General features: G+C 47.2%; 6 protein-coding genes, 1 long non-coding RNA gene and 2 pseudogenes across 12 annotated transcripts; 6 read left to right on the top strand and 3 right to left on the bottom strand.

The window, feature by feature from the left end:
* The first annotated feature begins 6324 nt into the window (after positions 1-6324).
* Positions 6325-7095, top strand: LOC103654299 (uncharacterized). Its single transcript, XR_002268849.1, has 3 exons — positions 6325-6394; positions 6890-6950; positions 7044-7095. It is a non-coding gene; the product is annotated as an uncharacterized lncRNA (long non-coding RNA).
* A 6331-nt stretch (positions 7096-13426) lies between these two features.
* On the top strand, positions 13427-14900 carry LOC100502360 (uncharacterized). 2 transcript variants are annotated; one of them, NM_001365544.1, is made up of 4 exons: positions 13427-13638; positions 13717-13920; positions 14020-14262; positions 14361-14900. In NM_001365544.1, the coding sequence occupies exons 1-4, from the start codon at positions 13474-13476 to the stop codon at positions 14676-14678; spliced, it is 930 nt and encodes a 309-aa protein (NP_001352473.1). In that variant the 5' UTR covers positions 13427-13473; the 3' UTR covers positions 14679-14900. The 2 variants fall into 2 exon arrangements, with proteins under 2 accessions (NP_001352473.1, NP_001183767.1); NM_001196838.1 differs by having other exon boundaries at positions 13427-13920; positions 14361-14864.
* Positions 14901-15256: 356 nt separating this feature from the next.
* LOC103655778 (rop guanine nucleotide exchange factor 1-like) lies at positions 15257-23443 on the top strand. The gene is made up of 4 exons (XM_008682475.1): positions 15257-15289; positions 15642-15965; positions 16086-16093; positions 23047-23443. The coding sequence occupies exons 1-4, from the start codon at positions 15257-15259 to the stop codon at positions 23441-23443; spliced, it is 762 nt and encodes a 253-aa protein (XP_008680697.1).
* A 74-nt stretch (positions 23444-23517) lies between these two features.
* On the bottom strand, positions 23518-50659 carry LOC103654300 (coatomer subunit beta'-1-like; annotated as a pseudogene).
* Positions 50660-58523: 7864 nt separating this feature from the next.
* Positions 58524-63081, top strand: LOC103655779 (glutathione transferase GST 23-like; annotated as a pseudogene).
* On the top strand, positions 58911-63114 carry LOC103654302 (uncharacterized). The gene has a single exon (XM_008681133.2). It carries the CDS (start codon positions 59185-59187, stop codon positions 62323-62325), a length of 3141 nt encoding a protein of 1046 aa, XP_008679355.1. The 5' UTR covers positions 58911-59184; the 3' UTR covers positions 62326-63114.
* A 2289-nt stretch (positions 63115-65403) lies between these two features.
* On the bottom strand, positions 65404-70213 carry LOC103654303 (zinc finger CCCH domain-containing protein 53). Of its 2 annotated transcripts, none has more exons than XM_008681135.4 (9): positions 68830-70213; positions 68551-68718; positions 68257-68442; positions 67958-68064; positions 67563-67835; positions 67269-67479; positions 66317-66532; positions 65944-66034; positions 65404-65786 (listed from the first exon to the last, which is right to left on the bottom strand). In XM_008681135.4, exons 1-8 carry the CDS (start codon positions 69531-69533, stop codon positions 66001-66003), a joined length of 1899 nt encoding a protein of 632 aa, XP_008679357.1. In that variant the 5' UTR covers positions 69534-70213; the 3' UTR covers positions 65404-65786; positions 65944-66000. The 2 variants fall into 2 exon arrangements, with proteins under 2 accessions (XP_008679357.1, XP_008679356.1); XM_008681134.4 differs by having other exon boundaries at positions 66317-66535.
* A 49444-nt stretch (positions 70214-119657) lies between these two features.
* LOC103654304 (uncharacterized) lies at positions 119658-125360 on the top strand. 3 transcript variants are annotated; one of them, XM_020552767.1, is made up of 3 exons: positions 119658-120973; positions 122711-123018; positions 124946-125360. In XM_020552767.1, the coding sequence occupies exons 1-3, from the start codon at positions 119842-119844 to the stop codon at positions 125060-125062; spliced, it is 1557 nt and encodes a 518-aa protein (XP_020408356.1). In that variant the 5' UTR covers positions 119658-119841; the 3' UTR covers positions 125063-125360. The 3 variants fall into 3 exon arrangements, with proteins under 3 accessions (XP_020408356.1, XP_020408355.1, XP_008679358.2); XM_020552766.1 differs by having other exon boundaries at positions 122711-125360; XM_008681136.2 differs by lacking the exon at positions 124946-125360 and having other exon boundaries at positions 122626-122800.
* A 2248-nt stretch (positions 125361-127608) lies between these two features.
* On the bottom strand, positions 127609-130512 carry LOC103654305 (probable apyrase 3). Of its 2 annotated transcripts, XM_008681138.4 has the most exons (9): positions 129960-130512; positions 129740-129868; positions 129412-129468; positions 129212-129304; positions 128876-129081; positions 128648-128739; positions 128308-128522; positions 127978-128167; positions 127609-127888 (listed from the first exon to the last, which is right to left on the bottom strand). In XM_008681138.4, exons 1-9 carry the CDS (start codon positions 130257-130259, stop codon positions 127755-127757), a joined length of 1416 nt encoding a protein of 471 aa, XP_008679360.1. In that variant the 5' UTR covers positions 130260-130512; the 3' UTR covers positions 127609-127754. The 2 variants fall into 2 exon arrangements, with proteins under 2 accessions (XP_008679360.1, XP_008679361.1); XM_008681139.4 differs by lacking the exon at positions 129412-129468.
* Positions 130513-142868: the final 12356 nt, after the last annotated feature.

The raw sequence follows: 142868 nt of genomic DNA on the forward strand, positions 1-142868 counted from the left end.
AGTCCCTTTGCTATGTGATAATGAGAGTGCAATCAAAATGGCCGACAATCCCGTCGAGCATAGCCGCACTAAGCACATAGCCATTCGGTATCATTTTCTTAGGGATCACCAACAAAAGGGAGATATCGAGATTTCTTACATTAATACTAAAGATCAATTAGCCGATATCTTTACCAAGCCTCTTGATGAACAATCTTTTAACAAACTTAGGCATGAGCTCAATATTCTTGATTCTAGGAACTTCTTTTGTTAAAATTGCACACATTGCTCTTCTATATACCTTTGATCATATCTCTTTCATATGCTATGACTAATGTGTTTTCAAGTCTATTTCAAACCAAGTCATAGGTATATTGAAAGGGAATTGGAGTCTTCGGCGAAGACTAAGGGCCTGTTTGTTTACCCCCTAGATTATATAATCTGGATTAAATAATCCTAAGAGGCAAACAAACAGTCCAGCTTATTTGCCCAGATTATATAATCTAACCCCTTGGATTATGATAATCCATAAGCAAGTGAGGAGGTGCTTATTTCAGATTATTTTTTTCCCACTTCCCCACTACCCTTTCAAGTTTCCTAGAAATTACCCACCATTGCCATTATAATCCACCGAATCGTTTTTGCGCCTAGTACTAGTCAATTTGGAGATGAAGAAGGTGACATGAATGTCTTCCGTGATAATATTGCTAATGCAATATTTGCCAATATCAATTGAATTATTTTTTTTCATATATGAGTTTCAATCTAGTACAAATATAGAGGGCATTCTTGTCTTCCTCATACAAAAGAATCCTATTAACAACTCAAATAATCTGGGTAAACAAACAGGACTACTCAGATTATATAATCCAGATTATATAATCCAGATTATATAATCCTCCAAAAATAATCCAGATTATATAATCCATGGGGGTAAACAAACAGGCCCTAAGGCTTCCACTACGTAACTCATCCTTCGCCGTCGCTCCAAGCAACTCTCCATTCATGGGGGAGAAAAGCATGAGCATCAAAGAAAAGGACTTTGTCTTTGGGAGAGAAAGTAAGAGCCCAAAGCAAAAGGACCGGACTTCGTCTTTGGTATAATCTTAACTCATTTATTTATGACCAAAGGAGAAGATAGCACTTCGAGGGCTCTAATGATTCCGTTTTTGGCGATTCATGCCAAAAAGGGGGAGAAATGAGCCCAAAGCAAAAGGACCGCACCACCACCAATTTCAAAAACTTAAGTGTTGAATATTTTCAATTGGTATCCTATTGTGTTCAAAAGGGAGAGAAAGTAGTATTTCAAAATGATATATCAAAACCCTCTTGAACACTAAGAGGAGAATCTCTTTTAGGGGGAGTTTTGTTTAGTCAAAGGAAAAGCATTTGAAACAAGGGGAGAAAATTTCAAATCTTGAAAATGCTTCTCAAAATCTTATTCGTTTGCCTTTGACTATTTGCAAAAGAACTTTGAAATGGATTTACAAAAGATTTTGCAAAAACAAAACATGTGGTGCAAGCGTGGTCCAAAATGTTATATAAGAAAGAAACAATCCATGCATATCTTGTAAGTATTTATATTGGCTCAAATTCTAAGCAACCTTTACACTTACATTATGCAAACTGATTCAATTATGCACTTCTATATTTGCTTTGATTTGTGTTGGCATCAATCACCAAAAAGGGGGAGATTGAAAGGGAATTAGGCTTACACCTAGTCCCTAATTAATTTTGGTGGTTGAATTGCCCAACACAAACAATTGGACTAACTAGTTTGCCCAAGTGTATAGATTACACAGGTGTAAAAGGTTCACACTCAACCAATAAAAAGACCAAGTTTTGGATTCAACAAAGGAGCAAAGTGGGAACCGAAGGCCCTCTGGTCTGGGAGCACCGGACTGTCCGGTGTACACCGGACAGTGTCCGGTGCACCACCGGACAGTGTCCGGTGCACCAGAGGACTCCAACTCAAACTCGCCACCTTCGGGAATCTCCAGAGGCACTCGCGCTATAATTCACCGGACTGTCCGGTGTACACCGGACAGTGTCCGGTGCGCCAAGGAGGAGCGGCCTCAGGAACTCGCCAGCTTCGGAAAGTCCAACGGCTAGTCCGCTATAATTCACCGGACATGTCCGGTGTGCACCGGACTGTCCAGTGCAACTCCGGAGCAACGGCTATCTCGCGCCAACGGCTACCTGCAGAGCATTTATTGCGCGCTCTGCGCGCGCAGAAGTCAGGCGCGCCCATACTGGCACACCGGACAGCAAACAGTACATGTCCGGTGTGCACCGGACACCTTGGCGGGCCCACAAGTCAGAAGCTCCAACGGTCAGAATCCAACGACAGTGATGACGTGGCAGGGGGCACCGGACTGTCCGGTGTGCACCGGACTGTCCGGTGCGCCATCGAGCAGACAGCCTCCCAACGGCCACATTTGGTGGTTGGGGCTATAAATACCCCAACCACCCCACCATTCATTGTATCCAAGTTTTCCACTTCCCAACTACTACAAGAGCTCTAGCATTCAATTCTAGACACACCAAAGAGATCAAATCCTCTCCAAATTCCACACAACGCCATAGTGACTAGAGAGAGTGATTTGCTTGTGTTCTTTCGAGCTCTTGCGCTTGGATTGCTTTCTTTCTTCTTGACTCTTTCATTGCGATCAAACTCACTTGTAATTGAGGCAAGAGACACCAATCTTGTGGTGGTCCTTGTGGGAACTTTGTGTTCCAAGTGATTGAGAAGAGAAAGCTCACTCGATCCGTGGATCGTTTGAGAGAGGGAAGGGTTGAAAGAGACCCGGCCTTTGTGGCCTCCTCAACGGGGAGTAGGTTTGCAAGAACCGAACCTCGGTAAAACAAATCTCCGTGTCTCACTTCCTTATTCGCTTGGGATTTGTTTTTGCGCCCTCTCTCGCAGACTCGTTTCTTTATTACTAACGCTAACCCGGCTTGTAGTTGTGTTTATATTTGTAAATTTCAGTTTCGCCCTATTCACCCCCCTCTAGGCGACTTTCACTACGCATGCTCATCGAGGACGACGTGGAATAGGTGCTCCACCGCGGGCACAACGGGCACGGTGGAGGTGGAACGAGCGCCATCGAGTTCTGGCATCACTAACCGCGATTCCCAGCCCACGGTTGCGCCCCCGACATCACCAATCGCGACCCCCTTCTCCCCTACCTCTCTCCGCTCCCCGCAGGGTTCATCTTCGACTTACCATCCTCCTTCTCCCTCGCTCACGACTCCCCTCTTCCTGGAATTCTGATCAATAACTCCGCGGATGCTGTTGATTTCTTGATTTCCCCTGATTCAGAAATCGCGGATGGAAGGTCCACAACGATCCACTCCTCGGCATGATCCACTCCCTTAGTAGAGGCAGTTCTCCTCCTCGGCGCGCAGAGCGGCGTGATCCACTCCCTCACCATCTGCTCTCCATGGAATTCTCGTGTCGCGTTCTCCTCCTCGCCGCGATTCACGGTCGTGCTAGACGCGCTTGTTCCATAGACGTCCGTGGCGCTCTGCTCCCCTCCCAGGATGGCGCTCACATTCCATCGACGGGCCTCACCTTCCATCAACGGGCCTCACCTTCCATCGACGCCGAGGAAGTTCCCGTTCCCGCATCGCGTGGCGCGTGGCGCTGTTTCTGCACGGACGCCATGTCGGGTGTCGGCCCACCTCTGTGAAGTGGTTTTTGTCGCCGGCTATGGAAGGAGATCTGGGTTCGTTCCCATTCCTCCATTCCCCTCCCAGATCACGTGCTGATTCCAGTCGGTCCCGCAATCAATGCCATTGCCCCTGCAACCCCCTTCCACCGACGGCGCGGACCTTCCAACGACGAAGCGGATCTTCCTCGGCGTCCTCTCCCTACCTACAGCTATTAAAGAAATCCAAAGGGATGAGACATGCAAGGCCGCCACCCTACCCTCATCCTGCTTGCATCTTCCCCATTTCAAAATCGCCCAGTTGAGTTTTCCAATCCTCTGTTCTCTTCTGTTCATGTTCATATAATATATTCAGTTTGCAGTAACATGATTTTTGGATGTGTACATATGGGTGGCGGCAAAACCGCTTATTGATTAATGTGAATTCAAAATTAGTTCTTCATCTTTGTCAATCGGCTGCTCACCTGTTGCTGTGTCCTGGTGGCTAGCTGCAACATAGCTGGCCAATAGCTTAGGTCGTAAGCAACATAGAACTCTTTGTTTGAGTGTAAGCAGTACAACGGATTTTTTTTCTCGAATTTGTATTGCAGGATTGAGATGATACAGAGAGCTTTGGGTAGTTTTTCTAAGCAACAAGGCTTAGAAAAACTACAGATCCCCTTTAACGCAAAGCATGCCAATAAAGCATAGAGGTTACTGATGTAAATTGGATGCTTCTGCAGTAACCCTACTCTCCTAATTAATTAACCAGTATAGCCAAGTCCATTCACACAGTGTGATGATGCTGACGAAAACTCTAAGCGAATTAGCAATTCAGCATTGCCAACCAGCATATGCTTTGCAATGCCAGTTCTCGTCAGTAAAAAAGTACTATCAAACTTCCTGCATCTTGAGCCTTAGAAGAACTACATAAGTGTTTTAACGCTTCTGTAATTGAACAAGTAGTATTGAGGCTTAGAATAACTACATAAGTGTTTTAACGCAAAGCATGCCAATAAAATGGAAGTCACCTTAGCAACAAATTGAAGGTCCCTTCTTGTCATGTCCAACGCAAAGCATGCCAATAAAATGACCCTTACACGATCCAAGAATCAACCAAAATTTATGGAACAATCTTAGAAGTGTTTTACTGTACCATTTTTTCAGCCTGCCGTCATGTTGATCAGAATTGTTCTTTTTCAGATTCAGATTGTAGAGCAGCTCTATGTGTTTGTCACCTTGGAACACAGAATCCCTACTACTCTCTCCCCATTTTTTCAGCCTGCCATCATGTTGATCAGGAGTGTGATTTTTTTTCTCCGTTCTTGCCAATTCCTGTACTAATTACTACATAGCTTCTGGTCCTCGACGCTTTTTTTTCTTCTGCACTTCACTGTCGCAGGAACTACTAATTTCTATTATGTTTGAGAGCAAGCAAGTCCATTTCATTTCGATCGATCGGTTCCAATTTTCTTTGATGCTTGGTTCCCTGCTAATCTAATCTAATCCATCCATCTATCCTTGGTTCGATTAGGTTCTCGTTCTTCAGTGCGCGATATCAATCCACTGAGGCGCTGGGTGCAGTTAATTTCCCAAACTATATTTGGGGGTGTTCAGCAAAAACCGCGTCAACTGCGCCCGTGCGGGTGAGGGATCACTAGAGCCTGGACTCGCGCTAGAGATGGTCAAGGCAAAAGCAAGGGTCCGGTATGATATTGACATTCCCTTAGTTCTTTTGCGTTACTGTGGTGGTGTGAATGGGGACGTTTCGAGTGCTCAGTATTCTGAATAATTTGCAACAGTTATGAGTATCATTTTGATAAACTGCTCAGTACTCTGAATTGGAATTCATTGTTTTCACCGCATTTTCCTACATTTTGCTGCCCATTTAATTCAATGTGAGTAGGAGTATCACATTTGCATATCTTCTTCCTACCATAAAGCTTAACAAGTTCGGCTTGCCTTCTTGCCACAAATTGAGTTACAGTATACTTTCGATAGCGCACCTTGTCTACTTGTATGATGTGTTCTTTGTCATCTGAAATTTGTGTGAACTGCTGTAGCTATGAGCTTGGACCGACATTTGAGGAGGTCAAAGAAGAAGTCATGCTTGATATATCACCAACAGACTCGACAAAGTTTTGTTTAATTCAGTGGCCTAAAGACCAGGTACCATTGATCTTTTGCATAAAATTCAGATGACAAAGAACATATAAAGAGAAGCAAGATGACAAAATTGAGGTAGGGAATGGAGGATCTCTCAAAATTGAGGGACTAAAGAAGTAAAGAGTAAAGAAATACTTGTTCCCTTTATTTTTTTTTGTTATAATAGGTTTTATTGTACTGCTAATTTTTCTGTGTAAAAGAACTTTTGTTTCGTGTACTTCTCTTTTCATGTAGGCATATATCAGTATATCAATCTATGTTTCGTTTACTCTCAGTTCTTTCTTCCTTTTGACCAGCAGCTCTTGTCTTTGTAGTCTGAGCTGGAATATCTATCCTTCATGTACGTTAACCCCACTGGTTTTGCTGAACTAAGAAAAAGAGTTGAAGACTTGTACAAGGCCCATGAACAAGAATTGGAAGAGGCGCTGTGTTTGTTTGAGTAATGATTGATACTGCATGATTCAGTACTATTTTCTCATGTTTGAGATTCTTCGATTCCAGGCAAATAAAATTTTAAGGCAAAAGATTGTTGAGGATCAGTTTCTCGATCTTGTTAGTGTTGAAACAGAAGTGCGCTCAGTTTACAAAGAGCTCTACAGGTGAGCGCATGACGTCTCATTAAACTAAAAGTTCTACTGGCTTCAGACTCCAAATAGAATTTTATCTATTTTCATTAGGAATCAGATTACAGTACTATAACACCACATCTGCTTGATGTAGTGTTGTGCTAGCATGCTCTGGTGTTCCCTAGATATTTCTTACACAGTTTTCTAACTCATTTCATATGAGATCGTACAATTAACCAGTCTGCTACACATTTTCATTAGTTTCTTTTCTTTTAAAAAACTTTGGTCAGTGAACCATGTTTGTTGCTGACTAAATAACACTCTGTAATATGATAATACTTTGTGGTACTGTTTCCTGCTTATTTGCTTAGTTGTGCATCTCAATTGCATTTTAAATCAAAAGTTATTATTATAATGGCGTGAGTGTCCCGGTAAAAAAATGGCGTGAGTGTTATGTTGTTCTTACTTTGAAATGTGGTGTAAGGCTGTTTATTTGTTGGATTATTTATTATCTGACCCATCTTTCAGCATTTACAAAACTACACTCAAATCCAAGAGTTCAATAAATGAGGTGAATCAGGTTGCTCAGGTATGTATTTTTATATTCATACTATTTATATTACTCTGAATATCATGTTATTTGTAAAATAATTAACCTTAATACCTTACACTATTTTCTTAGCTGAGGATCATCATAAAACCAAAATCCTGCAGTGGTGTTGGGCCATTGTGCACTGCACAACAGGTACCACTAACAACAAATTACTATATTGCTTATACAGTGGATTTGTGATTGGCTCACAAGTCTATTCAATTTAGATCTGCTTTCATGTTCTTGGCCTTGTTCATGGCATATGGACACCCGTTCCTCAAGCTGTGAGTTATCTTCTTTTTGTCGTATTTAATGTTCTTTATTATAGAGAACGACTTCAATCAGTTTATTATAGAGAACGACTTCAATCAGCACATAATCATTTTCCTCTAAAACATTGTTTGATAGAACTGTTAGATTCAATAGGGAATGTTTCTCTTTGATTCTTTAGCATAAACTATTAAAAACACAGTAGAGGATCATTTCACCGAATCAGAAGAAGCTACTTTTTTCAGCTTCCAGTCTTTTATTAGTTCATCAGTTTATTATAGAGAACCAATTGAATCAGCACACAATCAGTTTTCTCTAAAAAAATTGTTTGATAGAAGTCCTGTTAGATTCAATAGAGAATATTTCTCTTTGATTATTTAGCGTAAACTATTAAAATCACGGTAGAGGATCATTTCACCGAATCAGAAGAAGATGCTGTTTTTCAGCTTCCAGTCTTTTAGTTCATCAGTTTATTATAGAGAACCACTTGAATCAGCACATAATCATTTTTTTCTCTGAAAAACTGTTTGATAGAACTCCTGTTAGATTCAATAGAGAATCATCTCCAGGAGTTGTGCCAAAGGAGACCTTATTTTGTCTCATTGGATGGTATTTTTTTAACATTTTTCCGTTTTTTACGATCCATTTTCTTCTCTCATTTTTGGATGGTCTTTTTGTCAACACTTCATTTTTGATGGTCCATTTGTCCATTTTCGGTATAATGTCTTAGAGCAACTCCAACAGCCTTTATAAAATGCCTTGATTCGATAAAAAAGGAAAACCTGGTTTGAACCGCATGCAACAGAATCAATATCTGCTTCCTTATCCATCTTGCTCGGCATATTATCTCCCTCACTAGGTATATAAGTATATTTGCCCAGGCCGAACGGCTCTGCATTTCCTTCCATTGCGCCCTCCACTGTCACCTGCGAGGTTGTATGTGCACAGCACCAGCCACCAGGTGTCACATCGTTTTCCTTCCATTGCGCCCTCCACTGTCACCTGTGAGGTTGTATGTGCACAGCACCAGCCACCAGGTCGTATTTAATGTTCTTTTGTGAATTCCACTTTTCTAACAATCAGTTATGTCAACATGTGGAAGATTACATTGTAACTCCAAAACCTAATGGCTACCAAAGTCTACACACAACAGTGATACCATTTCTTAACGAGAGTATGTTTCATTTGGAAGTTCAGGTAATGCTGCCTACTCATTTGTTAACTTGAAATTGGCAAATATCAAGCAATGAATGTATTTTCATCTTGTTGTTGATTGTGAGTTGTGTTTAAAATTACAATTGTATTGCAGATAAGAACAGAAGATATGGATTTAATAGCTGAAATAGGCATTGCTGCACATTACAGTGGAAGAGGAGTGGTTTCTGGACCTGTTCGACCTGGAATATCAAGTGGAAGAAATGCCAAGGGGAAAGTAATCTGCTTGAAAAACACAAGATTTGATGGCCGCCGACGCGATGGTAGGGATGGCAGTCGTGGACGCGGTGGTTGTGGCTTTGGTAACAAGCAGAGCGCTGGCACTCCCAGTGCAGGTACAACTCATCCTGTAATTGTAAAGTTAACTGCATTTTGGTTTGAGAATTTTTTTTGCCGCACTGTGGTTTCTTGCTGCAAAAAACTTGAACTCGCTGTTGTACTACCTTTTATTTGCACAGGAAAGAAGACCACTTTTGGTGATGATTGATGATGAACGTGGAGGATGCGGCAAAAGGAGGAATGATCTGCTGATCTAATGAAACTGAGTTTTTTTGGGTCTTGTATTGTGGTACCATAACTGGAATTTGGTATTTTTCTCTACTATTTATTGTAGTGGTATCTGGATTTCCCTTGTGTTGACTATGCTGCAATACGCCATTTTGATTCTTTTTTACTTTGTTGTCCCTGGAGCCTTGAGGGTATATATAGTATTAGTGATATGATGATATTTTGACACACAGATTTTATATATCATAGTGACTTTTATCGTTCTGTATCTATGTTTTATATAATTTTTTAATTTCCGTGGCAACGCACGGGTACATACCTAGTGAACCAAATAATATTGTCCGTTTGATTTGAGTAAGGAGAGTAGATTAGCTAGCGATTTGAACCGTTTGTTTTGATGGTGTGTTAAATCAGGGTGCAATTTGTTTGTTGGGTTTAGGGGTGTTTGGGAGCAAATTATTTTTTTAAAGTTTTGGGGTAAAACCATGGTATTGAATTATACCATAGTATTTTTTTCCAAGAGGTGTTTGGCTACATTGTAAAAAACTATGTTCTGAATACCATGGTTTTGTAAATACTATTGTATTTTTTGGAGTATTTGAAACTCCGCTCCAACCCAAAGTTTTTATCTATGTCTAGCCTTGCACATGTATACTAAATACTATGGTTTGAGATACTTCGTCTTCAAACGCGTATTGTTAAGAGTGACTAAAAACTACTACAGTTGTGTGATGAAATCTTTAAACCATAGTATTTCAAAACCATGGTTTTGAAATACTTGGTTCCAAACACGCCCTTTGGGAGGTGATTTGGTTGGATGACTGTTGCAAGTTTAAACTGATGGATTATATAGGGGTATAGATATAAATATTACCAATATAGACACTTCGAACACATCTAAAATATTTATATCAAAAAAGAAGTAAAAACATACATATTACAATATTACAGTAAAATTTTCTTATAAAATGTTTAGATACAATTAGACGATGGATATATCGTGGCCTCCAACTCTTCAATATTTTGTTGTTGAAATATTATGTCGTAAACTGATAACCTAACTACTAAATATATACCCAGGATCGAGACCCTATATACTTGGAGGTCTGGGGCGAACCAACCCCACCCTTAGGATGGGTCCAACATATCTCTGGCCCATTCCCCACAATAGGTGTACGAATGGGGTAGCCACTCCAATGGTGCCCCCTCGCGAGCGGGTGGGCGCCTTCTCACCCTATGTACGAGGAAATCTGATATTTCCACATTTCGCTAAACAATGCTTTATTTGTGAAATTATTTTTTTCTCTTTAATTACCTTAAAACAATGTGTATTATGGTACTATAAATATGATAGTATTTTTAAAACTCTAAAATTGATGTAAAAAGTTAAATAGCGCAATTAAAAAATAAAGGGAAGCTAAACAGAGGGAGCTATTGAAGAAGAAATAAAATAGGAGGGAAAATAGTTGAGGTATTTAAATATAACTATAAAGTACGAATGTGTGGATTTGAGAAGGAGAATGGTAGAGAAGGTCTTAGAGCCGCCACTGGGTTTACTCCCACCTCCTCCCTCTTAAAAAAAACAAAAAAGGTGTTTCCTACTTACCCAAAAACTTTGGCTTTTATCGGGCTATACATATACACACAGGAACTCTATAATTTACTTAAATTTTAGAGAATATAAAAATAGTTCATTAATATGATGGCTTTAAATTCTTCTAAGTTTATGTATATATCTATATTTCTATATATATATATTTGCAGTACCTCTAATACATATTTGTTAATTAGTAATTACCAAGGGGTGTACTGAGTACTGACGTGGGCGCTGTATCAATCTGAGCCGGCCCATGTTGTCCACAGTGAGTCATCCACACGGCCCACGAAGCAATTCCAACTCAACGGCTGCGGGCTGCCACTGCCAGACACAAGGGCTGGTTGACCCAGGCTGGGCTCTCGGCCCAACACGTGCTAATGTTAGGATTAAGCAATGGACTGTGATCAATTTTGTACTAGTTATTATGTTGCGTAGCCACGGCCTGTTAAGTACCCTAAACTGAATTTGAAGTTCAACGAATAATACACCTGCAAAATTTAGCAAATAATTTGTCAGATGCTTTTACTAATATAAGAGGAGTGCCACAATCGCATATTACTGCGGCGAATGCACCGGAGAGAGTGGAGATACCCCTGCAGGGTATGGACTTTGCTCATACTCCCCATACTAGGAAAAGGAGGAAACAGAATGATTCGATATCGACCAAGCTGGGACGCCTGCACTGGCAAATTACCGAAGAGAATGCATCGCGCCCCCTGCTTTTGGATGTTCCTCAAGAGACACACCTTGAAGGTGAACGTACTAGTGCAAATGTGCGCACAAATAAAAGCACAAGGATTTTGGAACAACCAGTTTCAAATAACTTGGGAAATCATGAAGAACCAGATGATTCAGTTGAATAAATTTCCATAAACTATGTTGAGACGGGAGAGTTATATAACCAAAAGACTATAAATATCGACACTGATTTCGTTTCGTCTCTATGATCGTTGTTGTGTGATTACTGAGGATCCTAAACCAAAGTCCATGGTAGACTGTCAGAAGCGCTCAGATTGGGTCAGATGGAAAGGAGCAATAGAGACGTAATTAGTAATAGATCGTGCAAACAAACATTAGTAACAACGTCCACTAACCACTCGGAGATTATATATCGCTATTTGATGTCACATGTGAATGTGCTTGGCTACGATGAATGACTAACCACGTCTAGAAGTTATGTGGTTTTGACACCACAAATATCTCCATCGTTGTCTATGAAGGAACGAGCTTATATGACTCCTCATATCTCTGTTGCTATTGGGAGGGGTCAGAGTCCGGATCAGAGATATGTGACGACTACGTTGTTCAACAATAATTTAGACTTGGAGGAAGTAGTAAATATTTGTCGCCGTTTGGGAGATTACCAAGTAGCTAGCGTGCGTTGAAGACTACTAGACTAGGTGAGAGCACCTAGAGGGGGGGTGAATAGGTGATCCTGGGAAACTTGAAACTTAATCCACAAAAACTTGATTAGGCGTTAGCACAATAATGCCAAGTGGCTAGAGAGGAGTCTCAACAAAACACAAATAACCACAAGAGATCAATCACAGAGATGGCACAGTGGTTTATCCCGTGGTTCGGCCAAGACCAACGCTTGCCTACTCCACGTTGTGGCGTCCCAACGGACGAGGGTTGCAATCAACCCCTCTCAAGCGGTCTAAAGACCCACTTGAATACCACAGTGTTTTGCTTGCTTTACTATATCCCGTTTGCGAGGAATCTCCACACTTTGGAGTCTCTTGACCTTACACTTTGATGATCACAAAAAAGCACAGAGTAAGGGAGGGATGAGCAACACACTCAAGACAAGAAATCACAGCAACACCACGCACACAAGTCGCAACAAGAGCTCACAACACAATTCAATGAGTTCACAACTCAACTAGAGCTCTAATTGCTATTACAAGGAATCAAAAGCGCAGAATCGATGTCTTAGTGCTTAGGAATGCTTAGAGAATGCTTGGTGTCCTCCTCCATGCGCCTAGGGGTCCCTTTTATAGCCCTAAGGCAGCTAGGAGCCGTTGAGTGCATTCGAGGAAGGCAATTCTTGCCTTCTGTCGCCTGGCGCACCGGACAGTCTGGTGCACCACCGGACACTGTCCGGTGCGGATCTCTTTCCTTATTTGGCGAAGCCGACCGTTGGTGCCTTGGAGCCGTTGGCGCATCGGACACTGTCCGGTGCACACCGGACAGTCCGGTGCCCCCTTCTAGCCGTTGGCTCGGCCACGCGTCGCGCCCGGATTAAGCGGCCGACCGTTGGCCCGGCGACCGTTGGCTCACCGGACACTGTCCGGTGCATACCGTACAGTCCGGTGAATTTTAGCCGTACGCCGTTAATTTTTCCCGAGAGCAGCAAGTTCGCCTGAGCCAGTCTGGCGCACCGGACACTGTCCGGTGCACCCAGACAGAGCTGGCTTTGGCTGAACAAGGCCATCTCTTCTCCAATTCGATTTCTCCTGTTTCCAGCACTTAGACACAATACATTAGTCTCTAAAACAATGTACTACGTCTGAGAAACATACCTTTATACTTGATTTGTACTTTGTCCATCATTTGACACTTAGTCACTTGTATTGAACACTAAATCACCAAAACACTTAGAAATGGCCCAAGGGCACAATTCCCTTTCACTAGGGCGCGCGGGATTGCTGAATCCAAAGTGAAATATTCTTAATTATTAGATGTGGATGCACGTCGCTGTACCGGCGGCAGCAGAGAGACGCTACGGCAATGACAATAATCAAATTAAGTTGTACTAGGTAATTAATCGATGCTACCAATGGTTGTTGGATCGATCGATGCATAAGATAACAAGAGGACGCCCTAGCTAGCCAACTATATACATACAATATATACCCTACCACGCGTCGTCGTCCAGCTCGACCGTACCGATCCCCGGCCGGCCGGTTGTTGCAGGGAGGGCAAGGAGAAATGGCGAAGAAGCTCTCCAGGGCGGCCGTGCTGCTCCTCGTCGCCGCCCCTCTGTTCAAGTACTTGTGCGCCGTGCTCGTGGGCATCCAGGTCGGGCGGGCGCTAGAGAGGTGTCCGGAGAGCGCCAGATTCAGCCTGGGAGAGACTCTCCACTACGTCACCAAGGTATGGTGCGTGATCGATCGTACCATAAAAAAGAGGTGACGACGACTAGCTTGTTTGTAAATTGTGTACTTGTTTCAGGAGCTTTGGGATGGCAATGTTCTGGGAGGGCGACGAGGAGGAGGAACGCACAGTTGTTTCACTGTCAGTGGTGCTGAAAGCTCGTCGTCGGAGGAACGACCCTACGCCGCCCTCGCTTCGGCCGATGGCGTTCGTGCTCCCAGGACAAACAGCGACGCAAATGTCACCCAGACGACGACATACACATACTACAACCACACTTCGGTAATTGCATTGCATGTTTTAATTTCTAAGTAATAATCTTTATCTTTTTCATTATTATTATCATGAATAAGATGGCGGCGGATTATTGCACTGTTGCAGCCGAGGGGCGTGATCAGCGTGGGGCCGTGGGGCGGATCCGGCGGGCAGCCGTTCTACATGCGCGGCGCCAGCGCTCCTCGCCTTCGCAGCGTCGTCCTCTACCATTCCGGCGCCATCCACTCGCTGGCCTACGAGTACACCCTCGCCGGCGACTACGACTACGAGGGGCCGCCGCGCCGACGCCGAGTGGCCGGTCCCTGGGGCCTCCCGCATTCCTACGGCTCCAGAGGAGTTCGTGCCGAGGTACTTCGATTCCCCTGCATGCATCTCGCGCTTGGTCTAGCTTGCTAATAATAAGCTTCGCGCTCTGAATATATACGCGCCGTGCATGCACACCACAGATCGACCTGCGTTCAGGGGAGCACGTCACCGCAGTGGAGGGCACGACGGGGCACTTCGCCGACGTCCCCGGCGTGGTCGTCACCTCGCTGACGTTCCGCACCAGCGCCGGCAGAACGTACGGGCCGTACGGCAGCGTCGGCGCAGGGTCGCACCGCTTCTCCGTGCCGGCGGCGGACGGCGCCCGCATCGTCGGATTCTGGGGACGCTCCGGCTGGCTTCTCGACGCCGTCGGGGTCTACATGAAGCCTCCTCCTTGCTCGTCGTCAGACACGGCGGCGTACGAGAAACATGCATCCAGACGTCAGCGACGAAACTAATCAGTGCGCCACAGTATACTTATTGGGCAGAGAGAGAGAGAGAGTTAGAGATCATCATCTCTACCATAAATAGAATCCTGCTGTAACCTGTATGCATAGGTACAGTACTAGGTAGACAGATTTTCTGAATCTTGCTGTCAGTATGATGGCCGCATAAATAAATAACTAGGTACGTGCCCGTGCGTTGCTACGGTTTCCATTTATTGCATAGATAGACCTTGTGAAATAAATTTTAGAGAGGTCAATTCAACTTTAGTTGAAGATCTTGATCTTTTCAATGATCCAAAGCTGAACACTCATAGAGTACACAACATTTATAGCTTTACATGTTCTCTCTCTCTAAAACCAACACTACATGATGTTGAACTGATGATGCGCCTCACAACGATGGCTATTGCGTTGAAGAATTCTCATCTTTGTTGCCATCTCAAGTTCTCAATAGCATTTTTTCTCTGACGAGGAAATCAACATGTCATCAATTCTTAGCCTTCCTACCTCTCTTAGCAAGTTGGGCTTTCATCGTGCCCTTTTTAGGGCCCTTTTCTACAACCTTCACCTTCTTCGGTGCCTTCCCCTACATGTCACGTGAAACATGTTGGATTCCCCATCAGGTGCACTATGATGTTGCAACAAGCATTGATCTGAGCAAAGAAAAAATTATTTCGATCAAAAATTAAATTGTTCTAAATACTAAGGAAAATGCTCCAAGCAAAGAGAAATGTTCTGAGAAAGAAAAAAGTTATAACCAAAAAACTAAAATTGTTCTAATCACCAGAACTGATCAAGGATTATGAAGAAGTCAGTAGATCTGTGTTTCAGGATGGAGAATTGATAATGGCCAAATTGAACAGACTTCTGCTTACATAAACAAGCAAACATAGAGATAAATAAAAACATGTTACCTGTAAGTTGTCGAATGCCATATACGAACTGTACCATCTTCAGATCCAGTAATGATTATAGGGAGCTCAGGATGAAAACAAACAACAGTTCTCACCAGAATGTCTACTGGATTGCTTGGATCTATCATCGGAACACCACACACTTGAAGTGGCAAACAGAATAGAAGCTGCCATCCATGTTTGGAAACTGAAAGGCCAAAAAAATTCGACACCTCAAGCCAGATCAAAGAAATCTTGGGGTGGAAAAGTGAAGGGTCTTGTCGGAGATAAGGAAAAGAGCCACACTTTGTCTGAAAGAGCTAATGGTCTATTGCAGAGCCTAAGATTGAGACATCCTGGTCTGCCACAAACCTCCCTTGACATGAACAAGATCCAGTATAACAAGGTAAAGCCCGTGCAAAGACAAGTAACCACCTACTTATTCTGGTCAAAACACAATTGATGAAGTCTTTTTTTCAATTACACAAATCATAATATTCACTTTGTTTCTTTGAAATTTTCCCAGGATGTTGGGCAGTGTAGGAAACGAGTGACGCCTAAGAGGGGGGGTGAATTAGGACTTCTAAAATTTTTGCTAAACTATGCCACAAATAAATCCTTAGAGCAAAACCTATGCAAATAATCAAACTAGAATGTGCAAACTAGGTTTTGTCTAAGTGTTGCTATCTCTACCGCAATGGCTAAGTTTCAATCTACACTATATAAGCATGAATACAAGATTGAAACTTAAATGCTTAATATAAATGCAAAAACTTAAAGAGGAAAGTAGAGAAGCAAACTCTCGTGGATGACGCCGGTATTTTTACCGAGGTATCCGGAACCGCGCAAGGTCCCGACTAATCCTCGTTGGTGCCCCTACGCAAAGGGAAGCCCATGCGAGGGCCAAGCACCTCGGTCGAGTAACTCCGTAGAGAGCCGCGGGCCTTCTCCACGCGCAAGTGGTGCTCCGCTTCCGGCTCCTCTCGGACGCTCCCCGCCGTCTCCACTATCGAGCTTCCGGCCGAAACACCGCGGGCCTCGTTCCCTCCGGTACACGGTGGCGGCCGTGACACAAACACGGTTGTCACGGTCTCGCAAGACTCTCGCCCCACTCGGTACAATTACAACGGCCCGCGCAAGAGCCGAGGGGTTGTGTGGTTTGTCTAAACTCACTCAACTAACTAGGATTCACCTAGAGCAAGCGCTAATGCGGTCTAACTAACCTAAGCACTTCGCAAAGCACCTACGCTAATCACCGAGTGATTCTATTAAGCACTTGGGTGTTTGAGCACTTGGAAATGTCTACAATATGCCTTGGTATGTTGCTTGGGCTCCCACACCTCCAAATGGCCGGTTGGGTGAAGTATATATAGGCCCCAACTCAAATATAGCCGTTGGAAAGCAGTTCTGCAGCTTTCTGCGGCGCACCGGACAGGTGCACCGGACTGTCCGGTGGTGCACCGGACATCCCACGTGTACTAGCCGTTAAAAGTAGCCGTTTGAGCTTCCGAAGATGGCGCACCGGACATGGCGCACCGGACGGTCCGGTGTGCACCGGACAGCCCATGTCCGCTTGTCGTATTTTGGCCGTAACTTTTAGCTCCGAACTCCGATTTCGATGATCTTGTACTTTTTGGAAAGCTTATGAAATTCTCTACATCCCAGAGTTGAAGCCATATCAGTTTGAGCAAATTTGGCACACCGGACAGGCCAGTGTGCACCGGACATCCCATATGCTACTGCAGTTTTTCAGCAATTCCGACTTCGTATTATGGGCATAACTTTTAGCTCCAAACTCCGATTTTGATGATCTTGGACTTTTTGGAAAGCTTATAAAATTGTCTACATCTCAGAGTTGAAGCCATGTCAGTTTGAACAGATTTGATGTTGTGAAACACTTCCAATTCAGTCAGCCCTTCCTCTCAACTTTATCAACTTCACTTTTGTTTTGTAGCTTTGTATCTCACTTCTACTTCTTGATGTGTTGGACTCTTAGCATATATAAAGTGTCTTCAATATTACTTTGTAATGTCTTCTATGAGTCTTATAATGTCTTCTTTGAGGTGTTGCATCCTCAGAGCCTCAGTGCAATCCACTTTGCATCCTGTGAACTACAACACACAAACACTTGGGAAATACATTAGTTCACGGATTGTGTTGTTCATCAAACACCAAAACTCAATTAGCCAAATGACCCGGGGTCCATTTTCCTTACAATCTCCCCCTTTTTGGTGATTGATGACAACACAACCAAAGCAAGCAAATATTACAAGTATTTGAATGAAAATATGCAATCTACTTGCTAGGATGCAAGTTTGTCCCCACAATGTGATATTATGGACTTAAGCCTCCCCCTAACTCCATAATTCACTTACTTCCTATTTTGGACCAAATAACCAAAACCACTGGAAAAACCATTTGTAGATATAAAATTTAAAATTGGTGGTGTTTGGTGTTTGATATAGTTTTCATTGCTTTGGTCCTTAAACTTCTCCCCCTTTGGCATCAACCACCGAAAAGGAAGACATTAAAAGCATGTAGGAAGTAAAAAAAAGCTTGCCCTCATCAAGAATCTTATCAAATGATATCACTTAGAAGGATATTAAATTAAACCACATGAATGATACCAGTTGAAAGGAACTCCCCCTAAATGAGTGTTCTCTTTAGAAAGAAGTTTCTCCCCCTTTTTAGAGATGAAGAAATACTCCCCCTGACAGAGATCCTCTACTTAGGAAAAAGCATGTGAAAATTAGAGGTGCAAGACATGATTTGAAAAGACTAACTTCCCTTATGCATAGGTAACAGAATATGAGTTAACTACTTATGCATTTTTAGCAACATGGAAGCATATGATATGAAATATAGTCTAATCAAATATTGGAGAAGACATGTAAACGATACTGAATGTAGTCTCAAAAGATACCGATTGAAGATCAATGACGAGCTTGAGAGACATGAGAGTTCTTGGAGATTTTGCAGTGGAAGATTGTTGTCTTTCTCCGGGGACCTTATTTTCCTTACAATGAGACTATCACAAGAAATAGACTTGAAAAGGTGTTAGTCTCGAAGTGTTAGATTATAGAGTAACCTCCCCCTAAAGGTGTGCATACAAGTTTTGAATACTTGTAGGAGACATGCACTTTGATTTGATATCAAGAGGGGTAAATTATCCATAATCCTAACTTTGGCACATATAAGTTAAATGATACAACTTGTAGGAATCAAAATTTTCAATTTATGCATCATTTACTATGGAGAGATATAGAAGCTATGTGCCGTGCTTAAATAAACATTTTAAGCCATGTAGGTTTGCTCAAGTATATGAATTTAAAAACAAGCAATCCTACAATATGATTTACCTAGTATGCATGATTTTGAACAAAAGTACATAACAAATGTAATACTAGGCAAGAAAGGTAAACTCGATAAAAGGTAAATAGATACGCATATCTAAAAACGAGAAATATAATACAACTAGTTACCTTAGTCATGGGTGGGAAATTTGGGTCAAAAATTTTCACTAACCCACTTGGCAATAAACTTGATCTAATATGATGTATCCCATGATATACATCCAAATTTGCCAAGTCTCCAAATTTCCCAAGGACCTTCGGTCCACTCACTTCCCTTTCGGGATCCAAACCTTTTTGGTGCTTTTCATGGTTGAAATTATCTTCTTTGGCACCCAGATGCGTTTGGCCCCCTTTCCTTTGTTGGCTTGCTTGTTGGCCTTGATTGCTATCACCTTTCCGTTCTTTTTCTTCTTGATCAAATATGGTGTAGCATCCTTTTTGTTCACCTTTTTGATGTAGGTGTTGGAGATTTTGCTTGATGGCTTTTGCTTGAGCTTTCGCCTTTGTTTATCCCCGATCATCGCCTTGCATTGGAAAGACTTGTGGCCTTCCATGTGGCATAGTCTACAAATCACAGTTTCTCCCTCCATAGGCTTGTTCACTCCCGCAGTGGTGTTATTCTGTGAAGGTCGGATTTGTTTGGCTTTGCCTTTCTTGTCATACAAAGCCTTGCCAAGGCGAGCCACTTCTTGCTTTAATTGTTCATTTTCCTTTGCAACCTCATCCGAACATGTCTTTACAACAATATTCTCAACAACGACTTGGTTGCAGGGGTTAGAATCATCAATTAAATCAAAGCAGGAAGTAGAAGCATCTTTCTTAATTATTTCAGGTATTTCAACTAAAGATGCTGCTGGGGTGCTACCAATGTTTTCTAGCTTAGTAGTTAGCTCATTATTGTGTATGCTAAGAATTTCCATTTTCTCTAGCAAATTTTCAATAGCTTCTTGGGAGCTAGCTAACTTAGCCTTAAGTTTTTCATTCTTTTTAATAAGGCTATCATCGGTAGCAGTGGATGGAGCACTAGATTCTAATAGCTCAATTTTAGTTGATAGCTCACTATTTAAGTTTGCAAAAGTTTCAAATTTTTCTAGCAAACCTTTGTAATCATTTTGAGAGCTAACCAACTTATTTTTCAAAGTTTTAAGTTGAGCTTTTTGCTTAGTGCAAACATCCTGGAAAAATTCTACGGCTTCCGCAAGCTCATGTAGAGAGGGCTTTCCCTCACCTTCATCATTACTACTACTTTCATCACTAGAGGATGGAATGCTTTTGTTACCTCTTGCCATAAGGCATTTGTGTGATGACCGTGATGATCGTGACGAGGACCGGTGGCTGTGTGTCCTTGGAGGTTCATCTTCACTTGAAGAATCATCCCAAGTTCTAACACTTGTTAGCGCCTTGCCTTTGCTCCTCTCCTTTTTGGGTTTGGCCATATTTGGACAGTTGTCCCTGAAGTGACCCTTCTCCCCACATGCGAAGCATCCTCTCTTCCTTTGCTTTTTCCTGTCAATGTTAAAGAGAAGATCCTCGACCTGCAGGGGCACACCCATTAGATTAATCTTGCGGATCATCCCCATTACCTTTCCGACGTGTCGGATCGTTTCTTCGTCCTCGGAGGATGATGTGCATGGTTGATTATCTTCATCATCATCACTTTCTTCTTCTTCCTCTTCTTCACTTGAGGAACTTGGAGTGGGAGCCTTCTTTTTGCCCTTCCTTTCATCACATGCAAAAGCATATGGTCTTGAGGAAGTTGGCTCCTCTCCCCGACTCATTTTTCGCGACATCTCAAAGGCCGCGATTTTCCCAATCACAATGGTCGGGGTCATGTTGCTTAAGTCCTCCATGTTGTGAAGGATGGTGATGATGCTCCCATATCTTTGTTGTGGTAGCAGGGAGATAATCTTCCTCACAATGTCCGCATCACCTAGCTTATTAATGCCAATAGAATTGAGCTCATTGATAATTAGATTCAAGCGAGAATACATGTCTCTAACAAGCTCATCATCTTTCATAGCAAAAGAATTATACTCATTTAAGACTAGGCAATGTTTTTGCTCACGGACATTGGATGTGCCGTCATGGAGCTCATGCAATTTTAGCCAAATCTCATTAGCAGTTTTCAGGGTAAATACTTGATTGAAAATATCCATGCTAAGAGATTCATACAAGCAATTTTTGGCTCTAGCATTTAAATGAATTTCTTTTTCTTCACTCGTGGTGGGTTTCTCAGGATTCTTGAGGGGTTTCATCCCGTCACGAGTGACTCTCCAAACACCTAGATCAACGGCCTCTAGGTAACAAGCCATTCTAGCACTATAATATGAGAAGTTAGTGCTGTCGAAGTGTGGTGGCCTATGGGTATCCATCCCTTCCTCTAAAAAGCGTCGGCTCTTTTAGCGGTGAAGCTAAAGCGTTTCAAATGAGCCAAACCGGGTTCTGATACCACTTGTAGGAAACGAGTGACGCCTAAGAGGGGGGGGGTGAATTAGGACTTCTAAAATTTTCGCTAAACTATGCCACAAATAAATCCTTAGAGCAAAACCTATGCAAATAATCAAACTAGAATGTGCAAACTAGGTTTTGTCTAAGTGTTGCTATCTCTACCGCAATGGCTAAGTTTCAATCTACACTATATAAGCATGAATACAAGATTGAAACTTAAATGCTTAATATAAATGCGAAAACTTAAAGAGGAAAGTAGAGAAGCAAACTCTCGTGGATGACGCCGGTATTTTTACCGAGGTATCCGGAACCGCGCAAGGTCCCGACTAATCCTCGTTGGTGCCCCTACGCAAAGGGAAGCCCATGCGAGGGCCAAGCACCTCGGTCGAGTAACTCCGTAGAGAGCCGCGGGCCTTCTCCACGCGCAAGTGGTGCTCCGCTTCCGGCTCCTCTCGGACGCTCCCCGCCGTCTCCACTATCGAGCTTCCGGCCGAAACACCGCGGGCCTCGTTCCCTCCGGTACACGGTGGCGGCCGTGACACAAACACGGTTGTCACGGTCTCGCAAGACTCTCGCCCCACTCGGTACAATTACAACGGCCCGCGCAAGAGCCGAGGGGTTGTGTGGTTTGTCTAAACTCACTCAACTAACTAGGATTCACCTAGAGCAAGCGCTAATGCGGTCTAACTAACCTAAGCACTTCGCAAAGCACCTACGCTAATCACCGAGTGATTCTATTAAGCACTTGGGTGTTTGAGCACTTGGAAATGTCTACAATATGCCTTGGTATGTTGCTTGGGCTCCCACACCTCCAAATGGCCGGTTGGGTGAAGTATATATAGGCCCCAACTCAAATATAGCCGTTGGAAAGCAGTTCTGCAGCTTTCTGCGGCGCACCGGACAGGTGCACCGGACTGTCCGGTGGTGCACCGGACATCCCACGTGTACTAGCCGTTAAAAGTAGCCGTTTGAGCTTCCGAAGATGGCGCACCGGACATGGCGCACCGGACGGTCCGGTGTGCACCGGACAACCCATGTCCGCTTGTCGTATTTTGGCCGTAACTTTTAGCTCCGAACTCCGATTTCGATGATCTTGTACTTTTTGGAAAGCTTATGAAATTCTCTACATCCCAGAGTTGAAGCCATATCAGTTTGAGCAAATTTGGCACACCGGACAGGCCAGTGTGCACCGGACATCCCATATGCTACTGCAGTTTTTCAGCAATTCCGACTTCGTATTATGGGCATAACTTTTAGCTCCAAACTCCGATTTTGATGATCTTGGACTTTTTGGAAAGCTTATAAAATTGTCTACATCTCAGAGTTGAAGCCATGTCAGTTTGAACAGATTTGATGTTGTGAAACACTTCCAATTCAGTCAGCCCTTCCTCTCAACTTTATCAACTTCACTTTTGTTTTGTAGCTTTGTATCTCACTTCTACTTCTTGATGTGTTGGACTCTTAGCATATATAAAGTGTCTTCAATATTACTTTGTAATGTCTTCTATGAGTCTTATAATGTCTTCTTTGAGGTGTTGCATCCTCAGAGCCTCAGTGCAATCCACTTTGCATCCTGTGAACTACAACACACAAACACTTGGGAAATACATTAGTTCACGGATTGTGTTGTTCATCAAACACCAAAACTCAATTAGCCAAATGACCCGGGGTCCATTTTCCTTACAGGCAGTCCATACTTGAAAGTTACTCAAGGGTTCTGGAGAGCTTGGCATTTAACATAATTGCAAGAATTGATGGTGTGATTTATGTTGATGATGCTACAAAGAAATCTGCTGCTGCCGAGTCTGTTTCGATCTTCAATCGTGGCACCGGTGTGCCAGTTCAGAAGAGGATATCTTTAAGCCCATTCTCTATTCAGAATACGCCATATGCCTCTCCATTCGCAACACCCACTTTCTGCTCCTCCACCCCAGTTACATGCAGCCCTGGAAGAGTACAACCCCCGTTAAACAAAACCAATCTAGGAAGGCCAGAAATCAAGGTCGAGAAGCTTTTTTCTGGTGATCTAGAGAAGGTCTGGACATATGCTGGAAACCTGAGCGCTAGGCCTGAGGGGTGCTGAGCCAATACGTCAAGAAAAATTGAACAGACCTCTGCTTACATAAACAAGCAAACATAGAGATAAATAAAAACATGTTACCTGTAAGTTGTCGAATGCCATATACGAACTGTACCATCTTCAGATCCAGTAATGATTATAGGGAGCTCAGGATGGAAACAAATAGCAGAAATATTATGTGTATGCCCTTCAAGTGTCTGAACACAGCTCTTCGTCTGGTAATCCCAGACCTATTTTGCCATAAAGCACACCACCTTAGGACTGGATAGAATAATCAAACACTCAAAACATACAGCTGAGTACAAAATTGTACTTTTGCGGTGGAGTCATCAGAACCAGTAATCAAATAGGGCCTGTCACCACCAGTGAAGTAGTCAACACAGTTGACACCCTTTTGATGCCCATCAAGTGTGAAGTTTGGATCTGGAGAACCCAAACTCCATATCTGCAGTTCAAAGTAAGAAGTATAAATGAACAAGATCACATCATGAGTCGCAGTTAACATCTCGCTGCATAATATTGCAAAAAGGCATACCTTTGTAGTGCGGTCAAGGGATCCACTTGCAAAGGTGTTAATATCCTTTGGATTGAAATTAACCTGCATCACATAGTGTGAATGTCCCTAAAATATTTGAGTGCACACCCACCCTTTATCCCAGTCCCACAGTTTTATTAGCATGTCATCAGATGATGACAGCACATATGGTAGAGTTGGATGGACCGCAACACATCTGATGTAATCAGTATGAGCCTCAAAAACTTTAACTTTGTCCATGGTATTGTAGTTGTAGACACGAATGAACATGTCGTCTGCACCAGCTACAACCCATTGTTTCCTTGAAATAAACTTTGCCGACCTCACTGAAAATAAGTTTAAAATATACATTAGCATCATTCTGATTGCCAGGAGTTCTCTTTCCACGTGAATCTAAGTGCTTTGGACACCTGGCAGTTCTGAAACTTCAAATGATTTCACCATTGCCTGAAAAGGTATACACTAAAACAAACATATGTGTGTCTATCATCTACGGTCCAAGGAAAATAAACATATGCAATTGAAAGTTCAGCAGAAGGAAGGCTACTTGCTGCTTGGTGTAAGTGTTATCCGTGATATCGGTGTATCTTTTCACCTTCATCTTAGAAGACTCAATTTCTTCATACTTACTGCAACATTTGAAATATGCAGATCAAAGAGCAGTTTTTTAAAAAAAAGCAAAAAGAAGGAAACGAATGGTTTAGTCCCCTAGGCAGCAACGAGCAATGCAGTGACATGTTATAAATCCATTAAGAGAGAAATTAATTGTCCTATCTCCTCATGGCATGTTTGGTTCCATGAGACTATACTTTAGTTCATCTTTTTTAGTCCCTAAATTACCAAAAAAAGGACTAAAGAGAGGGGAGGAAATCTGATTTATTCCCTTTTAGTCCTCATATTTAATAATTTAGGGACTAAAAGAGAGGCACTAAAGTTTCATTCCATGTAACCAAACAGCCCCTCAATATAGGCATAAGCAACAAGCAGATATAAAAAAGATGTGGGCTGCTCGGCAAACAGTAAATACAGAGTATCGAATTCAACAAAGAAAAATAGTAATACATTACTTACTAATCAAACCTTTCATTAATGGCATCCTCTTTATTGTTTCATTTGTTAAGTACACCTATAACACCAAAAATACAGAGACATACTTAGAATAACATTAAGCTGAACCTACTCAGCCATTGCTGGAAACAAAACACACTAATATGACCCTACCTGGCTACACATAACACAATATTCGCATGAATAATAAGACCAAACAAGGATACAGATTTCTTAGCCACCCAATCAAACATGGAAGTTTTGTCTCAATAAAACATGGTGAAGAGAATCCCAAAGAAAAGGTAAATGCGCTGAATCATCCCTGCAACATTTAAGTGACAAATGTGTTTTACAATAATAAGAAAAAAGGCCACTGCACAGCAGTGCCTTCAAACTCTATTGCAGCTTGAATATTTTCTTATATAAAATATAGAAATTTTCATTAGACAGATACACATTAGATTAGTTACCGAAGAGCAAATCTGAGCCTAGCAATAGAGTTTGTAAACTGCCACCAGATCGGTTTTCCTAACAACAAAATAGTCACTATCCTGCCATTAATCTACACTAAAAGAGAGGCGCTTGCCTTCATAATCTAATAACGAGATAGTCCCCGTACTCCAATATTATGAACTAAAACCCAAATTTAAAATGAATAAAATATGTTTTCATCTCCTATGAGCAATGTAGGAACAAGCCAACCGCAAAAGTTAAGGGAAAAACGGATAGATTAATGGGCAGAGGCATAGGTAAGAGAAACAATTTGACCGCAAGCTGCAACAGGGATTGTAAATTACAAATAACATGCTAGATTTCCACATACCTCGTAAGAAAAGGAATTGTCAGCAGTTGATCCCTGCTTCAAGTAGCCATTGAAGAGAGAAAACAACAAAGCAATGTATACAATTATTAACACTATCTGGTAAGGAAAATCACGAGTATAGATTGTAATGCACAGTTCAAAGTAATGTAGAATTGAACAACATGAGTAGCAAATGTGAAAGGGAATTAGGCATACACCTAGTCCCTAATTAATTTTGGTGGTTGAATTGCCCAACACAAATAATTGGACTAACTAGTTTGCTCAAGTGTATAGATTATACAGGTGTAAAAAGTTCACACTCAGCCAATAAAAAGATCAAATTTTGGATTCAACAAAGGAGCAAAGAGGCAACCGAAGGCACCGCTGGTCTGGGGGCACCGGACTGTCCGGTGTACACCGGACAGTGTCCGGTGCACCAGAGGACTCCAACTCAAACTGGCCACCTTCGGGAATTTCCAGAGGCACTCGCGCTATAATTCACCGGACTGTCCGGTGTACACCGGACAGTGTCCGGTGCGCCAAGGAGGAGCGGCTTCAGGAACTCGCCTGCTTCGGGAATCTCCAACGGCTAGTCCGCTATAATTCACCGGACATGTCCGGTGTGCACCGGACTGTCCGGTGCAACTCCGGAGCAACGGCTATTCGGCGCCAACGGCTACCTGCGACGCATTTATTGCGCGCTCTACGCGCGCAGAAGACAGGCGCGCCCATACTGGCGCACCGGACAAGGAACAGTGCATGTCCGGTGTGCACCGGACATCCAGGCGGGCCCACAAGTCAGGAGCTTCAACGGTCAGAATCCAACGGCAGTGATGACGTGGCGGGGGCACCGGACATGTCCGGTGTGCACCGGACTGTCCGGTGCGCCATCGAACAGACAGCCTCCACCAACGGTCAAGTTTGGTGGTTGGGGCTATAAATACCCCAACCACCCCCACATTCATTGCATCCAAGTTTTCCACTTCTCAACCACTTACAAGAGCTAGGCATTCAATTCTAGACACACCAAAGAGATCAAATCCTCTCCAATTCCACAAAAGGCTTTAGTGATTAGCGAGAGAGATTTGCCGTGTTCTTTTGAGCTCTTGCACTTGGATTGCTTCTTTTCTTTCTCACTTGCTCTTGTGATCAACACTCAATTGTAATCAAGGCAAGAGGCACCAATTGTGTGGTGGCCCTTGCGGGGAAGTTTTATTCCTGGCTTTGATTTGAGAAGAGAAGCTCACTCGGTCCGAGGGATCGTTTGAGAGAGGGAAGGGTTGAAAGAGACCCGGCCTTTGTGGCCTCCTCAACGGGGAGTAGGTTTGAGAGAACCGAACCTCGGTAAAACAAATCCGCGTGTCTCACTTCACTATTCGCTTGCGATTTGTTTTGTGCCCTCTCTTGCGGACTTGATTATATTTCTAACGCTAACTCGGCTTGTAGTTGTGATTATTTTTGAGAATTTCAGTTTCGCCCTATTCACCCCCCTCTAGGCGACTTTCAATTGGTATCGGAGCCCGGTGCTTCATTAGAGCCTAACCGCTCGAAGTGATGTCGGGAGATCACGCCAAGAAGGAGATGGAGACCGGCGAAAAGCCCACTACAAGCCACGGGAGCACTTCATCGGAAGAGTCCCGCACCAAGAGGAAGGAGAAGAAGAAGAGCTCCTCCAACAAAGGGAAGGAGAAGAAATCTTCTTCTCACCACAAAGAGAAGAAGGAGAGATCTTCCTCTCACAAGCCACATCGGAGTGGGGACAAGCACAAGAGGATGAGGAAAGTGGTCTACTACGAGACCGACACTTCATCAACATCGACCTCCGGCTCCGATGCGCCCTCCGTAACTTCTAAACGCCAAGAGCGTAAGAAGTTTAGTAAGATCCCCTTACACTATCCTCGTACATCTAGACATACTCCATTACTTTCCGTTCCATTAGGCAAACTGCCAACCTTTGACGGTGAAGATTATGCTAGGTGGAGTGATTTAATGAAATTTCATCTAACCTCACTCCACAAAAGTATATGGAATGTTGTTGAGTTTGGAGCACAGGTACCATCCGTAGGGGATGAGGATTATGATGAGGATGAAGTGGCCCAAATCGAGCACTTCAACTCCCAAGCCACAACCATACTCTTGGCCTCTCTAAATAGAGAGGAATACAACAAGGTGCAAGGGTTGAAGAATGCAAAGGAAATTTGGGACCTCCTCAAGACCGCGCACGAGGGTGATGAACTAACAAAGATCACCAAGCGGGAAACGATCGAGGGGGAGCTCGGTCGCTTTCGACTTCGCCAAGGGGAAGAGCCACAAGACATGTACAACCGGCTCAAGACTTTGGTGAACCAAGTGCGCAACCTCGGGAGCAAGAAATGGGATGACCACGAGGTGGTTAAGGTTATTCTTAGATCACTCATTTTTCTTAACCCCACTCAAGTTCAATTAATTCGTGGTAATCCTAGATATACTCAAATGACCCCCGAGGAAGTTATCGGGAATTTTGTGAGCTTTGAATGTATGATCAAGGGCTCCAAGAAGATTAACGAGCTTGACGAACCCTCCACGTCCGAGGCGCAACCGGTGGCCTTCAAGGCGACGGAGGAAAAGAAGGAGGAGTCTACACCAAGTAGACAACCAATTGACGCCTCCAAGCTCGACAATGAGGAGATGGCTTTAATCATTAAAAGCTTTCGCCAAATCCTCAAGCAACGGAGGGGGAAGTGAGAGCACCTAGAGGGGGGGGTGAATAGGTGATCCTGTAAAAACTTAAACTTATAGCCACAAAACTTGATTAGGCGTTAGCACAGTTTATGCCAAGTGGCTAGAGAGGAGTCAAAACACAATAACCACAAGAATCCAATCACAGAAATGACACAGTGGTTATCCCGTGGTTCGGCCAAGTACAAAACTTGCCTACTCCACGTTGTGGCGTCCCAACGGACGAGAGTTGCACTCAACTCCTCTCAAGTGATCCAATGATCAACTTGAATACCACGGTGTTCTTGCTTTTCTTTTCTCAATCCCGTTTGCGAGGAATCTCCACAACTTGGAGCCTCTCGCCCTTACAAAAGATGTTCACAGAGAATCACAGAGCAAGGGAGGGATTAGCAACTCACACACGTCACAAAGATCACAGCGAATACGCACACACAAGACCCAGACTTGAGCTCAAAAGACTAGCACACTAGAACGGAGCTCAGATCACTAGAATGTCGAACAAGTGCGCGAGATTGATGTGTGAGTGATCAAGAGTGCTCAAGGAATGCTTGGTGTACTCCTCCATGCGCCAAGGGGTCCCTTTTATAGCCCCAAGGCAGCTAGGAGCCGTTGAGAACACATCTGGAAGGCCATCTTCGCCTTCTGTCTCGTGGCGCACCGGACAGTCCGGTGCATACCGGACACTGTCCGGTGCCCGATTTGTTTCCTTAAACAGCGCATCCGACCGTTGCTGTCAGAGTCAGATCTGCGCACCGTTGGCGCACCGGACATGTCCGGTGCACACCGGACAGTCCGGTGCCCCTTCCTGACCGTTGGCTCGGCCACGTGTCGCGCGCCGATCGCGCGGCCGACCGTTGGCCCGGCCGACCGTTGGCTCACCGGACAGTCCGGTGCACACCGGACAGTCCGGTGAATTTTAGCCGAAGTCGCCGGAGAAAAACCCGAGAGCGGCTGGTTTGCTCTGTGCTGGTCTGGCGCACCGGACACTGTCCGGTGCACACCGGACAGTCCGGTGCCCCAGTCCGAAGCAGACTTTGGCTGTACACAGCCACTCTCCACTTCTTTTCTTTTCTTCTTTCTCCTGTTTCTAACACTTAGACAAGATGTTAGTACACAAAACTAATGTACTAAGGCTTAGAAACATACCTTTACTTGTGATTTGCACTTTGTTCAACTATGGGCATATTTTCACATTTAAGCACTTGTGTTTGCACTCAATCACCAAAATACTTAGAAATGGCCCAAGGGCACATTTCCCTTTCAATCTCCCCCTTTTTGGTGATTTATGCCAACACAACATAAAGCAACTAGAACAAGTGCAAAATCACTTCAAATAAAAACTGATTTTGAGTTTTATTCAATTTTGGCATATATGGATCATCTTTTGCCACCACTTGGTTTGTTTTTGCAAATCAAACTCAAATCTCTATCTCTAAGTCAAACACACATGTTGAAGCATAAAGAGAGTCATTCCAAAAGAGATTGATCAAAGATTTCAAAAACTCCCCCTAATTCCCATAATCAACACTTCTCCCCACAAGAAGCCAACTTTTGACAATAGAGACAATAAGAGACAATAAAAGCTTTTGACAAAACAAAGCTCTATTCTACTATTTCCAAAATCTCTCAAGTGGTAGCTGATCCATTTATCACTTTGGCCTTTATTTTCTCCCCCTTTGGCATCAAGCACCAAAACAGAATCAATCTTGGCCTTTTTAACCCCATTGCCTCACAAAAATCTTCAATTAAGATCAAATGGCAATAAGAGTTCATGGGATGAACTTGGAATTAGTTACCCTCTCATCGGAGTGCAGTGGAAGTCTTTCATGGTCCAAGTCCACCTTTTCCCTTTCAATTCTCCTTCGAGTCTAAGTCAAACAAACTCAAGCATATGGTTAGTCTCAAAGGGTCAAGTTGTAACACATCTCCCCCTAAAACTGTGCATCACTTTGCAACGGACTTGTGAGGTCCAGGGAGTGTTTGTACAACTTGAGCACCACAATAAACAACAAAATGCAGAATGAACATGATCAAAGGCATAAACACATGTATGCTAAAATTCAATCCAAGTTCCGCGAATCTAAGACATTTAGCTCACTACGCAGCCTGCAAAAGGTCTTCTCATCTAGAGGTTTAGTGAAGATATCGGCTAGCTGGTTCTCGGTGCTAACATGAAACACTTCGATATCTCCCTTTTGCTGGTGGTCTCTCAAAAAGTGATGCCGGATGTCTATGTGCTTTGTGCGGCTGTGTTCAACAGGATTTTCCGCCATGCGGATAGCACTCTCATTATCACATAGGAGTGGGACTTTGCTCAGATTGTAGCCAAAGTCCCGGAGGGTTTGCCTCATCCAAAGTAGTTGCGCGCAACACTGACCTGCGGCAACGTACTCGGCCTCAGCGGTGGATAGGGCAACGGATGTTTGTTTCTTAGAGTTCCATGACACCAGGGACCTTCCTAAGAATTGGCACGTCCCCGATGTACTCTTCCTATCGACCTTACATCCAGCATAGTCGGAGTCTGAGTATCCAACTAAGTCAAAGGTAGACCCCTTTGGATACCAGAGCCCGAAGCAAGGCGTAGCAACCAAATATCTAAGAATTCGCTTCACCGCCACTAAGTGACACTCCTTAGGATCGGATTGAAATCTAGCACACATGCATACGCTAAGCATAATATCCGGTCTACTAGCACATAAATAAAGCAAAGAGCCTATCATTGACCGGTATGCTTTTTGATCAACGGACTTACCTCCTTTGTTGAGGTCGGTGTGTCCGTCGGTCCCCATCGGAGTCTTTGCGGGCTTGGCGTCCTTCATCCCAAACCGCTTTAGCAGATCTTGCGTGTACTTCGTTTGGGAGATGAAGGTGCCGTCCTTGAGTTGCTTCACTTGGAACCCAAGGAAGTAGTTCAACTCGCCCATCATCGACATCTCGAATTTCTGCGTCATCACCCTGCTAAACTCTTCACAAGACTTTTGGTTAGTAGAACCAAATATTATGTCATCGACATAAATTTGGCACACAAACAAATCACCATCACATGTCTTTGTAAAAAGAGTTGGATCGGCCTTCCCAACTTTGAAAGCATTAGCAATTAAGAAATCTCTAAGGCATTCATACCATGCTCTTGGGGCTTGCTTAAGTCCATAGAGCGCCTTAGAGAGCTTACACACATGGTCGGGGTACCGTTCATCCTCGAAGCCAGGGGGTTGCTCCACGTACACCTCCTCCTTGATTGGCCCGTTGAGGAAAGCGCTCTTCACATCCATTTGGAACAACCTGAAAGAATGGTGAGCGGCATATGCTAGCAAGATACGAATTGATTCTAGCCTAGCCACAGGAGCAAATGTCTCCTCAAAGTCCAAACCTGCGACTTGGGCATAACCTTTTGCCACAAGTCGAGCCTTGTTCCTTGTCACCACCCCGTGCTCGTCTTGTTTGTTGCGGAACACCGACTTGGTTCCCACAACATTTTGCTTGGGACGAGGCACCAGTGTCCAAACTTCATTGCGCTTGAAGTTGTTTAACTCCTCTTGCATGGCCAACACCCAGTCCGGATCTAGCAAGGCCTCTTCTACCCTGAAAGGCTCAATAGAAGAGACAAAGGAGTAATGCTCACAAAAATTAACTAATCGAGATCGAGTAGTTACTCCCTTGCTAATGTCACCCAGAATTTGATCGACGGGATGATCCCTTTGAATCATCGCTCGAACTTGGGTTGGAGGTGCCGGTTGCGCTTCTTCCTCCATCACTTGAACATCTTGTGCTCCCCCTTGATCAAGCGCCTCCACTTGAGGTACCTGTTCGTCATCTTCGGTTGGGGGATACACCATAGTTGAGGAAGAAGGTTGATCTTGCTCTTCTTGTTCCTGTGGTCGCACATCACCAATCGCCATGGTTCGTATAGCGGCCGTCGGAACATCTTCTTCATCTACATCATCAAGATCAACAACTTGCTCTCTTGGAGAGCCATTAGTCTCATCAAATACAACGTCGCTAGAGACTTCAACCAAACCCGATGATTTGTTGAAGACTCTATACGCCTTTGTATTTGAGTCATAACCTAACAAAAACCCTTCTACAGCTTTGGGAGCAAATTTAGAATTTCTACCCTTCTTCACTAGAATGTAGCACTTGCTCCCAAATACACGAAAGTAAGATACATTGGGTTTGTTACCGGTTAGTAGTTCATACGACGTCTTCTTGAGGAGTCGGTGAAGGTAGACCCTGTTGATGGCGTGGCAAGCCGTGTTCACGGCTTCCGACCAGAAACACTCGAGGGTCTTGAATTCTCCTAGCATCGTCCTTGCCATATCGATTAGCGTCCTGTTCTTCCTCTCTACCACGCCATTTTGCTGTGGTGTGTAGGGAGCGGAGAACTCGTGCTTGATCCCTTCCTCCTCAAGGAACTCCTCCACTTGAAGGTTCTTGAACTCGGACCCGTTGTCGCTCCTTATCTTCTTCACCTTGAGCTCAAACTCATTTTGAGCTCTCCTGAGGAAGCGCTTGAGAGTCCCTTGGGTTTCAGCCTTATCCTGCAAAAAGAACACCCAAGTGAAGCGGGAAAAATCATCAACAATAACTAAACCATACTTACTTCCTCCTATGCTCAGATAGGCGACAGGTCCGAAGAGGTCCATATGCAGCATCTCCAAGGGTCTTGATGTCGTCATCACATTTTTGGTGTGATGAGAGCCTCCCACCTGTTTCCCTGCTTGACAAGCTGCACAAGGTCTATCTTTTTCGAATTGAACATTAGTTAGACCTATCACGTGTTCTCCCTTTAGTAGCTTGTGAAGGTTCTTCATCCCCACATGTGCTAAGCGGCGATGCCACAGCCAGCCCATGCTAGTCTTAGCTATTAAGCATGCATCTAGACCGGCCTCTTCTTTTGCAAAATCTACTAAATAAAGTTTGCCGTCTAATACACCCTTAAAAGCTAGTGAACCATCACTTCTTCTAAAGACAGACACATCTACATTTGTAAATAGACAGTTATATCCCATATTGCATAATTGACTCACAGATAGCAGATTATATCCAAGAGACTCAACTAAAAACACATTAGATATGGAGTGCTCATTAGAAATTGCAATTTTACCTAAACCTTTTACCTTGCCTTGATTCCCATCACCGAATATAATTGAATCTTGGGAATCTTTATTCTTGACGTAGGAGGTGAACATCTTCTTCTCCCCCGTCATATGGTTTGTGCATCCGCTGTCGATAATCCAGCTTGAACCCCCGGATGCATAAACCTGCAAGGCAAATTTAGGCTTGGGACTTAGGTACCCAACTCTTGTTGGGTCCTACAAGGTTAGTCACAATTTCCTTAGGGACCCAAATGCAAGTTTTATCACCTTTGCATTTTGCTCCTAACTTCCTAGCAATTACTTTTCTATCCTTTCTACAAATTGCAAATGAAGCATTCAAAGCACAATAAATTGTAGAGGGTTCATTCACTACTTTTCTATGAACATTTGCAACATTTCTTTTAGGAACAACATTTCTCCTAGTAACATTTCTATCATACACATACGAAGAACTAGGAGCAAACATGGCATGAGAATCATAAACATATGAATCAAAAGCATCATGACTTACATTTCTAGTTTGTCTTCTATCATGATACAAAAATGCATGGTTCCTTTTAGCACTAGTAGCCATAGGGGCCTTCCCTTTCTCCTTGGCGGGAATGGGATCCTTATGGCTTGTTAAGTTCTTGGCTTCCCTCTTGTAGCCAAGCCCATCCTTAATTGAGGGATGTCTTCCTATTGTGTAGGCATCCCTTGCAAATTTTAACTTATCAAATTCACTTTTGCTAGTCTTAAGTTGGGCATTAAGACTAGCCACTTCATTATTTAACTTTGCAATAGAGGCTATGTGTTCACTACAAGCATCAATATCAAATTCTTTACATCTATTGCAAATAGCAACATTTTCTACACAAGTTGTTGAGTTACTAGCTATTTCTATCTTAACATTCAACTCATCGTTAATGCTCTTTAATTTAGAAATTGTTTCATGGCATGAAGATAATTCACAAGTAAGCATATCATTTCTTTTAACTTCTAGAGCATGAGATTTTTGAGCTTCTAAAAATTTATCATGCTCTTCATACAATAAATCCTCTTGTTTCTCTAAGAGTTTATCCTTCTCATTCAATGCATTAATTAATTCATTAATTTTGCCAATTGTAATTCTATCTAGACCTTTAAATAAACTAGAATAGTCTATTTCATCATCGTCACTAGAATCATTATCACTAGAAGAAGCATAAGTAGAGTTTCGAGTACTTACTTTCTTCTCCTTAGCCATGAGACACGTGTGACGCTCGTTGGGGAAGAGGGCCGATTTGTTGAAGGCGGTGGCGGCGAGTCCCTCATTGTCGGAGTCGGAGGAGGAGCAATCCGAATCCCACTCCTTGCCTAGATGCGCCTCGCCCTTGGCTTTCTTGTAGTGCTTCTTCTTCTCCCTTTTGTTCCCCTTTTCCTGGTCACTTTCATTATCAGGACAGTTAGCAATAAAATGACCAAGCTTACCGCATTTGAAGCATGATCGCTTCCCCTTGGTCTTAGTCTTGCTCGGCTGTCCATTGCGACCCTTTAGCACCGTCTTGAATCTCTTGATGATGAGGGCCATTTCTTCATCATTAAGACCGGCTGCCTCAATTTGCGCCACCTTGCTGGGTAGCGCCTCCTTGCTCCTTGTGGCTTTGAGAGCAAAAGGTTGCGGCTCGTTGATCGGTCCATTCAAGGCGTCGTCCACATACCTTGCCTCCTTGATCATCATTCGCCCGCTGACGAATTTTCCTAGGACTTCTTCGGGCGACATTTTGGTGTACCTGGGATTCTCACGAATATTATTCACCAAATGAGGATCAAGAACGGTAAAGGACCTGAGCATTAGTCGGACGACGTCGTGGTCCGTCCATCGCGTGCTTCCGTAGCTCCTTATTTTGTTGATAAGGGTCTTGAGCCGGTTGTATGTCTGAGTTGGCTCCTCGCCCCTTATCATCGCGAATCGTCCAAGCTCGCCTTCCACCAACTCCATTTTGGTGAGCAAGGTAACGTCATTCCCCTCATGAGAAATCTTGAGGGTGTCCCAGATCTGCTTGGCGTTATCCAAGCCGCTCACTTTGTTATATTCATCCCTGCACAATGAAGCTAGAAGAACAGTGGTAGCTTGTGCATTCTTATGGATTTGCTCATTAATGAATGAAGGGCTATCCGAGCTATCAAATTTCATTCCACTTTCCACAATCTCCCAAATGCTTGGATGGAGAGAAAATAGGTGAGTACGCATTTTGTGACTCCAAAATCCGTAGTCCTCTCCATCAAAGTGAGGAGGCTTGCCAAGTGGAATGGGGAGCAAATGAGCATTTGAGCTATGTGGAATGCGTGAATAATCAAAAGAAAAGTTTGAGTTGACCGTCTTTTGTTTGTCGTGGTCGTCGTCCTTTTGGGAAGAAGAGGATTCGTCGCTGTCGTAGTAGACGATCTCCTTGATGCGCCTTGTCTTCTTCTTCTTCCCATCTTTGTGCTTGTGGCTTGTGCCCAAGTCGTTGGACTTGTCATTCTTCGGCTCGTTGAAGATAGACTCCTTCTCATTGTCGACCACCATCCCCTTTCCCTTAGGATCCATCTCTTCGGGCGATTAGTCCCTTTTTGAAGAGAACGGTTCTGATACCAATTGAGAGCACCTAGAGGGGGGGGTGAATAGGTGATCCTGTAAAAACTTAAACTTATAGCCACAAAACTTGATTAGGCGTTAGCACAGTTTATGCCAAGTGGCTAGAGAGGAGTCAAAACACAATAACCACAAGAATCCAATCACAGAAATGACACAGTGGTTATCCCGTGGTTCGGCCAAGTACAAAACTTGCCTACTCCACGTTGTGGCGTCCCAACGGACGAGAGTTGCACTCAACTCCTCTCAAGTGATCCAATGATCAACTTGAATACCACGGTGTTCTTGCTTTTCTTTTCTCAATCCCGTTTGCGAGGAATCTCCACAACTTGGAGCCTCTCGCCCTTACAAAAGATGTTCACAGAGAATCACAGAGCAAGGGAGGGATTAGCAACTCACACACGTCACAAAGATCACAGCGAATACGCACACACAAGACCCAGACTTGAGCTCAAAAGACTAGCACACTAGAACGGAGCTCAGATCACTAGAATGTCGAACAAGTGCGCGAGATTGATGTGTGAGTGATCAAGAGTGCTCAAGGAATGCTTGGTGTACTCCTCCATGCGCCAAGGGGTCCCTTTTATAGCCCCAAGGCAGCTAGGAGCCGTTGAGAACACATCTGGAAGGCCATCTTCGCCTTCTGTCTCGTGGCGCACCGGACAGTCCGGTGCATACCGGACACTGTCCGGTGCCCGATTTGTTTCCTTAAACAGCGCATCCGACCGTTGCTGTCAGAGTCAGATCTGCGCACCGTTGGCGCACCGGACATGTCCGGTGCACACCGGACAGTCCGGTGCCCCTTCCTGACCGTTGGCTCGGCCACGTGTCGCGCGCCGATCGCGCGGCCGACCGTTGGCCCGACCGACCGTTGGCTCACCGGACAGTCCGGTGCACACCGGACAGTCCGGTGAATTTTAGCCGAAGTCGCCGGAGAAAAACCCGAGAGCGGCTGGTTTGCTCTGTGCTGGTCTGGCGCACCGGACACTGTCCGGTGCACACCGGACAGTCCGGTGCCCCAGTCCGAAGCAGACTTTGGCTGTACACAGCCACTCTCCACTTCTTTTCTTTTCTTCTTTCTCCTGTTTCTAACACTTAGACAAGATGTTAGTACACAAAACTAATGTACTAAGGCTTAGAAACATACCTTTACTTGTGATTTGCACTTTGTTCAACTATGGGCATATTTTCACATTTAAGCACTTGTGTTTGCACTCAATCACCAAAATACTTAGAAATGGCCCAAGGGCACATTTCCCTTTCAGGAAGGACTACAAACCCCGCTCCAAGAAAGTGTGCTACAAATGTGGTAAGCCCGGTCATTTCATTGCAAAATGTCCTATATCTAGTGACAGTGACAGGGGCGACGACAAGAAGGGAAAGAAGAGAGAAAAGAAGTACTACAAGAAGAAGGGCGGCGATGCCCATGTTTGCCGGGAGTGGGACTCCGACGAGAGCTCCACCGACTCCTCATCCGACGAGGCCGCCGCCAACATCGTCGTCACCAAGGGACTCCTCTTCCCAAACGTCGGCCACAAGTGCCTCATGGCAAAGGACGGCAAAAGGAAGAAGGTAAAATCAAGATCCTCCACTAGATATGAAACCTCTAGTGATGAGATGATGCTAGCAATGAGGAGGATAACTTGCGCGTTCTTTTTGCCAACCTTAACATGGAACAAAAGGAAAAACTAAATGAGCTAATTAGTGCCATCCATGAAAAGGATGACCTCTTGGACTCCCAAGAGGACTTCCTAATCAAGGAAAATAAAAAGCATATTAAGGTTAAAAATGCTTATGCTCTAGAGGTAGAAAAATGTGAAAAATTGTCTAGTGAGCTAAGCACTTGCCATGAGACCATTAACAACCTTAGAAATGAAAATGCTAGATTAAGTGCTAAGGTTGATTCTCATGTTTGTATTGATTCAATTCCCGATCTTAGAAATGATAATGATGATTTGCTTACTAAGATTAAGGAATTGAATGATTCTCTTGCTAGCCTTAGAGTAGAAAATGATAATTTGATTGCTAAGGCTAAAGATTTTGATGTTTGCAAAGCTACTATTTCCGACCTTAGAACTAAAAATGATTTGTTGCATGCTAAGGTTGTTGAACTAAAATCTTGCAAACCCTCTACATCTAATGTTGAGCATGTTTCTATTTGTACTAGATGTAGAGATATTGATGTTAATGCTATTTATGATCACATGTCTTTAATTAAACAACAAAATGATCATATAGCAAAACTAGATGCTAAAATTGCCGAGCATAACTTGGAAAATGAAAAGTTTAAATTTGCTAGAAGTATGCTCTATAATGGGAGACGCCCGGGCATCAAGGATGGCATTGGCTTCCAAAGGGGAGACAATGTCAAACTTAATGCCCCTCCTAAAAATTTGTCTAACTTTGTTAAGGGCAAGGCTCCCATGCCTCAGGATAACGAGGGCTACATTTTGTACCCTGCCGGTTATCCCGAGAGCAAAATTAGGAGAATTCACTCTAGGAAGTCTCACTCTGGCCCTAATCATGCTTTTATGTATAAGGGTGAGACATCTAGTTCTAGGCAACCAACCCGTGCTAAGTTGCCTAAGAAGAAGACTCCTAATGCATCAAATGATCATAACATTTCATTTAAAACTTTTGATGCATCTTATGTTTTGACTAATAAATCCGGCAAGGTAGTTGCCAAATTTGTTGGGGGCAAACACAAGGGCTCCAAGACTTGTGTTTGGGTACCCAAAGTTCTTGTGTCTAATGCCAAAGGACCCAAAACTGTTTGGGTACCTAAAGTCAAGAACTAAAATTGTTTTGTAGGTTTATGCATCCGGGGGCTCAAGTTGGATACTCGACAGCGGGTGCACAAACCACATGACAGGGGAGAAGAAGATGTTCTCCTCATATGAGAGAAACCAAGATCCCCAAAGAGCGATCACATTCGGGGATGGAAATCAAGGTTTGGTCAAAGGTTTGGGTAAAATTGCTATTTCACCTGACCATTCCATTTCCAATGTTTTTCTTGTTGATTCTTTAGATTACAATTTGCTTTCCGTATCCCAATTATGTCAAATGGGCTACAACTGTCTATTTACTGATGTAGGTGTTACTGTCTTTAGAAGAAATGATGATTCAATAGCATTTAAGGGAGTGTTAGAGGGTCAGCTATATTTGGTAGATTTTGATAGAGCTGAACTCGACACTTGCTTGGTTGCTAAGACTAACCTGGGCTGGCTTTGGCACCGCCGACTAGCCCATGTTGGAATGAAGAATCTTCATAAGCTTCTACAGGGGGAACACATTTTAGGACTAACCAATGTTCATTTTGAGAAAGACAGGATTTGTAGCGCATGCCAAGCCGGGAAGCAAGTTGGAACCCAACATCCACACAAGAACATCATGACGACCGACAGGCCGCTTGAGCTACTCCACATAGATCTATTCGGCCCGATTGCTTACATAAGCATCGGCGGGAGTAAGTATTGTCTTGTAATAGTGGATGATTATTCTCGCTTCACTTGGGTATTCTTTTTGCAGGAAAAATCTCAAACCCAAGAGACCTTAAAAGGATTCTTGAGACGGGCTCAAAATGAGTTCGGCTTAAGGATCAAGAAAATTAGAAGCGACAATGGGACAGAGTTCAAGAACTCTCAAATTGAAGGCTTCCTTAAGGAGGAGGGCATCAAGCATGAGTTCTCCTCTCCCTATACGCCACAACAAAATGGTGTAGTGCAGAGGAAGAATCGAACTCTATTGGACATGGCAAGAACCATGCTTGATGAGTACAAGACTTCGGATCGGTTTTGGGCCGAGGCGGTCAACACCGCCTGCTACGCCATCAACCAGTTGTATCTACACCGAATCCTCAAGAAGACATCCTATGAACTCCTAACCAGTAAAAAGCCAAATATTTCATATTTTAGAGTTTTTGGTAGCAAATGCTTTATTCTTGTTAAGAGAGGTAGAAAATCTAAATTTGCTCCTAAAACTGTAGAAGGTTTTTTACTAGGATATGACTCAAACACAAGGGCATATAGAGTCTTTAACAAGTCCTCAGGACTTGTTGAAGTTTCTTGTGACGTTGTGTTTGATGAGACTAACGGCTCTCAAGTAGAGCAAGTTGATCTTGATGAGATAGGTGAAGAACAGGCTCCATGCATAGCGCTAAGGAACATGTCCATTGGGGATGTGTGTCCTAAGGAATCCGAAGAGCCTCCACATGCACAAGATCAACCATCCTCCTCCATGCAAGCATCTCCACCGACTCAAAATGAGGATGAAGCTCAATTTGATGAAGGACAAGATCAAGAAGATGAGTCACCTCAAAATGATGGCAATGATCAAGGGGGACATGCAAATGATCAAGAAAAGGAGGATGAGCAAGAACCAAGGCCGCCACACCCAAGAGTTCACCAAGCAATCCAACGAGATCACCCCGTCGACACCATTCTCGGCGACATTCATAAGGGGGTAACCACTCGATCTCGGGTTGCACATTTTTGTGAGCATTACTCTTTTGTTTCCTCTATTGAGCCACACAGGGTAGAGGAAGCACTACAAGATTCAGATTGGGTGGTGGCAATGCAAGAGGAGCTCAACAACTTCACTAGGAATGAGGTATGGCATTTAGTTCCACGTCCTAATCAAAATGTTGTAGGAACCAAATGGGTCTTCCGCAACAAGCAAGATGAGCATGGTGTGGTGACAAGGAACAAAGCTCGACTTGTGGCCAAGGGATACTCCCAAGTCGAAGGTTTGGATTTCGGTGAAACCTATGCACCCGTAGCTAGGCTTGAGTCAATTCACATATTATTAGCCTATGCTACTTACCATGGCTTTAAGCTTTATCAAATGGACGTGAAAAGTGCCTTCCTCAATGGACCAATCAAGGAAGAGGTCTATGTTGAGCAACCTCCCGGCTTTGAAGACAGTGAGTATCCTAATCATGTTTATAAGCTCTCTAAGGCGCTTTATGGGCTCAAGCAAGCCCCAAGAGCATGGTATGAATGCCTTAGAGATTTTCTTATTGCTAATGGCTTCAAAGTCGGAAAGGCCGATCCTACACTCTTTACTAAAACTCTTGAAAATGACTTGTTTGTATGCCAAATTTATGTTGATGATATTATATTTGGATCTACTAACGAGTCTACATGTGAAGAGTTTAGTAGGATTATGACACAGAAATTCGAGATGTCTATGATGGGGGAGTTGAAGTATTTCATAGGATTCCAAGTGAAGCAACTCCAAGATGGCACCTTCATTAGCCAAACGAAGTACACTCAAGACATTCTAAACAAGTTTGGGATGAAGGATGCCAAGCCCATCAAGACACCCATGGGAACCAATGTGCATCTCGACCTCGACACGGGAGGTAAGTCCGTGGATCAAAAGGTATACCGGTCGATGATAGGTTCTTTACTCTATTTATGTGCATCTCGACCGGATATTATGCTTTCCGTATGCATGTGTGCAAGATTCCAAGCCGACCCTAAGGAAGCTCACCTTACGGCCGTAAAACGAATCTTGAGATATTTGGCTTATACTCCTAAGTTTGGGCTTTGGTATCCTAGGGGATCCACTTTTGATTTAATTGGTTATTCGGATGCCGATTGGGCGGGGTGCAAAATCAATAGGAAGAGCACATCGGGGACTTGCCAGTTCTTAGGAAGATCCTTGGTGTCTTGGGCTTCAAAGAAGCAAAATTCGGTCGCTCTTTCCACCGCCGAAGCCGAGTACATTGCCGCAGGCCATTGTTGCGCGCAATTGCTTTGGATGAGGCAAACCTTGCGGGACTACGGTTACAGATTAACCAAAGTCCCTTTGCTATGTGATAATGAGAGTGCAATCAAGATGGCGGATAATCCCGTCGAGCATAGTCGCACTAAACACATAGCCATTCGGTATCATTTTCTTAGGGATCACCAACAAAAGGGAGATATCGAGATTTCATACATTAATACTAAAGATCAATTAGCCGATATCTTTACCAAGCCTCTTGATGAACAATCTTTTAACAAACTTAGGCATGAGCTCAATATTCTTGATTCTAGGAACTTCTTTTGTTAAATTGCACACATTGCTCTTCTATATACCTTTGATCATGTCTCTTTCATATGCTATGACTAATGTGTTTTTCAAGTCTATTTCAAACCAAGTCATAGGTGTATTGAAAGGGAATTGGAGTCTTCGGCGAAGACAAAGGCTTCCACTCCGTAACTCATCCTTCGCCATCGCTCCAAGAGACTCTCCATCTTTGGGGGAGAGAGCAAAAGGACTTCGTCTTTGGTATAATCTTAACTCATTTATTTATGACCAAAGGGGAAGATAGCACTTCGAGGGCTCTAATGATTCCGTTTTTGGCGATTCATGCCAAAGGGGGAGAAAGTATGAGCCCAAAGCAAAAGGACCGCACCACCACCAATTTCAAAAACTTCGTGTTTCAAAGAATATTATCAATTAGTATCCTATTGTGTTCAAAAGGGGGGAAAAGTAGTATTTTTTAAAAAAAAGGATATATCAAAACCCTCTTGAACACTAAGAGGAGGATCTCATTTAGGGGGAGTTTTGTTTAGTCAAAGGAAAAGCATTTGAAATAGGGGGAGAAAATTTCAAATCTTGAAAATGCTTCTCAAAATCTTATTCATTTGCCTTTGACTATTTGCAAAAGAACTTTGAAAAGGATTTACAAAAGAGTTTGCAAAAACAAAACCTGTGGTGCAAGCGTGGTCCAAAATGTTAAATAAGAAAGAAACGATCCATGCATATCTTGCAAGTATTTAGATTGGCTCAATTCCAAGCAACCTTTACACTTACATTATGCAAACTAGTTCAGTTATGCACTTCTATATTTGCTTTGTTTTGTGTTGGCATCAATCACCAAAAAGGGGGAGATTGAAAGGGAATTAGGCATACACCTAGTCCCTAATTAATTTTGGTGGTTGAATTGCCCAACACAAATAATTGGACTAACTAGTTTGCTCAAGTGTATAGATTATACAGGTGTAAAAAGTTCACACTCAGCCAATAAAAAGATCAAATTTTGGATTCAACAAAGGAGCAAAGAGGCAACCGAAGGCACCGCTGGTCTGGGGGCACCGGACTGTCCGGTGTACACCGGACAGTGTCCGGTGCACCAGAGGACTCCAACTCAAACTGGCCACCTTCGGGAATTTCCAGAGGCACTCGCGCTATAATTCACCGGACTGTCTGGTGTACACCGGACAGTGTCCGGTGCGCCAAGGAGGAGCGGCTTCAGGAACTCGCCTGCTTCGGGAATCTCCAACGGCTAGTCCGCTATAATTCACCGGACATGTCCGGTGTGCACCGGACTGTCCGGTGCAACTCCGGAGCAACGGCTATTCGGCGCCAACGGCTACCTGCGACGCATTTATTGCGCGCTCTACGCGCGCAGAAGACAGGCGCGCCCATACTGGCGCACCGGACAAGGAACAGTGCATGTCCGGTGTGCACCGGACATCCAGGCGGGCCCACAAGTCAGGAGATTCAACGGTCAGAATCCAACGGCAGTGATGACGTGGCGGGGGCACCGGACATGTCCGGTGTGCACCGGACTGTCCGGTGCGCCATCGAACAGACAGCCTCCACCAACGGTCAAGTTTGGTGGTTGGGGCTATAAATACCCCAACCACCCCCACATTCATTGCATCCAAGTTTTCCACTTCTCAACCACTTACAAGAGCTAGACATTCAATTCTAGACACACCAAAGAGATCAAATCCTCTCCAATTCCACAAAAGGCTTTAGTGATTAGCGAGAGAGATTTGTCGTGTTCTTTTGAGCTCTTGCACTTGGATTGCTTCTTTTCTTTCTCACTTGCTCTTGTGATCAACACTCAATTGTAATCAAGGCAAGAGGCACCAATTGTGTGGTGGCCCTTGCGGGGAAGTTTTATTCCCGGCTTTGATTTGAGAAGAGAAGCTCACTCGGTCCGAGGGATCGTTTGAGAGAGGGAAGGGTTGAAAGAGACCCAGCCTTTGTTGTAACGCCCTGAATTTGGGGGTAGAATTTTTTCTTCTTTTCTCTCACCAAATTTGGGCGTTACTCTCTTTTCTCTTTCCCCGTTTGCTCCTTCTTCCAATTTCAAACCAGTATAGCGGCATGTGTCCGTGTCATGTATAAACCAAAACCTAAGTGTCATGGGTGTTGCATCATGCCGAAGCACATTTCTTTGTCTGATGATGAGTGTTCGTCTCGTTCCGTTCCGGATTTCGGTTCGCGATTTAATTCCGTTTAGTGGTCGCGCTCGTCGTGGGTTTTCGATCCGCGAAGTGGCCCGGCCCAGCCCAATCTAGTCCAGCCCAGCCGGCCCGGCCCGCCCCGGCCTGCGCGCCCCTGGCGCCCCCTCCCCTCTCTCTCTCTCATTTGGATCTCCCGCGCAACAACTTCCCTCTCCCTCTCCCACCTCTCTCTCCCCGTGGTGCCCTAGGGTTTGGAGACGGCGATCACCGGATTTTGGACCCCGAGGTGAGCTCCCCTCCCCTCCCCTTCTCCTCTCTCTCTCTCTCCCTCCTCTTCTCCCCCGCGCGCGCACCCTCCCTCTTTCCCCTGCCCGCGCCCGACCCCGTCCCTGCCCGGCGCGGCGGCGCCCCTGCCCGCCCGCTCGCCCTCCCCGCGGCGGCGCTCGGCGCCCGCCCCCGGCTCGCCCGCCCGGCCTCCCTCCCGCGGCGGCGCTCGGCTCCCCGTCCCCGGCCTCCCCCCCCGCTCGACCCCTCCCCAGCGCGGCGGCGCCCGCCCCCTGCCCCTCCCCGCGGCGGCGATCCCGCCCGCCCCCTGCCCGGCCCCGCGTGGTGGTGCCCGCCCTCCCCTGGCCCGCGGCGGCGCTCGCCCGCCCCTGCTCGCCCGCGGCGGCGCCCGCTCGCCCCTGCCCGCCCGGCGGCGCTCCCCGCCCCTCCCCCGCGCGCGGTGGCGATCCCGCCACCCAGCTCGGCCGCCATGGCCGGCTCAGCCGCCCCCGCACCCTGCCCCGTGCCCGCCCGGCTCGGCCGCCCCCGTGCCCGCCCGGCCTCGGCCGCCCCTGGCCGGTTCAACCGCCCTGGCCCCAGCTCGCCCGCCCATTCCCCCGTCCCGGCCTCGCCCGACCGTATCTTCGCTCGCCCGCGCTCGCGGTGATTATTCGTTAATTAGCGTGTTGCGTCGCGCGCTTCGCCGCGTGACGGATTTGTCTAAATTCAGATTCTATCTTGTGTTGCGTCGTGCGCTTCGTCGCGCGACGATCCATTTTTGTTTCAGGTTGTTTAAGGTGTAACGCCGCGTGTGTATTCACGCGACGTTCCACTTTGGACTCAGTTTAGTCGACGTATGTCGTCGTGCGCTTCGTCGCGCGACACTTAACGTCTCCTCGTAACTAAGGCGAAGTGTCTCGTTGCGTGCTCGGTCGCGCGACGAGTCGTTAACTTCTTAATTTGTTTTAGAGAGCTTTGTCGCGCGTCTCGCCACGCGACCATCTTTTTGTTTATCTCCGCCTACTTATAATAATTAGACATGAAACATGACTTTACTTTACGCTAAACATAGTGTCTACATTAAATTTCCTTCCATTAAGCGAGTAGTTAATTTATAATCATGTAACGTGATCGTTTCTCGACTGTCTTTTCCTCTTTCTCTCTTAACCGTACTCGCGATCCCGCGTAGAACGTCTGTTTACTTATTGCATTCTATTGTATGGTGTACTGTTCTTTTGTATTAAATATGTGGATGTATGTATGTTTGCGCTCGCATAGAGAACGATCCGGTTGAAGAGCCCGAGGAACTCGCAGGAGAAGCCCCTGAGCAGCAGTCGGTTGGTGGAGGCAAGTGTCCTTTGACCTATCTCTGTCCTATTCATTTTTTAATTCACCTCCCGCTTTACATATTTATACCTAAGGTTTGACTAGCTTTTGTTATCCCTGTCCTTGATTACCTATTTGGGTTGGATTATTACTGTTTAGCTCTATGCTATTGCTCAAACTCTAATCAATGAACATGATGAGATTATCTATGATACGTTGTTTTCCCTTCTCTTATTATGATGTTGTACTTGTGACCTTCAAGGGGGCTCGAGCGGTTTCTCGAGTGCCTCTCCGTAAGGACCTGTTCTATGGATGACCGCCCGGGAAAACAGTGCAACCATGAGGGTAGAATGGGGTGCCCTTAGCTGAATAATTAGAGGATCCGGGGTGTAGTTCACTTAGCCGTCGTGCCGTCAATGGGGCTCGGTGTATGCGGCTCGCTCTGCCAAGGTTGATTTGTCCCTTGGGGAGGAGTGCGGTACATTTAGGAAACCTAACGGGTGGCTACAGCCCCGGGGAATCTTTGTAAAGGCTACGTAGTGATGCCCTGCTGGGTCACCTTGGTAGTGATCAATGGAGAGTCATGATCTCCGGGCAGAATGGGAATCACGGCTTGTGGGTAAAGTGCACAACCTCTGCAGAGTGTTTGAAAACTGATATATCAGCCGTGCTCGCGGTTATGAGCGGCCAAGGGAGCTCCAGTGATTAGTGGTACTTGATCAGAGATACTTTGGTACAGGTGGTTATGAGATTGATGGTTTTGGTTATGACTATGGTGCTGGTAAGTGGTATTCTTTCCGTTTGGAAAGGGTACATCGGGTTAATAACTTGGGTTAATGCTAAAACTTGGCTTTCTACTAGTAAGTAATAATCTGACCAACTAAAAGCAACTGCTTGACTCATCCCCACATACAGCTAGTCCACTACAGCCAAACAGGATACTTGCTGAGTATGTTGATGTGTACTCACCCTTGCTCTACACACCAAACCCCCCCCCCCATCCCCAGGTTGTCAGCATTGCAACCACTGCTCAGGCGAAGATGAAGCTGTGGAAGGAGACTTCCAGGAGTTCCAAGACTACGACGAGTTCTAGGCGTGGGTTAGCGGCAACCCCCAGTCGGCTGCCTGTGAAGGCCGCGGTTATCTACGTTTCTTTTCCGCACATTGATTTATTGTAAGAACTATATGGACGTCTCAGACGTATGATGTAATCAACTATTATTCCCTTTTAATACTATTTTGAGCACTGTGTGATGATGTCCATGTTATGTAACTGCTGTGTACGTGAATAACTGATCCTGGCACGTACATGGTTCGCATTCGGTTTGCCTTCTAAAACCGGGTGTGACATTTGTGGCCTCCTCAACGGGGAGTAGGTTTGAGAGAACCGAACCTCGGTAAAACAAATCCGCGTGTCTCACTTCACTATTCGCTTGCGATTTGTTTTGTGCCCTCTCTTGCGGACTTGATTATATTTCTAACGCTAACCCGGCTTGTAGTTGTGATTATTTTTGAGAATTTCAGTTTTGCCCTATTCACCCCCCCCCCCTCTAGGCGACTTTCAAAATGTCATACTTAACTGTTTCTGTAAGAGCCTCGGAGAGTCGATGCTTCTCTTGTAGGCAGGAACTATCAACGGAATGTATTTATCAGGAGGGTCAAAAACCGACGAGCAGAGAATCTATATAGCAGTCAGTTCAGACAAGCAAATCGGTATGTGGAAGATAATCAACGAAATTGACCAGGCAATCAAACATAAAATAATCTTCAGAATAAGAGGTGATTACGATAATCATTAGAACAAGATAATCATTAGAATAAATGGGGAGGCAAGGGGATCTGGGCAGCTAGGAGCACTCACGGTTCTTGGCGAGTTTGAAGGAGTTCATAGCCTTATCAAAGAGGTTGTCGGGGCGGGGCGGCTGCGGGTGGCAGAATGCAGCAGTGTGGACGCCTACACTGCTAACATATAGAGTAGTAGAGATTTTTTAATAATCATTTTTTTCATAGTAATACAATTTGAACTTATGTGCGTAATGGAAAAATGATGTTATTTATTTCTAGAAATTTGTATATCAGGGAAGAGGCCCCTCACTGGTTCGGTCAACCATTGATGGCAAAGAACCTGTTAAGGATGAAAAGGTGAGAAGTGATAACTAAACAAACATTATGTAAGTGATCATGAGACATGATCTCATAAGATACAGAATAATTCATGTTTCTTCAAGGATCTCCAAAATCACATTTCGGCTTGTTCAGACCATTAAAATCAAATACTACTATTAAATGACTTCAGATTGGGCCACATCTAGTTATAAATATAGTATAAGGTCACATCTAAAACATGTCTGCTCAAGTTATTTCAATACCTCTTGGCAGTTTCTGACTGGCCAATACTTGAGTAGACCCCAAATCATAGTATCTGCTAATTTGTAGTCCTTTTCAATGAACTGAATAATACAATAAGACATCTCTTGATGGTTGACCGCAACAGATTTGGGTTTATGCAGGGGGGTGAGAGCACGGGCATGGATTAGCTTGTGCTCCTCCATTTGCAGGGCAAAGCTCCCTTATGCCATTGTGGCGCTGCGTCTCAAAGATGAACGGATCACCTGAAGAAATACAACTACTTTATGTCCCGATAGCACATAATCACAGACAGACTTACAATTAGTGCAAGAAGGTGAACTTTTAGATTCTTGTGGCCAATTCATTTCTTCAGTGCCTTGACGATATCTATTGATTGGCGACATCTTTTGAAGGTGAATCAACTTAAATTACCCAGAAATAGTTTAACTGTCAATAGGTTGGGGATCGCCCACAACTGTTTCTATTTCCCCTTTGTCAACTTAAGCTTCAAACTAAAAAAATTTCACCTGCAGCCCGCCCAGTGACTGCCAATAGATTGAGCGTCAAAGCTCCATATGCCAAACAAATTCCAGCCTAAGACCAGCGGAATGATGCCAAAAGGCAAGCATATCACCTGAAGACAACAAAGAGTTCTACCTAGTCTAGCAGTCCCATCCATAAAAGCAGGCCGCAAATGAGGTTGGTTAACTATATATAATTCCCAGTTCACAGTAACCAGGAAGCAGGACTTCAATCCGCTCCCACAACACTAACAGAAGGGGTCTGAAGGGGAGCTCACCGGTGTGCCCTTGCTTGGCAGCGACATGTAAGGCGTCGAGATTGTGGCGTGAGCAGACGGTGGCAGTCTCAAGGTCGTAGAGCAGGAGAAGGAGGCTCACGGCCTCCTCGCAGCTGGCCTCCGCGGCGACGTATAGCGCGGTCTCCCCGACGTCCATTTGTGCAACCGCGAGCGTGCCCAGGGAGGTGCCTGATGCCTCAGCGTCGGTCAGGAGCGCGCGGACGGTGGCGGCGTCAACGGATCGGACGGTCACGAAGAGCAGGAGAGTGACAGGAGATCCATCGGGGGCTCTGGCTCCGGCAGCCACGTGGGCGTGGTGTTGCTGCCGCTGTCACTCTACGACCTGATTGACTGGCGCGGAGGTCGGAGGCCTCGAGGATAGGCGGTGGCTATCTCGGGGGTCAGAGCTCAGAGCTCAGGGGAGGAAGAGAGGGGCAACGCGAGGCAGGGGTTACAGGGCGGTGCGTGGAATCACTTGGATCGGCGGGGGCTGGGCTCACGCGCTGGCGAACACGAGATCAAGGGCAGGGCCACGGCGGTCATCCATGCGCCGTTGGTGGGAGGGAGGAGAGGGAGCTAGGTGGAAGGGGCGAACGGGAGGGAGCTAGGTGGTTGCTCGCGCGGACGGGGAAGGGGCGGACGGGAGGCGACGCACGCAGGACGGCTGACCGACGACGCACGAAAAACAGGATGTGGGATGGACGGTGGAGATTGAGGGATGGCAGAACGACAGAACGGAAGAACGGCAGACTACTCTTACCTTCTTAATAAGTAGTATAGATAACAAATCGATCGAGCGCATATTATAAATACACAAATTATAGTTGCCAACGTCCGCTAAAAGTTGAACCAAGAACTGTACAAAGGGCCGCCGGCCCAACACGGGCCCGGTGAAGCTCGGCCCGGTTTAGGCCTAGAATTTACCGCGACATCCTGGCCCACGCGACCGAGAGGCAGGGTGAGCTAGGCCGGCTTAGGAGAGTGGCCGGCGAGTAGGTCTTCTCTCTCTCTTTTCTCTATTCTATTTCAGTTTTCCGATTTCTTATTTAAATTCAAATTCGGTTTTCAATTTCAAACTTCAAATTCAATGCCGCGACATTCTTTTTTTACTTATTTATATTTACTTATTTAAATAGATGCTTGTAAAATTCCGGTAGTGAGACTCGCCTACTCACTACATTAAACTAACAAACATCCGACGGCCGCCTTATCTCCGACGGCTGACTACGAGGCCGTCGGAGATAAGGTTATGTCCGACGGCCACAACGGGCGCTCGGAAATAGTGCTTATCTCCGACGGCCTCGTACACAGCCGTCGGAGATAAGCTTACGTCCGACGGCCGAGTCCATAACCGTCGGACATAAGGCGTTTTAACGCGGATCCGACCCGCGCGCCGTTTCATTTTCACCCGCGCGCCGTCCGTTTCTCTCTGCCCGTGCGTCGCCGCCGCCGCCGGTCTGAAATCGAGCCGCCCCGTCGCCCACTGCCCTGCCGCCATTGCCCCGTCGCCGCCCCGCCCGCCGTCGACGGCCGCCGCCGGTCGCCCCGTCGCACACACCGGTGAGCCCCGTTCGCCGGCCGCCGCCGCCCCGTGCGCCGGCCGCCGCCCCGTGCTCCGGCCGCCGGCCCCGTGCGCCCGCCGCCCCGTGCGCCCGTCGCCGTCCGGCTCCCCACGCCCGCTAAGTGAGTATCCTTAACAATATTGTTTATTAGAATTGTATGCATGTATTAATGTATTTGATTAGAATTGTATGTATGAATGCATTTGATTGTTTAGTTTGTTATGTCCGACGGCAAAAATTTGATTACGTAATTAAATTAGCTTGTTTTAGTTTATTTAGTGGTGCTTTAGATAATTTAAATTTTTAATTTCCGAGGGTAATTATTATGCCCTCGGAAATAAGGTCATTTTATATGATTTGTCATCCATAACAATGTTATTTCGTATGTAATATTGTATTGTGGTTTATTAGTTTAATTATTTAATAATGCACGATGATTATAGTTAATCATAGTGTATCGTAGTGTGAACAAACGAAACCTAGGCGTCACCCGTTTCGGCCCAACACACCTTACAAGCGACGCATGTGAGGTATGTTGGGCCGGAATTGTCCCTTTATTGGACAGCCTCGGGGTGACCGACAGAGTCCGTGTTTATGACAAAAGCATGTGCTCCTGCTTAGTTTCGGCAGCATAACCCCTCTGTTCTCCAATTGCACCATTTTTAGGCGTGCGATTGGAGAACAACGGGGTTATGCTGCCGAAATTTCGCACGACCACATGTCTTGTCATAAACACGGGCTCGTCGGTCACTCCTGGGTGGGTTTAGGACCTATCCTTTCCTACAGATGTAGTGGCGTGATTTCTTCGTAAAAACGGATGGTCCGTGCATTACTTATCTAATTAAGTTAACGTCTCGTATCTAGTATGGAGGAGAATCGTCGATGGATGTATGAAGGTTGGAAGAAAAGAGGTGCTCTATCAAGTGAGTGGGTTGCCAAGACTGATGCTTTTCTCGACCATGCTTTTGCTCGGTCAGAGACTGGAATCGATGTTAGGTGCCCTTGTAGCAAGTGTCGGAACATTAATTTCCTTAACAGGAGGACTATGTCGATACATATTTGCAAGAACGGTTATATGCCAGGCTATGAGGTGTGGGTGCACCACGGTGAGGACCCACCTCCTCGTATTGTATCGGAAGTTCAATCACATGAAGAGGAGGACTACGATAGGATGGAAGAGATGCTTGACGATGTACGCCATGAGCTTCTAACCGTCGATTCGGAGAACCCCGGTCAACCCACCGAGTTTGAGGATCCAGCTACACCTGAGGTTCAGAAGTTCTTCGAGCTCCTTAAAGCTGCCGAAGAGCCGTTGCATGAGCACACAAAAGTGACCGTCCTTGTATTTGTGACTCGACTTATGGCTATTAAGTCTAAGTTTGCATTCTCAAACAACTGTTACAAGGAACCTTTGAACTTGATCAGTGATGTACTTCCGGAGAATCACAAGATGCCAAAGGACATGTATCAGTCTAAAAAGCTGTTATCTGGCCTCGGTATGGACTACGAAAAAATCGATGTCTGTGAAAATAATTGTATGCTTTTCTGGAAGGAGACCACAGGTGAGAAGAAGTGTACTGTATGTGGTGAGCGTAGATTCGTTGAGGTTGAAAACGACGATGGTTTGACCGTGACTACGAAGATTGCACGTAAGCAGCTTCGTTACATGCCTCTCATACCTCGGTTGAAACGTTTGTTCATCTCCAAGAATACAGCCAGACACATGAGGTGGCACAAAGAAGGGGTACGTGAGAATCCAAATGTCATGGTGCACCCAGCTGATACAGATGCATGGAAGGCACTAGATGCTTTTGATTCCAGCTTTGCTGATGAAGTGCGGAATGTCCGCTTCGGTTTGGCAACAGATGGTTTCTCGCCATTCAATCTAACTGCAATGTCCTACTCATGTTGGCCCGTCTTTGCTGTTCCATACAACCTTCCACCAGCTCTTTGCATGAAATATGAATTTATTTTCTTGTGTCTTATAATACCTGGTCCGGATCATCCTGGAACAAAGATCAATGTGATAATGAGACCCCTGATTGAAGAATTGAAAATTTTGTGGGAAGGAGTCGAGGCGTACGATTGTTACAAGAAACAGAAGTTCAACTTGAGAGCCGCGTTTTTATGGTCTATTCATGATTTTATGGCTTATGGTATCTTTGCTGGATGGAGTTGTCATGGGATTTTGACATGTCCTATATGCGTTGAAGACACTTTATGCTTTCGACTAAAGTTTGGTGGAAAGATATGTTACTTCGATTGCCATAGATGTTTTTTGCCAGAGGATCACCCGTTCAGGTTCGATAGGAACGCTTTTAAAAAGGACACGATTGTGACGAGGGGACCACCCAAGCGTCTAAGTGGTCCAGAGATTCTCGTGAGACTTAATGATTTGAAACTAAACGAACATGGAAATCGTTTTGAAGGTTATGGAACCGAGCATAATTGGACTCACAAATGTGGTCTATGGGAACTCCCTTATATGAAAGCCTTGATTCTAATGCATAACATTGATGTCATGCACCAGGAACGAAATATGGGTGAAAGCATTATCAACACTTGCATGAATATCACTGACAAAACAAAAGACAACCCTAAGGCAAGGAAAGACTTGGCCTTAATCTGTAGAAGACCAACTATGGAGATAGGAGAGAATCAGAAGAAGCCACGTGCTCCTTTCAGTATTAAACCTAAAAGGAAGAAACAATTGATGAAATGGTTGAAAAACTTAAAGTTCCCAGATGGTTACGCCGCGGGCTTTAGAAGGTCTGTGAATTTGAAGACGGGCAAGTTTTCTGGGTTGAAGAGTCATGACTACCACATAATAATGGAAAGACTCCTTCCTGTTATGTTTCGTGGTTTTGTAAAAAATGATGTCTGGAAAGCATTAGCGGAGCTAAGCTACTTTTATAGACATCTTTGTGCCAAAGAAATAAAGAAAGAGATGATGGAGAAGCTTGAGCAAGAAATACCGATTTTGGTATGCAAACTTGAAAAAATATTTCCACCAGGTTTCTTCAATACGATGCAACATCTACTTGTTCACCTACCATACGAAGCTAAGGTAGGAGGTCCTGTGCAATATAGATGGATGTATCACATCGAAAGGACACTAAAGAAGCTACGTGCAATGGTTGGTAATAAGAGACGAGTTGAAGGGTGCATCGCTGAAGAATTCAAATACAAAGAGATAGCATCGTTCACGGGCCTGTACTTTGCAGAGGAACACAATGTCAATGCCCATACGTTGCGGTATCATGTCGACGAGCCCCCTATTAGTGATATTGAAATTTTTCAATGGAGGGGCAAAACTGTAGGACCCAGCACAACATACTGTTTCACCAACGACGAATGGAAGACTGCTTTACTCTACATGTATAACAACATGGAAGAGATGAGTCAGTTTCTCCTGTAAGTGTAAACTTTATTTTAGTCATTGCCGCTAGAATTTTTGTTGTGATACTAAAAGGTTTGTTTCCTTGTACTAACAGGGAATTTGATTCTCAAAATTGCATCTCTGGCTGTGAACGTGACCAGATTCGTCGAGAGGGAAAAGATGGGGGACTTAATTTCTTGTGTTGGTTTCGAGATTATGTAGATAAAAATGACAATATACACCCGGACCTTCGACAATTATCCCTAGGAGCAGTAACTGGCAGACGTTATGGTCGGTATGATGTCAATGGTTTTAGATTCCGTTCCACAAGGTTCGAAGATGATCATCCTCTAGCAGCCATGACAAACTCCGGAGTTGTAACTAGAGTTGTCGATGATGAAGGGAAGGTGACTAATTATTATGGAGTCATTAATGATATAATCGAGTACAAGTTTTTTGGAGATAAACAACTCAAAGTGGTGTTCTTCGATTGTGATTGGTTTTCTCCAAATACAATGCGAGAAAATCAATATGGCATGGTGGAAGTCAAACACAACGATAGATTAAAAGGCCACGACACTATAATCCTTGCCCACCAATGCGAGCAGGTGTATTATATGACATATCCATCTAAGAAAAACGGTTTGGTTGATTGGAGGGTAGTGTACAAAGTAAATCCTCGTGAACGACTATATGCTCCTGGTGATGCTGGTTATGTTGAAAGTCAAATCGAGCAGGAAGTGGGGGCTGCTGAGATTTTCCAAGACGAAGAACTTACAAGCACGTTTAATGTACAAACTGAAATGTTGGAAGAATCTTTATTAGGCGATCAAAATGATGTAGAGGTTCCTCCAAAAAGAAAACGAGTGACGAGAAAGAAGAAAGCTACTTGGCGTCCATTAAATCGACGAAAGCAACTAGATCCTGATTTTGATTACGATTATGATTGACGAGTATGGATCATGATTTTATTGCATATTTTATGCTTTTATTGCATATTTTATTATTTTATTGTCGATTTATGTACTAACTTGTTTTTGTTAAAACAGGATGTCAAAGAAAATGAAGTCTTTAGCTCGTAGTTTGCTTGGGTCGAGGAGTAGCTCGAGGAGCAGCTCGAGGGGTGAGGATTCAGTTTTTCAAGGCACAGGTTCTACCATGAGCAGACGGAGAGCGCTGGCAGAACATTTGCCTCCACAAGATGTAAGTTAGTTGTTAAATTACATTATCTAAGTTACTTAATATTGTATGATGTAAGTTATTTGTTTCATAGGACGCTGAAATTGAGGAACCAGTGGTAGAGGATCATGCAAGAGATGATGTTGAAGATGATGGTGGAGATAATGTGGGAGATGATGCTGGAGACGACGCTGGTGGGGATTCTGGGGCTGGTGGAGATTCTGCAGCTGGGTCTGGAACTTCTCGAGTTAAGAGAACGAGGAAGCTGCATTTTGTTGGACCACCTCCAGAGCTTCCACCCGAATCTCGGGTTTTGATAAAGCCTAGTGGAAAGTGAGTGACATATCTTTGCTTAAATGTTATTGAAAGTTATGTTTTAATTTCTACATTGTTTTCTGTTTGCAGGACTTGGATCGACGACTCGTTCACAGGCACAGGACACTACAGGCAGGTGAACATGGTTCTTGGTAATCTTGTTCGTCTGCACTGGCCTGGTCTTGTGACTTTGCCTACTGGCGAGTCTGTCCCCGCCACTTGGGAGCATTATCGCTATGGTGTCTGTAGAACGTTTGGCAACACACAGGCACTAGTTTGGGATACATTCTGGGTATGACTTGTTTATACTATTTTAGTTATTCCATATATGTTTGCTTTTATGATAACACTATGTTTTTTTTACAGAAACGGTACAAGCTGCCGGACGATGGATCATATGATATGAATGCTCGTTACGTGTTTGAGTATAACGCGAACGATGTCGTTGCAGATGCAATGTACTATGCACGAATTCAGGCTATAAAGGCATGGTACAGAGCAAATGCTGATGATCGACCGATGCCAAATACCAAGGCCGAGTGGTCATCAATTTACTTGACGGAGGAGCAATACCTAGAGGTAAACAGGTTGTTGCCTCTCATATCGCACGAAGCCATGTATTTGCTTGCTTTATTTAAAAAATTTCATGTAGGTGTCGGTGCCGTGGATGGCCACCCGATCAGACGGTTATCGGGCATTGTGCAGATGGTGGGCTTCCCCTGAGTTTCGTGCCATTTCCGAAAGGAACAGGGGAAACCGTGGAACTGAGTCGTTCCACAACTATGGCGGTGATGGTCATGTGTGCTTGGCTAAGCGAATGGTAAGTCACAGTTTGTCGTAACTTTGAATCACATAGAAATGTGTCATTATAACTTTTATGTATAGGAAGTCAAATCCGGCCGTACGCCCACGGATGTGGAGGTGTATATGCAAGGGCATAGGGGTTCTGATCCTCAGAATCCTGATGTGTTATGCACTCAGACGGCCACCGACCGTCTAGTGAGTTTTTGATACTCTATTATGTGTCTGATATTGTTTGCAAGGGCATAGGGGTTATGCACTTATATTTGATATTGTTTGCCTCCAGGCTTCGTATGGGCAGGAGATGGTTCAACGCCATGGGGAGGAGTACGATTGGAGGAGCCAGCCAATCGACCCTCAGGCAGCATATGCTAGCGCAGGAGGACAAGCCCATGGACGGTGAGATTATTTGATTTGGTTTTCAAAATTGTCATCATATGCTTGCGATTCAACTGAGCCATGAGTTACTATACTAAGTGCATGGTTCACTCTTGTAGGTTGGGTATTTTTGATTCTACGATTGATTCCAGAGAGCTGAGACGACGTGGACGACAATCCACATCGTCGTCTTCACAGTCGTCCCGTTCACGATCAACAGCCCATGAGATAGAGCTTGCAGTGTTGCGTCAACAGGCAGAGTACCATCAATCAGTCTTGAGGGAACAATTGGAGTACCAGAGGCAACAATCTGAATACCAGAGACAACAAGCCGAGTACCAGAAGAAGAAGGACGAGTATTATGCAAGCCTCCAGGCCCAAAATCAAGCTCTTCTCTCGGTAAGTTGAAGTAACATTTTGTAGCTTATTTTGCAAAACACTTGATGTGTATCTTGTTTGCTCAACAATGACTTGTATATAATTTGTAGCAACTAGCCCAACAAGCGGGCGTCCCGATGCCGACATATGGGATGCCGCCTCCGGACTTTGCACTGCCAATGCCAATGTTGGCGCCTCCACCTCCGCCTCCGCCTCCGTCACAATTCCCTATGGTATGTACACATATGCGTGTGTGACATGTTCATAGATGTCTTATGTGTTTAAATGAACAACTGAGTGGTTACTATTTCATGTACTTGTGTTATAGGGATTTCAGACACCACCCGCTTCAGTTGCCGCACCTGGAGATGGGTCTGGTCAAGACGACACAACACATTCGTGGGTGAACAATCTTTTCAACACGCATAGTCCAGCCGGAGGAGGTGGCGATGGATATGAGTGATAATGATGTAAAACACTTGTTGCAACCTTTCATGTGAAAGCCTATCCGTCGAATAATGTTCATTTTGGATTTTGGACAACTATGTTGATGTAAACACTTGTTGCAACCATTTGGAACTATGTCGTTATGTTAAATTTGTGAATGTGAATGCTTATGTGATTATATTTGTGAATGTGTATACTTATGTGAGTATATTTGTGATTGTGAATGTGTATGTGTATGAAATCTGTTTTGTATTTGCAAATGTCAGATTTTTTAAATTTCAGAATTTTGTGCAATTTCTGAAAAATGTTATGTCCGACGGCTTAGTGTAAGCCGTCGGACATAAGGTGTATGTTATGTCCGACGGCTTAAAACCGTCGGCCATAAGTTATATGTTATGTCCGACGGCTTTAAACCGTCGGATATAACAGCAGTGGGCCCAGGCGGCGGGTAAAACGGTTACGACATCTTACCTCCGACGGTCCGATGGGGCCGTCGGATATAGCTTATGTTCGACGGCGGCCGTCGGACATAATGCTATTTCCGACGCGTTATCCTCGACGACTTAAAACCGTCGGAGATAGGTTAATGCCGTCGGACATAACCTATCTCCGACGGTCTGAATCTTATGTCCGACGGCTTTAGCCGTCGGAAATTCCTTCGTTTACTGTAGTGACTGGCCACTGGCATTTATGTCATTGTGTGGGTGAAAGAAGAGGTACGCGTGGTCAGATAACGACATATATACTCTGTGTCTCTGTTACGTGCTGTGTATATGCAGACTATTCAAGCCGCCAAAGCTGACTAACCATTGAAACCAAATCAGTCCCCAGTCCGCAAAAGAATAGAAAACGACGAACTGATCATATATATATATAGCTCATCAGATCATATAGGTAGAGTTGAGTAAACGACGACAGCATCCATGAATCATCCCGAGCAAGAACAACAAGCAGCAGAGAGCGAGAAGGCGGTGACGACGCTGCTCGGCGTCTGGGCAAGCCCCTACGTCCTCCAGGTGAAATGGGCGCTGGCGATGAAGGGCGTGGAGTACGAGTACGTGGAGGAGGATCTCCGGAGCAAGAGCGCCCAGCTGCTGGCGTACAACCCCGTGCACAAGAAAGTCCCCGTGCTGGTCTACAAGGGCAGGCCCGTCGCGGAGTCGCAGGTCATCCTCGAGTTCATCGACGACGCCTGGAGCCACCGCGGCGACCCCATCCTCCCTCGGGACCCCTACCAGCGCGCCATGGCCCGTTTCTGGGCCAGGTTCCAGCAGGACAAGGTCCGGTCCGGACTCAGGAACAAGATATCAGCATATCATCTTCTCCTCAAGTCAAAGATGGTACCAGAAGAATACGAACAATGCTGCTACGACGACGATGACCATACATGGAGTATATGAAGATGGAGGCATCGCAGGAAAAGGCACAGGCGCGCCAGGAGAGCGGGCTCGGTGTCTAATGAAAGCTAGCGTCCGTCTGGCTTGGGCTGGAGTGAGCCTTGTAAATGTTGGCAGGCCGATTGGTCGTGTGGACCGAGTGGTCGTGTGGTTATAAGTAACACCCAAACCCTGGCTGTAAGGGGTCATGAACAATTTAGCTATCAGATATCAAATCAAATCGTCTTCCTCGCTGCTATCTCCTTCTTCAACCCTTCTTCTAGCTGAACATCTCTCTTCTTTCCGATATTCCCTTCTAGTTGCTAACATCTGGTATCAGACTCGGTTCCATTCTAGACACTCCTTCCCTATTTCCTGGTTAGTCTCGACAACTGCGATGGAAGTCGAGGTGGCACGGGTTCTCGAGGCGATGGTACACATGGAGCTCCGCTTGACCGCGGCACTGGCTGGCAGTGGTGGCGAGCAGGACCCCGAATCCTTCTCCTACGCCACCGCTTCCTCCGCCATCGCGCCACGGTACGACGACAGCGTGTTCGGCTCTTCGGCAGTCCCTGCATACGACGACGTTCCCGTCGACGACGAGCTGTACCGTGATGAGATCGCCAAGGTGCTCGCGCTACTGGAGTACAACGGGATGACTTCGTCGGCCACAATCCTCGCCGATTATACCACCGCTACCACCTCAGCTGTGCTGGTTGGCTGTGATGGCGAGCAGGCCGCTCGCGGATGCACTACCTTCTTCGACGACGACTACATCGATGAGCTCGATGTGTGGGACAAGGACGCCATGTGCACCGACGCAGATGGCTCCAGCGAACAACCCGCACCCCAGTGTGCCAGGAAGGAGATCCGGCTTCCCCAAGAGGTGTGCTTCGCACCCGACAACTCCTTCTCTGGGACCGGCAGCTGCCTGTGCTGGGTGGATCTGGTTCAAGGCATCATCGTCTGCATCAACCCTTGGGGGGCGGATGATCCTATGCTCTGCTCCATTCCCCTGCCCGTCGGGTGCCCCGTGGTCAGTGTGTCTGACTACCGCCACCGCCCGCGCGCGTGGGAGATCAGCTCTGCTGCCTGTGTCAGAGTGGCCATGGCTTCCCTAAGAACGGACAAGCCCAGCTGGCAACTGCCCTCCACCAAGTACGACTTCTCTACGATGCTCACTGACGTGGCCCGCATCGGCGTCATGGTGACAGTTGCGAGCAAGCCTGCATCTACCTCATTGGATGCTCACGTGGTGTTCGATGAAAAGGAGCAAAGCTGGAACTTCATTTTCGCGGAGTACGCTGCAGCAGCTGGACATCATCATCTCTCAATTGTATGGCAAATAGCGGAGGATTACTCCCATTGCGAATTTCTGCTCCAACTCCCCATATACTGCCCCATGCCTGCTTTCCGTGCTGTCACACAAGTTCAGCAGGATGCTGTTGGACAAGGACAGTCGGTGCCTGGGGACAAAGTTCTCAACACCCTGTCCATCAGGTGTTTGACGAATTGCTTTAGCATCATACAGTGTCGTTTCTTGCACTCGTGCAATTGCAGAACGGATGCAGTGCAGCATAGGCAATCATGGCCACCGCCTGTACAGTATGGGATACTGGGTGATGGTGTTCAAGTCTGGCTTCCGCCTTGGCCACCACCTGTTTGGGAATTCTGGCTGTCACTGAAGATTACTGGTCCACAGATGATGCATTCGGTAGGATACTTTGGATTGCCAGTTATGCCGGCGACATGTATTACAATTTCAGAGATTGTGTCTGGTTCAAGCGAGCAAATATTTCCTGAAATATTTCTGCAAAGCTTACATGAGTGCAGAGTTTGTCTTAGTGAAAATACTGGCAGAAGTTTACTCCAGCTCCCATGCCACCATTTGTTTTGCTTGATGTGTATGAAGTCTAATTGCAGAATTCATGTAATAGAAGGGAATTTAACCCAGGTCTGGTTAAGAGAAGATGCAGTTGCTTACTTCAAAAATATGTTTGATGGTGGCCTGAGGCCAACCTCAAATGCATTTAACAAAGTTATAGATCGCTGGGTGAAGGTTGATATGCTCAACGAGGCCCATGGGTTCTTTGATATGATGCTTGAAAAGGACATAGATGATGTTACGGTGGTCATTTTCTACTTTGGAGGACAACATGTGGGCTGGGAAATGAAGACAAAATGGTTGTCTAATGGTTGGCTATGTTTGGTATGTGGTGCATCTGATACTCAAGAGCTTCCTCTACATTTCATTAAACTTGCAAAGGATACGTACACATTTGACTGCATGTTCGAAAAAATCGGATATGGCACTGTGAGGCTTTGGTTTACATGCTGTCCTTACTATTTGTTCGAAGAGATTATTGCAACGAGGAACCATTTTTTTAGGAATGTGCTTGAGCATTATCAATGTGGCATTGAGATGATACGGAGGGATTTATTTACTGGCCATTGGAAACATTATCTTCAAGGTGCTATACCACTTCAACCCTGCTTTGATGGTCTCATAAATGTTGGCAAGGTAGCCGCACGTACCCTCCAAGATACTGTTGTAGGGAATTCTTGCATTGTGTCTAGACAGCCTCCATGGCCACCCCCAACGTGTCACCATTTCAGAACTATGCATGCTGAAACTGTGGCAAATTGGAACCACTTATTCAGTTGGTGTTTTGCAAATTCAGATTTGGGTGAATTACTGACTCTCAACTGCCCTGCTGACAGAGCAATGGTGCTGCTGATGTACCAAATTGAGTTGAGACTGCTCAATTGGGCCTGGGCAGACGAGTGTGTCTTCAACCTGTGTCTACTTCGATTACACAGTGTTGTTCATAGCAGCCTAGCCAATGCTTATAAATCCTGGTTGATAACAGTGATTCACCGAACACACTCAATTGGCCAAGATCATTTTTGGCATAACGTGGATAGGGGTGTGGTGTGTGGAATTAAGGATAGATGCTGTGCAAGATTGGCAAAGCTAGTTTTATCTGCTACACTGACACAAGATTCTGGCAAGCTTTCTCAACTTGAATTGCACCATCCATTGTTGTTGAATACTCAGTCAAGCGGCTTGAGGACAAGCCGCATTTCAAGCGGTGGGGAATATCAGCATATCATCTTCTCCTCAAGTCAAAGATGGTACCAGAAGAATACGAACAATGCTGCTACGACGACGATGACCATACATGGAGTATATGAAGATGGAGGCATCGCAGGAAAAGGCACAGGCGCGCCAGGAGAGCGGGCTCGGTGTCTAATGAAAGCTAGCGTCCGTCTGGCTTGGGCTGGAGTGAGCCTTGTAAATGTTGGCAGGCCGATTGGTCGTGTGGACCGAGTGGTCGTGTGGTTATAAGTAACACCCAAACCCTGGCTGTAAGGGGTCATGAACAATTTAGCTATCAGATATCAAATCAAATCGTCTTCCTCGCTGCTATCTCCTTCTTCAACCCTTCTTCTACCTGAACATCTCTCTTCTTTCCGATATTCCCTTCTAGTTGCTAACACAAGACGACTTGCTTATTTCTTATTTGCTCATCGATCAATTTCAGTTCAGTTGTGCGTATGTATGTACTTCATGCTGTCATGTCACGCTTGCAGCTCTCGCCGCCGATCTGGAGGTGGTTCACCACGGAGGGCGAGGAGCAGGAGGCAGCGTACGAAGCGGCCGTAGAGCAGCTGCTGGTCCTGGAGAAGGAGCTCGCCGTCTCCTGGAAGCCATTCTTCGGCGGGGACAAGGTCGGGTTCGTGGACCTATCGCTCGGCCCGCTGGCGTACGTGCTTCCGATCGATGTACGAGGAGGTGATCGGCGGCGGCGTGAGCGTGACGACGAATAATAAGATGGTCGCGGAGGAGAAGATGCCGTGCCTCGCTGCGTGGATGGGGAGGTTCCTCAGCTCGCCGGCCGTCAGGGCCCATCTGCCGCCGCTCGAGAAGCTGCGGCCCAGGTACCAGGCCATGCGCGAGTCGCTTCTCGTCTCAGCGAGAGCACAAGTGGTCGAGAAGGAGCGCGGCAGCAGTAGCTAGCTACTTGCTACTATCTCATTATCTGTCAGGCTGTCAGCTCCATTCGATAATTTAATAAGAAAAAAAACTGCCCATGTTGATGTATCAAGTCGATACAAATGCACTGGCTTTTCCCCAGTCTGAGCTTGCTTCTATTGGGTGAGCAAGGCAATAAAGATCCTGCTAATTAAGTGTCTAATGCTTCAGACTGAACTTTGCAGTGGCACTATGCCAGATGATGCTTCAGATTATCGTTAGTCCTTATTCTGATGAATCGTGGCAGCATGCATGCATGCATGTTTGATTGTCTATTGCTGTTGCCTTATACAACAGTATAACCATTTCAAACTAATGTAAACATATAACATATACTAGCAAAATAACTAAACTACTAAATTTGAACTCAAACAATATTATTAACAAACTAAAACAAAAAGGTAGTACCTGAATGTAATCTAATCATAAGCATGCCAACTGAAATTTCTAACTATATAAATAACCTAACATAGAACACATGCAACTACATTCGACCAAAGTCTCATGAAGTATTCGAACTATAATATCCTTTTTTACTTCTCTACCTAAATATATTTTTTCTTTTAAAACCTTGCAATTAAGGTTACTCTTTAAATTTACTGTAGAAACAATAAATAAGAGAGAGACATTAACATTGCCCTGGCTTACTCGGAGGAAGCTCGCAGGGATCAACTTTTGAACCATGTGTGAGTGTGACCAAGACCGACGCTGGTTGAGAAGAAGCAAGAAAGGTGGGAGTATAGGTGTACATTCGGGCCGCCCGGCCCGGCCCGGCCCAAGCCCGAAAAGGCCCGTATTGTTTGAATTTCGGGCCGGCCCGGCCCGTTTGAATTTCGGGCCATGCCGGGCCAGCCCATGGGCCTCGCCCTCGGCCCACGGCCCGGCCCGTAATTGCTTAAACGTGCCGGGCTTATTTCGGGCGGCCCGAAATTATAAAAGCCCGAAATTCAATTTTTGGCCCGAAATTCACATTAGAGCCCGAAATTCAGTTTTTGGCCCGAAATTCACATTAGAGCCCTAAATTCAAAAAAATAATAAAACAAATAAAAGATAAGACAAATAAATTTGAACAAAATTAAACTTAATATTTGTATTAAAGTTACCACAGCTATGCAATGACTACCTCGTTTATAAATCATTTTGTTAGAAGAAAAAAGAGTATAATCAGCTCTATACAAAGTTCGTAAGTTTAGTTTATTGTCTAATGTTCATAACAAAAGTAAAATTACATCACACACTCTAATTCAAAGATACAAAAAAACATCTAACTAGCATTATCTCTAGCTTTGTGTTTTTTTATCAAGTATATGAAAGTGTGGAATGAAGTGTGTTTTGATAAATATATGGGCCTTTTCGTGTCTCTATATGGGCCTTTTCGTGCCTGCCTTAAACGGGCCGTGCCCGTGCCCGCCCATGGGCCGTGACCTCGGCCCAAACCCGGCCCGATATAACGGGCCGTGCCGGCCCGGCACTAAATTATTTCGGGTCGTGCCGTGCCTGGGCCGTGCTTTTTTTTCGTGCTTCGGGCCGGCCCATCAGGCCCGGCCCAAATGTACACCTATAGGTGGGAGGAAGAGAACAGAAAGAAGAGCGGGATCGAGAAAGAGGTTGTTGCGTTCTGACTGCAATGCAATGTTATTGCAATGTTGGGTTTGTTCTCTGTTGACCACAGTTTCACAGACATCACATGTGTAGTGCCTAGCTATAACAAAGGCAAGGACACAGTTTTGACCGTCCAAGACGATCGATGACAAGTGCCCATGGCATCTCCTGTGCCTGTTCTGTTCCAGTGTGACTGCAGGCCTGCTCCTTTCCCTGTGGTGCTCGTGGCCCGTAGTCAGGTGTCAAGAACAGAGGGAAATATTGGATTCCACTTCAAATTTTGAACTCCGGCCGAACGAACGCTGCTGGTACCATCGCCCACAAGAACAAGTAGTGCGGATGACGAGGCAGAGGGAGAGGGAAACCCAAGAGACGTGCATGCACGATGCTTCAACCCGCCCCGCCCCGTCCCATCGGGCATCCCATACAAGACAGGACGTACTAGCGGAAAGGTGCGCGTGCTGTTCCCCCTTTTCCCGTCAGGTCTCCCTCCCTCCGTTCCCAGCAGCCACATCAACCTCACTCCACTCCACTCCCAGCACCTGCAGATTCGGCTTTGGCTGGCCCAAAATTCAGCGAACTGGGAGCACAAAACCTTCACCAATTTGCTCGACGCCAGGCGACTTGCATTGCAGCTACTATTGCTCTCCCTTCTCTCTTGTCTGCGCTGGGCTGCAGTCGCACCCGTGAGTGCTCAGTGCTCATCACTTTTCCCTCCTGCTACGTCCGTCTGTCTGCCTTTTGTCCACTCATCTAGGAGTGAGTATTTTCTTTCTTTTGGATGCCATGTCTGATGTATGCAGCCTCGCAACTACAACTGGCAGAGCTTACACCATTCTACTACGGTTTAGTTTAATCACCTGTATCATCACAACAGTGAGATCCATCCATGCCACAAACGAGCATAGGAGCTGCTAATAAACGACTAATTAACTACTACTACTATTATTTATGCCTACTACTCACTCACTCACACTTACTATCATATACTTATCATAGGCCTAAGAGCTAAAAAAACAACCTAGACTTGTTTCTTCTTCTGTTGCTGTCTTCACTGTCCCCTCCCTCCTCCCACTCTCTGAAGAAGATTACACCTCTCCAAAGGTATTTCTTTTTTCTTTGTCAAAGCTTCTCTACGCCTGGTTGATGGGGCCAATCATAGCCATTAGTCCCTGCGCACAACAGCCCGTCAACATGCAAATTATGGCCATCATGATTCAGGAGGTGTGGCTCATTCTATGCTGGCATATATACATGCATCATGGTCATGGGAGCAGCAGCTAGCTTATTATTAATGGTTACAGCACTATCAGAAAGACAGACACTTACTCCCAGATTAGAGGAATGGAGGGCCCCCTCCCCCTTTTTTGCTCTGTGCACCTCACATCACAGCCCAATGGCTTCATGCCCACGAGAAAACCTGGAGAAATTCCGAACAGATGTAACAACAACAAAAAACAATAATCTTTAATTTCTTTTGCTCACCCCACATGAATAATTGCAATAAGAGGAACACCACGCTGTAACTTCCTGTAGACTATAGCAAGTAGTAAACACCAATCATTTTGTAGCCAGAAACCTCTACTTCAATCATGGGGCACTACCAATGTATCACTAATTGGACCACGTCGAAATACTTAAGCCACCTGAAAGAAATAACTAGTAGCAGCATGAAAGATTTAAGCTGCTGAGAAAGTTTTACCTGGGCACCTGAAAGAAGGAGGAGGAGCTGTAGGGGGGCAGCTCGAGGGTGGTGGAAGACGCGGGTGCGAAAAGGGCCACATGGCGAGGGCTGCTGCTGATGCTACCGTTCCGAGCGGCTGCAGTAGTGACAGCGTCAGCGTATGAGGCCTCCTCCTTGGTGGGGGACGCGAAGGGGCTGTCAGGCAAGACGAGCTCCACCTCCACCACGCCATAGCTGCTGCGGTTCAAACGAGCAAAGAAAGAAACACATCAGCCAATCCTGGACCGAAAAAAAGATCAAGGAGATCGAAAGGCGGGACAAGAGGGCCACTTGCACCAAGATACTGCTTAACAATGGCCATTATTAATTTGCGCGGTCGTATTAAGCCTGACCCCTTTGCCAGTGCACTCCCTTTCCCCCTTTTGTTGCTTTCAATCAGCACCGCCTATGATATGATCGGAGCAGCCTATACACCTCCCTTTTTACAAATTGCTTTTTAGAGGCATATTAGCGCCGTGTGTCAGAGAATAAACAGAGCATGTAGACAAAAGGCGTGCTTTCATTCCAATCACAGATTGGCACCCCCCCCAATTGTCAAACAAACTATATATATATATATATATATATATATATATATATATATATATATATATATATATATATATATATATATATATATAGGACTGTTTGGTTTGATTCCTAACTTGTCATATTTTGACTAACTTTTTAGTTATTCAATTCGAGAGACTAAACTTAGCTAAAGTGTGAGTGTGGCACAGTTAGCATTCATCTCTAAGCAAGAAACCGTGGCATGAAACCATGCATGCCAAAGAAAACGAAAGCCAAGGCAGCACTATGCTTTGTTCCTCCATGCTGCCTCTTTTTTTTCCATTCCTTTCCCCCAAAAGAAAGAAATAGCCTAGTGCCCCCATTCTGTAAATATTTTAGTACTCCGCAACAACGATCCTACCTTTCTTGGAATCCACAAGCAGCGTTGGGCGTCGCTGTCACAGGACCAGATTCCACCACCTCCTCTTCCCCAGGGTTGACTGCCTGCTTGGGGCTGCTGCTGCTGCTGCCATCACAGCCACCACCGCCCTCTTCCTGCTGCTCCTCGTGCTCGCCTTCCGCATCAGCAGCAGCAGGAGCACTCATTGCAAGGCTGCTCATCATCCTCTTATCTGCAATCAGAGAGCATGGATGACGGATGGATCCAAAAGTCACGGCCATGGGGAGTTTGTCAGGGTCGTCGAGGAGTGCGGACCTTGGATGCAGATGGCATCCTCCAAATGGGACGCGTTGCCGTTCCCGTTGATGCCGCTGCCTTTGCCATCGGTGGCTTGCCGCAGAGGCATGGGCGCGCCTGAACCGAGATGGTGGTGGCCCCTGCTCTTGAGATCGAGGAGCTGCAGCCCCATGAAGCGGCGCCCCTCCAGCTCTATGGCTTGCTGCAGCTCGGCTGCCTGCTCCTCCTCCAGCTTCCTCCTCAGGAACGCCTCGTGCTGGTTAGCTATGTTCCCGTACATCATCCTTGATCCTAATTTAAACAACCCCAAAACCCAGCATGTCAATTGTTAAATTAAATAAAAATACCTGCAACAGAAAAGAAAAGAACACAACGCATGCAGGCTGTGCAGGCATCAGTTACTACCCACTCACCGATCTGAGGCTGCTGGAGATCGTACGGGTCCCTGGAATCCAGCAATCCGGTGGGCGACGCACAACCGACGAACTCGGCTCCGCCATGGTGCGTGTGCTGCAGCTTCCTGCAACCAGACAAAACGATAAAACCGAAAAAAGAAGCTTTTTTTAGGTGGCAACGGAAGCTATCGAAACAAACAAGCAACGCAACGTGCAGTGCATTGCAATGTGACTGAAGAGAGAACGATGAGAATGCGATGCATGCGCAGGCAGGCAATGGCAATGCAATATGCAACGGAGAAGAAGGGAGAACGGACCTGAACCTGTCGGGGACCTTGCCCTTCTCCTTGTAGGGCTTGACGAGCACGCGGGCGTCGCACACGAAGTGCGGGTTGCCCTTGCTCAGGATGGCCTTCACCGTCTCGGCGTACACGAAGGTGACGAACCCGAACATGCGCTTCTGCTGGTACGGGATGCGCACATCCTGCACCGGCCCAAACATGCTGCTCGGTCCATCGATGGCAGGGCAACATTATTGGACGGCTAGTGGAAACGAAACGGAACGAGCGGAGCAGAGGGGGGCCAATAATGGCGGCGTGTGCTCTGGGTACCTGAAGTAGTTGGACACGTCCTCCTCGCTGAAGGTGGAGTCGGCCGGGAACGTCAGGTAGATCTGCCGCGCGGCGGGGCTGCCGATGAGGTCGCCGCGGTCCATCCGCGGGGAGCGCACCGGGAACCTGTGCATGTCCTCGCCGCCGAGCAGCATGCCCGCCGCCGCCCTGGAGCAGGCAGCAACACGCGGAGAATAAAATGGGAATGGTGAGACCGGAGACAAAAATGCAACCTTTGGTCATTTGGTGGCGCGGCAGCCGCTGGGTAAAAAATGGCACCTTTGGGTCTCGCTCTGCTGCTGCTGCTGGAGCAGGAAGCTGAGGCTCACGCCTCCCTTGGGCGACGGCGAGAAGGGGTACGCGGACGCCATGAGCTGCTGCTGCTGCGTCGGCGGCGCGGCGGCCAGGGCCTTGGCGCGCATGACGGCCATCTCCCGCTCCGCGGCGTCGTCTTCGGGCACGCCGTGGAGGAAGCGGCAGGAGGAGCCGTTCTTGCAGTACCCGCGCGCGTAGTACATGCAGGGCCTCCACGAAGCGGCCGCCTCGGCGTCGCTGAGCGAGAAGCTCCGGCGGTGGGCGCCGGCGGCGCCCGCGGGGGACCAGCAGTCGTACTCGTCGGCGTAGAACGCGTCGGCGCCGCCGTCGTACCCGAGCTGGTCAGCGGCGGCGAAGGGCGAGTGGTGGTGGTGGTCGCCGCCGCCGCCGCCGCCGGCTCCAGAGCCGGGGCTCGGGAGGCCCCAGGGCGCGCCGGACTGCAGCGGGCCGAGCACGGGCGACGGCGGGGACGCGGGCTTGGCGGCGAGCTCGGCGCGCGCGGTGGCGACGAAGGAGTGGAGCAGGTGCTCCGGGCCGAAGGCGAGGCGGATCAGCTCCTTGTCGCTGTTGTCCTGAATGAGCAGCAGGCCCATCATCTTGGAGGCGTTCTCCGGGTCCAGCGCCCGCACCCGGTCGAACACCACCTTGGTGGCCTCCCAGGCGTCCATGGCGTGCGTGGGTGGCAGGACAAGAGCGGAGCAGTCCGCTCTTATCAGGTGGGGGTCCTGCTGCACTCAAGGGGAAGCGAAGGGAGGAAGGGAAGGTGAAAATGAAAAGCGGCGGAGTTGGAGGAGCGGGGCGGTGTGGGGGCACGCTTGTAAAAAAAAAAAAAAAAAAAAAAAAACTCTGCACGGCAGCACAGTGAATTAAATAGACTGCTGGCTGGGGTTTGGGTTGTAGCCAGGCGAGCTGTGCTGTTGGCCTGTTGTAGTTGTAGACGATGCAGACGAAAAGCGGGTTCTCTCTCCTTCAGTTTCCCTCCGTCGATGTTTGGGGAAAAATTTTGGTGAGAAAATTGAATCGCTTATTTTTGCTTTTGCTTTGCTTGCATGACAAGGAGTCAAGATCCAAGAGCCAAAGACACTCGCTGAGTAGGTTTCAAACTTCATGGTCATGGTGTGTGCAAATTTTGGTTTTGATCCGTCTTTGTAATGTAGATTGGAAAATATTTGTAGTATTGGTAGACCTAAACCCGAAACACTCCATATGTGCCTAGATTTTGAAATTTAAATCGACAGTAGAAAAAACAAAGGTATGATTGTATCTGGCAGTCATAATTGTCCGACGTTACCTGACTACCTGTCGTATTGGCATATTCGGCTTCAATCTAAGTAGTCAATAGCTTTTTCTGAACTAGTGTCTGCTAGCTGGCATTACCATTTGGCTCTGGGTAATCTACAACTATTTTTCCGTAAGAGTAGAAATGACATCTCGAGCAATAGTGCAATAAATGAGAGAGTTGTCTACGATTCAATAACAAAATAGGATCCAATGTAGGTAAAGTATAAGCGGCTACGCCTCGTGATGTTAGGTGGTATTAGTACTCGCCTCACAATGTAAATAAAAGGCATTGTGATTGTCAATTCTCATATAAATGATAAGTGTATATGATTTTCATCACCTCAGCCTTACATTAAGTGATAAACTACCATGGATCAAGACAATCTAAAGCCTAAGGAGTTAGAGCCTTTTACACAATTGTACAAGTTCTTTTATCTAAAGTCATCTATAATAAGCTATTGTCAAGCCTCACATCTTTTTCCCTTAAAAAATACATGCTAATATGCATGTGGCCTATAACCACGCAAAGCCTTTTTAGTATGAAATGCATGCTAATAACTACACTAAGAACTTATGTCAAATTTACACCTATTCCATGGTGGAGTGAGTTTAAGTTAAGTAAACATCCTATGTACATGTGAATCATTATTAAAAAGTTAGAATTCTTTTTTCATGATTCAACAATCGAATGTGAAAATAGTTATGACACTACCACCTCATGGCTTACAACCATTTTTCTTCTTCGTAGGATATTGAAAGTCGCCTAGAGGGGGGGTGAATAGGGCGAAACTGAAATTTACAAATATAAACACAACTACAAGCCGGGTTAGAGTTAGAAATATAAACGAGTCCGCGAGAGAGGGTCGAAAACAAATCGCAAGTAAATAAGAAGTGTGACACGCGGATTTGTTTTACCGAGGTTCGGTTCACGCAAACCTACTCCCCGTTGAGGAGGCCACAAAGGTCGGGTCTCTTTCAACCCTTCCCTCTCTCAAACGGTCCCTCGGACCGAGTGAGCTTTCTTTTCTCAATCACTTGGAACACAAAGTTCCTACAAGGATCACCACAAGTTTGGTGTCTCTTGCCTCAATTACAAGTGAGTTTGATCGCAATGAAAGAATCAAGAAAGCACGATTAAAAAGCCAAGCAACAAGAGCGACGAATAACACACGGATCACTTTCTCTCTCAAGACACTAATCACTAATGATCTCTTTTCTCAATTGTGAAACTTGGAGAGATGGAGGCTTTGAATGTGTCTTGGAATGGATTGCTAGCTCTTGTATTGAATGTTGAAGGTTGGAATGCTTGGGTGAAGTGAATGGAGGTGGTTGGGGTGGTATTTATAGCCACCAACCACTTCCTAGCCGTTGCTCCATTCTGCTGAGTGCGGATGGTCCGCGAGCCAGGTCCGGACGGTCCGCCCCTGTAGATCAACGGCTGAAAATGCAACGGTCAGCAGTAACGGCTATATCAACGGCTATATTGCATTTAATGCGTTGTCAGATGTCAGATAGAGTCAGTCGCGGACGGTCCGGTCGTGCACCCCGGACGGTCCGCGAGGCCGCTATAATTCATTTCTCCGAACCCGTTACCTTCGGGTTTTTCGGTTACTCACCTACCGGACGGTCCGCGCCTGAGGCCGGACGGTCCGCGCGAGGGCTCGGACGGTCTTTGCTTTTCCTCCGGACGGTCCATAGTGGAGACTTGTCTTTTTGCATTGGTTCTGTCCGAAGGGTATACTGTTGTCGCGGACGGTCCGCCGTAGTGGCCCGGACGGTCCGCGCTTGGCCTGTTTTTCCAAAAAGCTTCTCCTGTCCGGAATAATCTACGGTATTCCGGACAGTTGATTTTGTATAGTTATAGATGAACCTTTGGCACTGTAGAACATATAATCTAGAGCAAACTAGTTAGTCCAATTATTTGTGTTGGGCAATTCAACCACCAAAATTAATTAGGGACTAGGTGTAAGCCTAATTCCCTTTCAGATATATTTATCGTTGAACATGGGATGTGTCGGGGAGCGGATCCCTGGGCCCTCAAGGGGCCACGAGTCAGAGGGCGCAGGGAAGAACCCGTCTAGGTGAGTCTGTCCCCGGATGTCCCACGCACCGCAGCTAGGGTCGGGCGAGGCGCACCGCAGCCTAGTTCGGGGGTCGGACGAGGTGTCAGGAAGCCACTCGAGTGGATTCATCGTCTAACAGAAAGATTGGTCTCATACTGCACATGCCACATTAATTGTGCCTAGCGCTGACCCATGTCGTGGAAGAGAGTCACTTCGCCTCCCACTTATAGGCTACGAGTTCTAAGCCTGAGCTCCACTCATGTCCTATGCCCGAGCCCCACTTATAATCTTTGGGTCTTATGTCTGAGTCCTCCGACACCCTACGGAGCATGCAAGACGACGGAGGCGAGACGAGCTACAAAGACCAAGGGTCGGCGTGGCCAGAGGCGAACTTACGGAGTAATGATGATGCTTGGGCTCGCGTCGTCGGTATGCTTCACCGACGAGAGACACGGCAGGAGAGTTATACGGAGCAGATAATGATGCACGGGGAGGCATTTACTGAGGGAGAACAATTTTATGACACAATGCACCCTTCTGTTAGAAGTCATCTCTAATTGGGCCCCTCCTTGGTCTATAAAAGGACGAGGGTCGGGCCGACGAGAACAAGGAGACCGAACCCGCGAACCACACTCAATACGTATAACCTTTAGCATCCTTAGAGACTTGGGAGCTTTTTCCTCTCTCGCCCGCTTGTACCCCTACAACGAACAATCAGGTGCTGATAGTGCATGCCACAGAAGTCTGAAAGTAGCGACGTTCAGCGCAAACCCGCATAAACCTCGCGCCCACACCATCCAGATCTATAACATGCATACACAAATTTACTAGTTGGTGCTAGTTCGAAACGACAGTTAGCACGCTAGGCGAGCCTTTGCACGTTCTCGACGTTCTTTGGACAAGTTCCGGATGGAAGCGAGCGATGATACTCCGGAGTATGCCAAGAAGGACAAGCAGCTCCATTTTCTCTCACGCGTCGTTAGGACGGCACCAAACATGTACGTAATCCCGAACCCCATGCTCACTAGTTCGATTCTCACTCTAGAAGCCTCCAGATCCGACATAATCCAGAATACAGTAATACTAAAAACACATGAACGGGATAGGAATGCATATACAAATCAGAGAAATGAAAAACACGTGACTCCAGAACTGAAGAGACTAGTTATGATTATTTTTTGGTTTTTTTAGCTATATATATGATTACCTAACGTTGCTATTAGTTGGCGTGTATATAGATTTGTTTTAAGTAGTCTACAGCCTAGCTTTTTCAAGCGTTACTGATAGTTGGCGTGTGCGCGTGACATCGCTCTCTTCAATGGTTCGAGCAACCAACCAACGGCCTTTTTTTCATGCAACTATGCAAATAACAGGTTAGCATATGGTCACGAATAATCAAGTATCAGAAATGGCCGGATTAGAAGCTACAGGTTAAGAAACAATCTAAAAACTCGGTCGGGAGGGAGGGAAACAGCGTCCTCTCGGTATTCCATATAAGAAGAGACCGAAATAATGGTCTCGGCCGAGAAAATCCCCGAACCCTAGCCCTCCATCACTAACGGGCGGCCGTCAACTGTTTACTCTGCAATAGCCCAACCGGAGGGTGACGCACAGGACATTGGAACCCGAGCGGATGGGTTACAACGAGGAAATTTTTTTAACCAAGCCTGAAAATTCGCTCCCGATAGGAATCGAACCTAGGACTTGGAGGTGATACTCGGAAGTCCTTAGCCGCTAGGCTAGAGGCACTTTCGCATTAAGAAACAATCTGACTTATGCAATATCTAGCAACTCTTATCTATCCCCATCCGGCCATCCCCGTATACTAAATCCATTACATGAACGGTGCAGTTTACAATATAAAACATTATTTTAGATGACTATATGTTGAGCACCAAAATGAGGTGCGGACGGTCCGCGCCTGTGGGCCGGACGGTCCGCGCACGCGCAGAGTAGATTAGGGTTCCGAGTTTTGTGCTATGTTTGTTAGCTATATCCGCGGAATTAGCTCGGAATCCGATCGTGTAAAGGGTCCAGCCCCCCTCCTCTATAAAAAGAGAGGCCTACAGCCGATTTGTAACAATCAACAATCGAATCAATACAACTTCTATTCGCATTTTATCCTAGGAGTAGTTCTAGTCTAGTTTAGATTTAGCCTCTCAATCCCCAAATTCTTCGCCTCTCTTCGACTCTACGCCGATTGGAGGAGTCTAGGTCGGCCGGCCCAAGCCTAGACAACCCCTAGGATCTCTCCTCCCCGACGCGGTCCCTCCCGGGAGCGAGATCCAGGCCGCCGCCGACGACTTCCGCCGCCCCTGCGCACGCGCGGACCATCCGGCCTCAGGGCGCGGACCGTCCGGCCGTCAGGCAGAGGACCCAAGCTCCTGCACCAGGTCGCGGACCGTCCAGCCCCAGGCCGCGGACGGTCCGCGCCTGACCAGAGAGCACCGCCGCCTCGTGCCAGGTCGCGGACCGTCCGGCTCCGTGCCGCGGACCGTCCGCGCCTGACCAGAGAGCACCGCCGCTGGTTCTTCTTGAGTATTTAGCGCTCCGGAAAGGCGTAAACATACTTTTTGGCGACTCCGCTGGGGACAACACATCTAGGCTCATCAAATCGGCCCTCAAATGGCCGGTTCAAGGGAGAGCTCTGATATTTCTCCAAGCAACATCATAGAGCCGACTTGGGAAACCTTGTCGGCTGACGAGCAGCTCCAGTTTGAGGAGCACAAGGAGCGGATGATCCAGGAGGCGAAAGCAAAATTCTTGGCCAACTTCAAAGTGGACAGGAACAACAAGGTCGTCCGACATCGGGCGACGGATCCGGCTTCGCTTCAACCCACGCCAGATATCCCCAATGTAAGTAATACCAACGAGCTACAATCTCTTAGAAATTATGTAGAAGAACAGCGTGAACAAATGCAGAACATCATAGGGGGTATGCAAAGCGATGTTAAGAGACTAGTACGTGCATTCGATAAATCTAACATCGCAAATTTTCCTTCACACGAGGTTGAGTTAGGAGGTAACACGCGTAACACATCGGCTACAGGTTGTCACGACCAGTCACAACCCCTTTATGGGATGCCAATGGACACATACCCTGAACAACCGCAAATCGGCAGCAAATCAGCCGATCTGCACATGCCCGGACCGTCCGCACGTGAGCGCGGACCGTCCGGGCCAGCAACAGTCGGGCCTATTTTTAATGAGTTACCTAGATATGCGCCCGAGCCACCACACACGGCACAGAACCCAAACTACCCAGTCGGACGGTCCGCATACGACGACGGACGGTCCGCATATAACCACGGACGGTCCGGGTACGTATCCGGACAGTCCACGCATGAGTCTTTTGAGGAGGATTACATGAATCCTCGCCCGTCCCAGCAACACTTCCCATCACACTATGCAATGCACCAGCCCATTAATTCAGGATCCAGAGCCCAGGAAAGCTTTCCGGCCCCACCTAGAAGGCCGGAAAGAAACGATCAAACCTATGAGCCATATAGGGCAAATGGAAATGCACCACGTAACTCAAACCAATGGGAGGAAAGACAACATGCTAATATCCAGCCAACCCCACCTATGTTTGGCCAGAGAGTCGGTGGTCTCGCACCGGCTGCCATTGATATAGTAAGGGAAGAAATAGCCGGGGCGTTCCGAGATAAGCTCGGAGTAAGCATGGTCCCTGGAGGGCAATCATATCGGAAACCTTATGACAGCCGATTTGATCACCACCCGTACCCACAGGGAACTAGAATACCCGAATTCGCAAAATTTTCGGGTGATCAAGGGAAAAACACGCGTGAACATATAGGCCAGTTCTTAGCACAATTGGGAGAATTGGCCGACACAGAGGCATTTCGTGTGCGCTTATTTTCATTATCTCTAACAGGAACCGCGTTTGCATGGTATGCCACTTTACCTCCTAATTCCATTTCATCATGGGGGGATCTAGAACAAAAATTTCATGATCATTTTTTCTCCGGTGACTATGAGTTGGATTTGGTAGATTTAGTGTCATTACGACAAACAAAGGACGAATCGGTTAATGATTACATCCGGAGATTCCGCGATACAAGAAACCGATGCTTTCAAATTCATTTAGCAGAAAAACAGCTAGTAGGATTAGCCTTTAATGGTCTACGATATTATTTAAAAGAAAGATTAGAAGGCATCCAATTCTTTACACTAGCACGATTACACCAGAGAGCTTTGGCTTGTGAAAACCGAAGCAAAGAAACTGCTAAAACAATTCGTCACAACGTACATGTAGTAGAATGCGACCAAAGTAGCTCAGAAGACGAATCAGCAGAGGTGTATGCTGCTGAAATGGTTTGGCCAAAACAGGCCAAATCTTCGGCTTGTGCCTCCTTACAGCCGGTTCAAAAGAAACGACAAGAGGAGGTTAAGTTTACATTTAATGTTGGTAAGTGTGATAGAATATTTGATGAATTACTCAAAAATGGCAACATTAAAATAAATCACACTGTTCCATCCGCCGACGAGCTAAAACGTCGTGCATATTGCAAGTGGCATAACTCATTTTCTCATGCCACTAATGATTGTAATGTATTCCGTCGATAGATTCAATCGGCCATTAACGAAGGACGATTGAAATTTCAGGAAATGCAGGTGGACACGGAGCCCTTTCCAATGAACATGATCGACTTTGAGGGCAAGAAAGTCCTGACTCGGCCAAACACAGCCGATGAAGGCAAAGGCAAAAAAATAGTCATCGGCGATGCAAGAGAGGCCGGTGGGAATCATAAAACTTCTTGCAGAAAAGTGGTGGCCGAGAAGACTCCTGATGGAGGGGAGACCTTGAAGGTGACCATCACAACCTCTGGCACTGGGGGGCAAACACAGACAGGGAGACAGGCGCAAGAACCCATGTTGCGCATCGTGGACGGTCCGCCATCCAGACGCGGACGGTCCGACGCTTATCCGGACGGTCCGGCGAACTCCAGCGGACGGTCCGGCCGTGCTCAGGACCCGCAGCAACCACGTACCTTCAAACCACGACGACCCGAGATAGGTACGTGGAAAACAAATACATTTAAAGCAGCTGGTCGGCTGATCAAGCCTGGCCCGACTTTCGATCAATTGTTGTCTAAATACGTGAAAAAGAAGGCCGGCCCCAGTGACCGGCCACCAAAGCGACCCCGCTCACCCATTCATGAGCAACGTCAGGTCAGGCCGATTGGATCACCTCACCAATCGGAAGAAATGAAAGGTCCTATTGTACAATTGAGACCTAACATACCGACATGGACCCCTCCACCCCCTTATCCATCTATGCCATATCCATACACATACTTACCTCCACCATATGTCCCAAATCAAATGTGGGGCATGCCACCATATCCATTTGGGATGCCACAGTACCCCGCCTGGGGGGCACCCCAAACATCCGTTTTAATAGGTTGGCGCCGCCAGTGCAAGACCGATTGAGCGTTGCTGAATCTGGTCACCAGGCACAGGCCCAACAAGATTACCGGACTACTCGGCCTCCTAGGCCGACCAATCCGGCAGGGGGGCATATGCCTGTAGCAACTCAAAGAACAACGAAAAAGGACATCATCAAAATAGGCACTGCAGATGTTGTCATACAGGGAGACAATAAAGGGCCGATGATTTTCGGCAAATCGGTCAACACAACCGAAAAGGATACGGCTACCATCAAAATAGCCGATCCAAAATACTCCATGCCTCGATGGTGCCCAGCGGGATTGACACGATCTCAAAAGAGAAAATTACAGCGCCTAAGAGCAAAGGAGAGCCAGGAGAAAGAGGCGGAAAAGATATTCAATGACACACATCCACTATACCTGCCACCGCAAAAGAAATGGAGACCAAAGGCCGTTGAGGAAAAACAAACGGTCACAGAAATAGAAAATCAAACAACACCTTCGCAGCACCTTGCAGGTATGGCAGATAGCACGGCCAGCAAGGCTGGACAATCTGCACCAGGCGCGGACCGTCCGGCCTCTTCGCGCGGACCGTCCGTCCTTCACCAGGAAGCGTCTGGACAATCTGCACCAGACGCGAACCGTCCGGCCTCTGCGCGCGGACCGTCCGGCCTTCACCAGGAAGTGTAACGCTCTGAATTTGGGGGTAGAATTTTTTCTTCTTTTCTCTCACCAAATTCGGGCGTTACTCTCTTTTCTCTTTCTTGTTTCGCTTCTTTTTCCCAATTTCAAACCAGTATAGCGGCATGTGTCCGTGTCATGTATAAACCAAAACCTAAGTGTCATGGGTGTTGCATCATGCCGAAGCACTTTTCTTTGTCTGATGTTGAGTGTTCGTCTCGTTCTGTTCCGGACTTCGATTCGCGATTTAATTCCGTTTAGTGGTCCGCGCTCGTCGTGGGTTTTCGATCCGCGAAGTGGCCCAGCCCAGCCTAGCCCAGCCCAGCCCAGCCCTACCCGGCCCTGCGCGCCCCTGGCGCCCAACCCCCCCATGCGCCCCCCCCTCTCCTCCCTCTCTCATTTGGATCTCCCGCGCAACAACCTCTCCTCTCCCTCTTCCACCTCTCTCTCCCCGTGGTGCCCTAGGATTTGGAGACGGCGATCACCGGATTTTGGACCCCGAGGTGAGCTCCCCTCCCCTTCTCCTCTCTCTCTCCCTCTCCCTCCTCTTCTCTCCCCCCCGCGCGCCCTCTCTCTCCCCCTGCTCGCGCGCGCCCCTGCCCTCCCCGCTCGCGGCGCGCGGCCCCGCCCGTCGCCTGCCCGCGCGGCGGCGCGCGGCCCCGCCCGTCGCCTGCCCGCGCGGCGGCGCGCGGCCCCCGCCCCCCCGCCTGCGCGGCGGCGCCCCGGCCCCGCTCCCTGCTTCCCCGGCGCGGCGCGGCCCCCCGACCCGGCCCTGCGCGCGGCGGCGCGGCCCCGCCCGGCCTCCCCTCGCGGCGGCGCCCGTGGCCCCGCCCTGCTCCCCCCCCCCCCCCCCCGCGGCGCGCGACCCCGCCCCGGCCTCCCCGCGGCGGCGCTCGCCCCCGTCCCAGCCCCGTGCGCGGCGGCGCGGCCCCGGCGGCCCCTGCTCGCCCGGCGCGGCCCCCGGAGCGGCGGCGCGGCCCCGGCGCGGTCCGGCCCCCGGCGCGGCCCCTGGCCGGTTCAACCGCCCCCCCCCCCCCCCCGGTTCAACAGCCCCGGCCCGGTCGCCCTGCCCCCGTCCCGGCCTCGCACGACCGTATCCTCGCTCGCCCGCGCTCGCGATGATTATTTGTTAGTCGATAGTTAATGTCAAACTCCGTTAGTTAGCGTGCTGCGTCGCGCGCTTCGCCGCGCGACGGATTGTCCAAATTCATATTCTATCTATGTGCTGCGTCGTGCGCTTCGTCACGCGAAGATCCATTTTAATTTCAGGTTGTTTAAGGTGTAACGTCGCGTGTGTATTCACGCGACGTTCCACTTTGGACTCAGTTTAGTCGACGTATGCTGTCGCGCGTCTCGCCGCGCGACCATCCTCTTTATTTATCTCCACCTGCTTATAATGATTAGACATGAAACATGACTTTACTTTACGCTAAACATAGTGTCTACATTAAATTTTCTTCCATTAAGTGAGTGGTTAATTTATAATCATGTAACGTGATCGTTTCTCGACTGTCTTTTCCTCTTTCTCTCTTAACCGTACTCGCGAGCCCGCGTGGAACGTCTGTTTACTTATTGCATTCTATTATATGGTGTACTGTTCTTTTGTATTGAATATGTGGATGTATGTATGTTTGCGCTCGCATAGAGAACGATCCGGTCGAAGAGCCCGAGGAACTCGCAGGAGAAGCCCCTGAGCAGCAGTCGGTTGGTGGAGGCAAGTGTCCCTTGACCTATCTCTGTTCTATTCATTATTTAATTCACCTCCCGCTTTACATATTTATGCCTAAGGATTGACTAGCTTTGGTTATCCATGTCCTTGTTTACCTATTTGGGTTGGATTATTATTGTTTAGCTTTATGCTATTGCTTAACTCTAATCAATGAACATGATGAGATTATCTATGATACGCTGTTTTCCCTTCTCTTATTATGATGTGGTACTTGTGGTCATCAAGGGGGCTCGAGCGGTTTCTCGAGTGCCTCTCCGTAAGGACCTGTTCTATGGATGACCGCCCGGGAAAACAGTGCAACCATGAGGGTGGAATGGGATGCCCTTAGCTGAATAATTAGAGGAACCGGGGTGTAGTTCGCTTAGCCGTTGTGCCGTTAATGGGGCTCGGTGTATGCGGCTCGCTCTGCCAAGTTTGGTTCGCCCCTTGGGGAGGAGCGCGGTGCATTTAGGAAACCTAACGGGCGGCTACAGCCCCGGGGAATCTTTGTAAAGGCTACATAGTGATGCCCTGCTGGGTCACCTTGGTAGTGATCAATGGAGAGTCATGATCTCCGGGCAGAAAGGGAATCACGACTTGTGGGTAAAGTGCACAACCTCTGCAGAGTGTTTGAAAACTGATATATCAGCCGTGCTCACAGTTATGAGCGGCCAAGGGAGCTCCAGTGATTAGTGGTACTTGATCAGAGATACTTTGGTACAGGTGGCTATGAGATCGATGGTTTCGGTTATGTCTATGGTGCTGGTAAGTGGTATTCTTTCCGTTTGGAAAGGGTACATCGGGCTAATAACTTGGGTTAATGCTAAAACTCGGCTTTCTATTAGTAAATAATAATCTGACCAACTAAAAGCAACTGCTTGACTTATCCCCACATAAAGCTAGTCCACTACAGCCAAACAGGATACTTGCTGAGTATGTTGATGTGTACTCACCCTTGCTCTACACACCAAACCCCCCCATCCCCAGGTTGTCAGCATTGCAACCACTGCTCAGGCGAAGATGAAGCTGTGGAAGGAGACTTCCAGGAGTTCCAAGACTACGACGAGTTCTAGGTGTGGGTTAGCGGCAACCCCCAGTCGGCTGCCTGTGAAGGCCGCGGTTATCTACGTTTCTTTTCCGCACTTTGATTTATTGTAAGGACTATATGGACGTCTCAGACGTATGATGTAATCGACTATTATTTCCCTTTTAATACTATTTTGAGCACTGTGTGATGATGTCCATGTTATGTAACTGCTGTGTATGTGAATAACTGATCCTGGCACGTACATGGTTCGCATTCGGTTTGCCTTCTAAAAATCGGGTGTGACATAAGTGGTATCAAAGCCGTGCTGACTGTAGGACCGCTAACCTAGAGTAGAATGGTCGTTCTAAGGACTATAGACCTCTGTCCCTGCCTTGACTTTGATATCTCTTCAAAAGTTGGTCATACCGACCAAACCTATGTTCTACTATATATTATACCTTGCTGAAAATCATGTTTTATTCTAATCCTTCATTTACTTATGATTCATTATTTGCTGGTCATATTAATTCTGTTCTTACCCTTTTGCTTACGATGTCTCTTGTAGATGGCTCGACTTAGACACACTGCACGAAAGTCCGTCATCCCCTTCTTACCCTCCCGCCTTGTTGAGCGTCCGCTTCGCCGTCCCGTGGCCGGACAGTCCAGCCACTTGGAGAGACTACACCACCGCCTGCGTGAGGAGCAGGAACGTCGACGACAGGAGCAGCAGGGCTCTTCTTTCTCGCTCCAACAGGAGATAGAGTCTGTGAGGAGCTGCTCCCCCGTGCTTCCCCTGGAGGCGCCCCCTGCACCACCACTGGGCGCCCCAGCTTCTGGAGTAGCTGCTGGAGGAGACCCAGACGACGGAGGTGGCGACGACAGCTCGAGCCATGACACCGACCTTTCTGCTAACCATGAGCCGGAAGGATGGGTTGCTCGACCCATCACTCGCGACACTGCTCGCGGGTGTCACTTCCACGATGCGCTCGACACCCTGCTACGTCGGGCACTTAACCGGCATACTTGGTCCATCGAGTATCGCTGTGTGGTCTACCAGCACAGTCGCGGGGTCTACCCGGACCGCTGGGAGGCAACCTGCTTGGTGCGCCGCCCGGAGAACAGTCTCCAGGGTGCGGAGGCCTGCTCAGAGCACTATTCTATCTCTGAGCGGGACTCAGCTGAGGCAGCCATGCAAGATGCTGCACGGCGTGCGCTTTCGCACTACTGCTCAGTTTTCGGTGGGGTAGCTGACGGTCTTGACCTGAAGTATTACCCCCGCCGTCCATCTGGCAGCACAGGAGGCGTGATTGTCTCACCTGTCGGTGAGGGCAGTCCTAGGTTGAGCAGCACAGTCAACCTAGCCGCCGTGCTAAACACGGAGCTGGACCATGCATTAGACGAGCTGAGTAGGGCTCGTGCTAAGATCGCCCTGCTGCGGGCTGAGCGCGCGGAACGTCGTCACCTGGATGGTGGTTCCCCCGCTCCCGTTGGGACTCAGCACCCGTACCGCTCACCTCGGCGTGGACACCAGTCTTATGGCAATCCCGACTGCAAGACCAAGATAAATCTAGAACCATAGCTCATTAGAGTTGGATCTTGTAATTAATACGAAATATATACGTAGAAGTTACAGTCTTAGCGTTAGTCTCGGTCTTAGTTAGTCTTAGTTAGACAGGGTAGTTTGCTATATCCTGTGCATTTATGTTTGTCATGATGAACTATGTTTGGTTTGGATCTTTGTAATGACTGTCACCAGAGTGTGGGTATCCCCTGCATTTTGGTTTACCTATTATGTTAATGGAGTTAGTTATATAGTTGGGAAACCTTTTCATTCCACTTTCCTCTTTATCTGAGAAGCTGTGTGGTCTGTGTTGGAGATCAGTGAAGATGCTCATCTGTTCAGTGCTGTTGAAGAATTCTATACTCTTTTCTTATGCTGCAAGATTTGCCAGATCAGTTCTGATGTGTGGTTGCATTCTGCAGATGTCAGAGAACAGGCGCAGAGGAGGAAGGCGTGCTCAGCAGGAGCGAGCCGCTCAACAGGAGGAGGTGCCCCAGCAGCAGCATCTGCCGCCCCCGCCCCCGATGTCGATCGAGCAGATGTTTCTGATGCAGACTCAGGCAGTTCAAGCCATCGGTCAGACTTTGGCCGCCATTCAGCAACAGCAGGCCCCACCTCAGCCCCAGATGCCTCAGATGCCCAGAGACAAGCGTGCTGAATTCATGAGAGGTCATCCACCAACGTTCGCTCATTCTTCTGACCCCATGGATGCTGAAGACTGGCTGCGCACTGTGGAGCGGGAGTTGCATACCGCTCAGTGCGACGATAGGGAGAAAGTCCTGTATGGTCCCCGTCTGTTGAGAGGAGCAGCACAGTCATGGTGGGAGTCTTACCTCGCCACCCATGCCCACCCTGACGCCATCACCTGGGAAGAGTTCAGAGGTAGCTTCCGTCAGTACCATGTGCCTGCAGGTCTGATGATAGTGAAGAAGGAGGAGTTCCTGGCCCTCAAGCAAGGGCCATTGTCTGTCAGTGAGTACCGGGACAGGTTTCTGCAGTTGTCTCGCTATGCTCCTAAAGATGTCAACACCGACACCAAGCGACAGTACCGTTTCCTGAGAGGCTTGGTTGACCCTCTTCAGTATCAGCTGATGAATCACACCTTCCCGACATTCCAGCACCTGATTGATAGAGCAATCATGACAGAGAGGAAGCGTAAGGAGATGGAGGATCGTAAGAGCAAGATCAGTGGACCCCAACCTGGAAGCAGCAATCGTCCTCGTTTCTCAGGCAATCAACCTCAGCATTTCAGGCAGAACCAGCCTCCACCTCAGCAGCATCAGCAGTTCCAAAGGCAGTATCCTCAGCATCAGTACCAGAACCGTCAGAGCAATCAGTCAGGAGGTCAATTTCAGAGGCAGAATCAGCAGGCACCTCGCCTTCCTGCCCCAGCAAACTAGCAGAACAATCAGGCAGCACCAGCTCAGGTTGGAAATAGAGCATGTTTCCACTATGGAGAGCAAGGCCACTGGGTGATGCAATGTCCGAAGAAGGCAGCCCAGCAGCAGTCAGGCCCCAGCGCCCCAGCAAAGCAGAACGTGCCTCAGCCTGGATCAGGCAACCGCTCTCAGCCGCGTTATAATCATGGAAGGCTGAACCACTTGGAGGCTGAAGCAGTTCAGGAGACCCCCGGCATGATAGTAGGTATGTTCCTAGTCGACTCCCATATTGCAGAAGTGTTATTTGATACTGGAGCAACACATTCTTTCATTACTGCATCATGGGTAGAAACACATAATCTTCCAATTACTACCATGTCAACCCCCATTCAAATTGACTCAGCCGGTGGTAGAATTCGAGCCGATAGCATTTGTTTGAATATAAGTGTGGAAATAAGGGGGATAGCGTTTCCCGCCAACCTTATAGTAATGGGTACTCAGGGAATAGATGTCATCCTAGGGATGAATTGGCTAGATAAGTATCAGGCAGTTATCAGTTGTGATAAAAGGACAATCAAGTTGGTGTCCCCACTAGGAGAAGAAGAGGTGACCGAGTTAGTCCCGCCTGAGCCAAAGAAAGATGGCACCAAAAGGATGTGTATTGATTATCGAGCTTTGAATGAGGTCACGATCAAGAACAAGTATCCCTTGCCCAGAATAGAAGATCTGTTCGACCAGTTGAGAGGAGCCAGTGTGTTCTCCAAGATTGATCTGAGGTCAGGTTATCATCAGCTCAGGATCCGACCTTCGGACATTCCAAAGACGGCATTCATTTCCAAGTATGGTTTGTATGAGTTCACTGTGATGTCTTTTGGTTTGACCAATGCGCCAGCGTTCTTCATGAACTTGATGAACAGCGTATTCATGGATTACCTTGATAAGTTTGTGGTGGTATTCATTGATGACATTCTGGTTTATTCTCAAAGCGAAGAAGAGCACGCAGATCATTTGAAGATGGTATTGCAGAGATTGTGAGAGCACCAGCTGTATGCAAAGTTGAGCAAATGTGAGTTCTGGATCAGTGAAGTCCTGTTCTTGGGTCACATAATCAACAAAGAAGGATTGGCTGTGGATCCGAAGAAAGTGGCAGACATTTTGAACTGGAAGGCGCCAACAGATGCTAGAGGAATCAAGAGTTTCATTGGAATGGCCGGATATTATCGGCGATTCATTGAAGGATTTTCGAAGATTGCGAAACCAATGACAGCGTTGCTAGGCAACAAAGTTGAGTTCAAGTGGACCCGGAAATGCCAAGAGGCCTTTGAAGCGCTGAAAGAGAAGTTGACAACAGCGCCTGTCCTAGTCTTGCCTGATGTGCACAAGCCCTTCTCGGTGTATTGCGATGCTTGCTACACAGGCTTGGGATGCGTGTTGATGCAAGAGGGAAGAGTTGTGGCTTACTCGTCCCGACAGCTGAAGGTTCATGAGAAGAATTACCCAATCCATGATCTAGAGTTGGCAGCAGTGGTTCACGCACTGAAGACATGGAGGCACTACCTGTATGGACAGAAATGCGATGTTTACACAGACCACAAGAGTCTGAAGTACATATTCACTCAGTCCGAGTTGAACATGAGGCAACGAAGATGGTTAGAGTTGATCAAAGACTATGAGTTGGAGATCCATTACCATCCAGGCAAAGCAAACGTAGTGGCAGATGCTTTGAGCAGAAAGAGTCAAGTCAATCTGATGGTCGCTCGTCCGATGCCTTATGAGTTGGCCAAGGAGTTTGACAGGTTGAGTCTCGGATTTCTGAACAATTCGCGAGGAGTCACAGTCGAGTTGGAACCTACCTTAGAGCGTGAAATCAAAGAAGCGCAGAAGAATGATGAGAAAATCAGTGAGATCCGGCGACTGATTCTAGATGGCAGAGGCAAAGATTTTCGAGAAGATGCAGAAGGCGTGATATGGTTCAAAGACCGCTTGTGTGTTCCCAATGTCCAGTCCATTCGGGAGTTGATTCTTAAGGAAGCTCATGAGACAGCCTATTCGATTCACCCTGGCAGTGAGAAGATGTATCAGGATCTGAAGAAGAAATTCTGGTGGTACGGAATGAAGAGGGAAATCGCAGAGCATGTGGCTATGTGCGATAGTTGCCGAAGAATTAAGGCAGAGCACCAGAGACCTGCTGGATTGTTGCAACCGTTGCAGATCCCTCAGTGGAAATGGGATGAAATTGGTATGGATTTCATAGTCGGATTGCCTCGCACTCGAGCCGGCTACGATTCCATCTGGGTAGTCGTGGACCGTTTGACCAAATCAGCCCACTTCATACCTGTCAAGACCAACTATAGCAGTGCAGTATTGGCAGAGTTGTATATGTCACGGATCGTTTGCCTTCATGGTGTGCCAAAGAAGATAGTGTCAGACAGAGGAACACAGTTCACCTCTCATTTCTGGCAGCAGTTGCATGAAGCCTTGGGCACACATCTGAATTTCAGTTCAGCTTATCACCCGCAGACAGATGGCCAGACCGAAAGGACCAATCAAATTCTTGAAGACATGTTGAGAGCCTGTGCGTTGCAAGATCAGTCCGGATGGGATAAGCGATTGCCTTATGCAGAGTTTTCCTATAACAACAGTTACCAGGCCAGTTTGAAGATGTCACCATTTCAGGCGCTCTATGGAAGGAGTTGTAGGACTCCGTTGCAATGGGATCAGCCTGGAGAAAAGCAAGTGTTTGGGCCAGACATTTTGCTTGAAGCCGAAGAGAACATCAAGATGGTCCGAGAGAATCTGAAGATAGCGCAATCGAGGCAGCGAAGCTATGCAGACACAAGAAGAAGAGAGCTGAGTTTCGAAGTCGGAGACTTTGTCTATCTGAAAGTGTCACCAATCAGAGGAGTCAAGAGGTTTGGAGTCAAAGGCAAGCTAGCACCCCGCTACATTGGTCCGTATCAGATTCTTGCAAGACGTGGAGAAGTGGCCTATCAGCTCAGTTTGCCAGAGAATTTGTCTGCTGTGCATGATGTCTTTCATGTGTCTCAGTTGAAGAAGTGCTTGCGTGTGCCAGAAGAGCAGTTGCCAGTGGAAGGTCTTGAAGTCCAGGAGGACTTGACCTACGTTGAGAAGCCAGTGCAGATCCTTGAGGTTGCAGACAGAGTCACCCGAAGGAAGACCATCAGAATGTGCAAAGTCAGATGGAATCATCACTCTGAAGAAGAAGCAACCTGGGAGCGTGAAGATGATCTGATGGCTAAATACCCTGAGCTCTTTGCTAGCCAACCCTGAATCTCGAGGGCGAGATTCTTTTAAGGGGGATATGTTTGTAACGCCCTGAATTTGGGGGTAGAATTTTTTTCTTCTTTTCTCTCACCAAATTCGGGTGTTACTCTCTTTTCTCTTTCTTGTTTCGCTTCTTTTTCCCAATTTCAAACCAGTATAGCGGCATGTGTCCGTGTCATGTATAAACCAAAACCTAAGTGTCATGGGTGTTGCATCATGCCGAAGCACTTTTCTTTGTCTGATGTTGAGTGTTCGTCTCGTTCCGTTCCGGACTTCGATTCGCGATTTAATTCCGTTTAGTGGTCCGCGCTCGTCGTGGGTTTTCGATCCGCGAAGTGGCCCGGCCCAGCCTAGCCCAGCCCAGCCCTGCTCGGCCCTGCGCGCCCCTGGCGCCCAACCCCCCCATGCGCCCCCCTCTCCTCCCTCTCTCATTTGGATCTCCCGCGCAACAACCTCTCCTCTCCCTCTTCCACCTCTCTCTCCCCGTGGTGCCCTAGGATTTGGAGACGGCGATCACCAGATTTTGGACCCCGAGGTGAGCTCCCCTCCCCTCCCCTTCTCCTCTCTCTCTCCCTCTCCCTCCTCTTCTCTCCCCCCCCCCCCCCCCCGCGCGCCCTCTCTCTCCCCCTGCTCGAGCGTGCCCCTGCCCTCCTCGCTCGCGGCGCGTGGCCCCGCGCGGCCCCCGCCCCCCCCCCCCCCCCCCGCCTGCGCGGCGGCGCCCCGGCCCCGCTCCCTGCTTCCCCGGCGCGGCGCGGCCCCGCCCGGCCTCCCCTCGCGGCGGCACCCGCGGCCCCGCCCTGCTCCCCCCCGCGGCGCACGACCCCGCCCCGGCCTCCCCGCGGCGGCGCTCGCCCCCGTCCCAGCCCCGTGCGCGGCGGCACGGCCCCGGCGGCCCCTGCTCGCCCGGTGCGGCCCCGGCGGCTCCCTGCTCGCCCGGTGCGGCCCCGGCGGCTCCCTGCTCGCCCGGCGCGGCCCCTGGAGCGGCGGTGCGGCCCCGGCGTGGCCCCGGCGCGGCCCCTGGCCGGTTCAACCGCCCCCCCGGTTCAACAGCCCCGGCCCGGTCGCCCCGCCCCCGTCCCGGCCTCGCCCGACCGTATCCTCGCTCGCCCGCGCTCGCGATGATTATTTGTTAGTCGATTAGTTAATGTCAAACTCCGTTAGTTAGCGTGCTGCGTCGCGCGCTTCGCCGCGCGACGGATTGTCTAAATTCAGATTCTATCTATGTGCTGCGTCGTGCGCTTCGTCGCGCGACGATCCATTTTAATTTCAGGTTGTTTAAGGTGTAACGCCGCGTGTGTATTCACGTGACGTTCCACTTTGGACTCAGTTTAGTCGACGTATGCTGTCACGCGTCTCGCCGCGCGACCATCCTCTTTATTTATCTCCACCTGCTTATAATGATTAGACATGAAACATGACTTTACTTTACGCTAAACATAGTGTCTACATTAAATTTCCTTCCATTAAGCGAGTGGTTAATTTATAATCATGTAACGTGATCGTTTCTCGACTGTCTTTTCCTCTTTCTCTCTTAACTGTACTCGCAAGCCCGCGTGGAACGTCTGTTTACTTATTGCATTCTATTATATGGTGTACTGTTCTTTTGTATTGAATATGTGGATGTATGTATGTTTGCGCTCGCATAGAGAACGATCCGGTCGAAGAGCCCGAGGAACTCGCAGGAGAAGCCCCTGAGCAGCAGTCGGTTGGTGGAGGCAAGTGTCCCTTGACCTATCTCTGTCCTATTCATTATTTAATTCACCTCCCGCTTTACATATTTATGCCTAAGGATTGACTAGCTTTGGTTATCCATGTCCTTGTTTACCTATTTGGGTTGGATTATTATTGTTTAGCTTTATGCTATTGCTTAACTCTAATCAATGAACATGATGAGATTATCTATGATACGCTGTTTTCCCTTCTCTTATTATGATGTGGTACTTGTGGTCATCAAGGGGGCTCGAGCGGTTTCTCGAGTGCCTCTCCGTAAGGACCTGTTCTATGGATGACCGCTCGGGAAAACAGTGCAACCATGAGGGTGGAATGGGATGCCCTTAGCTGAATAATTAGAGGAACCGGGGTGTAGTTCGCTTAGCCGTTGTGCCGTTAATGGGGCTCGGTGTATGCGGCTCGCTCTGCCAAGTTTGGTTCGCCCCTTGGGGAGGAGCGCGGTGCATTTAGGAAACCTAACGGGCGGCTACAGCCCCGGGGAATCTTTGTAAAGGCTACATAGTGATGCCCTGCTGGGTCACCTTGGTAGTGATCAATGGAGAGTCATGATCTCCGGGCAGAAAGGGAATCACGGCTTGTGGGTAAAGTGCACAACCTCTGCAGAGTGTTTGAAAACTGATATATCAGCCGTGCTCACGGTTATGAGCGGCCAAGGGAGCTCCAGTGATTAGTGGTACTTGATCAGAGATACTTTGGTACAGGTGGCTATGAGATCGATGGTTTCGGTTATGTCTATGGTGTTGGTAAGTGAAAGTCGCCTAGAGGGGGGGTGAATAGGGCGAAACTGAAATTTACAAATGTAAACACAACTACAAGCCGGGTTAGCGTTAGTAATAAAGAAACGAGTCCACAGGAGAGGGCGCAAAACAAATCCCAAGTGAATAAGCAAGTGAGACACGGAGATTTGTTTTACCGAGGTTCGGTTCTTGCAAACCTACTCCCCGTTGAGGAGGCCACAAAGGCCGGGTCTCTTTCAACCCTTCCCTCTCTCACACGATCCACGGATCGAGTGAGCTTTCTCTTCTCAATCACTTGGAACACAAAGTTCCCACAAGGACCACCACAAGATTGGTGTCTCTTGCCTCAAATTACAAGTGAGTTTGATTGCAAAGAAAGGATCAAGAAAGAAGAAAGCAATCCAAGCGCAAGAGCTCGAAAGAACACAAGCAAATCACTCTCTCTAGTCACTATGGCGTTGTGTGGAATTTGGAGAGGATTTGATCTCTTTGGTGTGTCTAGAATTGAATGCTAGAGCTCTTGTAGTAGTTGGGAAGTGGAAAACTTGGATGCAATGAATGGTGGGGTGGTTGGGGTATTTATAGCCCCAACCACCAAACTTGACCGTTGGCTGGGTTGTCTGTTCGATGACGCACCGGACAGTCCGGTGCACACCGGACAGTCCGGTGCCCCCTGCCACGTCATCACTGCCGTTGGATTCTAGCCGTTGGGGCTTCTGACTTGTGGGCCCGCCTAGGTGTCCGGTGCACACCGGACATGTACTGTTTGCTGTCCGGTGTGCCAGTATGGGCGCGCCTGACTTCTGCGCGCGCTGCGCGCGCATTTATTGCTCTGCAGGTAGCCGTTGGCGCGGAGATAGTGAAAGGGAAATGTGCCCTTGGGCCATTTCTAAGTATTTTGGTGATTTGGTGTCCAACACAAGTGCCTAAGTGTAAAATGGTGAACAAAGTACAAATCAAGGATAAAGGTATGTTTCTCAGACTTAGTACATTGTTTTATCGACTAATGTATTGTGTCTAAGTGCTGGAAACAGGAAAAATCCAATTGGAAATGTCTTGGCTCGAGCAGCCAAGACTCTGCTGAGTCTGGGTGCACCGGACAGTGTCCGGTGGTGCACCGGACAGTGTCCGGTGCGCCAGACTAAATCGAGCGAAGTGGCCGCTCTCGGGAATTTCACCGGCGACGTACGGCTATAATTCACCGGACTGTCCGGTGTGCACCGGACTGTCCGGTGAGCCAACGGTCGGCCGGGCCAACGGTCGGTCGCGCGATCTGCGCGGGACACGTGGCCGAGCCAACGGCTAGAAGGGGGCACCGGACTGTCCGGTGTGCACCGGACATGTCCGGTGCGCCAACGGCTCTCTGGCGGCCAACGGTCGGCTGCGCCGTTTAAGGAAAGAAATCGGGCACCGGACAGTGTCCGGTGTGCACCGGACTGTCCGGTGCACCAGTCGACAGAAGGCAAGATCAGCCTTCCAGATTTGCTCTCAACGGCTCCTAGCTGCCTTGGGGCTATAAAAGGGACCCCTAGGCGCATGGAGGAGCACACCAAGCATTCCTACAACATCTCTAAACACCAAGACATCAATCTCACGCATTCGTTTCATTGTGATAGCATATAGAGCTCTTGTGGAGTTGTGAACTCTTTGAGTTGTGTTGCGAGCTCTTGTTGCTGCTTGTGTGCGTGTTGCTCTGATCTTTTGAAGTCTTGTGTGCGTTGCTCATTCCCTCCCTTACTCCGTATTTCTTTGTGAATCTTAAGTGTAAGGGCGAGAGACTCCAAGCTGTGGAGATTCCTCGCAAACGGGATATTGAAAGGCAAAGCAAAACACCGTGGTATTCAAGTTGGTCTTTGGACCGCTTGAGAGGGGTTGATTGCAACCCTCGTCCGTTGGGACGCCACAACGTGGAGTAGGCAAGCGTTGGTCTTGGCCGAACCACGGGATAAACCACTGTGTTCTCTCTGTGTTTGATCTCTTGTGGTACTGTGTTTTGTTGAGACTCCTCTCTAGCCACTTGGCAATAATTGTGCTAACACTTAACAAATTTTTGTGGCTATAAGTTTAAGCATTACAGGATCACCTATTCACCCCCCCCTCTAGGTGCTCTCAATTGGTATCAGAGCCGCTCTCTTCACAAAAGGGACTAACCGCCCGAAGAGATGGATCCTAAAGGGAAGGGAATTGTGATCAACGACAAGGAGAAGGAGTCCTTCGTCAACGAGCCAAGGGATGACAAGTCCAACGACTCGGGCTCGGGCCATAGGCGCAAAGATGGGAAGAAGAAGAAGACAAGGCGCATCAATGAGATCGTCTACTACGACAGCGACGAATCCTCTTCTTCCCAAAAGGACGACGACCACGACAAACAAAAGACGGTTAACTCAAACTTTTCTTTCGATTATTCGCGCATTCCACATAACTCAAATGCTCATTTGCTCCCCATTCCACTTGGCAAGCCCCCTCACTTTGATGGAGAGGACTACGGATTTTGGAGTCACAAAATGCGCACTCACCTATTTTCTCTCCATCCAAGCATTTGGGAGATTGTAGAAAGTGGAATGAAATTTGATAGCTCGGATAGCCCTTCATTTATTAATGAACAGATCCATAAAAATGCACAAGCTACTACTGTGTTGCTAGCCTCTCTGTGCAGGGACGAGTATCACAAGGTGAGCGGCTTGGACAATGCCAAGCAGATTTGGGACACCCTCAAGATCTCTCACGAGGGGAATGATGTCACCTTACTCACCAAGATGGAGTTGGTGGAGGGCGAGCTCGGACGATTTGCGATGATAAGGGGCGAGGAGCCGACACAAACATACAACAGGCTCAAGATCCTTATCAACAAAATAAGGAGCTACGGAAGCACGCGATGGACGGATCACGACGTCGTCCGCCTAATGCTAAGGTCATTTACCGTTCTTGATCCTCACTTGGTGAACAATATTCGTGAAAATCCTAGGTACATCAAGATGTCGCCCGAAGAAATTCTTGGAAAATTTGTGAGTGGGCGAATGATGATCAAGGAGGCAAGGTACGTGGACGACGCGTTGAATGGTCCAATCCATGAGCCTCAACCCATTGCTCTCAAGGCAACAAGGAGCAAGGAAGCGCTACCCAGCAAAGTGGCGCAAATTGAGGCGGCCGATCTTAATGATGAAGAGATGGCCCTCATCATCAAAAGATTCAAGACGGTGCTAAAGAGTCGCAATGGACAGCCGAGCAAGACTAAGACCAAGGGAAAGCGATCATGCTTCAAATGCGGTAAGCTTGGTCATTTTATTGCTAACTGTCCGGATAATGAAAGTGACCAGGAAAAGGGGAACAAAAGAGAGAAGAAGAAGCACTACAAGAAGGCCAAGGGCGAAGCACATATCGGAAAGGAGTGGGATTCGAACTGCTCCTCCTCCGACTCCGACAATGAAGGACTCGCCGCAACCGCCTTCAACAAGTCATCTCTCTTCCCCAACGAGCGTCATACTTGCCTTATGGCAACGGAGAAGAAGGTGAGTACTCGAGATACCACTTATGTTTCTTCTAGTGATGATGAATCTAGTGATGAAGATGAAATTGATTATTCATGCTTGTTTAAAGGTCTAGATAGAACCAAGGTAGACAAAATTAATGAATTGATTGATGCCTTGAATGATAAGAACATACTTGTAGAAAAGCAAGAGGATTTGTTGTATGAAGAACATGATAAATTTGTTAGTGCACAAAATTCTCTCGCTCTAGAAATTAAAAGAAATAAAATGCTTTCTTGTGAATTATCTTCTTGCCATGAGACAATTTCTAAATTAAGAAGCATTAATGATGAATTGAATGCTAAATTAGAAGTAGCAAATAAATCTAACTCTTGTGTAGAACATGTTGAAATTTGTACTAGGTGTAAGGATTTTGACATTAATGCTTGTAATGAACACCTAGTTTCAATTTCAAAACTTAATGATGAAGTAGCTAGTCTTAATGCTCAACTTAAGACTAGCAAAAGTGATTTTGAAAAGCTAAAATTTGCTAGGGATGCCTACACGGTTGGTAGACACCCCTCAATTAAGGATGGACTTGGCTTCAAGAAGGAAGCCAAGAACTTAACAAGCCATAAGGCTCCCATTCCCGCCAAGGAGAAAGGGAAGGCCCCTATGGCTACTAGTGCTAAAAGGAACCATGCCTTTTTGTATCATGATAGAAGACATACTAGAAATGCAAATAGAAGTTATGATGCTTTTGATTCATATGTTTATGATTCTCATGCCATGTTTGCTCCTAGTTCTTCTTATGTGAATGATAGAAATGTTACTAGGAAAAATGTTGTTCCTAAAAAGAATGTTATTCATGCTCCTAGGAAAGTAGCAAATGAACCTTCTACCATTTATTATACTTGCAATGCTCCCTTTGCTATTTGTAGAAAGGGCAAGAAGGTAATTGCTAGGAAGTTAGGGGCAAGATGCAAGGGAGATAAAACTTGCATTTGGGTCCCTAAGAATATATGTGCTAACCTTGTAGGACCCAACATGAGTTGGGTACCTAAGACCCAAGCCTAAATTTGCCTTGCAGGTTTATGCATCCGGGGGTTCAAGCTGGATTATCGACAGCGGATGCACAAACCATATGACGGGGGAGAAGAAAATGTTCACCTCCTACGTCAAGAATAAGGATTCCCAAGATTCAATTATATTCGGTGATGGGAATCAAGGCAAGGTAAAAGGGTTAGGTAAAATTGCAATTTCAAATGAGCACTCTATTTCTAATGTGTTTCTAGTAGAGTCGCTTGGATATAATTTGCTATCGGTTAGTCAATTATGCAATATGGGTTATAACTGTCTTTTTACAAATGTAGATGTGTCTGTCTTTAGAAGAAGTGATGGTTCACTAGCTTTTAAGGGTGTATTAGACGGCAAACTTTATTTAGTTGATTTTGCAAAAGAAGAGGCCGGTCTAGATGCATGCTTAATAGCTAAGACTAGCATGGGCTGGCTGTGGCATCGCCGCTTAGCACATGTAGGGATGAAGAACCTTCACAAGCTTCTAAAGGGAGAACACGTGATAGGTTTGACTAACGTGCAATTCGAAAAGGATAGACCTTGTGCAGCTTGTCAAGCAGGTAAACAAGTGGGAGGAGCGCATCACAGCAAGAATGTGATGACCACCTCAAGACCCCTGGAGCTGCTGCATATGGACCTCTTCGGACCCGTCGCCTATCTGAGCATAGGAGGGAGTAAGTATGGTCTAGTTATTGTAGATGATTTTTCCCGCTTCACTTGGGTGTTCTTTTTGCAGGATAAGTCTGAAACCCAAGGGACCCTCAAGCGCTTCCTCAGGAGGGCTCAAAATGAGTTTGAGCTCAAAGTGAAGAAGATAAGGAGCGACAACGGGTCCGAGTTCAAGAACCTTCAAGTGGAGGAATTCCTTGAGGAGGAAGGGATCAAGCACGAGTTCTCCGCTCCCTACACACCACAGCAAAATGGTGTGGTAGAGAGGAAGAACAGGACGCTCATCGATATGGCGAGGACGATGCTAGGAGAGTTCAAGACCCCCGAGTGCTTTTGGACGGAAGCCGTGAACACGGCTTGCCATGCCATCAACAGGGTCTACCTTCATCGCCTCCTCAAGAAGACATCGTATGAGCTACTAACCGGTAACAAACCCAATGTATCTTATTTTCGTGTATTTGGGAGCAAGTGCTACATTCTAGTGAAGAAGGGTAGAAATTCTAAGTTTGCTCCCAAAGCAGTAGAAGGGTTTTTATTAGGTTATGACTCAAATACAAAGGCGTATAGAGTCTTCAACAAATCATCGGGTTTGGTTGAAGTCTCTAGCGACGTTGTATTTGATGAGACTAATGGCTCTCCAAGAGAGCAAGTTGTTGATCTTGATGATGTAGATGAAGAAGATGTTCCAACGGCCGCTATGCGCACCATGGCGATTGGTGATGTGCGACCACAGGAACACTTGGAGCAAGATCAACCTTCTTCCTCAACAAAGGTGCATCCCCCAACTCAAGACGATGAACAGGTTCATCAACAGGAGGCGTGTGATCAAGGGGGAGCACAAGATGATCATGTGATGGAGGAAGAAGCGGAACCAGCACCTCCAACCCAAGTTCGAGCGATGATTCAAAGGGATCATCCCGTCGACCAAATTCTGGGTGACATTAGCAAGGGAGTAACTACTCGATCTCGACTAGTTAATTTTTGTGAGCATTACTCCTTTGTCTCTTCTATTGAGCCCTTCAGGGTAGAGGAGGCCTTGCTAGATCCGGACTGGGTGTTGGCCATGCAGGAGGAGCTCAACAACTTCAAAAGGAATGAAGTTTGGACACTGGTACCTCGTCCCAAGCAAAATGTTGTGGGAACCAAGTGGGTGTTCCGCAACAAACAGGACGAGCACGGGGTGGTGACAAGGAACAAGGCTCGACTTGTGGCAAAAGGTTATGCCCAAGTCGCAGGTTTGGACTTTGAGGAGACGTTTGCTCCTGTGGCTAGGCTAGAATCAATTCGTATCTTGCTAGCATATGCTGCTCACCATTCTTTCAGGTTGTTCCAAATGGATGTGAAGAGCGCTTTCCTCAACGGGCCAATAAAGGAGGAGGTGTACGTAGAGCAACCCCCTGGCTTCGAGGACGAACGGTACCCCAACCACGTGTGTAAGCTCTCTAAGGCGCTCTATGGACTTAAGCAAGCCCCAAGAGCATGGTATGAATGCCTTAGAGATTTCTTAATTACTAATGCTTTCAAGGTTGGGAAAGCCGATCCAACTCTTTTCACTAAGACATGTGATGGTGATTTATTTGTGTGCCAAATTTATGTCGATGACATAATATTTGGTTGTACTAATAAAAAGTCTTGTGAAGAGTTTAGCAGGGTGATGACGCAGAAATTCGAGATGTCGATGATGGGCGAGTTGAACTACTTCCTTGGGTTCCAAGTGAAGCAACTCAAGGACGGCACCTTCATCTCCCAAACGAAGTACACGCAGGACCTGCTAAAGCGGTTTGGGATGAAGGACGCCAAGCCCGCAAAGACGCCGATGGGAACCGACGGGCACACCGACCTCAACAAAGGTGGTAAGTCCGTTGATCAAAAAGCATACCGATCAATGATAGGGTCATTACTTTACTTATGTGCTAGTAGACCGGATATTATGCTTAGCGTATGCATGTGTGCTAGATTTCAATCCGATCCTAAGGAATGTCACTTAGTGGCGGTGAAACGAATCCTTAGATATTTAGTTGCTACGCCTTGCCTCGGGCTCTGGTATCCAAAGGGGTCTACCTTTGACTTGATTGGATATTCAGACTCCGATTATGCTGGATGTAAGGTCGATAGGAAGAGTACATCGGGGACGTGCCAATTCTTAGGAAGGTCCCTGGTGTCATGGCATTCTAAGAAACAAACCTCCGTTGCCCTATCCACCGCTGAGGCCGAGTATGTTGCCGCAGGACAGTGTTGCGCGCAACTACTTTGGATGAGGCAAACCCTCAGGGACTTTGGCTACAATCTGAGCAAAGTCCCACTCCTATGTGATAATGAGAGTGCTATCCGCATGGCGGAAAATCCTGTTGAGCACAGCCGCACAAAGCACATAGACATCCGGCATCACTTTCTGAGAGACCACCAGCAAAAGGGAGATATCGAAGTGTTTCATGTTAGCACCGAGAACCAGCTAGCCGATATCTTTACCAAGCCTCTAGATGAGAAGACCTTTTGCAGGCTGCGTAGTGAGCTAAATGTCTTAGATTCGCGGAACCTGGATTGAATTGTAGCATACATGTGTTTATGCCCTTGATCATGTCCATTCTGCATTTTGTTGCTTATTGTGGTGCTCAAGTTGTACAAACACTCCCTGGACCTCACAAGTCCGTTGCAAAGTGATGCACATGTTTAGGGGGAGATGTGTTACAACTTGACCCTTTGAGACTAACCATATGCTTGAGTTTGCTTGATTCAGTCTCAAAGGAGAATTGAAAGGGAAAAGGTGGACTTGGACCATGAAAGACTTCCACTGCACTCCGATGAGAGGGTAACTTATTCCAAGTTCATCTCATGAACTCTTATTGCCATTTAATTGGAAATTTTGGTGAGGCAATGGGGTTAAAGGCCCAAGATTAATCCCATTTTGGTGCTTGATGCCAAAGGGGGAGAAAATAACGGCCAAAGCAATAAATGGATCAGCTACCACTTGAGAGATTTGAAAATAGTAGAGTAGAGCTAGAGCTTTTGGTTTGTCAAAACTCTTTTATTGTCTCTTTTGTCAAAAGTTGGTTTCTTGTAGGGGAGAAGTAATGATTATGGGAAATAGGGGGAGTTTTTGAAATCTTTGATCAATCTCTTTTGGAATGACTCTCTTTATGCTTCAACAAGTGTGTTTGATTTAGAGATAGAAATTTGAGTTTGATTTGCAAAAACAAACCAAGTGGTGGCAAAAAGTGATCCATATATGTCAAAATTGAATAAAAACAATTTGAGTTCTTATTTGAATTGATTTTGTATTTGTTCTACTTGCTTTATATTGTGTTGGCATAAATCACCAAAAAGGGGGAGATTGAAAGGGAAATGTGCCCTTGGGCCATTTCTAAGTATTTTGGTGATTTGGTGTCCAACACAAGTGCCTAAGTGTAAAATGGTGAACAAAGTACAAATCAAGGATAAAGGTATGTTTCTCAGACTTAGTACATTGTTTTATCGACTAATGTATTGTGTCTAAGTGCTGGAAACAGGAAAAATCCAATTGGAAATGTCTTGGCTCGAGCAGCCAAGACTCTGCTGAGTCTAGGAGCACCGGACTGTCCGGTGGTGCACCGGACAGTGTCCGGTGCGCCAGACTAAATTGAGCGAAGTGGCCGCTCTCGGGAATTTCACCGGCGACGTACGGCTATAATTCACCGGACTGTCCGGTGTGCACCGGACTGTCCGGTGAGCCAACGGTCGGCCGGGCCAACGGTCGGTCGCGCGATCTGCGCGGGACACGTGGCCGAGCCAACGGCTAGAAGGGGGCACCGGACTGTCCGGTGTGCACCGGACATGTCCGGTGCGCCAACGGCTCTCTGGCGGCCAACGGTCGGCTGCGCCGTTTAAGGAAAGAAATCGGGCACCGGACAGTGTCCGGTGTGCACCGGACTGTCCGGTGCACCAGTCGAAAGAAGGCAAGATCAGCCTTCCAGATTTGCTCTCAACGGCTCCTAGCTGCCTTGGGGCTATAAAAGGGACCCCTAGGCGCATGGAGGAGCACACCAAGCATTCCTACAACATCTCTAAACACCAAGACATCAATCTCACGCATTCGTTTCATTGTGATAGCATATAGAGCTCTTGTGGAGTTGTGAACTCTTTGAGTTGTGTTGCGAGCTCTTGTTGCTGCTTGTGTGCGTGTTGCTCTGATCTTTTGAAGTCTTGTGTGCGTTGCTCATTCCCTCCCTTACTCCGTATTTCTTTGTGAATCTTAAGTGTAAGGGCGAGAGACTCCAAGCTGTGGAGATTCCTCGCAAACGGGATATTGAAAGGCAAAGCAAAACACCGTGGTATTCAAGTTGGTCTTTGGACCGCTTGAGAGGGGTTGATTGCAACCCTCGTCCGTTGGGACGCCACAACGTGGAGTAGGCAAGCGTTGGTCTTGGCCGAACCACGGGATAAACCACTGTGTTCTCTCTGTGTTTGATCTCTTGTGGTACTGTGTTTTGTTGAGACTCCTCTCTAGCCACTTGGCAATAATTGTGCTAACACTTAACAAATTTTTGTGGCTATAAGTTTAAGCATTACAGGATCACCTATTCACCCCCCCTCTAGGTGCTCTCAGATAGCCGTTGCTCTGGAGACGCACCGGACAGTCCGGTGCACACCGGACAGTCCGGTGAATTATAGTGGACGAGCCGTTGGCTTTTCCCGAAGCTGGCGAGTTCCTGAGGCCGACCGCCCTTGGCGCACCGGACACTGTCCGGTGTACACCGGACAGTCCGGTGAATTATAGCCGAGTCGCCTCCGGAAATTCCCGAAGGTGGCGAGTTCGAGTCTGAGTCCCCTTGGTACACCGGACATGTCCGGTGGCACACCGGACAGTCCGGTGCGCCAGACCAGGGGTGCCTTCGGTTGCCCCTTTGCTCCTTTGTTGAATCCAAGACTTGGTCTTTTTATTGGCTGAGTGTGAACCTTTTACACCTGTATAATCTATACACTTGGGCAAACTAGTTAGTCCAATTATTTGTGTTGGGCAATTCAACCACCAAAATTAATTAGGGGCTAGGTGTAAGCTTAATTCCCTTTCAATCTCCCCCTTTTTGGTGATTGATGCCAACACAAACCAAAGCAAATATAGAAGTGTATAATTGAACTAGTTTGCATAATGTAAGTGTAAAGGTTGCTTGGAATTGAGCCAATATTAATACTTACAAGATATGCATGGATTGTTTCTTTCTTAGATAGCATTTTGGACCACGCTTGCACCACGAGTTTTGTTTTTGCAAATTCTTTGTAGATTCATTTCAAAGTTCTTTTGCAAATAGTCAAGGATAAATTAATAAGATTTTGCAAAGTATTTTCAAGATTTGAAATTTTCTCCCCCTGTTTCAAATGCTTTTCCTTTTGACTAAACAAAACTCCCCCTCAATGAGATCCTCCTCTTAGTGTTCAAGAGGGTTTTGATTTATCATTTTGAAATACTATTTTCTCCCCCTTTTGAACACGATAGGATACCATTTGAAATTACAAATTGAAAATATTCAATACTAAGTTTTTTTAAATAAGGTGGTGGTGCGGTCCTTTTGCTTTGGGCTCATTTCTCCCCCTTTTTGGCATGAATCGCCAAAAACGGAATCATTAGAGCCCTCGAAGCGCTATCTTCCCCTTTGGTCATAAATAAATGAGTTAAGATTATACCAAAGACGAAGTCCGGTCCTTTTGCCTTGGGCTCATTTCTCCCCCAAGGATGAAGTCCGATCCTTTTGTTTGATGCTCATTTCTCCTTAAAGAATAGAGAGTGACTTGGAGCGTCGGCGAGGTATGAGTTATGGAGTGGAAGCCTTTGTCTTCGCCGAAGACTCCAATTCCCTTTCAATACACCTATGACTTGGTTTGAAATAGACTTGAAAACATATTAGTCATAGCATATGAAAGAGACTTGATCAAAGGTATATAGAAGAGCAATGTGTGCAATTTTAACAAAAGAAATTCCTGGAATCAAGAATATTAAGCTCATGCCTAAGTTTGTTAAAAGATTGTTCATCAAGAGGCTTGGTAAAGATATCAGCTAATTGATCTTTAGTATTAATGTATGAGATCTCGATATCTCCCTTTTGTTGGTGATCCCTTAAAAAGTGATACCGAATGGCTATGTGCTTAGTGCGGCTATGCTCGACGGGATTGTCGGCCATTTTGATTGCACTCTCATTATCACATAGCAAAGGGACTTTGGTTAATTTGTAACCGTAGTCCCGCAGGGTTTGCCTCATCCAAAGTAATTGCGCGCAACAATGGCCTGCGGCAATGTACTCGGCTTCGGCGGTGGAAAGAGCGACCGAATTTTGCTTCTTTGAAGCCCAAGACACCAAGGATCTTCCCAAGAACTGGCAAGTCCCCGATGTGCTCTTCCTATTGATTTTGCACCCCGCCCAATCGGCATCGGAATAACCAATTAAATCAAATGTGGATCCCCTAGGATACCAAAGCCCAAACTTAGGAGTATAAGCCAAATATCTCAAGATTCGTTTTACGGCCGTAAGGTGAGCTTCCTTAGGGTCGGCTTGGAATCTTGCACACATGCATACGGAAAGCATAATGTCCAGTCGAGATGCACATAGATAGAGTAAAGAACCTATCATCGACCGGTATACCTTTTGATCCACGGACTTACCTCCCGTGTCGAGGTCGAGATGCCCATTGGTTCCCATGGGTGTCTTGATGGGTTTGGCATCCTTCATCCCAAACTTGTTTAGAATATCTTGAGTGTACTTCGTTTGGCTAATGAAGGTGCCTGCTGGGAGTTGCTTCACTTGGAATCCTAAGAAATACTTCAACACCCCCATCATAGACATCTCGAATTTCTGTGTCATGATCCTACTAAACTCTTCACATGTAGACTCGTTAGTAGACCCAAATATAATATCATCAACATAAATTTGGCATACAAACAAGTCATTTTCAAGTGTTTTAGTAAAGAGTGTAGGATCGGCTTTACCGACTTTGAAGCCATTAGCAATAAGGAAATCTCTAAGGCATTCATACCATGCTCTTGGGGCTTGCTTGAGCCCATAAAGCGCCTTAGAGAGCTTATAGACATGGTTAGGATACTTATTGTCTTCAAAGCCGGGAGGTTGCTCAACATAGACCTCTTCCTTGATTGGTCCATTGAGGAAGGCACTTTTCACGTCCATTTGATAAAGCTTAAAGCCATGGTAAGTAGCATAGGCTAATAAAATTCGAATTGACTCAAGCCTAGCTACGGGTGCATAGGTTTCACCGAAATCCAAACCTTCGACTTGGGAGTATCCTTTCGCCACAAGTCGAGCTTTGTTCCTTGTCACCACACCATGCTCGTCTTGCTTGTTGCGGAAGACCCATTTGGTTCCTACAACATTTTGGTTAGGACGTGGAACTAAATGCCATACCTCATTCCTAGTGAAGTTGTTGAGCTCCTCTTGCATCGCCACCACCCAATCCGAATCTTGAAGTGCTTCCTCTACCTTATGTGGCTCAATAGAGGAAACAAAAGAGTAATGTTCACAAAAATGAGCAACACGAGATCGAGTAGTTACCCCCTTGTGAATGTCGCCGAGGATGGTATCGACGGGGTGATCTCGTTGGATTGCTTGGTGGACTCTTGGGTGTGGCGGCCTTTGCTCTTCATCCTCCTTGTCTTCCTCATTTGCATCTCCCCCTTGATCATTGCCATCATCTTGAGGTGGCTCATTTGCTTGATCTTCAACTTCATCAACTTGAGCCTCATTCTCATTTTGAGTTGGTGGAGATGCTTGCGTGGAGGAGGATGGTTGATCTTGTGCATTTGGAGGCTCTTCGGATTCCTTAGGACACACATCCCCAATGGACATGTTCCTTAGCGCAATGCATGGAGCCTCTTCTTCACCTATCTCATCAAGATCAACTTGCTCTACTTGAGAGCCGTTAGTCTCATCAAACACAACGTCACATGAGACTTCAACTAGTCCAGTGGACTTGTTAAAGACCCTATATGCCCTTGTGTTTGAGTCATAACCAAGTAAAAAACCTTCTACAGTCTTAGGAGCAAATTTAGATTTTCTACCTCTTTTAACAAGAATAAAGCATTTGCTACCAAAGACTCTAAAATATGAAATGTTGGGCTTTTTACCGGTTAGGAGTTCATATGATGTCTTCTTGAGGATTCGGTGAAGATACAACCGGTTGATGGCGTAGCAGGCGGTGTTGACCGCCTCGGCCCAAAACCGATCCGAAGTCTTGTATTCATCAAGCATGGTCCTTGCCATGTCCAATAGAGTTCTATTCTTCCTCTCCACTACACCATTTTGTTGTGACGTGTAGGGAGAAGAGAACTCATGCTTGATGCCCTCCTCCTCAAGGAAGCCTTCAATTTGAGAGTTCTTGAACTCCGTCCCGTTATCGCTTCTTATTTTCTTGATCCTTAAGCCGAACTCATTTTGAGCCCGTCTCAAGAATCCCTTTAAGGTCTCTTGGGTTTGAGATTTTTCCTGTAAAAAGAATACCCAAGTGAAGCGAGAATAATCATCCACAATAACTAGACAGTACTTACTCCCGCCGATGCTTATGTAAGCGATCGGGCCGAATAGATCCATGTGTAGGAGCTCCAGTGGCCTGTCGGTCGTCATTATGTTCTTATGTGGATGATGAGTGCCAACTTGCTTCCTTGCTTGGCATGCGCTACAAATCCTGTCTTTCTCAAAATGAACATTTGTTAATCCTAAAATGTGTTCTCCCTTTAGAAGCTTATGAAGATTCTTCATTCCAACATGGGCTAGTCGGCGGTGCCAGAGCCAACCCATGTTAGTCTTAGCAATTAAGCAAGTGTCGAGTTCAGCTCTATCAAAATCTACCAAGTATAGCTGACCCTCTAACATTCCCTTAAATGCTATTGAATCATCACTTCTTCTAAAGACAGTGACACCTACATCAGTGAAAAGACAGTTGTAGCACATTTGACATAATTGAGAAACGGAAAGCAAATTGTAATCCAAAGAGTCTACAAGAAAAACATTGGAAATAGAATGGTCAGGAGATATAGCTATTTTACCAAGACCTTTGACCAAACCTTGATTTCCATCCCCGAATGTGATAGCTCGTTGGGGATCTTGGTTGTTCTCATATGAGGAGAACATCTTCTTCTCCCCTGTCATGTGGTTTGTGCACCCGCTGTCGAGTATCCAACTTGAGCCCCCGGATGCATAAACCTACAAAACAAGTTTAGTTCTTGACTTTAGGTACCCAAATGGTTTTGGGTCCTTTGGCATTAGACACAAGAACTTTGGGTACCCAAACACAAGTCTTTGAGCCCTTGTGCTTGCCCCCAACATACTTGGCAACTACCTTGCCGGATTTGTTAGTTAAAACATAAGATGCATCAAAAGTTTTAAATGAAAGACTATGTTCATTTGATGCACTAGGAGTTTTCTTAGGCAACTTAGCACGGGTTGGTTGCCTAGAACTAGATGTCTCACCCTTATACATAAAAGCATGATTTGGGCCAGAGTGAGACTTCCTAGAATGAATTCTCCTAATTTTGCTCTCGGGATAACCGGCAGGGTATAAAATGTAACCCTCGTTGTCCTGAGGTATGGGAGCCTTGCCCTTAACAAAGTTGGACAATCTCTTAGGAGGGGCACTAATTTTGACATTGTCTCCCCTTTGGAAGCCAATGCCATCCTTAATGCCCGGGCGTCTCCCATTATAAAGCATGCTACGAGCAAATTTAAATTTTTCATTTTCTAAGTTGTGCTCGGCAATTTTAGCATCTAATTTTGCTATATGATCATTTTGTTGTTTAATTAAAGCCATATGATCATGAATAGCATTAACATCAACATCTCTACATCTAGTACAAATAGATACATGCTCAACAATAGATGTAGAGGTTTTGCAAGAATTTAGTTCAACAATCTTAGCATGAAGAATATCATTTTTATCTCTAAGATCGGAAATTGTAACCTTGCAAACATCAAAATCTTTAGCCTTAGCAAGCAAGTTTTCATTTTCATTTCTAAGGCTAGCAAGAGAAATGTTTAATTCTTCAATCCTAGCAAGCAAATCATCATTATTATCTCTAGGATTGGGAATTGACACATTACAAACATGTGAATCAACCTTAGCATTTAAACTAGCATTTTCATGTCTAAGGTTGTCAATCATCTCACGGCAAGTGCTTAGCTCACTAGATAACTTTTCACATTTCTCAATTTCAAGAGCATAAGCCTTTTTAACCTTAACATGTTTCTTGTTTTCTTTAATTAGACAATCCTCTTGGGAATCCAAAAGGTCATCCTTCTCATGAATGGCACTAATTAATTCATTTAATTTTTCCTTTTGAGCTATGTTAAGGTTGGCAAAAAGGGAACGCAAATTATCCTCCTCATCACTAGCATTATCATCACTAGAAGACTCATATTTTGTGGAGGAGTTAGATTTAACCTTCTTCCGCTTGCCGTCCTTTGCCATGAGGCACTTGTGGCCGACGTTGGGGAAGAGAAGTCCCTTGGTGACGGCGATGTTGGCGGCGTCCTCGTCGTCGGAGGAGTCGCTTGAGCTTTCGTCGGAATCCCACTCCCGACAAACATGGGCATCGCCGCCCTTCTTCTTGTAGTACCTCTTCTTTTCCCTTCTTCTCCCCTTCTTGTCGTCACCTCGATCACTGTCACTGGATATAGGACATTTAGCAATAAAATGACCGGGCTTACCACACTTGTAGCAAACCTTTTTGGAGCGGGACTTGTAGTCTTTCCCCCTCCTTTGCTTGAGGATTTGGCGGAAGCTTTTGATGACGAGCGCCATTTCCTCATTGTCGAGCTTGGAGGCGTCTATTGGTTGTCGACTTGGTGTAGCCTCCTCCTTCTTTTCTTCCGTCGCCTTGAATGCAACGGGTTGAGCTTCGGATGTGGTTGGTTCGTCAAGCTCGTTGATCTTTCTCGAGCCTTCGATCATGCACTCAAAACTTACAAAATGCTCGATAACTTCCTCGGGGGTCATTTTAGTATATCTAGGATTACCACGGATTAATTGAACTTGTGTAGGGTTAAGAAAAATGAGAGATCTTAGAATAACCTTAACCATTTCGTGGTCGTCCCATTTTACGCTCCCGAGGTTGCGCACTTGGTTCACCAAGGTCTTGAGCCGGTTGTACATGTGTTGTGGCTCCTCCCCTTTGCGAAGCCGGAACTGACCGAGCTCCCCCTCGATCGTTTCCCGCTTGGTGATCTTGGTAAGCTCATCTCCTTCGTGCGCGGTTTTGAGCACATCCCAAACCTCCTTGGCGCTCTTCAACCCTTGCACTTTGTTATACTCCTCTCTACTTAAAGAGGCGAGGAGTATCGTTGTCGCTTGAGAGTTGAAGTGCTCGATTTGGGCCACCTCATCCTCATCATAGTCCTTATCCCCTACCGACGGTACCTGTGCACCAAACTCAACAACATCCCATATACTTTTGTGGAGTGAGGTTAGATGAAATCGCATTAAATCACTCCACCTAGCATAATCTTCACCATCAAAAGTTGGTGGTTTGCCTAAAGGGACGGAAAGTAGAGGTGCATGTTTAGAAATGCGAGGATAGTGCAGGGGGATCTTACTAAACTTCTTACGCTCTTGGCGTTTAGAAGTTACGGAGGGTGCGTCGGAGCCGGAGGTCGATGTTGATGAAGTGTCGGTCTCGTAGTAGACCACTTTCCTCATCCTCTTTTGCTTGTCCCCACTCCGACGCGGCTTGTGGGAAGAAGATTTTTCCTTCTTCTCTTTGTGGTGAGAAGAAGATTTCTTCTCCTTCCCTTTGTTGGAGGAGATCTTCTTCTTCTCCTTCCTCTTGGTGCGGGACTCTTCCGATGAAGTGCTCCCTTGGCTTGTAGTGGGCTTTTCGCCGGTCTCCATCTCTTTCTTGGCGTGATCTCCCGACATCACTTCGAGCGGTTAGGCTCTAATGAAGCACCGGGCTCTGATACCAATTGAAAGTCGCCTAGAGGGGGGGTGAATAGGGCGAAACTGAAATTTACAAATGTAAACACAACTACAAGCCGGGTTAGCGTTAGTAATAAAGAAACGAGTCCACAGGAGAGGGCGCAAAACAAATCCCAAGCGAATAAGCAAGTGAGACACGGAGATTTGTTTTACCGAGGTTCGGTTCTTGCAAACCTACTCCCCGTTGAGGAGGCCACAAAGGCCGGGTCTCTTTCAACCCTTCCCTCTCTCACACGATCCACGGATCGAGTGAGCTTTCTCTTCTCAATCACTTGGAACACAAAGTTCCCACAAGGACCACCACAAGATTGGTGTCTCTTGCCTCAAATTACAAGTGAGTTTGATTGCAAAGAAAGGATCAAGAAAGAAGAAAGCAATCCAAGTGCAAGAGCTCGAAAGAACACAAGCAAATCACTCTCTCTAGTCACTATGGCGTTGTGTGGAATTTGGAGAGGATTTGATCTCTTTGGTGTGTCTAGAATTGAATGCTAGAGCTCTTGTAGTAGTTGGGAAGTGGAAAACTTGGATGCAATGAATGGTGGGGTGGTTGGGGTATTTATAGCCCCAACCACCAAACTTGACCGTTGGCTGGGTTGTCTGTTCGATGACGCACCGGACAGTCCGGTGCACACCGGACAGTCCGGTGCACACCGGACAGTCCGGTGCCCCCTGCCACGTCATCACTGCCGTTGGATTCTAGCCGTTGGGGCTTCTGACTTGTGGGCCCGCCTGGGTGTCCGGTGCACACCGGACAGGTACTGTTTGCTGTCCGGTGTGCCAGTATGGGCGCGCCTGACTTCTGCGCGCGCTGCGCGCGCATTTATTGCTCTGCAGGTAGCCGTTGGCGCGGAGATAGCCGTTGCTCTGGAGACGCACCGGACAGTCCGGTGCACACCGGACAGTCCGGTGAATTATAGTGGACGAGCCGTTGGCTTTTCCCGAAGCTGGCGAGTTCCTGAGGCCGACCGCCCTTGGCGCACCGGACACTGTCCGGTGTACACCGGACAGTCCGGTGAATTATAGCCGAGTCGCCTCCTGAAATTCCCGAAGGTGGCGAGTTCGAGTCTGAGTCCCCTTGGTACACCGGACATGTCCGGTGGCACACCGGACAGTCCGGTGCGCCAGACCAGGGGTGCCTTCGGTTGCCCCTTTGCTCCTTTGTTGAATCCAAGACTTGGTCTTTTTATTGGCTGAGTGTGAACCTTTTACACCTGTATAATCTATACACTTGGGCAAACTAGTTAGTCCAATTATTTGTGTTGGGCAATTCAACCACCAAAATTAATTAGGGGCTAGGTGTAAGCTTAATTCCCTTTCAGTAAGTGGTATTCTTTCCGTTTGGAAAGGGTACATCGGGCTAATAACTTGGGTTAATGCTAAAACTCGGCTTTCTATTAGTAAATAATAATCTGACCAACTAAAAGCAACTGCTTGACTTATCCCCACATAAAGCTAGTCCACTACACCAAACAGGATACTTGCTGAGTATGTTGATGTGTACTCACCCTTGCTCTACACACCAAACCCCCCCATCCCCAGGTTGTCAGCATTGCAACCACTGCTCAGGCGAAGATGAAGCTGTGGAAGGAGACTTCCAGGAGTTCCAAGACTACGACGAGTTCTAGGTGTGGGTTAGCGGCAACCCCCAGTCGGCTGCCTGTGAAGGCCGCGGTTATCTACGTTTCTTTTCCGCACTTTGATTTATTGTAAGGACTATATGGACGTCTCAGACGTATGATGTAATCGACTATTATTTCCCTTTTAATACTATTTTGAGCACTGTGTGATGATGTCCATGTTACGTAACTGCTGTGTACGTGAATAACTGATCCTGGCATGTACATGGTTCGCATTCGGTTTGCCTTCTAAAAACCGGGTGTGACAGGAAGCGTCTGGACAACCTGCCCCAGGCGCGGACCGTCCGCCCCCCACGCGCGGACCGTCCGCCGTTCACCAGGAAGCCTCCAACGACACGACAACATCAATGGAGGAGGACGACCTGCTGGGAGAAGACCTAGTCGACTACGAGGCTTCTCCAGAACGCCCAGGTATGGATGTAAATATTATCACATTTTCCGCCGATTGTACTATTATCGGCGACGATGAACTTGTTGTTGCCCAGTTTGATTTTGGTCCTATAGAAGCCGCCTTTACTAAAACAAAAGAATCGGTAAATCATTTAAAGCCGCTCTTTGTGCGTGGCCACATTGATGGGATACCGATTGCTAAGATGTTGGTAGATGGAGGGGCGGCTGTAAATCTAATGCCTTATTCATTATACAGAAAATTAGGTAAACAAGATGACGAACTTGTCAAGACCAACATGACCCTCAGCGGTGTTGGAACTGATAGTTCGATCAAAGCCAGGGGAGTCACGTCCGTTGAATTAACCATCGGGACTAAGACCCTTGTTGCTGCATTCTTCGTCGCTGATGTAGAAGGAAATTACAGTTTAATCTTAGGCAGAGATTGGATTCACGCCAATCAATGTATACCTTCTATATTACATCAAATGCTAATACAATGGGTAGGCGATGACATAGAACAAGTACATGCTGATGTATCGGCCTGCATCGCTGTGGCCGATGCCCCTGTACTCTGGACTTATGAGACTGCTACATGTCTCACAGGAGTAGATTTTTCTGATTATCAATTCATAAGTATAGATAAGAAAGGTTTCATTCCTGTAATGCTAGAGCCGATGGAGAATCGGCTAAATCCTAAATAAAGTTTAAATGATGAATACACACAAAGTTCATGAGTCTCTGGTCACGGACAGTTCGGCTTCCAAGGCCGGATGGTCTGGTCTTTCACAAAAGGGTTCGGACTTTAAGACCGAACATATATCACAACAAAAGGACAGTATTACGGATGATCTGGTCCCCGAGACCGGAGAGTCCGCCGCCACACAAAGATCTTCTAATTCCTCTGTATGGAACATGATAGAGGAATTTAGAGATCTTGATAAACTAGGACAGGGGTTTACATCGGCCGATCCTTTGGAGGAGATTGACATAGGAGATGGTAAAACTCCAAGGCCGACTTTCGTAAACAAGACCCTGGAGACCGATCCTAGAGATGAGATGATCGGTCTATTGAAGGAATATTCAGATTGCTTTGCTTGGAATTACACTGAGATGCCTGGATTAAGGCGAGAGATCGTAGAGCATCGGCTGCCTATTAAATCTGGTTTCAGACCTTTCAAGCAAAAAGCTAGAACATTTCGTCCAGATCTTCTCCCACGCATCAAGGACGAAAACCACCGGCTGCTAGAAGCTGATTTTATCAGACCTTGCAGATACGCAGAGTGGGTCTCCAATATTGTGCCGGTGGAGAAGAAGGAATCAGGTAAACTTAGAGTATGCATTCGCAATTTAAATAGAGCAACTCCTAAAGACGAATATCCCATGCCCATAGCCGACACATTAATCAATAATGCATCAGGAAATAGAATTATTAGCTTCCTTGATGGTAATGCCGGATATAATCAGATTTTCATGGCCGAAGAAGATGTGTCTAAAACGGCCTTTATATGTCCAGGCTTCATTGGTTTATTTGAGTGGGTTGTCATGACACTTGGTCTGAAAAATGCTGGTGCTACTTATCAGAGGGCTATGAATTTGATCTTCCATGAATTGTTAGGAAACACTGTGGAAGTTTACATTGATGATATTGTAGTCAAATCGGCTGAGTTTAGTTCTCATATAGCTGATTTGCGCAAAGCCTTTGATAAAAATGCGTCAGTATGGTTTGAAAATGAACCCACGTAAATGTGTTTTTGGAGTGTCGGCTGGTAAGTTTTTAGGATTTGTCATACATGAACATGGTATAGAAATAGACCCTGACCGAATCAAGTCTATTCGAAATGTGGGACCTCCGACCTGTAAGGTCGAGGTACAGAGGTTTCTCGGCAAGGTGAATTATTTACGAAGGTTTATTTCTAACCTAGCCGGGAAGATTGATGCGTTCACCCCTATTCTTCGGCTTAAGAATGATGCCGAATTCGCTTGGGGGGCAGAACAACAAGAAGCATTTGATCTCATCAAAAAATACTTATCTTCGGCTCCCGTATTAAAAGCACCACGATCAGGAGTACCATTCCGATTATACATTGCAGCTGAGGATAAGGTCATTATGGCTGTTCTGACACAAGAAACCGAGGGGAAGGAGCATGTGGTGACATATCTAAGCCGAAGGTTGGTGGATGCTGAAACAAGGTACACTTTTATTGAAAAGTTATGCTTATGCTTATTTTTTGCATGCACCAAATGTAGATGTTATTTACTGTCTAGTCATTGCACTGTTTCTGGTCAAGCCGATGTGATCAAATACATGTTGCATAACCCAATTATGAGTGGTAGAATTGGTAAGTGGGCTTATGCACTCATAGAATATGACTTGGCCTATGAACCATTGAAATCTATGAAAGGCCAAGTCATAGCGGATTTCATTGTAGAACATCGGGTTAATGATATTCATGAACTAGACATGTCATACCTCACTATTACTCCTTGGACTTTATATTTTGATGGATCGGTTTGCAACGAAGGGCAAGGAATTGGCATTGTGCTTGTTTCACCAAGTAATGTTTCCTTTGACTTCTCTAGCCGATTGAAAACTTATTGCACTAATAATCAAGCTGAATATGAGGCCCTCCTATTCGGCTTAGAACTTTTAAATGGTATGGGAGTAAAACATGTGAATGTATTTGGTGATTCTCAGCTGGTTGTCCAACAAGTGTTAGAAGAATATCAATGTTTTGATGGTACTCTAAATAGTTACCTTGAGAAATGTTGGAGCATAATTCATTCTTTTGACGAATTCAGTATTCGGCATATCTCTAGAGTTGAGAATCATAGAGCTAACGATTTGGCACAAGATGCATCAGGTTATCGGATAAAGAGAGGAAAGTTTCACAAAACTGAAAATCTGATAACCGGTGCAAAGCCAAATTCCCAGGTCGCGGACCGTCCGCGTGATGACGCCGGACCGTCCGGGGTTACCAGAAATGTTCTTTTGATCAATTCGGCTGACAATGAGGCCGATGCAAGTGATTGGAGGACACCTATACTTAATTATCTACGAAATCCCAATATCAGGACAGATAAGAACATTCGGCGAACAGCTTTCAAGTATGTTTTGATGAGTGATGAACTTTACCGCCGAACAGTCAATGATATCCTGCTTAAGTGCTTGGGCCCAGATGATGCTATATTAGCCATGGCCGAAGTACATGAAGGAATTTGTGGTACTCATCAATCAGCTCCAAAGATGAAGTGGTTGTTGCGAAGGTCTGGTTTTTATTGGCCTAGTATGATAGCTGATTGTTTCAAGTACTACAAGGGTTGCCAAGTGTGTCAAAAATTCGGCGACCTACAGTTAGTCCCTGCAGCCGAATTACATCCTATCATCAAGCCTTGGCCGTTCAGAGGATGAGGATTAGACTTTATTGGAGAAATTCATCCTTCATCATCGAAGGGGCATCGGTTTGTGTTAGTTGCCACTGACTACTTCACCAAATGGACTGAAGTCGTTGCTCTAAAGAACATGACACACAAGGAGGTAATTGAGTTTATAACTGAGCATATTATTCATAGATTCAGCATTCCCCAGACCTTAACTACAGATCAAGGTACTTCTTTTATGTCAAAGGAGGTACGTGAATTTGCTGAATTATACAGAATTAAGCTGCTTAATTCATCTCCATATTATGCTCAGGCCAATGGACAGGCCGAGTCTAGTAATAGGACATTGATTAATTTGATAAAAAAGAAGATATCTGATAATCCTAAACATTGGCATAAGATTTTGTCTGAAGCTTTATGGGCTCATAGGATATCTAAACATAGGGCTACTCAAGTGTCTCCTTTTGAGCTTGTCTATGGGCAGGAAGCAGTGTTGCCTGTGGAAATAAGTTTGAATGCTGTCAGGTTCGCCAGACAAAATGATTTAAATGCTACTGATTATTATAATTCAATGATGGATAATATTGATGAGGTGATCGACAAGAGGATGATAGCTTTGGGAGCAATAGAAAAGGACAAGATCATGGTAGCCAGGGCCTACAACAAGAAAGTCAAAGCAAAATCATTTCAAGTAGGGGACCTGGTGTGGAAGACTATTCTGCCTCTAAGGAATAAAGACCGGAAGTTCGGGAAATGGTCGCCAAGCTGGGAGGGTCCTTATAAAGTAAAACAAGTGATGTCTGGCAACGCCTATTTGCTACAAACATTACAAGGCAAGGATTTGCCTAAGGCTTTGAATGGGCGTTTCCTCAAACAGTATCATCCTAGTATGTGGCAAGATGCCTAAGAGAACCGATGTAATCTCATCGAGTTATTTGCTTTTGGTTTGCTCAGCTCCACCAAGAGGCAGGGGGGCATATGTTAAGCACCAAAATGAGGTGCGGACGGTCCGGCCTTGAGGCCGGACGGTCCGCGCCTGTGGGCCGGACGGTCCGCGCACGCGCAGAGTAGATTAGGGTTCCGAGTTTTGTGCTATGTTTGTTAGCTATATCCGCGGAATTAGCTCGGAATCCGATCGTGTAAAGGGTCCAGCCCCCCTCCTCTATAAAAAGAGAGGCCTACGGCCGATTTGTAACAATCAACAATCGAATCAATACAACTTCTATTCGCATTTTATCCTAGGAGTAGTTCTAGTCTAGTTTAGGTTTAGCCTCTCAATCCCTAAATTCTTCGCCTCTCTTCGACTCTACGCTGATTGGAGGAGTCTAGGTCGGCCGGCCCGAGCCTAGACAACCCCTAGGATCTCTCCTCCCCGACGGGGTCCCTCCCGGGAGCGAGATCCAGGCCGCCGCCGGCGACTTCCGCCGCCCCTGCGCACGCGCGGACCGTCCAGCCTCAGGGCGCGGACCGTCCGGCCGTCAGGCAGAGGACCCAAGCTCCTGCACCAGGTCGCGGACCGTCCAGCCCCAGGCCGCGGGCCGTCCGCGCCTGGCCAGAGAGCACCGCCGCCTCGCGCCAGGTCGCGGACCGTCCGGCTCCGTGCCGCGGACCGTCCGCGCCTGACCAGAGAGCACCGCCGCCGGTTCTTCTTGAGTATTTAGCGCTCCGAAAAGGCGTCAACACTATATGAGTGAATTGTTGTCGACGGTCATCTTAGACTATCTCCAGCAATTTACCAATCCTCATGTCTATTTTTAAACTTCACTCCACGAACAGTCCTACAGTGTCAAACAATGATTTAGGTGATTATATGGGTTAAAACAATGATTTGGGTGATTATATGGGTGAACTACGAGATACGGCCTTAGCTATTGCTTTGCCAGATACCAACCACAACAATTGCTTTGCTTGCTCTTATATTTACCATCAAAACCACGACTCCTGCAGTAGTATATATACAGTTATTCAGGTACTGTAGAATATAGATACACGGTGGCATCGAGTTCCCTTTCTCCCCAGCCGTACGCAGTAGTAGACCTGAAACTTGGGCCGGACCGGGCAGGCACGACACGAGCCCATCATGTCTTGAGCATTAAGTCTTCGGGCCGACACGACCTTTAATATTTTCGAGTCGGGCCGGGCTGGACCAAACACTTAAAATCTAAGCCCGGCATGGCCCACAACCAAGTAAGTCATTTTGAGGAGAACAATAGATATATACAACGAAACCTAATATATTTTCATTGTCGCGCTGTTACATGCCTTTTCGCTGTCGGGCCGGCCCAAGCACGGCCCAGTCACTCGTGTCGGACCGGACAGCACGATGAACTGAAAATCAAAGCCCAGTCCAGCTCTATACTTATGCCGTGCGGCCCAATATACTTCGTGCCGGGTCATGTCTTGAGCCCGTTTTCTTGGGCTGTGTCCGGGCAGCCCAAAACAGCCCGGCCCAAACTTTTAGGTCTACGCAGTAGTACGTGTGCTAGCTAGCTAGCTTTGTTGCAATGGGTCCCTGTTGCTTAGCCTGCTTTGGATGTGTACGTCCACATACATGTACTGATGATCATCTCAGTTCAAGCATGCATGCTTCATCAGGTCTCCAGGTCCAAGCACATATCGCTGTCGTTCGACAGATCCAGGTATAGTGCCAACTGGAGCCTTTACATCGCATGTACACCTCCGATCCGGATCCAGCCAACGAACTGAACTTCACGTGACCGGGTTAAAACTTGAGAGTTCTTAGATCGTAGGATCACTGCTAAAACTCGAAACTTTTTCGTTCACGGTGAGGAACTGGGGATGGTCACAGCGGTGGCTAGTAGCCAGTATAGGTCGTCCTTGCATCGTTGCATGATGCCTTCGATCAGTTCCGGCCTTCCGGGTTGTCTTTGCAAAGAGACAAGATTGTCTTGTCCATGACGACTAGATCGTAACGAGGTTTGTACTACAGATTATATTACTTACATTAATTACAGAGTGAAGTTTGAAATATATAATAAGATGGTGGTTAGTTGTTGAAGGCAGACAACTATTCTATCCTATCACCTATCCCATCTTCTATTTCAAATTTCAGTCTGCAAGTGTAATCTACAATATAAATCTTTTATTTTACACGATCTGATGCATGCACAGCCTTATCCACTATCGAACACAGTTGCTTTGCCGAGTGCTAAAACACTCGGTAAACTCTTTGCCGAGTGACAAAAGATCTCGGTGAATTATACATCGACAACGCCTTTTTTACCGAGTACTTTTGTCGAACACTTGGCAAAGTGTCGTCATGTGCTTGGCAAAGAAAAGACACCGTTATGGCGACAAGTGACAGAGACAGAGGCTTTCTCGAGTGTGCTCAACGACACTCGACAAAGAGAGAGCCTTTGCTAGGTGCTTGATGGTCTAACACTCGGCAAAGAAAGCTCTAGTGAGCCCCACGGTAGCCTCTCTGCCAAGAGCCTAAACCTGGCACTCGACAAAGGGAGTACAAGTGGACACCTTTGCCAGTCCCTTTGCCGAGTGCGCTGAGAGGCACTCGACAAAGGGAGCTTCTCTTGCCGAGTGGAGGGACCACAACACTCGGTAAAAAGCTTTATCAATTCTCAGGTGTGCCTTCTTTGACGAGTGCTTTGGCCACTACATTCGATAAAGTTCAGGGGTCGTGGGAAGTGATGATGGCCTGGATGCGCACCTCGTAGTGCATGACCACAACGAGCTTCTATAGCTCGCTGTAGCCACCACATCCGCCCTGGTCTCATATCCGGCTTCGTATTTGAAGAAATTCTGCATACAAAGATGATGTATACATACATTATTTAAAAAATGTTCAACGAATGTGACGTATTAAACAATATAATGCGAGAAAGACTTACCCACAACTCTTGCTTCATACGCTCTGCCTTGTTGTTGAATTCCGTGTCGTCCCGATCTACTGCATCAGGGGCGACGACATAGTGGTCGAAGGAATAGGTCAGGCCCGTCACTCCGGCGTACTTAACAAGTTCAGAGGATTGTTTCCTGCACATTCAACAAGTTCAGGGGATTTGTTCCCTGCACATAAGGTCAATGATGCCACTGGGGGTGCGTCATTGCACATAAGTTAGGGTCTATTTCAAGAATAGACTTGGATTTTCGAGCACAATGCTCATGAAACATGACCGTGAACTTGCAATCCAGTTACTTTAAAATTGTATAAAATATAATCAAAGTTAGAAAATAATATAACTTATTGGTATGTCGTGATATCATATGTAACGGTTAGCTATTTTACACGCCAAATGGCCTAGACACCGCCAGCGTGTCTTTTGGTCCCTCCATTAACTTCGCTCGACCAGACGCTTAGCTATGGTGCGTGCATACGTACACCCAAGGGAAAGAGACGACCGACTGGCCTTCTGGCGCGTGAGTCGCTGCGTGCCAAAACTCGGTTTCCAAAGGCGACAACAAACAGCTGCGTGCCTGCGTGCTTACACTGCCTTGATCGCATGCAAAACCTTATATGTTTGCTACGGACTACGGTCTTCTCGTGCATCAGCATCACTGCTACACCTGCGTGAGTCTAACTATCCAAGCAAGAGCCTAAGGCATAGGGATAACAATAAAACTATCTTCAGCGGATCGTATATATAATTGTGCAAAATATTGTTTTGCACTATATACTGAACTGTTCGTAGAGTGAATTTGAAAATAAAAGATATAATGGGTAAGCTGATATAGACAACCTAAGTATCCAAAAGATACGCCAATATATCTAGTGTAAAAGGTGCTAATACGTTAATATTGTATCTTGTCACTGCGACCCCGCATCCTGTCTTATATACTATTTTGTAAAGAACATCTACTAGTATCACCGTTCTAGACCAAGTTTGACCGGTTTATCTTATTCAAAATATTTGTGAAAATGTAGAAAAAATAGTTTATAGTTAAAGTAAATGTTATGATGAATTAAACTAGAATAAAAAATAAACGATAATTATGATTTTTTTTGAATAAAATGAGCCAGTCAAACTTATCATTAGAAAAGTCAAACGACATTTTTTTCTAGGACGGAGGTAGTATGTTTCTACATAATAGGGTGACATCTCAAGATGTGGTTGTGTATTCAGTCATAGATAGTGGATACGATAGATAAGGTTTGAAACATCATAATCCTTTTTATACTAGATATATTGACCCTAGATACACTACAAAAAATCTGCCATTTTTTGGCGTTCTATTTATATTGTAATATAGAAAATTTAGGCCATCGGTTGCTATTTAGGGAGTGTATGTTTACCCGACTAAATCTTAGCGGTCACATGGCCGAAGCTGCGTATAAAATAGGTGGCGTACATGCATCCACGGAAATTTGTAAAAACTAGCGATTTAGACTAAACTTTTACCATATATGCACCACCTTCAAATATACTCTAATTACAAAATTAATTATATAAATGAAGATTAAACGACGAGATAGATTTATGAAGCCTAATTAATGGTGATTAGCAAATGTTTACTGTAGCATCACATCACATGAGTGAATCATCGACTGAGTAGGTTTAATAGGTTCGTCTTGCCGTTTTGTACCGATCCGTGTAATTAGTTTTGCAATTACAGTATATTTAGTAGTCCTAATCCAAACATCTGATATGGTTGGAGATAGTCTCACGCGAAACATAATGATAGCATTATTCAGTTTTCTTTTTCTCTGCGCTGGCAATAGCTCAAAGGACAGTCGTGCAATTTGTTTGTTTTTTAAACTTAAAGAAAAAAAGAAAAGAAAAGGACAATCGTGCGTGCGTGCGTGCGTGCAGGGTCCTGCGGTGATGATGGATGGCATGGCCCATCGGCCATGCATGGGTCTGAGTCTGACTCTGCTGTGCTGCTGCGCGTGGGGACCCGAGTACGTACGTACCTACGTGGCACGTCAGTCCGCTGCACTCGTCACATGCACACACCACAGACCACGCGCCTCGCCTCCGGGTCCCTGCCCCCGCTTGTGCATAGTCACTGACAGGCCGGCCTCGCTGCCACTGCTCTGCTACCGTCGAAAGTAAGGCCCACAGACAGAAAGAGGTACTCCCTGTTACCTTTGACAAGTGGGCCCACGGTCACGGTCCGACCTGTCGATTGCCGACGTCCACTATCCCATGCCAGACCGGATGGGTCCTACCGGGCAGTGTCTGCGGTGGGCAGGGACGACAGGAGATGCTGCTTCCTCCTGTGGGGGAGCAGAGCAGAGTAGAGGTTGACACCAAGAAGCAGGCCTCATCATTTTGGGCTTGGTCCAGGCCGGCGGCCCGTATTGCAAGACACAGACCTATAGTTTTCGCTGGAGCCCATCTTACTTCAATCTACCGGCCGGCCTGCTCAGATCAGGTTTTCAGCCTAGACAGAAAATAAGGCATTTCAGGTGTCCGAGCATTTCTTTGTTGATTCACGGATCTTGAGATGATCCTACGTAATAAGTAACCACCGAAAAATATATATAGATCGCTAGTGCATTTACATAGATCGCGTCTTTATAAGAACATATATATGTCATGTCACAAGGTGATCACATGTTCCACGTATAAAGTCAGATTATTCCCGAGATGCCAATACTGGTGATTGCACGAGTAGTCTGTTTCACTTGTCATTTCAGAGGTGGGCTAGACCGCTAGAGTGTCTCACATATGTATATTGTTCATTGACTGATTTGATTGAGACAACTAGAGAAGATCAGACATTATATTATCATGCATGGTGACACACCTCTATCTATTTATCATCAGACATTGTCGCCTTCATGAATTGAGTGCTACTAACCGAGCGGTGGAGGCCATGCGTAGGAAAAAGAAAAATGGTGGGCGACGACATGCTCCTCCCTCCGCAGTCCTTCGTCCCCCAGCGGCCCGTTCGGTTGAAGGCGTGGCTTCTGGGCCGTCCCCTCCGCGTCTTGAGCGCGTGGTTGTGTGCGGTCCACAGCTACATGAGATCGGCGAGGCGTGCTCTGGACGGCTTCTTTCAGGTACGCGGTTAGGGTTTCCAGTAGACTTCTTAGGCTCGCATTCTTTTCCCCATCTTGCTTCGCGTCTTTCTCGCCTCTGGTGGCTTCCGAGTTCGTCGCGCGAAAGTTTCTGTGGGGGGTGGATCTCCTCTCCGTTTCGCCCGCCTTCGCTTGGTGAGGAGTGGCCTCTTCCGGGCCGCTCTGGTGTGTCGGCTCCGATGGATTCGAAAAATCGAAACCCTAACTGGGATCGATGGGGTCCGAAGGAGGCGCCGCAGGGTTCTCAGTCGTGGGGAAAGAATCGGAACCTCAGCTGGCGATTGAAGACTGGATCCGGAAAATCTGATGTCAAAGAAGATATTCCTGTCTCCACTCCCGGTGATGCCGGTCTGCCAGGTATCCTCAAAACCCCCCCGCCCCCCATTCTAAAATCTGAGAATGATTTGGTGCGTAGGGTTTTTTGCCAGAAATGTGGTTTAGATGGTCATCATGCTAGGGAGTGCTTTAAGTCTTTGTGGTGCGAAATCTGTCGCAAAGAAACCCACAACACTGCTCGGTGTGTTCTTCCCAAACAGAATAAGCCCAGTATGCCGATTGTTGGTATGGTGGCAGATGGGCTAGGGTTTTACTCCTCTCATTTCGCCAAACCCTTATCCAACAAACCTAAACGCAGTTTTATTGGCTTGGTTAAAATCGTTGAGGGTTTGATCACCGCCGAGGATCTGGAGAAGGATTTCGGTTTTCACTTTCCTTGGGGCCGCACTTGGAAAGCTACTAAGTGCCATTCTGGTTTTCTCATGCAATTCCCCTCTCAAGAGAGATTGGATGAAATGATTAATTTCCCCGAATTGAAAATGAAATTGTCTGGAGCCAAAATCTCTGTCTCTTCTTGGAGTTCTCAGGCTAAGCCTAAATCTAAACTGCATTCTGTGTGGATTGTGGCTGAGAATGTGCCAGAAGAGTTGCAAAATTATCAGGCCATTTGTGAATTGGGATCCACTATTGGGGCAGTGGAAGAAGTGGATATTAACTCTTTAAACTCTAAAGAAATTGTGAGGTTTAAAGTTCATGTGAAGAGTGTTGCTATGATCCCTCCTATCATTGAAGTTGGTGTCAAACCTTTTTTGTATGACATTTTCTTCAAAATTGACAACATTACTGATGAAGGTTGGAATGATGACTCTGTTAATCTGGGCAAGAGGGCTTCGGTTGATAGACAAGGGTTTGGTGAGATCTCTCTTGGCAAATATGCTAAAAAGGCCAAGAGTGGTGATGAGGACTCTGGCAAGGATATCAAGGGAAAATCTCCCTTAAAAATATCCTCAAGTCAGGCCAATGTTGCTGGTTCCCTGTCTGAACAATCCGAAAGCATGAAAATGGGGAAGGGTTCTGAAGACCCTAAAGGTTACCTTGATAGTCAGGGAAATGAGGATGAGGAATTCAATGATAGTGAGTATGATCTGTTGGATTCTCAGGAGTTGGATGAATTCATCAAGGATGATGAATTTATTCCTTCCCCTGCCCAAGATAAAAAGAAAATGCATCTGAGTAATGTTGAGGAAGCTAGCAAGATTGCTGGTGGTAAAAAATGTGGTCCTATGGAAGGCGAAGTTACTGAAGGAGTGAGAAGGTGCAGCAGGTTGGAATCGTCTGAGGAAGTGAAAATTGCTGATAAAGCTGCTGCAAGAGCTATGGCTAAAGATGCTTTCATCAACAAAGGTACGTCCTACAATCCTTTCTCGGTTTTGAATACTGATAATGATGTTCTCATGGATGTGGCTCACAAAATTGGTGTTGATTTAGGTTCTTCATTTAATGATGCAGTTGAAAATTTAAACCTGATTAAATCTTTAGAATTGTCTAGGAAAAACTTAGTGGTTCAATCTATTAGGATTAATGTTGATAATGCAAATGCTGATTGTATTGTTTCTGATGATGATAATAACATTCATAATGATAATCTTGATGATAATTTTTCTGATCTCGAAGATGTTATGATTCTTAGAAAAGGTCGTAAAATTCAGCACAGGAAAAAAACTGTGAGGAAAAAAACAATAGTAACTTGGCTGGTAAAACTCCTAAAAATAGGAAAATCCCTATTAAGAGGAAAGGCCAGTCAGATGGCCAGGCCCTTATTTGTTCAGAATGATTGGTGTGATTTGGAATTGTCAGGGGCTCGATATAAGTGTGAAAAGTGAGTTCATTCGTGATATTATCATGAAAGAGAAGGTTAACTTCATTGGTCTTCAAGAAACCAATAAGAAAGATTTTGAAGAATCTTGGCTGAATTTTATTAGTGGTAATAGAAATTTTGTTTGGGTTTGGTCTCCACCTAATGGTAGGTCAGGAGGTTTGTTGGTTGGTTTTGATTCGGACATGTTTGATGTTAGAGAAAGGAGTTGGGGGAATTTATGATTCGGTTGTTGGTGATTCATAAAGTTTCAGGTTTTATTTGGAATTTTATTAATGTTTATGGTGCTGCTCAAAATGATCAAAAACAGAAATTCTTGAGTGAGTTATCAGCTTTTTGTTCTAATTGTTCTCACCCTTTATTGATTGGCGGTGATTTTAATATTCTCAGAAGAGAATCGGATAAAAACAAACCCGGGGGGACTAACAAGTGGAGCTCTCTTTTTAATTCTATTATTGATGTTCATGATTTGATTGAGTTGGATCTTAGTGGTCGTCATTTTACTTGGTCTAATAATCGTAATCCTCCTACTTTTGAGAAGTTAGACAGGTTTCTTGTTAGTCCTGATTGGGATCTGCATTATAATAATTTGAATGTTACTGGTCTGAGTAGATTCTTTTCTGATCATGTCCCTTTATGTCTAAAAACTGATTACATTTCTCCGGCTAGAAGAGAATTTCGGTATGAGCTTTGTTGGAAATTAAGACCTGAATTTAAGTCTTTAGTTGTGAATAATTGGTCTTTGCCTGTTAGAAGTAAGATTGGTATTGATATTTGGAAAGAAAAAGTCAAAAGATTGAAAAAATTGCTGAAAGGTTAGAATATCAATGTTGAGGGTAGATATTTGAAATTAAAAAAAGAGTTGATGGAAAAAATGATATTTTAGATAAAAAATGTGAAATAATGGGTATCTCGGATTCTGAGAGAATTGAAAAGCTTGATATGGAATGGAATCTGAAAAAAATCATGGAAGAAGAAATTTGTAAAAAAAAAACAAACTGCTAGAGAGAAATTCATCAATGAGGGTGATGAAAATACCAAGTTCTTTCATCTTTTGGCTAAAGGTCGGAAGAGGAGGGTTAAAATTCCTTTCTTAAATCAGGATGATGTCCCTGTGAGTGATGCGGATGGTATTAATAAAATTGCTACTTCTTATTATAAAGATCTTTTTGGTCATCAGGTGATATCTAATATCAATATGTCTCAGTGTAACATGAATCAATTATCAGACGCTGATAGATCTTTCCTGACGGCTCCTTTCTCAGTGGAGGAGATTAAGAAAGTGATTTTTGAGATGAAGCATAACAGTGCTCCTGGGCCCGATGGCTTTCCTGCTGAATTCTTTCAAACTTTTTGGGATACTATTCAGTTGGATATTGTCCAATTATTCAATGACTTTTACAATGATAGTCTCAAAATTGAGAGACTGAATTTTGGGGTGGTAACATTACTACCAAAAGTGGACAATGCGGCTGACATGAAAAATTTCAGACCTATCTGCCTTTTAAATGTGTGCTACAAGATTATTTCCAAAGTTCTGAACAACAGACTGGCGAGTTGTATCACAAAAGTGGTAAGTGATTCTCAATATGGTTTCATTAAGCATAGATATATTATGGATGGGGTCATATCGCTTAATGAAATTCTCCATGAAGTTAAAAGGAAAAATCAAAGTGGAGTAGTATTAAAAATTGATTTTGAAAAAGCTTATGACAAAGTGAATTGGCATTTTCTTTATAATATGATGGAGAAAAATGGTTTTGGTAGTAAGTGGTGTGATTGGGTCATGAAGATTGTAAGAGGTGGTAAAGTTGCCATCAAGACTAATGATACTCTGGGCCCTTATTTCACTACTCACAAAGGGGTGAGGCAAGGGGATCCTTTTTCTCCCCTTTTGTTCAATTTGGTTGCTGATGGTTTAGCTTGTATGATTAAAAAAGCTCAGGAGGAAGGTCTGATTGAAGGGCTGATCCCTCACATCATTCAAAATGGTTGCTGTTGTTTACAGTATGCTGATGATACCATTTTTCTTATTCAAGATTGCTTAGAAGGCGTCAGAAATCTTAAATTCATTTTATGTTTGTTTGAAAGCATGTCAGGTTTGAAAATTAATTTTCACAAAAGTGAAATATTATGTTTTGGTGATGCTAAAGAGATAGACTTTTTGTATGCTGATATTTTTACTTGTCCTATAGGTAATCTACCTATGAAATATCTTGGTGTGCCAATTGATAAGAAAAAGATTAATAAAAATCTTTGGTGCCCCATGATTGAGAAGTTGGAAAAAAGATTAGCTGGGTGGCAGGGTAGATTCTTGAGTCTTGGTGGTAGACTTACTCTGCTAAATAGTTGCCTTTCTAATGTTCCTTTATATATGCTGTCGATCTATCCTGCCCCTAAGACTGTTATTAAAAAAATTGATTTGTTGAGAAGGAGACTTTTATGGCAGGGGGGTAAGCAGTCCAAGAAATTTCACCTGGCCGATTGGGTGTCAGTTTGTTCTCCCAAAATTTAGGGTGGCCTGGGTGTTTTAAATCTTGAAGTTATGAATGACTCCCTTCTTTAGAAATGGCTTTGGTATATTGAGAATTTGAATGGATTATGGCAAAAGATTATTGCTAGTAAGTATCTTAAGGGAAAACCCCTTATTTTAGTTAAGCAAAAACAAAATGACTCTCATTTTTGGAAAAAGCTTCTGAGTTTAAGGGACATCTTTTACAAATACTGTAAAACTGATGTGGGTAATGGTTTGAAAACTAGTTTCTGGAAAAGCACTTGGTTGGGTAACCAACCGTTGTCTAGCCAGTTTCATGTTTTGTTTGACTTGGCCTATGACAAAGATGTTTCTGTTAACGAAGTTTTCACTTCAAATTTTGAATCTCTTACTTTCAGAAGAAGGATTGTTGGTAATCTGAAGTTGCTTTATGATGAATTGATTAATTATTGTAAGCAGATTTGTCTATCTGATCATGAAGATAGAATTGTGTGGACCCTGGGGAATAAAAGCTTCTCTGTTAATTCTTTATACAGAAAGAAAATGGAAAATCAATCTTTGATTCCATATAAGTTTTTGTGGAAATCTAAATTGCCTCATAAAATTAAGGTTTTCTTCTGGTTAGTGGTAAGAAATAAGATTCTTACTAAGGATACTTTGAGGAAAAGATGTTGGATTGGTTCTTTAAACTGCTGTTTCTCTGGGGTGGATGAGTCTATTGATCACTTGTTCTTTAATTGCCCCATTGCTCAATACATGTGGAGAGTTATTCAAGTTGCCTTGAATTTGAGATCTATCCCAAAAAATATCAAAGATTTGTATGACAATTGGTTTTGTAAACCAAAAGACAAGATGGCTCATCTGGTGTTATTTGGTTGTGGTGCTTTATTCTGGGCTATCTGGCGCACTAGAAAATGATTGGTGCTTTGGAAATAGTCATTTACTTGACCCATCTAACATCATTTTTCTTTGCTGCTTCTGGTTGGATTCCTGGGCGATTCGTCAGAAAAAGAAGGAGCAAAAAATGGTGGTGTTAGGAAGCAAGTTAATTCGAAAGACGGCAAGTGAAGCTTTCGGGAGGGCCTTGGGGTGGTGTCCTCTTGACAGGCGGATTTCTGGATGACAAGATGTTGAAGCTGGGAAGCCATGTTGGGATAGTTGTCTGTTTTTTGCTGGCCAAACTGTTCAGGTCTTTTGTGGCTTCTGCCTGTCTTGTTGGTTGTAAATAAGAAAGTCTTATGTAGTTCTTCGTAGGCCAAAACTTTCCCTGTTATCGTAGTCTCTTCACTGATCTAATGATAGTGGTTAGAGTCTAGATAACTTTCTGGCCGTGGTTGATCTTCTGGTGGTTCTACCGCGTGTGGGCGGTTGTTACATACTTTCCTATTTCTTAATGAAATAGGGGGCTTCGCCCCTTTGTCAAAAAATATTATCATGCATGGGGTGGGCTAGAGTCTCACATGCTTCCTCTTTTGGAAGAACATGAGAGACTACTGCAAGAATTATTTGTTAGTTTGTTACTACTACCCTTTAGAGCTGATTAGGACAACATTTCAGAAATCAGCTACAGTTCTCTCTGGTATATATACACACGACTGTGCTTGTTTTTTCATGCATGACGACGACGTGTGCAGTTGAAATCAAATTCGAGAAACTTCATTTATCACAGTTTTTTATTTATTTCTTGCAACAGATGGGTTAACTGTCACTCGGAAACCACCAAGAAAAAAAAACGGAAACTGCTGGCCATAGAGAGGATAAAGGAAATGTATTTTCTGGGGATGTTTTGGCCGTCAAGGATGATTTCTTGTCCTTTAACAACTTTACAAGTCCTTTCACAACATTTTATTATGGATCGCTAGCATGATATTGACTTCATATATATATATATATATATATATATATATATATATATATATATATATATATATATATATATATATATATATATATATATATATATATATATCAATAATAAGAACTTTACAAGTCCATTCATATTGTAATTTTCCTTGGCAACAGTTAAGAAAATGCTTATTTTTCTTTGGTGGTGCATATATATAACCCTTCAAGGAATATACATTTTTTTTGAGAATAGGAATATATACATTCCTGTGGATGTAATAATTCGGATTTAGGATGACGGACCATGCCGCGAGTTATCATATCAGCATGAGACCACAGACGTCTTCATTTATTTCATACATGTCACATACAATACTACTAGCTAGCATGAGATTGGACCAATGCAATAGATCATTTATCCTGACGCCATTTTTTTTGGTTGACACAACCTCAATAGCAGAGCCCAGAGGCCATGCAGCTTCGACGTAGTACTCTCGGTGCTTCACCTTGTCCACCACTGTGATCTCTCTCTCCACACCTGCATTGCACACAATTTCATTAATGAAGTAACCTATTTAGCTTGGAATTTAATATTCCACCACTTTCCAAAGTTCAGATATAAGCCTATCTCAAATTCATGAGGTACACGATGAGAAATGATTTTATGTATTAATAGAATTTATTTCTACTCTGTAACTTATATGACACCCTTCGACTCACTTCATTATAGTAAAAATGTAGCACATAAATATATCTGACTTCTTACTAATAATAATATATAAATATATTTTACATAAAACTAAATTAACTTAATTGATATATGCCTAACTTATTATTATTAGAATGGAATTTAATTTCAATGATCTAAACGGAATGGATCAGAATTTCTGTGAAATTAATAACTAAAAATGGCAATGGCACAAAAGATTACTAGTGGATATAGATCGTGTTGTTATAAAAAAGGATATATGTTATGTCACAAAGGTGATCACCTGTTCCACGTGTAAAGTCAGATTATTCCCGAGATGCCAATAAAGGTGATTGCACGAGTTAGCTTCACTTGTCTTTTCGGCTAGAGTCTCATATCTATATTGTTGATTGACTGATTTGATTGCGACAACTAGAGAAGATCAGACATTATTATCATGGTGGGGCTAGAGTCTCACATTCATTTGGAAGAACATGAGAGACATTATTACTGCAAGAATTATTTGCTAATACTACCTTTTAGAGATCATCAGGACGTACAACATTTCAGCAATCAGCTGTAGTTTATCTGATACACGACCGTGCTTGTTTTTCATGCATGACGACGACGTGCGGTTCAAATCAAATTCGACAAACTTCAATTATCACAAATTTTTTATTATTTATTTCTTGCAACAGATAGGTTAACTGTCACTACCAGAAACTGGAATCGCGCGCCTTGATGCTCGAAAACCACCAAGAAAAAAAAAAGAAAACTGACCATAGAGGATAAATGAAATGTATTTTCTGAGATGTTTTGGCCGTCAAGGATGATTTCTTGTCCTTTAATAACTTTACAAGTACTTCAACAACATTTTACTATGGATTGCAACCATGATATTGAATTCATATATCAATATAAGAACTTTACAAGCCATGATCATATTGTAATTTTCTTCCTTGACAAACATTGAAGAAAATGCTTAGTTTTCTTTGGTGGTGCATATAACCATTCAAGGAATATGCATTTCACTGTCGGAATCCGGTTTTTTGCCGAATGCATTTTTGTCGGGTACTCGGTGCGTGAAATAACACTCTCGACAACAATAATGTTTACCGAGCGTGAGACACTCATCATTGACAGACACTCGGCAAAATCATCTTTGCCGAGTGCTTAATGCGTATATTAGCGTGAGACCACAGACGTTTTCGTTTATTTCATAAGTTGTGCCAGTACTGTACATGTCAGATACAATACTAGCATATGAGATTGGACCAACAGATCATTTATCTTGACGCCATTCTTTGGTTGACGACACAGCCTCAATAGCAGAGCCTAGAGGCCATGCAGCTTCGACGTAGTACTCTCCGTGCTTCACCTTGTCCACCACTGTGATCTCCTTGGTCCTCTCCACACCTGCATTATTGCACGCAATTTCATTAGTCAGTATCATTGCATTCTACATATCCCAACGTACCATTTCATTGGTGATCATTTACACTAACCAAAGCCATCTACTAGCAAAGTATACTGGTAGGCAAGGTCCATGCACAGGTAGGGCACATCGACATCGTTGACGTTTGGGTATTCGATCTTGGCTTCTTCAACACTCATCTGGCAAGCCTTCTCCGCGGAAGCTCCGAATGCGCCAGGGGTAGTGTTCCCGCTTGGTGCGTTGCCATCTACGATGCCGACCTTTTCATGCATAGCCGGGAAGAGAAACATGTTTGATTAACTTCAGAGAGAGATCTTCGATTTTATATGCATGCATCCAAACTAAATACATGCAGAGGTTAATAAGTAGATCAAGAAGCTAGTCGTATATATAGCTACACCTCTGAGGCCACGAAGTAGAAGCTGGATGCAACATAGATGCTGCCTTGGCCTGCTCCGCCGCCGCCATTCCATATGCCATTGAAGGTGCAGTTCTTCATTTCACATGGCGCGTTCAGGTTCAGTGCTCTGCCGATCTCTTCCCTGCACTTGCCATAGACTGCTCCTTCCGGCGCGGCAGTCGCGTCATATTGCTCCTCATTGTAGGTGTATTGACCTATAAATTAAAAAGATGAAAAATGAACAACACAAAGGGACATGGTTATTTTTGAATTTGAAAAAAAAGGAAAACCAGTCTGAAGTATCTATATATTATGTGTGCTGAACTTATATACCGCGTACCAATGAATCCACGTAACATGCAGCTGCTGAATGGTCCATCCTTTGCCTTCAAAATCTCTGCTCGTGATGCAAAAGCACCATAGTGCAAGTAACTGTGATAAGATCAAAGGTCAACACACACACACACAGATCATCTTTCTCTTTAACATAAATGGCTCCGTAACTAATTAATAAAACTAAATGTATACACACGCTATTATATGAGACAATGTATATGTTCATCAAAACCTGTGAGTATAGATGTTGTAATCTTTTCCTTTAAGATACTCTCTTGTAACATAGGGGTCTTCCCCATGAGTCGGCGCCGGAGCACTTGCAGCGGCATTTGCAGAAACGGCATAGGCCATTTGCACTGATCCACCGCCCATGTCAAGCACAGCTACTGTCTGTGAGTAGTCCCCTCCCAATTTATCCAACAGATAATTCAGAGCAACCTAATAAACAACCCATGCTCAGAGCACTCAAACACATATAGTATTAGGGGTACATATATTAAAATGAGGTGACAAAAGCTAGCATTTCCCGATTTTGTTTGTTTGTTTATGCTTGATAATTAAGTCATACCCATAGGTATGATCCTTCTTGAGATCCCTCAATAACATTGATCCACTCGGGCTTGTACTGAAATTTGCTCTTAGTGTGGATAAGGTTCCTGACCTGTAGAAAATTTGATATCAATTATTAGCATATTATACTAGCAATTTTTTTTGGAGCTAGGTGATGATGAGAATTTGGGATAAGTGAGTGAGACAAGTTGAAACTACTGCTTCGAGAATCTGCTCTGATTGCTCCTCTCCGATAAGTCTCAACCCAGCAGTCGCCTGCAAATTTCATCATCGGTATGTATACGCTAAATCAAGACAGTTAGCTGGATCCATTTGGGAAAAAAGGGCATTAATTTGCATCAAACTAAATGAACTAACTCGTGAAATCTGTAATGTTTCACTGATTTGTTGGTCTTTGACCATTATTACTGTCACCGCCCGAAAGTAGAACGTGCTAGAAGGCCGGTGTGGATTTCAATGTAATAAGCGAAAAAACTAACTAGTTGAACATCATTTATTATAGATTTTAGTGAATTCGTTCACGTACTCCGAGTCTAAGCGGGGTCCTTTTCGTCAGCTGTTTAGGGACGGCGCTCTTGGCCTTGTCAAGAAGAGGCAGCATGGAATTTGCAGCCTCTTGGGGATGTCCAGCGTATGAGCTCAGCCCGGGCTTCACCTGCAGCAACAAACAAAAGTTTGCTCCTTAATCCATATATATATAGACTATATATAGAACACCTCGATGCCGTCAAACCACATATATATACCTTGGCGAACACCTCGATGCCGTCGTCGCCGATCTCGAGGAGCTCGAGCTTCCTGTCGAACCTGAAGACGTGTACACGGGTCCCTGTGCTGCCGGCGTCGAAGATCACGGCGTACCTCCCAGTCCTAGCCCCCGGGGGTGAACTCTCAGTCGCCGACGACGCCTCGTCGACGACGATGCCAGCTTTCCGGCCGAGCACAGAGTCTGCAAGGACCGCACTGCTGGGGTAGGACGACGACGAGGCCATCAGCTGCTGCAGAAGGAGCAGCGCCGCCGCGATGCCGACGACGAAGTGAGCCATTATTGCTGCCCAGCAGGATATGCCTTGCTGTCTTGCTGATGCAGTGGCAACCAGTGAGGCGTGGCGTGTGCAGAAGTCGCACACCGGCGGCGCGTGCGTGCTGAAGGTTCAGGCGAACGTATTCGTTTTTATAGAGCGGAAAGAACATGCAGTAACGAGAGCATTATTCAGACCAGCGCCTCAGAAAATAATGATTGTTATTGTATATGTGTATAATAACAAAACAATGCAAAGTGATCTGCTGCTTCAAGTATGCTCCATCGAGACTATAAAACAACCTAGCTAGCTGGCTATCATTAGGTGCATCCATGCATATGCTTCAATTATAAAATTAAAAAAAACTAGCAAGGTGATGAATCTATGGGTCTACTTTATTACTTGCCTTTTTAGTAGTACTAGTCGGTTACCCGTGTGTTGCGACGGGTCATAACAATACTCACATAAACTATCCATCAAAAAGATCTCAAGATTTTTTATTGGTTGTCTCTACTCTTCACATAATATTTTTTATGAATGCACGAGTATCATAGGCAGCAAATCAGAGACCCTTATCACTCGCCTCCCCCACTTCCAAGGTTTCGTAGAACAGGAGGGGAAGGGAAGAGGCGGGCATACCTGTTCGTTGCCGGAGAAGGACACGACGAAGACCTCGACATCTGGAGGCGACATAGGTAGTATACCGCTAGATATATAGGGAGAGAGCACGCAAGCGGAGAAAGAAGCCCAGCCGGAGTAGCTCCAAACCAAGAGGCACCCCCACCAGGTGTCAGTCCGAGAAGGGCGAGAGAATGCGAGTGTCTTCCCAGCCCTGGACCCGCCGAAGCGACACAACACCACCACCAACTCCATAGCATATGCCGACTGATGTCACGCTACGGGTCTTAGTTGTCCAATATCTCAGACCTGAACTTCTCATCACTAAGATAACCTAAGCGTGGCAGGCACCACCATGTCCTTCTCGACGGCACGCACAGAGAAAGGCTAGGAGCATGACCGATTTGCCCCGTACCCGCATCGACGAGCGTCGGTCGACTCGCGACTGCGATCATGAGCAGCAGGTTGAGGAGGAAGAACAGGGCGAAGGCCGGGAAGACGAACGGGACGTCCGAGAACTGTGAAAACGATGGTACGCGCATGATGTGAAACGTCCTCGTGGACGTGCAATAGCCACTGCGCGAGTCAATGTCAGAACTGGTGTCATACGAATACGGGTATGAGGCGCCTGCTCCTCGCCCTCTGCCGAGAATGGGGTGGCGCGGAGGTGGAGGCATGAGGGGAGAGAGAAAAGAAGTAGAATGATGAATGTGGTGGTGACAACTCAGACGAGGAACATCATTATCGTGCGGATGTATAGATGGCCAAATAGGCCGTGTCTGGCGAGTCAGCCCGAGGCACGGCCCATTTAATAGTGCCTGGGCCAACCCAGCGCGAGCGTCGTGCGGTGCTTGGGTCGTATCCTCGGTCCGTAGTGCTGGCCCGGTCCAACACAATTATTTTTTTATTTTACAAAAAAATCATATATATATATACATATGTACAATTTATATTCAATATTATAAACACTTGATTATGATGTTCTACTGGTTAGACAACTGTCGGGGACCATAATTAGGGGTACCCTCAAGACGCCTAATTCTCAGCTGGTAACCCCCATCAGCATAAAGCTGCGAAGGCCTGATGGGCACGATTAAGTCAGGGATCAGTCCACACGAGTGACTCGATCACGCTTCACCCGAGCCTAGCCTCGGCCGAAGGCAGCCGACCTCGAGAGACTTCCGTCTCGCCCGAGGCCCCCTTTTTATGGCGGACACATCACCGGCTCGCCCAAGGCCTTGGCTTCGCTCAGAAGCAACCTTGACTAAATCACCACACCGACTGACCAAATTGCAGGGGCATTTAACGCGAAGGTGGCCTGGCACCTCTATCCTGACACGCGCCCCCGGCAGAGCCGAGGTGACCGCCGTCACTCCACCGCTCCACTGGCCAGTCTGACAGAAAGACAGCGCCGCCTACGCCACTCCGACTGCAGCGCCACTCGACAGAGTAAGTCTGACAGGCAGTCAGGCCTCGCCAAAGGCGCCACGGCGAACTCCGCTCCGCCCGACCCCAGGGCTCGGACTCGGGCTAAGACCCGGAAGACGGCGCACTCCGCTCCGCCCGACCCCAGGGCTCGGACTCGGGCTAAGACCCGGAAGACGGCGAACTCCGCTCCGCCCGACCCTAGGGCTCGGACTCGGGCTAAGACCCGGAAGACGGCGAACTCCGCTCCGCCCGACCCCAGGGCTCGGACTCGGGCTAAGACCCGGAAGACGACGAACTCCGCTCCGCCCGACCCCAGGGCTCGGACTCGGGCTAAGACCCGGAAGACGACGAAACTCCGCCTCGCCCGACCCCAGGGCACGGACTCGAGACTCCGCTCCGCCCGACCCCAGGGCTCGGACTCGGGCTAAGACCCGGAAGACGACGAAACTCCGCCTCGCCCGACCCCAGGGCTCGGACTCCACCCTGGCCTCGGCCGAACGACTTCCGCCTCGCCCGACCCCTTGGCTCGGGCTCAGCCACGGCAACAGAAGGCAGACTCAACCTCGGCTTCGGAGGAAACCCCACGTCGCCCTGCCTAGGGCACAGACCGCCACGTCAACAGGAGGCGCCATCATCATCCCACCCCGAATCGACTCGGGTCACGGAGAACAAGACCGGCGTCTCATCCGGCCAGCTCCGCCAGAGAGGCAATGATGGCGCTCCACAAGCTCTATGACGACGGCGGCCCCTAGCTCTCTTACGGAAGCAGGACAACGTCAGCAGGGACTCGACCGCTCCAACAGCTGTCCCTCCATCAGGCTCCGCCGCACCTCCAACAGCCACGACATCACGCCAGCAGGGTGCCCAGATCTCTCCGGCTGCCACATTGGCATGTACCTAGGGCGCTAGCTCTCCCTCCGCTAGACACGTAGCACTCTGCTACATCCCCATTGTACACCTGGATCCTCTCCTTACGACTATAAAAGGAAGGACCAGGGCCTTCTCAGACGAGGTTGGCCGCGCGGGACCGAGGACGGGACAGGCGCTCTCTTGGGGCCGCTCGCTTCCCTCACCCGCGTGGACGCTTGTAACCCCCCTACTGCAAGCGCACCTGACCTGGGCGCGGGACGAACACGAAGGCCGCGGGACTTCCACCTCTCTCACGCTCGGCTCCGGCCGCCTCGCCTCTCCCCCCTTCGCGCTCGCCCACGCGCTCGACCCATCTGGGCTGGGGCACGCAGCACACTCACTCGTCGGCTTAGGGACCCCCCTGTCTCGAAACGCCGACAGTTGGCGCGCCAGGTAGGGGCACGCTGCGTGCTGACGAACAGCTCCCCGTCAAGCTCCAGATGGGCAGTCTCCAGCAACCTCTCCGGCCCGGGACGGTGCTTCGTTTCGGGACTCTTGAGTTCATGTCCTTCGACGGCAACTACGACATGACACTTCTTCCACCGCCGCGCGACTACGACAATGGCGGCCGACAACCCGCCCGCCGGCGGCGGAATCGACGACGTCTACCCCGCGTGGTGGAAGAGCAACATTCGGGCTCGCTCCGTTCTCTCCCCCGCCAACGGGGGAGGAGGCGGGGCCGTCAAGGCCAGATGGGAGGCCACGCTTCGCCGGCCGTCGAGCGAATCGACGCCCCCGACGCCCCGACGGAAGGCACGCCGGACGTCGACCTCGCGTTCGAGACGGAGGCAAGCGCCGTCCCCCCGCGGCACGCTGACCCCGAGCAAGAAGACGACGCCGGCGCGCTCGCGGAAAGCCTGCAGGACGTCGCCCTCGAACCAGAGATGACGGCGCAACCAGTCCCCGATGTGACTACGTCGCTCCTCGTCGACCAAAAGGTAACGACTAACTCCCATCTTGCGTCATTTCGACTCGGCCTCAACCCGCCAAACGACCTCGTTTTGGCGGGCGCTCTCATTGAGGCGAGTGCAACCCCACTGAGGTTCTGTATGCGGTCGCCTTGGGACCGACTGACGGACGTCTCGACCTACGGGCCCTCCGGGTCCGAGGAAGATGACGATCCCAGCATCGGTTGGGATTTCTCCGGACATGGCAACCCCAGTGCCATGCGGGACTTCATGACCGCATGTGACTACTGTCTATCCGACTGTTCCGACGGAAGCCGCAGCCTCGGTGACGAGAGCTGCGGCCCAAGCCGCGAATGTTTCCACATCGAGCTAGGGGATCCCACCGAAGGCAACCATCTTGGCATGCCGGAGGATGGTGATCTCCCTAGGCCGGTGCCTCGCGCCGACATCCCACGGGAGCTAGCTGTGGTCCCCGCTCCGGCGGGGGGTTACGACCCACAACTCGAGCAAGTCCGCGAGGCGCAGGCCAGGCTCAACGAGGGAACAGGGGCGCTTGAGCCGATCCGTCGGGACGCCGGACAGGCATGGGTGGGCCAACCCCTGGCCGAAGAAATACGTCATCTGCCTTAAGGGCTCCAGCACCGCGTCGCCAACGACGTCAGGATCAGGCCGCCGCCCGCATCCAGCGGGGTCGGTCAGAACCTGGCGACCGCAGCGATGCTCATCCGCGCGATGCCGGAGCCGTCAACCACCGAGGGGCGGCGAATCCAGGGAGAACTCAAGAATCTCCTGGAAGGCGCTGCGGCCCGGCGGGCCGAGAGCACTGCATCCCGGAGGCAAAGATATCCCTCGGAACCTCATGCCGCGACTTCCCGATTCATGCGGGAGGCCTCGGTCTACACCGGGCGCACGCGCAACACCGCGCCTGCGGCCCCGGGCCACCTCGGCAACGAGCACCATCGACGCGACCGTCGGGCTCACCTCGATGAAAGGGTGCGCCGAGGCTACCACCCCAGGCGTGGGGGGCGCTACGACAGCGGGGAGGATCGGAGTCCTTCGCCCGAACCACCCGGTCCGCAGGCCTTCAGTCGGGCCATCCGACGGGCGCCATTCCCGACCCGGTTCCGACCCCCGACTACTATCACAAAGTACTCGGGGGAAACGAGACCGGAACTGTGGCTCGCGGACTACCGCCTTGCCTGCCAACTGGGCGGAACGGACGACGACAACCTCGTCATCCGCAACCTCCCCCTGTTCCTCTCCGACACTGCTCGCGCCTGGTTGGAGCACCTGCCTCCGGGGCAGATTTCCAACTGGGACGACTTGGTCCAAGCCTTCGCTGGCAATTTCCAGGGCACATACGTGCGCCCCGGGAACTCCTGGGACCTTCGAAGCTGCCGGCAACAGCCGGGGAGTCGCTCCGGGACTACATCCGGCGATTCTCGAAGCAGCGCACCGAGCTGCCCAACATCACCGACTCGGATGTCATCGGCGCGTTCCTTGCCGGCACCACTTGCCGCGACCTGGTGAGCAAGCTGGGTCGCAAAACCCCCACCAGGGCGAGCGAGCTGATGGACATCGCCACCAAGTTCGCCTCCGGCCAGGAGGCGGTCGAGGCTATCTTCCGAAAGGACAAGCAGCCCCAGGGCCGCCCGTCGGAAGAAGCTCCCGAGGCGTCTGCTCCGCGCGGCGCCAAGAAGAAAGGCAAGAAGAAGTCGCAATCGAAACGCGACGCCGCAGACGCGGACCTTGTCGCCGCCGCCGAGTATAAGAACCCTCGGAAGCCCCCCGGAGGTGCAAACCTCTTCGACAAGATGCTCAAGGAGCCGTGCCCCTACCATCAGGGGCCCGTCAAGCACACCCTCGAGGAGTGCGTTATGCTTCGGCGCCATTTCCACAGGGCCGGGCCACCCGCCGAGGGTGGCAGGGCCCACGACGACGACAAGAACGAAGAACACCCAGCAGGGGGGTTCCCCGAGGTCCACGACTGCTTCATGATCTATGGAGGGTATGCGACGAATACCTCGGCTCGGCACCGCAAACAAGAGCGCCGGGAGGTCTGCTCGGTGAAGGTGGCGGCGCCAGTCTACCTAGACTGGTCCGACAAGCCCATCACTTTCGACCGGGCCGACCATCCCGACCATGTGCCGAGCCCGGGGAAATACCCGCTCGTCGTTGACCCCGTTGTCGGCGATGTCAGGCTCACCAAGGTCCTGATGGATGGGGGCAGCTGCCTCAACATCATCTACGCCGAGACCCTCAAGCTTCTGCGCGTCGATCCGTCCTCCGTCCGAGCAGGCGCTGCGCCCTTCCACGGGATCATCCCTGGGAAGCGCGTCCAGCCCCTCGGGCGACTCGACCTCCCAGTCTGCTTCGGGACACCCTCCAACTTCCGAAGGGAGACCCTGACGTTCGAAGTGGTCGGGTTCCGAGGAACCTACCACGCCGTGCTAGGGAGGCCATGCTACGCGAAGTTCATGGCCGTCCCCAACTACACCTACCTGAAGCTCAAGATGCTGGGCCCCAACGGGGTCATCACCGTCGGCCCCACGTACAAACACGCGTTCGAATGCGACGTGGAGTGCGTGGAGTACGCCGAGGCCCTCGCCGAGTCCGAGGCCCTCATCGCCGACCTGGAGAACCTCTCCAAGGAGGTCCCAGACGTGAAGCGCCATGCCGGCAACTTCGAGCCAGCGGAGACGGTCAAGGCCGTCCCCCTCGACCCCAGCGGCGACACCACCAAGCAGATCCGGATCGGTTCCGGGCTCGACCCCAAATAGGAAGCAGTGCTCGTCGACTTTCTCCGCGCAAACGCCGACGTCTTTGCGTGGAGTCCCTCGGACATGCCCGGCATACCGAGGGATGTCGCCGAGCACTCGCTGGATATTCGGGCCGGAGCCCGACCCGTCAGGCAGCCTCTGCGCCGATTCGACGAGGAGAAGCGCAGAGCGATTGGCGAAGAGATCCACAAGCTAATGGCGGCAGGGTTCATCAAAGAGGTATTCCATCCCGAATGGCTTGCCAACCCTGTGCTTATGAGGAAGAAAGGGGGGAAATGGCGGATGTGTGTAGACTACACTGGTCTCAACAAAGCATGTCCGAAGGTTCCCTACCCTCTGCCTCGCATCGACCAAATCGTGGATTCCACTGCTGGGTGCGAAACCCTGTTCTTCCTCGATGCCTACTCGGGGTATCACCAGATCCGGATGAAAGAGTCCGACCAGCTCGCGACTTCTTTCATCACGCCGTTCGGCATGTACTGCTACGTCACCATGCCGTTCGGCCTGAGGAATGCAGGCGCGACGTACCAGCGGTGCATGAACCATGTGTTCGGCGAACACATCGGTCGCACAGTCGAGGCCTACGTCGATGACATCGTGGTCAAGACACGGAAGGCTCCCAACCTCCTCTCCGACCTTGAAGTGACATTCCAGTGTCTCAAGGCGAAAGGAGTCAAGCTTAATCCTGAGAAGTGTGTCTTCGGGGTGCCCCGAGGCATGCTCCTAGGGTTCATCGTCTCTGAGCGAGGCATCGAGGCCAACCCAGAGAAGATTGCGGCCATCACCAGCATGGGACCCATCAAGGACTTAAAAGGGGTACAGAGGGTCATGGGATGCCTCGCGGCCCTGAGCCGCTTCATCTCACGCCTCGGCGAAAGAGGTCTGGCTCTGTACCGCCTCTTAAGGAAGGCCGAGTGTTTCGTTTGGACCCCTGAGGCCGAGGAAGCCCTCGGCAACCTGAAGGCGCTCCTTACAAAGGCGCCAGTCTTGGTGCCGCCGGCGGACGGAGAAACCCTCTTGGTCTACGTCGCCGCGACCACTCAGGTGGTTAGCGCCGCGATTGTGGTCGAAAGGCAGGAGGAAGGGCATACATTGCCCGTTCAGAGGCCGGTCTACTTCATCGGCGAAGTGCTGTCCGAGACTAAGATCCGCTACCCACAAGTTCAAAAGCTGTTGTATGCTGTGATCCTGACGAGGCGGAAGCTACGACACTACTTCGAGTCCCATCCGGTAACTGTGGTGTCATCCTTCCCCCTGGGGGAGATCATCCAGTGCCGAGAGGCCTCGGGCAGGATCGCAAAGTGGGCAGTGGAGATCATGGGCGAAACGATCTCGTTCGCCCCTCGGAAGGCCATCAAGTCCCAAGTGTTGGCGGATTTCGTGGCTGAATGGGTCGACACCCAACTACCAACGACTCCGATCCAACCGGAGCTCTGGACCATGTTTTTCGACGGGTCGCTGATGAAGACGGGGGCCGGTGCGGGCCTTCTCTTCATCTCGCCCCTCGGAAAGCACTTGCGCTACGTGCTGCGCCTCCACTTCCCGGCGTCCAACAATGTGGCCGAGTACGAAGCTCTGGTCAACGGATTGCGGATCGCCATCGAGCTAGGGGTCAGACGCCTCGACGCCCGCGGTGATTCGCGGCTCATCATCGACCAAGTCATGAAGAACTCCCACTGCCGCGACCCGAAGATGGAGGCCTACTGCGACGAGGTTCGGCGCCTGGAAGACAAGTTCTTCGGGCTCGAGCTCAACCACATCGCTCGGCGCTACAACGAAACCGCAGACGAGCTGGCCAAGATAGCCTCGGGGCGAACGACAGTCCCCCCGGACGTCTTCTCCCGGGATCTGCATCAACCCTCTGTCAAGCTCGACGACGCGCCCGAGCCTGAGGTACCCTCGGCTCAGCCCGAGGTACCCTCGGCTCAGCCCGAGGTATCCTCGGCTCAGCCCAAGGTACCCTCGGCCCCCGAGGGCGGGGCGTTGAACGTCGAGGAAGGGCAGAGCGGGGCCACGCCAGACCAAGATTGGCAGGCCCCATACCTGCAATATCTCCGTCGAGGAGAGCTACCCCTCGACCAAGTCGAGGCTCGGCGGGTAGCGCGACGCGCCAAGTCATTCGTCTTGCTGGGCGACGAAGAGGAACTCTACCATCGCAGCCCCTCGGGCATCCTCCAGCGATGCATCCCCATCGCCGAAGGTCGGGAACTGCTGCAAGAAGTACACTCGGGGGCTTGCGGCCACCACGCAGCACCCCGAGCCCTTGTTGGAAATGCCTTCCGGCAAGGCTTCTACTGGCCAACGGCGGTGGCTGACGCCACTAGAATTGTCCGCACCTGCGAAGGGTGCCAATTCTATGCGAAGCGGACACACCTGCCCGCTCAGGCTCTACAGACAATACCCATCACCTGGCCCTTCGCTGTATGGGGTCTGGACCTCGTCGGTCCCTTGCAGAAGGCGCCCGGGGCTACACGCACCTGCTGGTCGCCATCGACAAATTCTCCAAGTGGATCAAGGTCCGACCCCTGAACAGCATCAGGTCCGAGCACGCGGTGGCATTCTTCACCAACATCATCCATCGCTTCGGGGTCCCGAACTCCATCATCACCGACAACGGCACCCAGTTCACCGGCAAAAAATTCTTGGATTTTTGCGAAGATCACCATATCCGGGTGGACTGGGCCGCCGTGGCTCATCCCATGTCGAATGGGCAGGTAGAGCGTGCCAACGACATGATTCTACAAGGGCTCAAGCCTCGGATCTACAACGACCTCAACAAGTTCGGCAGGCGATGGATGAAGGAACTCCCCTCGGTGGTCTGGAGCCTAAGGACGACGCCGAGTCGTGCCACGGGCTTCACGCCGTTTTTCCTGGTCTACGGGGCTGAAGCTATCTTGCCCACTGACCTGGAATACGGCTCCCCAAGGGCGAGGGCCTACACCGAACAAAGCAACCAAGCCAGCCGAGAGGAATCGCTGGACCAGTTGGAGGAAGCTCGGGACAGGGCCTTACTACACTCGGCGCGGTACCAACAGTCCCTGCGACGCTACCACGCCCGAGGGGTCCGGTCCCGAGAACTCCAGGTGGGCGACCTGGTGCTTCGGCTGCGACAAGACGCCCGAGGGAGGCACAAGCTCACGCCCCCCTGGGAAGGGCCATTCGTCATCGCCAAAGTTCTGAAGCCCGGAACATACAAGCTGGCCAGCAATCAAGGCGAGATCTACGGCAACGCTTGGAACATCAAACAGCTACGTCGCTTCTACCCTTAAGATGTTTTCAAGTTGTTCATATACCTCGCACCTACGCAAAGTTTAGTTGTCAAGGAAGGGTCGGCCTAGCCTCGGCAAAACCCGACCCTCCCTCGGGGGCTAAAAGGGGGGAGACCCCCTCTGCGTCGAATTTTTCCTCGAAAAAGGATCTCTTTTTAGCAGGATTTCTTTCGTGCTTCTTGACTACTTCGGAAAGCGGATCCTGGAAACGACGAGGTACACGTAAGCAGCCAAGGCTGACCGAGCCGAGGGACTCCTACGCCTCCGGGATACGGATACCTCACTCGTCCCCTTCTGCGATAAGTAACTTGCGCTCGGATAAAGCGACTCCGTGGACCGAACGAGTCATCACGTTCGGAAGCTCTCCTGCCGAAGCAGTCCTTCAAGCTTTCTCGACTAAGTCGGGGACAGGGCCTCATGGACGGGTGAAAGTACGCGTAAGCGGCAAGGCCGACCGAGCCGAGGGATTCCCACGCCTCTGGGATACGGATACCTCACTCGTCCCTTCCGCGAAAAGCAGCTCTTGCTCACACAAACATCCCTGTTACCGACGAAGTCCAGATGCTCGAAACAGGAGGAAAAAAGGCGCAGCTTCGCAAGTGCAGCGAGGGTGTTTTCTTCTGGCCTCGGCGGCCGCAGGAAGCACACGCTACAAGATGATCGGATCCTGCAGGCTCGGGTCTTCACGCCGAAGGGAGCTGTAGCACCCTCGGCATCGACGATGTCTTCAGCAAAGCCCGACCCAGCCTCGGGCGGCGCCGCGGTCCAGGGGCTCCTCCGGGAATCCGGCCCGAGCAGGCGGCTCAACCGGTTACCCCTGGGGCCTCGGTCAACCGGCTCCCAAGGGCGCCAGCCCGATCCGAGGCCTCGACTGATCGACTTTGGCGTCGGCCCCGCTGACAGACAACACGGCTAGGCTCCGGCCAACCAGGTTCCCATTCTCGAGCCAACTCCGCCTCTGTTCATACTGATATCGCTACCCCCGGCCTCGATCCACCGAAGGGCGACCGAGGGGTCTCTTCAACTAAGCTAGAGGAGCCTCACATAACAAGGCCGAACGGGCCGAGGGATTCCTACGCCTCCGGGATACGGATACCTCACCCGTCACCTTGACACGGGGCAACTCATGCTTGGTAAAGCGGTTCAGATAATCAAACAGGCGAGACCTAGTGCTCGAAAATGAGGAAAAAACACGGCTCCGTGCCAAAATTACATACACGTTCAGGCCTCGACAGCCACAATGAACGAACTCACTGGCATTCGAAGTGCCATTACAAACGGAACTCCGGTTCCCCCTCCGCAGGTACGAACAACCCCACTCCGAGGGGGAAGGCCTGCGGAGCAACGGAAGGCCGACGAACGGCGCGCCGTCACCTACTCCAGCAGTGGCGACGACGACGACTTCTGCTCCGGGGGACCGAACAGCGGCAACGCTGACCTCAGGGTGGATGCCGCTGCCAGGAGGCCCCCGCCCGTGCCAAAACTCGTGAGGCAAGGACGGGCAGAAGGCCGTAGAAGTTGGAGGTCAGCCCGTGGCCGGTCCCGGCCGCCGCGCCGGCGGAAGAACCTCTTCCGGCTGCCGTGGCAGACGCCGACGCCGCAAGTGGCCCCGAAGCCACTCGCGGCTGAAGACCAGGCACGCTGCAGCTGCCGGACGCCACGGGCAATGCCCGCTTCTCCCCCCATCACTGAGTGAAGGAGCGGGCCACCGCCCACGCAGGGGCCGACCCCAACTCGGCTCTCTCCCCTCCCCGGCCTTGGTGATGAAAATCCTTGAGGCTGAGGAAGGGGCAGAGGCCGCAGCCCGGCTCGCTTTCCCCCACCATCAAGCTGGAGGTCGCCATCTCGGGTGACCGCCGGTGAAGGGGTGCGACCGGGCTGCGTGATGAAAATCCTTGAAGCCGAACGATGGCTGAGAGGTACCAGCTCCCATGGAGTTGCGTTCCTCCAACGAGGAGGCGGAAAGGCGGCGGATACCCCCCATCCGGGGGCTTGGAAGACGGGAAGACCCGACGCTTAAGGGAGGAAGAAGACATGGTTGCCTTACGAAGGGAGCCTCCCTCCTTTTAAAGGCAACTCCCCCTACGTGCGCCCCAAGCGCCGCGGACCGAGTCTTCTCCAACACGCTCCAAGGCCCTCCCCTGCGACTCGGGGGCTGGGTCCCGCATGTCATGCAAGCCGGCTCAGGGCAGAAGAAGCCAAACCGCCGCGCATGGTGCGCACGACCGTCCAGCGGTTACAGGCGACCCCCCATTTTCGCCCAGACCAACGGGCAGAAGGGGCTGAAAGGGAAATGTGTCTTTGGGCCATTTCTAAGTATTTTGGTGATTGAGTGCAAACACAAGTGCTTAAATGTGAAAATATACCCATGGATGAACAAAGTGCAAATCACAAGTTAAGGTATGTTTCTAAGCCTTAGTACATTGGTTTTGTGTACTAATATCTTGTCTAAGTGTTAGAAACAGAAAGAAGATGAGAAGAGAAGACTTGGCTGTGTGCAGCCAAGGGGCTGCTTCGGTCTGAGGCACCGGACTGTCCGGTGGTGCACCGGACAGTGTCCGGTGCGCCAGGCCGCCTCGGCCGAAGAGGCCGCTCTCGGGAATTTACCGGCGACGTACGGCTATAATTCACCGGACTGTCCGGTGTGCACCGGACTGTCCGGTGAGCCAACGGTCGGCCGGGCCAACGGTCGGCCGCGCGATCGGCGCGCGACACGTGGCC

This window comes from Zea mays, chromosome 4 (assembly GCF_902167145.1).
Source record: "Zea mays cultivar B73 chromosome 4, Zm-B73-REFERENCE-NAM-5.0, whole genome shotgun sequence".
Classification (NCBI taxonomy): domain Eukaryota; kingdom Viridiplantae; phylum Streptophyta; class Magnoliopsida; order Poales; family Poaceae; genus Zea; species Zea mays.

Excerpts from the sequence above, each read along its gene's own strand:
- LOC100502360 (NM_001365544.1), top strand. The coding sequence starts at position 13,474 with ATGGCGAAGAAGCTCTCCAGGGCGGCCGTGCTGCTCCTCGTCGCCGCC. Across the intron at positions 13,639-13,716 it reads CTCTCCACTACGTCACCAAG|GAGCTTTGGGATGGCAATGT; the intron begins GTATGGTGCGTG and ends TACTTGTTTCAG. Across the intron at positions 13,921-14,019 it reads CATACTACAACCACACTTCG|CCGAGGGGCGTGATCAGCGT; the intron begins GTAATTGCATTG and ends GCACTGTTGCAG.
- LOC103655778 (XM_008682475.1), top strand. The coding sequence starts at position 15,257 with ATGTCACGTGAAACATGTTGGATTCCCCATCAG. Across the intron at positions 15,290-15,641 it reads CATGTTGGATTCCCCATCAG|GGAGCTCAGGATGAAAACAA; the intron begins GTGCACTATGAT and ends TAATGATTATAG.
- LOC103654302 (XM_008681133.2), top strand. The coding sequence starts at position 59,185 with ATGAACAATTTAGCTATCAGATATCAAATCAAATCGTCTTCCTCGCTG.
- LOC103654303 (XM_008681134.4), bottom strand. The coding sequence starts at position 69,533 with ATGGACGCCTGGGAGGCCACCAAGGTGGTGTTCGACCGGGTGCGGGCG. Across the intron at positions 67,836-67,957 it reads TCTCCAGCAGCCTCAGATCG|GATCAAGGATGATGTACGGG; the intron begins GTGAGTGGGTAG and ends TGTTTAAATTAG. Across the intron at positions 66,536-67,268 it reads GCTTGTGGATTCCAAGAAAG|CAGCTATGGCGTGGTGGAGG; the intron begins GTAGGATCGTTG and ends TTTGAACCGCAG.
- LOC103654304 (XM_020552766.1), top strand. The coding sequence starts at position 119,842 with ATGCCGATTGTTGGTATGGTGGCAGATGGGCTAGGGTTTTACTCCTCT. Across the intron at positions 120,974-122,710 it reads AGATGCTTTCATCAACAAAG|TGGAGGAGATTAAGAAAGTG; the intron begins GTACGTCCTACA and ends CTCCTTTCTCAG.
- LOC103654305 (XM_008681138.4), bottom strand. The coding sequence starts at position 130,259 with ATGGCTCACTTCGTCGTCGGCATCGCGGCGGCGCTGCTCCTTCTGCAG. Across the intron at positions 129,469-129,739 it reads GGACCCCGCTTAGACTCGGA|GCGACTGCTGGGTTGAGACT; the intron begins GTACGTGAACGA and ends TGAAATTTGCAG. Across the intron at positions 129,082-129,211 it reads AAGAAGGATCATACCTATGG|GTTGCTCTGAATTATCTGTT; the intron begins GTATGACTTAAT and ends GTTGTTTATTAG.